The sequence below is a fragment of the Pyrgilauda ruficollis genome, unplaced genomic scaffold, assembly GCF_017590135.1.
Source record: "Pyrgilauda ruficollis isolate IOZ18807 unplaced genomic scaffold, ASM1759013v1 scaffold16, whole genome shotgun sequence".
In the NCBI taxonomy this organism is placed as follows: domain Eukaryota; kingdom Metazoa; phylum Chordata; class Aves; order Passeriformes; family Passeridae; genus Pyrgilauda; species Pyrgilauda ruficollis.
Genome location: NW_024514764.1, coordinates 4,602,092 through 4,746,270, shown reverse-complemented (window position 1 = coordinate 4,746,270; position 144,179 = coordinate 4,602,092). Strand labels below are relative to the sequence as shown.

Sequence of the window (144,179 nt, the reverse complement as noted above, 5' to 3'; positions counted from 1 at the left end):
CACTGAGAAAACAATTATGTTTGGTGACATATGTGAGTAAAGATAATTATAGCATAAATGAGATATGCTTGACATTATTGTCAGTTATTTGAGCTAACCTCTGGGTATGCAAAACGGGGATGATGAGAGATATGTTTGCAGGCAGCTTTAACAAGTGCTTCTGATATCACAACTTTTCAGTCAAGATTTTGGCACTTGTTAGCCAGATTTGAAACGATTCTATGAACACAGCCCAAATCAGAGCATCCATCGCTTGTGCATGAGATTCTTGCCAGAACAACGAGCAACAGGGATATGTGGAGGTTGGAGGTACTGCTAATGAGAGTGCTACTTATTCCTGAGACAGAGGTTTTTAAACCTGTTCTAAATTACCAGATTCTTTGGCAAAATCCTTCACACTCACAATTTTGGTTTTGATCACACATTTTGTGCTATAGATCCATTTCCCAATGGATCTATAGCATCCAATTCTACCACAGTGTCACTGGCCCTTCCAAGAAGGAAGAGAATCTGTAGATGGATGGTGAATGTGGACAACTTTGCATTTAATTTATTTTTTGGTTGGGCCCAAATGGTGCTTCTGGCATGATTTTCCTTCTCCTTTAGCCATATAAACTAGAATATAGCCATCATTGAACTGTCTTCTTGATCTTCTTGATCACTGAATCTAAATACCTAACAACTGATTATAAGATTGGTTTACTTTTCTGGCATTATACCCCCAGCTTCCTGAGAGTAACAGATGGGTATTTAATTGTTATAAGGACTTCTATTTATTTTCCTAGAGATAAATGATAAAAAAAGAATGCTGTACTTCACAGAGTGCCCTTAAAATATAATGTCTCTGAGTGGAAAGCTTGCCCAGAGTTTTCCATAACACACCAAATTAAATAGAAGCTCTGTTTGAAAGACTCCCAGAGTGCCTGAGGCTGTTTTTAGTGCTGCTCACATGGAAACGTCACAGCTCAAGTCTCCACTGCAGCCCACACAAGGCCAATATTGGTCCCCAGGAACGCAGCCATGGCCTGTGCTGCTGGAGAAATGGATGTGAGTCTGCATGGATCATTGGGAGATTCCTACTGGTTGAGCTCCCTGGAGTAATGCACAGGACAGATTTGAGTGATTCACTGCCTCTGACTACAGCAGAACTGCAGAAATCTCCACACGAGAGAAGACTTTTGGAGACTGGTGCTTGCTAAAGCTCGTAGATGTCACATATCTCTCCTGAAGTTTTAGGTGCAACGCTTCTATCATCTGATTTTATCCCCACAATAAGAACTAAAACAATCACACAGTAATGACAGAAAAGCCCAAAGGTGATAACATCTGCCAATTTAACAGGAAAGTTGCTATGACATAGAGGAGCTGCTGGGTGACAGTGCTGTGATGGCAGTGTCCCCTCCCAACTCTTACTAGGAAAGCTGCTGCCTCTGGAGAGGAATGGCACAGAGAACAGCAGTGACATGAAGTGTCTAAGCCACAAAGACTGAGCCTGCTGGAATTAGTTTTAATAAATATGCTAACATGGAGGAAATTCCTGAAAAGTGGACGACAGCTCATGTGGTGCCAAGAGTCAAGTGGAGCTCAACTGTGAGCCAGCTGGCCAGCACCAATGCCAGCCGAGGCAAAGCTGATAAAAACACTGATTAATAAAGATAATTAATTAAAATAATCTAGTATAGAAATATAATTAACTCCAGTAATCATGGCTTATGGTAAACAGGCCTCGTCATGTAAATCTGATGTCACTCTCTGATGAGATTACAAATTTGCTTGATAAAGAGAACCATAGAGATGCAACACATGGAGTTTGGTGAGTCACAGGACTCAGCAGAACTCAACCTACTGGTTATAAAACCATTATGAAACACCTGTAAAGAAAGGTTGTTTGTAGCATGACAGGCTTGCAAGGCAACCAGAGCCAGTGGTTGCAAAGCCCCAGCAATCTGACATGCAGGATCAGAATATAAGGGGTTAATTATGGGCATCAACGTGCATTATTTATCAGTTTTGGGCTCTGAAAACAAGGTATGTTTAATTCAACCAAATCCAACTTTTGACAGCTATCAGTGAGGAATGTAGGTCATCATACAGGCAGCGAGGGGGACTCCACAAAGCACGGGGTTGGGAGAGAGTTAAGCAACTGAATGTGAGCCCTCGTTCTAGAAAAGAGGAAAAAAAAAGGCAAATAAGCAAATTTGACCTTTGGATATTCTAAAAGAAGAGAATTGGGGGTGGATTCTTACCTCTGCACACAGCACCAGCAAAACTGTCCTGTTTTAGCACTTGCATTTTTTAAGGCTGCTGAAAACTTGAATATGGAATGAGTCTAAAGTAATTTAGTAAAATGTCATATACTTTTTATGGAATTCAATCAATCTGGTTAAGCAGCATAACAATGGAAAGGTGATTGCAGTGTGTTTATACACTCAAAAGGAGAAAAAACTGGAGGACCCTTTAATCTAAAGCAGCAAAGCATGACAAGTAGGAAGGTCTGAAATGTGAAGACAAATTTAAGGGAGCAATCACAGCACATTTTAATTGGGAAAGTTATACATTGCTCATAGAAAATACAGAGGAAATGGTGGGTCTACACAAGTCAAAACTAGACTCTATTTGCATTTCTGGAAAAAAAAAAGTTAACCAAATATAAATTTTCAGGCTAAATATAGGGGTAACTGCCTTCATTAAACAAAATGCCACAGTAAATGATCTAAAGGTCCTTTCTGGCCTTAAGCCAAATGAATCTGAAGTAACAGAGACTGCCTTTTCTTTAAAAAAAAAAATCACATGATGACTTCTGGTTTTCAGCCAGTTGAGAACATGCTCTAAATTTTTCAGAGTTTTGACTGCTTTTTCCATTCTGCCTTTAGTATTTCAAGGAGAGCAGCATAAATATTGATAAAACATTTCCCACCAGAAAAGAGATTGTTCAGTCAATAATTTCCATTGGCATTCATATATTCTTATATGTTTATGACTGGCTTTACAAAGTGCTGGATTCCTCTCAGCATTTCTTGATGCAAAACAGAACATTTTGTCATTTTGGTTTGGACTATTTCTCTTACCTACTAGCTGTTATTCTTACAACTATTCTCTTTATTTTTCTAGAACTACAGTCACAAAGTAAAAAAAAAAAAAAAAAAAAATTAATATTTTGTGAGTAATCAACAAAGTGAATGAACTTGACATATGAAGTTGATGTTTATTCCTATCTTTGCAGTGGAGTTACATCAGTGCCATCTGCTAAAGTTTTTAATTTGTGTAGCACATGACAGGATCATGCTAAAGTAGAGCAGTTTCTCTCTGCAATCCTGTGTGTGGTGGGACATGCACAATTCCATTTCTGCACAATACATTGGATTAACAGACAGCCACATGGATTTGTGCAAACCTCGGATCCAAAAATAACAGAAAATATAAAAAATTTAATTGACCTAATGGGATGTGACCTCCAGGGCCAGTTTTCCCAGCATTTTTCATCTCCTTGTCTTTCCCACTGTTTTCCCATCTTGCTGGGAAGGCCCTCCTGTGCTGCTGGATCTCATGCTGCTGATTCACTTGGACCAAAGGGCTCAGCATAGCTCACACCCACACAGCAAAAAGCTGAAGGAACAACATCCTTTTGTTGCACCAGCAAGATCAAGGCTGGTTATTTATTTTTTTTAAGTGATACAACCAAATATGAGTTGGTTTATCTCATTGGGGAATTCCACTTTGGGAAAACAAAAGATGAAGTGGAGTGTTCTAATGAAAAGCATACACTGCTGCAACCTACAGGCCACAGCCAGAATGCATCTGCCAAGAAACACCTTTTAGGTGGGAAGACATTTTTCACTCTGTTTTCCTCTCAGTGTTTTACTGACTGCAGTGGAGTTATCCCTAAATTGTACAATATCAATGAAAGGAGAATTAAGACTCTATTTCCTGGTTTCTAGCAAGTACCAACATGTCTTCCACCCATCTCCAACCCATGCCAGGTGTTTACAGCTATTCCCTTTATCTTTCTAGCACTATAGTCACAAACCAAAAAAATTAAATCCTACTCCACACATTTATTTAAGGTATATTTGAAGCAAGCACATGGCAGAGTCTCAGTCAGAGCTGGGAACTGCACACCAGCCTCCCTCCAAGTGACATGAAGGACTCAGGGGGACAGCTTGGAGTAAACTTGGGCACCTTCCCTAGATTTTCCCCATCTACCAACTTTGAGACCATAGTTTGTCAACCAGATACATCTAATTCAACTCCTTTACTACAGACATGTGAGGAAGCAGTGAAAACACTTGGAAGTATCTCCTCCTCCACCCATGGAGAGCTCACAGTCCCTTGGTTCTGATGACGATGAGGCAAAACTCCTTCCCAATCCTGACCAAAGCATGTTGCAATTATGGGGAACATCAATCTGGGACCCCAAGGAGGCGGATGCAGGCTTTGCCTGGCTGGTGGTGGTCAGATCACCATCTGCTCTTCCCTTCACATCATTTTCCTGCTGTAACCGTCACATCACAGTCAAAACCAAGGTGGCTGATTATACTCCACAAATAGTAAATAGCCAAGTCCTCTAAAAGGTTGTACATCTAGGACATGGAAGCTGTGCTTTTCCAGTTTTTCAGTGCTTGTTTGTCATTCATGTGGCACCTCTGTGCTTTGAACATCTCCCTTTGTACAGGAACATTTTGTGTGCTGTCAATGATTTGCTTGAATTATACACATTTCCAAATAACTACATGGTCCAGAAACTAATGGTAAGCTCAGAAACCAGCAGCAGTTTGTAAATCATTCACAGATCAACCAGGGAACAGAGTCCTGAAAGTACTATTCAAACAGCTATAATGTACTTAATAATATTGCAATAAAATTTTGACACTTGGAAATCAATAGGGTCTGACAGACTAAGTATAACTCTGTGGTCACAAACAGGAGTATAACTAACTTCAGAAATATTGTCTAGGCTGGAGGAAGATGAAAATTGGCCTTTCCCTTTACTGAGGGAAGAAAAGAAGGCTTTCCTGCACCGTGGTCATGTAGAGATTTCAACTCCCTGCTGCCGTGCCGCTCTCCTGATAAGAAGTTGTTTAATCTCCCTGACCTAGAGAACACCAATTCTGCTGATTCTCCATAGGAAGTCAAGACATACAATGTGCCTTCATCTCATCCCAGACGTGTCTGGGGCCCTGAATGAGCAGCGTGACAGGACATGCACCAGAGCTGCAGCGAGCCGTGAGTCAGCCTCCTCCGGCCATAAGCCTCAGTCATTGCAAAACTCCCATTTATCCCAGCTGATCCTCTCTCCTGATTAATTTTGCAATGGCGCAGTTTTAAAAGAACAGTTTTTCTCCCTGAAGAAGGTACAGAGTCTCTGGGGAGTCTTGGAGCAGTATTGCCAACTCACATGATTTTTATCTTGAGTCTCATGATTTCTGAGTGTTCTCCAGCCTTGGCTGCCAGAAGCGTGCAATGACATGAGAAACTCTGCGAGCTCCTCTCTTAATTTTTATTAACAGTAATTTTCTAGACTTTATGGTTATACCCTAAAGACCCAGAAATCAGAACACAAAATGAAAAAGGGACCAATTTAGCCATTTTAACTGATTTTTAAGATTACTGTGTAATTCATGAAAACCTGACTCAATATATTTTTCAATTGAAGTTGGCAGCACTGTTTGCATTTCATCCTTGCAAAACTGCCCTTTAATATTATTCTAATTTAACTGTCTAGGTTATTAAATAAATTGGGAATACAAACTCTGTATCTGGAGGCAGAACAGCAACCTGAGTAGTTTTTTCAAGTAGAAAGGACTTGTTGGCACTGGATGAGAAACAGCCATGGGGATGGTGGGGAGGAGAAGGGAAGGAGATAGGTCCTAACTGGAAAGGCAGAGAAGAGAAAGAGAAGTTTTCTTCCTTTAAGGAAATTCCCCTCCATGGAGCCTCCCAGAGGAAGAACAGGTTTTTTTTTTGGCTGAGATGGGCTGGCAAGAAGCAAAAACATCTTCTGCAAAGCAGGTCCCCAAGCACCTGGCTCATCTGCTCCTCCTCTGGTTTAGGACTGCAACCAGAGCCAGCTCTGAGCCAAGGAAATGCTGTTCTTGGGGCAAAGAGCAGCCTGAATTAACCAGCCTTGAACCCAGAGGGGCAAATGATACACATACATGATGCAATTCTTGCAGTCACCCTGCTCCAAGCTGGGCTTCTCCTTTGCCTGTCCAGGTGCCAGGGGCTGTGCACGCTGTGGGTGCCTCCACAGTGTCGCTGCTCTCCAACACATCCAGGCTTGCAAAAGAACAGAGGGCTCCAATTCATTCCTCGAGCATTCAGAAAGGGCTTGCTGAAGTCTGCTGCAGCCAAGTGATGCTGCTGACAGTGCCAAAACCTCTCTGCTGCTAAACAGAGCAGCCAAGCTGCCATAAAGGGGCGCTTTGTTGGGGACAACTGTTGTGAGGCTGAGGAGGCACATGACCATCAGAGCTGCTGTGTTTCAGGGGGCAGGCAGGAGGTTGTGCACAAGTTGTCTTTGCCTCTAAGAAGAGCTGCTTTGACAGCAGTCAGACAATAGCTATCATTGCTCCTGGAGGAAGTGCCTCTGCCCAAAAATATCATGGCAGATACTCTGTGGGTGTGTGCTCCCTCGCTGAGCTGTAGCGTGGTCACTCACTGGTGGCCACAACACTCCTCCTGTGATGCTTGGCACCTTTATAAAAGTGTTACCTACTGGAAGCATTTAATTTACTGATAATTTTAACCATCAAAACAAACAAAACACAACACAACTATTTTGCTCGATGACTTTGGAGAAAACCTCAAAAACATAACCCGGGCATTCCCTGTAGGCACCAGAGGCAAGCGGAAAGGTTGCCAGACTTTATATTTTGCTTTCAGAGACTGTGGTTGTAAAGTCAACCTCCTACTTTTAGAGAATCCGACATATTTTTTGCGTGAGAGTAACAGCTTCTCTGGGCATTATCTTTGAGAGAAAAATCATTTAGCAGATATTAACCATCTCTGGATAGTAATGGGCCAGTGAAGAAAAATGTGCTTTGCTTAAGTGTTCATTACCACTGCAAGTTTCACTTGCTTTGAAACAACTTGCATATTAAGTAGCAATAATGTAAGCCTCATTAGGGGCTTCCCATATGTCTGGCAGTGAAAGGATACATAGCCCTGGTACTGTGAAAAAAATCAAAATTATTCCCAGCCTCTGGCAATCCCACCCTGCCACACTCCTGGGCTGACCTGCAGTCATTCCTCCTCCCCTTTATGAATAGCTGCTCACACATCTTCCCATCTGTTAAGAATTGCATTACTCTGTAAGTGCAAAATAGCTGACTGGTATGTCCATTACTCTACTGGACTGCTGGTTAAATAAAGGGATATTCAAGGGAGGTGAGTAAATGTATCAAAATGCAGCACTAAGGAAGCATTCATCCCACCACAAATGGAGAATTATGCTCAGCTGCACTGAGCTTGGTCCCAGAGAGAGGAGGGAAGAGACCTGAAGCACTGAGCATGATAATATATATGTTAATATCAATGGGGAAAGGGTTTTGACAAATTGAACATTTAAATATGCAAATATGCATTTGTATATTTGCAAATATAAATTTGCACACAAAGATGTAGATTGCTAAGTGTACTGAGTATTTGGGAAATGTGGAGATTTGATTCTCTCTGAGGAAAAAAAATAACAAAGAATCAGGATTTCATGTATCAATAGCCAGACCCAACCAATAATGGCAGAATTTCACCCAAAACTGTAAGATGCCTTATATTTTCAAGCTAACACAAAATGCCTTATATTTTCAAATATAACACAAAATAACTTTCATTTATTTGAAGGATGCATTTTTATGAAGTTAAAGGAATCAAAATTCTGACCTTGAAACAATTACATTTATAGTAACAAATGACAAAATACTTACAATTCAGTTTATCGTTAAGCCTCAGTTAGATGAGATTAGCTAATCAGGCAGTTTATTTTCCAAACACCTATATGCTGCTATTGTGTGTTTGTTTGTAGTTCTGGCAGACAGGCTTTACAAGGATGCACAACATGATTAAGGATTTATTTACATTTTCTTTAACTATCAGCAGCATTATATTATAAATGACACCTCTAATCACCAACCCAATTCTGTGTATGTAATGCCCATAAATTCAGAGCACCGATTTGGTTTTTTTGATAAAACTTTGTTGCTTTTATGTGCAGACCTCTGGAGCCTGATCTAACCCTCATTAAAGAATCAATGGCTTTCACAGACATCTGGGCATTCAACCAGGTCCCATCAGTACTTTTTCAATCACTGGCAATAACACAAGAGCAACAGAGAACTTGCAGCTTCACCTCAAAATATAAAGTCTGTGGTTTTAAAGCCAGTCCTTGGAGAGGCAGAGGTGAACAGACTCGTTTTTACAAAGAGCAGATCTCCTCTTGTGGGTGGCTTTTTAGCAGTAGCTCTGAAATCCATGCACATTTGATCCCTCAGTTTCAGACAGGCACAGTGTGAAGTTACTTGGTGCACCTCAGCAGACACACTGCCTGCTGTAAGAATTTTGCTCCCTCCTCCCTCAGCCTCTGCTCCAACCTCCTCCCTGCACTGCTTGGCCCCTGTGAGACGTCCCACTGAGCCAGTTCCACCCCTAATACAACAGAAAACTGTCCACATTTCCCACCCACTTAGCAATTTTATCACAGTTACCTTCAACCCACACTTCTGCACCCCCAGAGCCAACTTACTGCCAAGGACTGCCACGATATTACCACAGCATTATATAAAGTTTTCAGCATCAAATGCCTGGAGCCTGATCTTAACCCTGCACAAATCAAAAGGAACCACATTGGAGCATAAAAGAGCTGAAAGTGAGGGGAGATTCAAGGCTTCAGGATCCCTGGGTACCCCAAATTTCTCCTGCCTTTGTGGGCTGCACCCAGGCTGTCCACTCAGCACCTTGGATGCTGCCTGTGAGAGGGGAGGGAAAGGAATCAAAGAGGAACAAAGAAGGTCATCCAACAGCTGTTGCAATCCTGTATTTTAACCACAGCTGCCAAAATCTGAGAGCTGGAAAGACTGAATAGGTCACCCAAGTCAACACTCTGTAGTATTTTCTTGAGAGCTTTTATCCAGTTTATATTTAAATTATTCAACTAATGGGGATTCCACAATACACCAGACTTTGCTGTTTGGAAAAAACCACACTGCCAGCCAGCTTACATTTCCTTCTGCTCATTTTTCATGCTGTTCCCACTCGCCATGCCTCCCTCTACCAACAGATACAATTTTTCCTGTGCTTGCCCTGTCCCTGCCATGCTACACTCAGGATGGGATGAAGCCAAGGGAAAGGTTGAGTCATGTAAAATGCAGCTTGAAGCAGAAATTTTTCCTCAAGATCTTGGGAATATTTGCTCCTTGGCTGCTGGCATAAAGCACAGCAGTCCTCAGAATATCCTGAGTGATTTCAGGCACAAACCGGTGAACAAAGTAGATACCCTGCCCTGCTGGCTGTCTCTAGTGTCACTATTGATATCTGAATTACCCTCCTCCCCTGAGCTTTCATTTAAGCATTCAGGGTTGTTTTGAGCATCCCTCTATGTAAAGCCCTCCCACCCCACTGACATCCTTCTAATCTGTCCAAAGAACCCTTTGTTCTCCCAACCCACTCCAGAGAAACAGGGCCCTTTACAGATGGCAGACCATCCCTTCAATTATATTTCTATTGTAATGCTGCCACATTAGTCCCACTTATCCTTGGTTAATAGTTCAGCTTATATTCAAAAAGCCATTAACATAAAATCAACATAGCAATTTTGTATGAATTCTCATATCATTAATCCATTTAAAGTGAATACACAGTTCACCCTCCAAATTCACTTAATTATTGACTCAATAACATTTAAAGAGACCATGGTCTTTTGCTCCACTGGAATATAGTTTTTATTCCTCTCTCCCGACTTTTATGGGTTTCCTGCAGAAGTTAGTTCTGCAAGGTTTGGGTAATGCTTGGAGGTGTCTCACTTCATCTCACCCCTCTGAGAGAACACCCCCTGCAACCACAGACAGTTTCAATCTCATGAGGAAGATCCTGCTGCCTGTTTTGCTGGGAGAAAGAGGGGAAATGTCCATGATGGGCTGCACAAAACTGGCCCCATTTGCCCAAACCACTCTCAGAGGGCTGCCCTGGGCATCCCAGCCTAGAGCATCCTGGGGAAATTCCTTTCAACCTTCTCCATTGGCATGGACTGCGTGAAGCCCTCAGGTTTCCCTGCCCTAGTGCTCAAGCCGTGCTGAGGAAGGGAAGAGAATTCCTCCTTTCTCAGGATTTGATATAACAAGCTTTCTAGCTCTGGCATGGGCCATGAATAATATATCATGATAATTTCTAAGCATACACCCAAAATTAATAGTTTGATCAAAACTGCCTATAAAGAAGCTGCTTTTCCTCCATAATTTGATTCAATACTTCTTTTTTCTCACTTCTACCCCATTCCTCTTTCCTCTCCTTGTCATCATCCACAGCAAATTATGTTGTTTGTGCTTCAGCTGCTGTTACAGGCCAAAAGCAATCAGCGAGCGGCAGGTCCTGCATTTCACTTTGAAAAATGTCAGGTTGGGACTTGTTTGAATCCTCACATAATTTGTGTCACTGTTGGAGGCCTTTCCCTGAGACTTGTTTTCCTCCAGTGGCTCTGGCAGGATTTAGAGCATGAACAAAGGTCTAGGGAGGATCAGAAAAGCATCTGAGAGCTGTGGGGAAAGCATGTTCGTGGGTGACATGGACCACTGCCCCTTCCAGCCTGTCCCTGGGTGCCTCTGGTGCAGAGGAAGGTCCCAGCAGCACAGTGTGCCCCAGCTGGATTTCACCTTGCTGTCACACAGGGCAGGACTATCACTCCCAAGCCATAGCTAAAGAAGTCCATGCTGGACGTGCTGTTTGCCAAAAGTCCTTGAAAATTTTTTTGAGCCATCCCTGTGGGTACAGCAACTCATTTGATTACCTTAAAGCCACTTCTGCTTGCCCTGGCCATGTGGGAAGCTTCATCCCACAGCACAGACACATCCTGAACACCTTTTGTCCTCTCCAAGCAAGCAGGACAAGCCAGGCATCCGCACTGCTCATATATAGGACATTCACAGCACAATATTGGCAGGAAAATTCCACTATAATAGACTCAAATAGAGCCTAATTGCATCAGATTTTGCGCTGGAAATGGTCATTGGAGCCTGTAAGACCATTCTGCTTCTCCCTGTCTTTCGCAGAGAAGTGAATGCTTGGAAGATCACACTAATGTACCCTTGCCACAGACATCAACAAGAGGAGAATCAGGTGCACAGTGCTGCAGGTCGTAAGCAAACATTTTAATCTGGATAGTGGGGTGAAAAAAGAACAGAACCTCCCAGCACAGACAATAATCGTAGTGTGTGGTTTCTCCTTCTCAAGTGGGCCTTAGGGTGTTCCCACACTTTCACCATAGTTAACACTGTTTCCTCTTAATTCAGGCACATGGAAATTCCCAGGTGACATTTGCTTGGGATCGCCTTTAAAAGACTGCATTGTACTTGATACAACTAAGTGCAGCTTTGCACCCATAGTGCTTGCTTGGTTATAGCTCTGAGAATGAATATTGTTTCCTGTTTGAGGTCCAAGACGTATCTGCACCAGTAAAAACAGTCCTTTCTTTGTTCAGTATCTACTGATGCATCTATTTCTATCATAAACTAACGCTGCAATCCTGCTTTTACTATAAAATGCAATATAAACATTGAAGGAGTCAGGAAACTGCCCCTGAAACTCTGTGACATTTCACAAACCCTGGCAGATATCTCCATGATGCCCTTCCTAAATTTGCCACAGATTTTCTAAGCACTGTGTTCAGCAAACACTCCTCTGAACTCCTCCTCAAAAACTGAACTGAAAAAGTTCTGAACTCTGAACTCCTCCTCAAAAACTCCTCTGAACAAGACCCAGAGCCTGGTTCTGGGTGTTGAGCAGATCAGTGCTCTCCCTGCAGGCACCAACGTGTTCCTTGGGATCAGGGCCGCCCCTGGCACTGCTGGGTAATGAAGCAGCTCAGCCCTTGCCTGTCCCTGCCTGTGCAGTGATCACCACTCCTGGCAGATTGAAGGGTATGACAGGGCAGGAGGAATTGACTGACAGAGCTCCCAAACAGCTGGATGCAGGCTGGAATATCCATTCCATCAGCGTGTGACCACAGCAGGGCCTGGGCCTGCCGCGGCCTCAAGCTCAGCTGGGCCTGTGGCATGTGGGACACCTGGGAGAGCTACGGGGTTTGGAACCACAACAGCTTTATTTTCACACAGCATTCCTGAGAAAAACACCCCTACAAACGCATGGTGTCTGGGTACAGCATGTGAGTGGGTCAGGGTGCAGAGGGCACCCCCAGCCTGCAGCTGGCAGGCCCTGTGCTGACAGAGGGTGTGTGGCACAGGCAGCCCTGCCAGCACGGATGGCCTCCCTGTGCTGCTGCTCACACTCAAACACCCAGCTGGGACACGTCTGGATACCAGGGCTGCTGAGATCTCACCTCGAGCCAGCACGGGCTCAGCAGCAAGAGTGGAAAAATACCTTTTGTCCACGTGTACCCATTCATGCCTCCTGGCTGCTGCTCCCTGCTCCACTCCATGGGACACAGGAGTTCATCCCAATCACCTTGCAGGGCTGCCCTGAGTTTGGAGATTCACGTCATGCTTCCTGTTGGGCTCCTCGCCATCCTCATAAATATGTACTGAAACGATGGTCCTTGTTCCCAGAATAGATCACATCATCATCAAATCTGGAACTATGTGGTTAAACATTATCTCTGGCTTCCCAGGTCCAGATATTTGCTGTGGAAAATCACAACTGGAATGGACAACTTAAGGTGAAGCAATCACAAATTTAACACACACAGCTTTTCATGAAGAAACTTCAGAGAAGGAAAGGAACTGAATCAATGCTGGGCTCCTCTGGAGCTTGTAGCAGCAATCCTCAGCCACAGGGATGTACCTGTGGATGTCTCAGCTGGAGCCAACTCCCAGCTGAGACAGCTTCCCTCTCCCAAGGAGAACTGAGATGCTCAAAAACACTAGTTTCAGAAATAAAACTAATTTCCAGGTGTCTACACTCCCATTGACTTTGAGGGGATGAAGGCTCAGAGCCCAGCTGTGGGCCTGGAGATCATACACAGCTCTAAATCAGAGAATAAACACCTAGAATTGCCTTCACCTGTGGAAGTGATGCAGACACATTCACACACCTGCCAAGAGCACTTGCTCATGGCAGGCGCTACACAGGAGATCTTACAGCAGGATGTGCTTTGTCTTGCAGAAACAGGACAAAGAAGAGCAATACTTTGTTTAATTTCTGTTCTTGTATGAGAACAACATAATCCTGATTACTATACATTCTTGTTGAAGGGTAAGATGCATCTATGCTTACATCTTTTTTTCAATACAGATGAAAGAAAAATAAGAAAACATGTTCATACCAATCAACAAGGCAGATTAGGATTTTATTCGGTGTATATTTTAGACAGATGGGCTTTTCTCAATGCCTTGCACTTTCCCTCTCCACAACTGTTTGCAGTTAAGATGCCCAGAAAACTATTGAGTATTTTTTCATCTGTGCTGAGCCCTGCCCACTCCACAGAAAAGAATCCCACCCAAAATCCCATGTCCTGCCCTCCTTCCCAGAGCAGAGAATTCACCCTACTTTTTGTAGAATTATGTTTCTTTAGTAACTCAGCTCTACCTGAAATCTTTAGATCCTCTCATGATTTTCATCTACAGCTCTATGATCTGCAGAGTCCTGATAATTTCTGCACAGGTAAGAGGTGCAGAAAGACTGAACTATTTAAATATAACAAAGTCTGTGATGATGAAAGGATTTAAGGCCACATCCACCAAATCCTTGATGGTGCTTAGACCACTGGAACTTTACCAGTAAGAGCATTTTGTTGCAGCTCTGGGTCACAACTGGACATCTTGTTTCATGGAGAATATGTTCAGATGAATTTCTCTTCCACATTAGAATGGACCAACATTTCAAAATTCCTGGCAAAAGAAATTTTTTGAGGAAATAGATGCTTTGCATTTATCAAAACATTTGGTTTTGGCACAAATTGCTTCTTATTTTTGACAGTTTCTATGACAGTAGGAAAAATATAATTTGAAATTCCCCCAAGGGGAAATTGCAGTTTCTTGTTTTACTAATGCAGACATAGACCAGACCCATGCTGCTGTAATTTCCTTGTCCTTTTTTCTTTTTTTTTTTTTTTTTCTTTTCTTGTTTCTTTTACAACAACAGCAACAACAAAATGACTGAACAACATGATTTCACAAACAGTTTTGGTTCTGGAAGAATTCAGACTCAATGAACAGTTCATTTGTGTTGTCAAAGGTACACCTGCAGCTGAACAAGCAGATTTTGCTCTGCTGTTTTTGCTTTCAGAGGTGCCTGTACTGCCCCAGCACCTTTCTCACACATTTTTTCCCCTCCTTCCTCTGCTCCATCAACACAACTTTTTCTGCAGCAGGGTGGGATGTAAAGTTTGAGTTGGCCAAGCTGCAGCTCAGCACAGGACTCCACAAGTGCTGGGGTTCTCTGATCCTGAGCAAGGATTTCAAATTAGAGATATTTTATGTCACATGAGGCAGATATAGCTCAAATTGACTTTTTGGAGATGAGCAGGAACTTCTGCAGCTCTTCAGGAAAAAAGGCCCACCTAAATTGTTACATCAGTTGTGCAAGGGGGTTTCACAGAGCTCATGAACTGCCTTGGGGAGGGTGGGGTAATAATTTTTTTGCTCTGCATCGAGTACAAATTGCTGCTCTTGTGGGGTTTTGCTTTAGGCTGCTACATATTTTGCTATTGTCTCTTCCTTCCCCCAAAGACATTGAGAATTCCTCTGCCTCATGTTTTATTTACAAGTTTTTGTGGTTTTGTGCTTTATCAGCTTGAGTAGGTGGGAGAAGCTCAGTTTTATGGATTTTTAATAGAAAAGCAGAGAATAGCTCACCTCAAAATCTTACGCTAATGGTTTGTAATGTGTCAGGAACTATCCTGCTTTCTGGAAGATGGAATATATATTTCTCTGCTTTGGGTCCTGAACTGAAACAAACTTTCCTCTGAGGAGGCTCAAGTTTGAACACCACACAAAAGAGCACTGCAGCTCTGGTCCCACAGTGATTTGAGGCTGACAGCTTTTTTTCCACTGTTGGTTTTGCTGTATTTGCTGGATCAGGGTAAAGCTCCTCCTGCCTTACTCAGGCGTCAAGGATGGGAGGCAGATTTCTACCCTCAGAGGATCAGGATCCAAGGAAACAACAACTATGTAAAAAAATATTGCACATGAAGGGCTTAGAAAACACAAGATGTGCAGAACCCTTCCCTTTTTCTGGAGCAAAGGTTGTATATATGATGATTATTTCCTTTCTGGGTCCAATCCTTTTTATCAGAGCCCCTGGCTCCACCTCAGCACATGGTACACCAGGGGGATCTCTGAGGGATTCTCCCAAAACCCAGGCATGGAACAGCCCACCCTAGTCAACACATGGAAAAAATACAGCTTTCTGACCCCTCAGGGGCTGGGAACAAGCAGCACTCAGGACAGAAACATTCACCTCTTGGAGCTAACAAGGGGACGGGGTCTGCATGATATATTGTGTCTGTGCAGGTGAAAAAAAGTGCCTTGCTCTAGCTGAGAAACCACCCCTATTTTTTCAGCTGCATTCAATACAGTTCTATAATTGCATTTAAATCAGCACCCTTGGAGCAGGGTGGAGCCCAGGTTTGAAAGCCAAGAGTCATTTGAAAACTTCTTTCTCTGTGAGCCAAAAACTTCTCTTATTTGATAGGGCCAGAAGGATTGGAAAAGCTTTAAAGGAAGGTGCTTGTTGTGAAGTGTCCTGTGAGCCAGAGACCCCACAGACCCCTTGCCCCTCTGGGTGTCCCCAACAGCAGAAGTGTCCCTGTCCCTGTCCCTTCTTGCCCCGAGCCTGGGACTGGCTTGCATTAGCAAGGATGTGCTGGTACAACTCGACTACACACACCCCTAAGGGAAATACAGCTCACACCCATGAAAGAATTCATTTGTCAGGATAGCTCGGGCTGGCTCCCTGAGCAAACCAGCTCTTACAGAAAAAGGATGGTGTTGCTGTGTAAGCATGTCTCCATTAAGGCTTTCCTCCAAAATGAAAACAAAAGGATATGCAGAAAAAATCGTGCTTCTGTGAAGTGAGGGTCAGCATTTGGAAAAAAAAAAAGACTGGTTTTGCAAAAGCAAAGGTCTATAATCCTGATCATTTTTCATTTCACTGGAAGAAATCATGGGTGGATACTCTTATGAAACAGGTTTAAAGAGAGGTCACAAAAAGGTGATGGAAATTGGCTATTTAGAATTAGAGAGAAAAACTCATGGTTTTAAGTATGGTATGATTTTACTCAAGGAACTAAGATGGGTGATAAATATTAAATAAAACATAATAACATTTTATTATTTATAATGCTCACTGCAAACATGAGGATTTGAAATAGAAAATTGAGCCAATTTTATAATTACTAGTGATAAAATGCTTTAACCTCTGCATTAGCTCTTCCCATACTGTACCTTTGATTCCACTAATCGATCTTAATTGATTAAATGAAAGCTCTTCATCTTTGCATTTTACTGCCAGCATATTCTGCCACTTTCTATAACAATCCATTTTGGAAGATACCTGATGATCATACTCTTTTTTCTTTACATTTTCATCCTCTCATTAATTATCTACTGCCAGCCCAGCTTTCTTGCAGCAAGGGACTCCAGCACACAGACACACCTAAAATGAAACACATCCAACACAACCAAGAGCAAAGAATCTTTTCTACTCAAATCTCTGCCTCGGTCAGTCATTGTCCAGCACATAAGACCTCTTTGGTTCATGTGTTCTTTTCCCTTGAAGGTTCTTTGGGCATTTTTTAACAGGGACTCAATGTAGAGCTGCTTAATAAAGAGTTTTGTATGTGCTCCAACACTCTGTTTAAATGCAGTTAATATTAAGATGTTTTTCCTCTTAAATTTGCCCTGGATTTGAGGGTACAATTCTCCCCTAGAGACCCTGCAGTGTACCTCAATGAAGGTGAGGGCAGTGGAGAAACCCCCACAAACTTGGATAACATGAAAGTTATAACTGCATTTTTCAGGCTAAGGGATTTATTCACCTAGAAGGGAAATATTCCCTGAGCAAGCAGACAGTGGAACACCTAAATTATATTTTGCATATCTTTAATCATGAAGGGATAGGTACTCAAGCACTCAAATAATGAGCAGTGTACTACAACCAAGTTGCTAGAGGAATACAGGCCTGTATTTGGGTTATCTGTCCCTAGGTGCTTCAGTCAGAGCTCATCATGCAAACTCAGAATGTAATATATAATCTGACCCATATATGCTATTAGAGCACTGCACAGAGCACTGGGAAAGCACAGAGCAAGGGGAAATGTGTGAGCAGAATCCCTGGAATCTTTATTCATGAGAGCCAGTGAGGTAGATAATGTGCAGCCATGGTTTAATCCCAGACAGAAACTCATCCCCAGGCAGCTGCTCACTTACTGTCCCCTTGTGGGATGGGGAGAGAAGCAGAAGGGTAACATTAAAAAAAAAAAAAAAACAAAACCAAACCAAAAAACACCCCAAAAAACCAAAAATAACCTACTTCAGACAGTTAATAGGTAAAGCAAAGTCCACACCCATGAGAAAAGTAAAACAAGGAATTCATCCACCACTTCCCATGGGCAGTCAGGTTCAGCCACCCCAGGGAAGCAGAGCTCCATCTCATGTAACAGTGACTTGGGAAGGCAAACACCTTCCCACAAATCATTCTGATTGTGTTCCCCCTTTCTTTATTTCTCACCCCAGCTTTAAACATGGAGCATCATCCACATGGTCTGGGATATCCCTTGGGTCAGTGGGGCTCAGCTGTCCTGGCCATGTCCCTTCCCAGCTCCTTGTGCACCCCCATTCTCCTGGCAGGTGTGTGGGGTGAGGAGCAGAAAAGGCATTGACTGTGCGAGCTCTGCTCTGCAATACCTAAAACATCCCAGACTTACCAACAAATCCAGAACACAGCCTCAGACCAGCTACTGCGATGAATATTAACTCTACCCCAGCCAAACCCAGCACACAGGCAGAAACCAGTGGTGCAGATAATTAAGAGAAAATGGAAATAAGTTCTTCAAGAGGAAAAAAATGGACAATTCCTCTTGCTCTGTCACTGCTTTGAAAAGGCAGTGTTCCCAGAAAAGAAAAAAAATCCTGCTTTGTTTTGAGTTGTCCTAATGACTGGGAATGCTGCTGCCACCAAGGCTCAGGAAAGATAAACCTGTAAAAGGTCTTTTTCACCTCACTATAAGAAGGAAATTCCAATGTGGATGGAAATACTCATCCACATAAGACACAAGCCTTGCAGCCTGCTAAGGTCAGCAGTTTTTGCAAATGACTGCCACACATGTTAGCATGGTATGAAGGCTGTCCCAGAGCAAACTGGACTTCCCCAGCTCCAAAAGCTCCAGAGGGGAGCATTACAACCTGCAGATGATGCCTTGGTTACAATCCAATCTGCAACAGAAAATACACTGAGCCAAAAATGGGGCTTTGCTTTTACTAGAACACAGTACAAATCCATGACTATTTTATTTTTTATAAACTGATGCCTGCTAAGCTTTTTTCTCCTAGAAAATGGCTCTTCCAAGTTCCTGCTGCACTTAAGTTTTATCTCATATATAGATATTTATCTTATCTACTGCATGAGTCAAGTAGGGGAGGAGGATTTCTTATCTATCTTAGCCAACAGGGAAGAGCTTAATGAAAAAACCCTATTGTTCTTCAGGAACAATCTGCTCCCAGCTCCCACCAGGCACTGATACACAATGGAGACACACTGATACCCATCACACTGCTACAAACATTCCTTTAGATCCAAATCACACATCTGAGCTCTTCTACAAGGACCCAGACAGCACTTCACCATATTTTTCCCTCTCTTCTGCTGGACTTCTGAGGTCCATGCAGGTGTTATTGGACTCCTCAGCTGGAAACTTGCTTCATAAATGTTAAAGATTGTTAAGTGTGATAAAGTTCACCATGTTTATACATGAAAGGTGATTGGGATTATAACAGCAGTCTGTAATGGTTTTTTCCCACTAAACTCCTTGTGCAGACAGCTGTCATTCCAAAACATCATCTCCAGGGCAGACTGTTTTTGGAGCATGCATTAATTCAGAAGTTGGGATCGCTGATGTTTCAGGAGAACTTGGAGATCACTTAATCTTTCTAAAGAAATGCATTAATGAGTGCAACACCTAAAGGAGAACCAACTAAAGTCTCTTCTGCTGAAGCATCAGGAAGTATTTTGACTTGGCTAATTTATTCCTGCAAGAGAAAGCAAATAAAGTATCCCAGCACATGTTACTTTTTAAGTCTTTAAAAGTTTCATGCAGGCATTAATGCAGATATAAGATTCTCTTACCCTGAGTTAGGAACACCAGAGTCTCATTTATCAGGTGTACAAAGGGCCAAAGCCCTGACTGGTTTTGGTTTTCCTTACCAAAATGCAATTAAAACACAAATTCCATCTTCTCCTTGCATCAAATTTGTGAAAAGGAGCCATTTTCTTGCAATAAATTCCTAAAGATTTTGTTACATGAGCAGCAGAGCATAGTGGAAGTGCATAATAAATCAGTCCAAATTCTGGCTGTGTCTAAAAGGTTTATAGAAAGCTCTCTATCCATTTTGCACACTCCAGAATCTGAATTATAATTAATTTCAGGAATCAACCAACCTACCCCTTACTTTAAAAATGTCAAGCTAAGGAGTGCATTATGTGAGATTACAATTAAACAGAAGTGGAGGCGCACACGCACACACGTCTTCCCACTTAAATTCTTTGGCCAAAAAAATATTACAGCAGCCTTGGCAGATACTAAATGATCTTTTCAAATAATACTCCCTGGTGATGAATGCTGCAATTCTGCAGCCTTGTGCTAATACAGAGCTTTTCAGCTATGAACAGGCATCATTTGACAACTCCTGCATTTGCTCTAATGACATGCTGATGGCCCTGACACTCCCTGCTCTCTGGGATGCACTACCCCATCTGGAAGGAACTCCAGGGATACAAGAGCCCAGCACGCTAAATTATATAAAAAGAATTATCAACGTTCGCAAAACATTAATGAAACATTAGACATGACTGTTTCGTAGGACGATGTTGTTATTTACTCATTTTCTTGCACAGATTAAAGGAGTTATTTATAGCTGCTGTCTTTGGCCCTAATAGTGCCTTCTAGTCTAATATTGCCCTGCTGAATGGCAACAGGGTTTTCTCTGCCTAATCCTAAATATTGGGTAGCCTGGGCTGCAGGCACAACATCCTCAAGAAACCCAATTTCACATTTAGAGCAGAGCTCTGGTACCTTTCTTTCCTGGCAGGAGCACACACCAGGCAGGTGCTGTGTGGGCACCCCCTCTCTGGGCAGGTCCTGCCCACGCCCTGGCTCTGCCCTGCAGTGATTGCCCAGCCCTGGTGCTGGGAGAGAGCACATCCAGGTCATGAACACCCCCTGGAGTTAAAGCAAACCCAAAGATGAGCCGTCCCTCCCTCCTCTGACCTTCCCTCCTCTCCTGCCCGACAATTCCACCAAGGGAAGGCAGCTCCTTTCCCTGCCTCGGCTCCTGAGGTGCTGATGAAAAGGCTGGACAGAGCCTGTACAAGGCAATATCCCAAAAATATCATTTTGCTTCACTGTCAGCTGCAAGGTGTGAGGAACAAAAAATAACAGCTCCCTAATTTAATGTGTACTTCGAATAAAAGCACTTCCCCTTCCATTTATCTACCTGTGGAGCTATTTTTGTCCAGCTCACTGGGAGAACTGCTCCATTCTGTTATGCCTAAAATATTTTGCTTCTTTAATCACCACACAGGGGTCCCACCTGCAGTAAGTGGACTGAGCAGACAAGAGAAATTTATTACAGCTACCAGCCAGAGATCAAATTCATCTCTCATCAATTATTTGGGACATTATTGTTTCCAGCAGTTTCTCCTCTTAATAAAACTGATCACGCTGAATGTTTGGCTGCTTCTGTAGAAAATGCCAAGACTTGTTATTTCATTATACATGTATTCTTCTTACCTGTATATTCTGTGGAAGGATTTTATATATATGTGATGAGCATTGTCTGTTTGACAAAGTGTGACAGAAGTACAAGCCAAAGAGCTAGAAGATAAATTCATCCTTGCAGCACTGCAGCTGATTTTCTATGCAAAAATTAATAAAATGTGCTTTTCCTTTGCCCCTCTGTCAGAGGCAGAGCTGGCAGTTTGGTGTTTTGGGGAGAGGAAAAATAATAATACAGAAAAAATCTGGGCAAAGCCATCCCCTAATCCATCCCTGAAAGGACAACACAGGGTCTGTACAGCCCTGCAGGGAAGGACTGACAGAGCACAGGATGGCCTTGTCCCTAAGAAAGCTCTTCCATACATTGGGAACAAAATGCAGGCATCAAGTGACACAGAGACTACATTGCTTTTTTCTCACTTGTAGGGCACAGGATATGGTCTCTTCCAAAAAAACAACAACAAAATCCCTTTGCAAATCCCAGCCCACCTCTACAACAGCTCCAGGGAATGGGAAAGCAGAGTCAGACATTGCAGAGGCAAGGAGCGAAGAGGAAAGACCAAGAGTGACACAAAACCAACCTGAGGAGGGCTGGAAACATGGCAGGATGCTCTGTCAGCTCCAGAGGAGCAGCAAACACCATCAGGAGCCACAGCTCTGCAGAGACATGACCCACAGGGGCTGGGGAGGAGCAAGCTGCAGGCAAGCCCTCCCCTGGCACAGGGAACATCTGCAGAGGGACTCAGCCATGCCAGGGAGCAGCCAGCCTGTGCCCAGCCAGCTGATGGAAGGCAAGGATAGATCCCAGGATTTATCACTGGGAACACAGATGATTCTCTTGGAGGAGCCATCCTGACAGCTTCCCAGAAGCAGGAGATCACAGTGGCACATGGAGCAAGGTCTCCCTGCCACCCTGAGCCTGGCACTGCTGGGAAGGAGCTGCTGGGAGCAGGCCTGGTTCCATATATCTCTCTTTGAGCATGGCACTGCCTCAGGAAGGATTAGAGTGAGCAGCCAGGGCTCCTCCCTACGCTGACAGGAGCTCAGCATCTCATAAAACAGACACTGGCAGCTTTGGGGACCTTCAGCACACAGGTCTAAAGCAAAAAACCACTTCTTGTCCTTGAAGAAAGGCCTTTTGCCTGCTGCTGGAGGACTAAAACCATGCTGTCATTGCCCAGAATGAGAAAGCACAGAGGAGGAACTGAGAGCCCACAGAAGCACTGGAGAACAAAGCATGTTTCTGAGGATTTTAAGCCTTTGAAATAGTGAAAGTACCGTGAGAAATCCCTGTAAGGGATGGACACAGAATAAGTGAAATCTGGAGACACAGGCCTGGTTGTATCTCAAGGGCTTTCCTCATCCAGCCTTTGAAGATGTATCCACTGAGTGTCACTCAGAAGACCAGCTCCAAAACCACTAAAATGAGTGCAGTCTTGCCATTCACCATGAGGAATTTTGGATTACCTCTTTCATCTTGCACAAGTCATTGCACCTTCCTTTTCACTCACTTTATCACTTTGGAAAGCAAGAATAAATAAATTCCTCTAATTGTCTGAATTACCTTTGAGATTTCCCAGTTCACCTTTGAGGCCTCCCAGTGGGAATTACAGCCAGAGTAGTCTAAGACCAGCACAGGCAAAGCACAACAGAAGACCTCAGCCTTGGGTGTCTAATTAGAGCTCCAGGTTCTAGTGGGAACACAGTTCTTACTCTAGGATATGAAAAAATTGTCTTTATTCTACTAAAAAAAAAAGTTGACTAAAGAGATAGATGAAAAATTAAATGGCATAATTGCAAAGGTAACAAACTTGAAGGAATCATTAGACAAACTGTGAGATCATAGGTTTTAAAAAGGAGCAAAATCAAAGATAATGGAGTTCAACTGTTTCAACTCAGTTTTTCCCATTTTCCTCAGGTGAGAAAACATCATAAACCCATGTCAAACACAAGTGTTAAACGGTAATTTCTGCAGCATTTCTCCTTGAGGATGAGGTTTAAATGAGGCTTTATAAGGTAAAGGCTGGTGACTATTTAACTTGCTGTAGTGGAAAAGTATTTAAGGTATTAAACATGATTTTAAATTATTGTTATAACCCATCATTTTCTAATCCCTTAACTCTTTGGGAGGATTTAAAATAAATTATATAAGCTGTAGTAAACAAATAAATATACCCTATAGGAAATGAAAACTGAAGATTACCTAAGAAGGAGACAGACACACTGCAAGCATGGTTGAAGAGAGTTTTCCAAAGTATCTCAATGAATTAAGAGCCTAATTCTTATTTATGGAAACACTTAGGAGCTATGATAAAGGACAGATTTTCTTCAGCAAAATTTTTAACTAAAAATACATGACAGAAGTACTTACTTTATGATTTTTATGACAACAAAAATACACAGTGCCAAAAGGCTCCTGGAGCTCCTGATTGCTTTCATTTCATTTCTCACCACAAAAGTGAAACAAGAGAACGAAGGGGAGATTACATTGCCAGCTTTCTCATTATTAATGGTGAAGGAAATAGCTGCCTTAATGCATTTGATTACATCTTAATAATCACAGTCAGCCAGCTCCCTTTTAAACACGCCAGATTCTGTAACAGAAAAATATCTTTACGCCGACCACAAACCGTTGGGCCCCGACCACTGACAAGTTGTGACAACTGCACTGAGCCTGCTGGGAGAGTGTAAATAGAACTGGCTTTGCACCCACGTGAGTATCATCTGTCACCAGGGCAGCATTATCAGAGCTCAGGGAAGGCAGGGCTGGGCGCTGCACAAGGTTCCTGAGGTGCTTTGGGAATCCTAAAGAGAGCAGAGCACGTGGAAGGAAGGGCTGCTCTGTAAGCATGGTCAGTGCCAGAGCTGCCCTCTGAATCCCTGATGGTTACAGGCTGCCCTCAGGGATGTTCCTGGGGGGGAAAAAATGTCTAATACTGGTAGAGTTGTGTGGGGAAAGAATTCTGCACCTAAAGTGTACCCAAATGCTGAGATTGGGTTCTCAAGTGTGCCAAGCTGTTAAGAAAACCTGATCTTTAGCAGAGAAATAAAAATCAATCACTGGAATGTAACTGAAACTTCCCAAGCCTGAAATAGTCTTTCTTGGATTTGAGCTAAAGAAGTGCAGAAGGCTTTCAGGAGTTGCTTGGCTTATTTTTTCCTGTTCCACACCTCCCTGCAAGGTCTTGGTCTCTTTCTAAAAGCTGACTGGCCAGAGCTAGCAGAAATTGCAGTGTGGCTCATAAGCTGCTCCAGCCTTGGCCTTTTTCTGGTGCCCAACAGAACCAAAAGTCAGAACTGAGCCTCCTTTGTGAGGAGCAAGTCAGCAGCACCCAGAAGGAGCAGGAGTGCAAATCCAGCACTCAGCTAAAACACAGACATGTCAGTGACAGCTGCCTCTGACCACAGCTTTGTGCTCTCCTTTGTTTGCTGTGAAGTGAAAGAAATTACAAGTTTGATAATTAGATGTTTCTCTAATAAAAAAATTTTTAAAAGCCATCTAAATAAAATCACATGCACCAGCCCATACAGTGGGGCTCTGTACTTGGAAATGCTGGAGAGATCCAGCAAGGCATAGATGCACAATTTTTTCTACCCACCAGACTTTCCTGCTGCCCAAAACCCCAGGAGCACATTCTCAGCTCCTTTCTTAGTCCCTCACAGGTGGTTGTCCAGAGCGAGATCCTAGAGGGATGGAAATGAGAGAAGTGGGAAAAAGGAAAAAAATAGAACAATTAGGAAGAATCACAGGAGGAACAGTAGTTCAGCACTGCCCTGAGACTGCTGTAAAAGGATGCTGCATATGGGAAGGGAATAATCTATCCTTCATGTGCGTGGTAGGTTAGACAAGAAATAATGAGATAAAATTACAGCTAGGGAAATTCAATTCAGACATCAGGAAATACTTTCTAATGGTAAAGACTGTTATGTCCTGAAACAGATAGCTTAGGGACACTGGGGAGTAGATGGTGTTGGTGGTTTAAAGAGGCACATGAACTAAGTGAACTCCTCAGTTCTCTTCCAAGCTCATTTTCTTTAATTTAGCTCAAATTTCTCCATACAGTCTTGCCCCTGTATGACCTCTAAGTTTGCAGACATGGTGGATGCGCTTAATTCTGAATTAACAGTGCCTAGGGATTCTTTTTTAAGAATGTCATATAAACCTCGTGATTATAATTATAGCATTTTATGATATACTTTTATCACAATTATACACAGACTATAGCTGCATTTAATCCAAGAATGTCATTAGACATCTGGCTACGTGGCCTTCCCTCTGTCAAGAACATCAGCCATTTCAAATAATCATTTTCAACTGCTCCCAAAAAACATTCACTGGTTACAAGGCATCAGGTCTCTGGATTTAACTATCTCAAACAGCTCAGTGCTGCTCTCTGGAATGGCTCAGTTTAGCAATACTCTGGCTGGACAATTTCTGATAGAGTGTATTGTAAAAATTCTGTGAGAGAAGCACTTTTTGGGGGTGATTTATGTAGTGTTGCCACTTATTTTTATCAAAATCACAAGCTAGACAGCTGACCTAAAGAGGCAAAAAAGGAAACCTTAGAGTTCCCCTGCATGCAAAACCAAAGAAAGGCTGTGGTGGTGGTCACTAAAAATCTGATCTTGCCACCCATTGCACACACTGGCATCAACCCAGCAAAGCACTTTGGTGCATGCTTAATTTTAAGCATACAGGTAGAGCCATTTAAACTAATGGAATCATTTAAGTGCTTTGCTGGATCAGGGCCAGCCTCCTCAGCATCTTGCAGTGTCAAGTACACAGAGCAAGGGCTTCATCTAATTGCATCAGGCTTTAATTGACAAAAATCAAAGTAATGCAGCATTCAGACTGAGCCCATCTCTCTCAGGCTGCTATTCTAATCACAGTGAGTAGCACAGGGTTGGTTCATGCTGTCCCAGTGCCTCAAGTTGGATTTGATCCACCATGCCTCATCTCTGGCATAAGCTCTTTCCCAGCAACTCTTGTCTAAGTTTTCCATCCAGCACACTCTCATCAAAACACCCCATTTGTTCACCTGTCCCAGTGAGCACACTACATAATTATGTAGTCTCTCATACCAAGGGTGTTCTATCACCTGCTATTTTCTGCTCCTGATACAAATTCAAGAATAGGCTGTGCACATTTTTTAGAAAGTGATTTTACTTACTTTTTTTGCAATTTTTCATGCACCTATGGAAGTACAAAAAAAAATTAATTGGCAGAAATATTTTGATGCTGCAGCAGCTGAAGAGAGCAGATCACACAATAGGCAAGCCTAAAACCTCCATAACCTGAACCATCCCCCTCCTTACAGTTGAATAGTAAGTTATAACTTACTATTCAACTTACTATTCAACTGCCAAGAAAAGGAATACTGTGCCCACAATGACACAATAGTCTCACCTCTATTTAAGCTCTTACTTTGCAGTTCTAAAGCAGAACATTTGAGGAGGAAAAAAAGGGAACCAACACAACTAATTTAGAGTGGATGTAGAATTAACTCCTCACCACAGTGTGTTCCTTTAAAACAGTCATGAAAAGGAAAAAAATGACACATCTGGGAATTTGTCAGACTATTGCATTGAGTTAATGCAATTACTGAAAAGGGGTGATTGAGAGCTGGGAGAGGAGTGTGGGCAGAGTACAGCGACAGTGAACTGAGGGTGCTCTGCATCTGTACAGCCCCACTCACATGAGCAAGGCCTTTGCCTAATCTGCTTTTATCCAAGCATGAAGCAAGTGCAAGGCTGAGCCACAAGGCAGAAACAGAAGATACATCAAACAAAATAGCAACTAGAAAGGATGGGAAGAAGTTTCCAGAAACTCAAAGGGAGTTTGCAACATCTTTTGTCATTATATTTTTCCATAGTCACCATTAGAAAATCATCTTTAATCTACAGTTTATGAGCAGACCTAGGTCTGAAAGGCAAATTTCCCTAGAAAATAGGGAAATAGTAAGAAATACTAAAGAAATATTAAGAAGGAGGCGGGAAGGGTTACGTAGTTGAACCTTGCAATGGCAGTGTTTCTGTAACAACTCTCTGAAATGCAACCGTGCCTTCAGAAATGCAACCACATTTTCCTGTTCCTTCTGCAGGAAGCAAAATTCTGCAGTTAATTGCTCAGGAAACAGCTTTTCATAACACCTAGAAACAAAACTGAACAGTCACCAACCTCCTAGCAGCTGAAGGAGGCAAAGTCCCCCAGGTCTGTTTGTCTCATCTCTGTGCTCGGGTAAAACCTGTGCTGAAACCATCCCATAACACGGGCAGGGAGGCAGGAATAATTCAAACACAGATAATATTTAACATACCAACACATTTTAGTTTGCAAAGAGGATTCATCTTCTTGCAGTCTGAAGAAACACAAGTATGGCAGAAATTGTGTTGAGTTTCTAAGCTCTTTCTTACTTTCAAAAGGAGGCAGGAATGTGTAAGTCAGGTGCAGCAACTTGAATGATGCAAAATTTCAAAACCATCCTGAAACAGGTCTTTCTGAAGAAAGACTTTATCTGTCAGCAACTCTGGGAATCTTTGACTTCTGTGATGCCCTTTTAGAATGTGAGCCTTTTGTATACACACATAAAACAGGTAAAAATTAGTAAGCCTCAATGAAGACACTGAACTGGACATGAATTTGGATACAGCAGCAAATTTTGAAACTCTAGATTGCAGGTACACCTTCACATCTCACTGATAACACCAAGTCATCAGCACACTTCTGGGCTGGGTTATTCCTGGGGATGAACACTGAATGAACACACGAGGTTTCCAGTTGCCCTTTGCAACTACCTCACATGTAAGGCTCACTTTCTAAAATGACAAATATGAAGACATAAAAATCAATTCAAGGAAAAACTAATTTTAAAATGTCAACAAGACCTTCTCTTAGCATTTACTCAGATCTCAAATCAAACTGTACAACTCCACAGTGGCTGTCTCTACTAGAGTGTTTTCCCTAAAAAACCCCACATTTTAGCTGTAAAAGAAATCAAACACCTTTTTCTTCTTTTTCTTGTGACTGTCCCATGGAAAAGGACTTTTAGTTATTAACTCAAAATTTAGCCTTTAATCATATCTGCTGAGAACAGGGCTAAAGCTGTGATGCAATGCACAGCTTTCCTGCACAGCATATGGTATTTGAAAAGCGAGTAGAAGGGAAAAACGACAGACAGGAAAAGGTTCAGACTTCTGTAGCCTTGGTTTTGCACTGCGTGGTAATTATACTGAAGAATTCATGACTCACTTTGGTGCACTACTGTGTGCTGCTAAATTAGAAGTTTGGCAAGGACACCAGACAAATGATGAAATATATAATATTGGTTTCTCTAGCATAGCTCATCACTATAGTCTCATGGGGTTTCAAAGGGCTTTTTTTAGCACTCTGGGAAAACAAGGTCTTTTTTAAACAAGAAAAACATATTGAATCAAAAATGTGCTGTATGGAAGTCAGCAGAAATAGGTAAAATTCCTCTTTTAAAAAAATCAGCCTTTCAGATAGTTTGAGTAATTGCTCTCTAAGACTTTATTTCTGAGTCTACACAGAGCATCTGACATGGAGACTACTAAAAGCTGTTGTGCATTAAAGCATAAGTGTGATGTGGAGATGAAGATCCTCCACCATATAACATTCATAAGAAAATGTTTTCTTTACACCAGCTTACAAATGTGTATTATCAGAATGATTTACATAAAGGCTCCCCAGTCTTTTGACAACTGCAATGAGGCCAAGCACACTGGAAGATGTACACATTGGGACAGCACTTAGCTCTTAAAGGCAAATCCTTTTCTCCCAAGGACTGCAGTCAGTCGGAGTTATGCAGCACATTGGAATTAATCCAGTTTTGCCAGGTGCAGCCAATCCCCCATGTAATGCTGCTCTAGTTATTCTGATTTGTAATGAGAAAGAAGTGGCACCAGTCATAAGAAAGAGGTACCCACATTAAAAATATTTTGCTGCATGACCCAGAATTAACATCTCAATTTATCCAGAAAAAAACCAAATAAAAATACCCAGCTCCCCACTAGGGCAGGGAGAGGAACCAACTTCTACTGGGCTTTCCCTATCTTTTCACAAATTTACTGCAACATGCAAGTGGTCATAAAGAGTTTCACAGCAGCCAGAGGGTTTGACCATGGAGAGAGTTAAGATGTTAGCAGAAATCCTGTCTGTGAAACTTGCCATTAACTTCAAGACCTCCCTGCACAAACCTGGCAAACTCTCAGAAATATCGGATGTTAAAGCCTCCATATGCTAAACCACCACTGCTTTATACCATGTATTTTGTTTAAAGGCAAGCACAGAGATTGCAAACAGCTATTTTTAGCTCTTTTCAGTGTACAGTACATCTGTTGTGTTTCTGATTTCCATTAAAAATGAGAGTCATTTACTGATCTGGCCATCATCCAGATTTCTACATGAAACACATGGACTAAGCACAAAATAACACTGTTTTATGTGCATGGTTGCATGTATTGTATTTATTATCTACTACAGTGATCAGAAGTACAGTTAAAAATGCTGTGGGCACTTTGAAGGAACAGACTATTGCACTTATCTTATTTCCTCAAAGTCCTGGACTCAAAACCATCAAGAACAAGGCTGTGAAACCTTTTTTTATGTTTACATGCTGCTGCTGGGACAAAAAAATCCCACTGACTTTGCTCACTGGAGAAGAGGATCCCGAGGCTGGGCACACAGCTCAGGGTGTAGCAGATACCTTCGGCACAGCTGCAGAGAACACCCATCAAGAAAAGCCTCCAACAATAACGAGCTACTGAAGGCTCTGCCAATGTGGACCTCAGCCAGTAAGTCAAGCAAATTAAAAGCTGCAATCACTTCTCTGACAATTCTCCAGCAAAACTTGTCCCAAGCTTTGCTTCCCTGGTGAAAAACAGAGGATGATCAGCATGCACCAGAGGTCAGTAGGTTCACACGATCTGAGACCAGCAAAGGGAGGAAATTAAAACACTGGGAGGGCATCGCTGAGTGCCCTGGCAGCAGCAGCCTTTTAGGAGCTCACTCCAAAGCCTGCTGAAGTCAACTGGACTCTCTTTGTAGATGCCACCAGCTTTAGGTCACATCTCATTGCAGGGATCCACTGTCCTTCTCTCTGCTGATTTCAAAGGCAGTAATGCAGCATTAGAGAAAAGAGGAACACTTTCAAATAAGCACCGAGTTAGGGCTAGAGAGGTCACACACCACAGCACCGCTCTTATCGAAACTTTGAGTGGAGAAAATATAAAGACATTCACTCAAATTTGAAAATTAATTCCAAGGTCACAGTCTGGGCAGCCTTTCAGTATTTATTTTGTCTATTCTTGCATGCACAGAAAACCTTTTTCTAACCAGGATCCCTATGAAATCAGCAGGCCCAAAATGTGAACAGCCAGATGTTCAGAAAAAGGTGAAATCCAAATTGTGTATTTGATTTCTGCTGCGATTACATAACCTGTCCTGGAGGAGAGGAGCTGATACCTCGAGCTTACACAAGTGACCCAGATGGAGCTTTGCTCGTAGGGCAATTCCTGTTATTATTAGCAGAGGCACATCTGGCTGGCCAGGCTAGCCCAGCACAGCCAGCCCCCAGCAGTCACAGGTCCCAGACCATCACCACGATGGAGCTGGCAGCAACTGGGGCAGCCACAGGGCTCGTCTACCTCCTGTGCTGATCACCACAGAGATGCCACTGGCTCCCCTCACCTCAAGCAGGGCAAGCACTCACCACGTGCCCACTTGCCCATCAGTTCAAGTCACTTCATTCCCAAAGTTCTCCTCTTTAAGGACAATGTGATCTTCTCTCCCTGTGATTTATTCCCCTGGCCCTTATGTGCTGGCTACATATGGTAATAATTTCACAGCCATTTTCAGATGATGCAATGAGATTAAATGACATGGCCATAGTAACAAAGAGATGGCAACATTAATGCAGACTCTGGGAAAAGCTCCTTGTTTTTAGCTCTAAATACGGGTGTACCATTTCTTTCATACTGTGTTACTCCTCCATGGCTGCCAGACTTGCCAGACTGACAATAGCATCTTATGTTACAAAACCTACAGTTTAATTTAACTTCAGTGTCCTTCAGAGGTTAAATTTCCATGGGAAATTACTTCTAGAGAAATATGGCTTGCATATGTTTGTGCCAAAAAGCCATTTCTGCTGCTTTTCTTCACAACTGTGATCCGTGCATATTTTATTTTTTGAATCATGACTCAGACTAAATAAAAGTTCAGCTTGGGTTTCAAGAATGCAAATGTGAATATTCAGCATCCAGGGTATTTTCCCACTATTGGCATTAGCCTGCCCAAGCTGAAAGAATGGCATCTCTGGAGGACCCAGCTGGCAGCAGTCAGAGTTGCCCCTGCCCTCTGAACGCTGGGGTCTGGAGAGCAAAGAAAAGGGGAAAATGATTTTCTGTTAAAAGACTTCAGCAGTGACTGCCACTCCTGCGTCTCTCACCTCTTTAAGGCTCAGTCCTTTTTTCTCTCCTCACTCTTCTTTACTGCAGTGTGTTCCTCAGCCCTTCCTGGCTGTCAGGTGCCAGCAAGTGAAGAACAAAATTCCTTCAGATGGCACATCCTGTGGGGTACAGCCAGGAGCACATTTGCTGTCTTCCCCCATTTCCTGCTGCCACGGCAGGAGCAGACGAGCAGCTGCACCAGAACACGGCCTCAATAAATTTAATGGTGGAAAAAGAGGCTCCAGGGCATACAAACTGCCAACATTTCCCTCTGGGGCAGGGTTATATTTTCATTTTGCATGGCAAGGTTTGGGTAGATGGGGGGGCTCCAGGGCTGGCTTCAGTGAGAAGCTGCCAGAAGCTTCCCCTGTGCCCCGTGGAGCCAATGGCAGCTCCAAGAGGGACCTGCCACAGAGCCCATCAGCAACAGGGATCCCTGCATCTCTGAGATCCCTGCTCAAGAACAGGAATAACCCCAAAAACCTCACAGCTGCAGCCAGGAGAGAAGAGGCCACACAAGAGCAACAACCCTGCAGACACCCAGGTCAGTGAGGGAGGGAAAGGGGTGCTCCAAATGTCAGAGCAGAGATTTGCCTGCAGTCTGTGGGGAAGGATCATTCCCTGTGCCCCTGTGCCGCTTTGGGGGCAGCAGGTAGAGAAAACACAAGTGAAGTTGAGTCTGGGAAAAAAGGAACCAAAATAAGACATTTTTAAGATTTTATTTCATTTCTCATTATCCTCCTCTGATTTGACTGGGAAAAAATTACCCAAACTGAGACTCCTTTGCCTGTAACAGTAATTGTTGATTAATCTGTCCCTGCCCTTATCTCAGCCCTCAAGCCTTTTGTTATATTTTGCCTCCCCTGTCCAGCTGATAGAGCAGTTTTGGCGGGTACCTGGTGTCCATCTAGGATCAATTCACCACAGACTATTTGTATTTTAGTGCAAATAAAACTGAACTCTGAACTGTTTTGCAGCAATGTCAACGTCTCCCTTCTGTGGATAAACCAAAATGCCAGATCAAGTGGAGGGGAAGGCTCCTTTGCAAGGGAAATGGTTTGGGTCTAGCTGGACCCATGAGATACAATGGCCACTTCACTCCCATTTTGCCACAGGTTTGTAATATCAAACAGGTGGAAAATAGGATGATTAAGCTCTGTGACTTTTGTGCTGCCTCCGTAATGGGATCACCCTGAAGTGTGCTTGGGCATCTGCTACAACCCCAGAGCAGCCTCAGCCCTCACCCAGGGCTGCTGTGCCCTGAGCACCAGTTCAGGGGAGCACATGGGGACCTTCTGACCCTAATTTATGTGCTGACCTCCACATGGAGTTTGCAGCTAACAGCTACATGACAAGACTCTGGAAAATGTCATCTTCCTTGGTGCAGAAAGGACCCTGTGTACTGCAGAAGTACTTCATGCTCCTCTGCGCCGCTCCGTAGGCAGCAGATGGGACCAGTCACACATTGTCAGACCTCCATCAAAGACTCCTCCCCATCCTTCACCCAACTGTCAGGAACACCCCCAAAGTCCTGCCCAAACTCCAGCACTTTCCAGTGCTCTGCCCTTTGCCATCTGCAACCCCCACCCACTTCTGCCAGGGGCACACAGCAAAGCCTCCAAGCAGGTCTGGGCTACCCACAGCGCTATTTCTGAGAGATCCTAGAGGCAGGAGGCACAGCCTACCTGTAATTATTATTAGAAGGAACTTATAATTATCTTTTCTGGGTTGAGAAACAATAAAAGAAAAGAAAATCAAAATTATAAAGGAAGTGCTCGTATTGCACTACGAACACCCACACAAATGGTTCTCAAAGCTGCTCTCACCGTTTGTTATTCCCTTCTTTCATTATTTTTCTGTCCTTCATTTTCAGTCCTCCTGTATAAGACATTTTGCTCTTTTCCTTCATAATTTTGTTCTCTAATTTATTTGTCCGTATTTCCTTTCATTCTTCCTTTGATCTTTATCCTTTTAACTTTTGGGTTTTTTTCAAAAGCTTTTTTGTAAACTCTGCCAGTTTCAATGTGCTGTCTTTGATGCATTTTTGAATCACTGCAACTTTGCTCTTCATGCAACTTTTATTTTTCTTGCTGGCTTGTTTGTTATCTGTGGGACAGAAGCAATCAGATGCCAGGAACCTTATTGCATCACTGCACACTGTAACTACTAAATTAAATTTTCACGTTTTTACCCCTAGGACTTGACTTGCCCACCTCAACTATATTTGTAGACTGGAATTCTAAAGTGGGCCCTATGGATAACAAGCAAAACACACCTGTGACCTTACATGAAGGTCTCCAATATCATTTATTTCTGTCTTGCAGAACTTAGTCCAGCAAAGTGGTGATCATTAGTGAGTTGGGAGGGAAGTCTGCTCACATTTATGGTGTTATTCACTATGAGCTGAGCAGCTCCTCTGCTCCTGGTGATGGAATCATGTGCAAGGGCTTCACCAGCCTTTCGCTTCAATCTGTTCAGCCCTTGAATACCAAATTTCTGTTGATTTCAGTGAGCTAGCAAGGAGGCCAGGCAGGTTTTGCTGGCTCACCTCAAGCTGAGGGAATCAGAGCTAACTGAAAAAGGCTCTTCCCATCACATCAAGGCAAAAAGCTTTGAGCCATGGCACTACCCCTTCAGGGATCTCAAGCATGAACCCTTCCTCAGAGCTACACCAGTGCTGAATGGAGAAACGACTATGCAAAATGCATAAAAAGTCCCATCCCTGTGGCCTGGCTAGCCTGCAAGAATGGCACAACCTCTATTTGAAAAGAGCTGGAAAAGAGAAAAGGAGCTGCACACCTTTACACCACAAAGTATGAGCACAGCAGAGCTTTGCAGCCACTGTCACTGCAAAGCCCATGTGCTGTTGGAATGATCAGCTCCAGTACCAATAGGAGATATGGCTCCTGAAGGAGGATTCACAAATATCAGTCAGCACATCAGCATTTGTGGGTATGGCAGTCATGTCTGAAGGGTTCCAGATGAGATCTGGGCCATCCTAGCCCTGCTCTAGCTGGCTGTGCTAGGGTGTCTTGTAAAATATTTCAGAAAACAGCCACTGCATTGGCTTTTACCTCTTCTGCATGTTTTCCTATGAGAAAGGACAGAAATCAGAGCAGACAGCCATGTACAGAGCACTAATCCAAAAGATAATGGGAAGAAACTTTGCAAGGAGAGAATTCAATTCACTTTATAACAAGCAAATGTTCATTTCTCACAGTGACATCCAGAATGAGCAATGCTGGGTTCCTGCCGGCTCAGCTCTTTGTATAAAGGTTGTGATATTTTGTCAGCAAGGAAAACAAAGGTGCTGAGATGGACTGGTCAATAATTGACTGAGCCTTGTTACTCACTGCAATCACTATCTTGTCACCATGTCTCTGTCTCAAAGTTTCAGTTAAAACTAGTGAATCACCACACTGAAAAAGACTTCTTACCATGGAAAAAAAAGGAAATTACAATCACTGACAACAACAACAAAGACTTCCTATCTGGCTTTGTCAAAGGTCACTCAGCAGTTAAGTCCATTTACACTGTGACTTCTATCAGCTGTGAAGAACACAGAACAAAGGGAGCACCAATATTCACTCCTCTGGCTTCAAAAATTTCCATGGAAACCTTTTTTCCCCTCCCTTTCTCTTTAAGTTACCTCAATCTTCAAAGAACCCAACAAGGACAAAGCCTGCACTGGAAGCCACTTTCACTTTGCATGTCTGACATTCGTGTTTCCAGCCCACCTGAGAGCCATAACCTTGACACATTTCTTGGCAACTACCTGGAGTTTTATCTTCCAGCAGTGAAGGTAAGTGAGTAACTCCTTTTGCCACTGGATTACAGGTGCTGTGCATGGATATGGTCCCCACCCTCTTTCCAGCCTGGATTTCACCTGAGGACACAGCTCACTTGGTGTAGGCTCTGTACAAACTCAGAACACAGAAGACACCCTGCCCCAAAGCACCCCTCTCTGAAGAGGCAGAGCAGATAAATCAAATCTTATTACTCCAACCTATATGTGGAAAACCATGTTGGTCTCTCAAATAAATGACAAACCCAAAGGCAATTAGGTGTGATTTACAAGGGAGTCTATGGCAATTATGCCTCCAGCTCAGGCACCTAAATTGTCTCAGTTGTCTCTGGTTTTGGACCCATGCCTTGGGGAAGCCCAAGGCCTGACAGGAAGAAATGGATACAGAAAACAAACTTGCCCCCAGCACCCTGACATATTCCCAAACTCATGGATCATTCCTCTCCCATAACAGCACAGCTGCTTTACACACCTCCAACCTTCATCAGCAAATGCAAAATAGCCAGATCTAATTGCTAAAAGTTACTATTGCAACATATCAAAAAGAACAATCCAGAAAGTGAGACAGTATTAAAAAAAAGCCCTTGGGGAAAAAAAAAAAAACCAGGTTAACACTAGAAGAGCAGAAATCACTGACAGTGAAACAGTTCAGGAAACCCATCCTGCTGATGGGAAGAGAGAGAGACCCCAAGACACAACCACCTCCCTTGGCAAGATAACAACAGACTCCCCACATCTCCATCGAGGCTGAGCCAGCCCTGGCCCCATCCTAATTCGGCCTAGAATGGGTTAATTCTGAGCTCAGGGCTGTGCAGCAGGAACTGCACACCTGGCACTGGAGCAGCTGCCTCAGCAGGGTTAGAGCAGCAGGGGAGCGCCCTGGCAGAAGGGGGCAAGGAGAGATTCATCAGAAATGAAGCTCCCACCCAGCCAAGAAATAAGGACACTGCCAAGTTTAAGGGCTTTCATGACCCAAGGACTCACCCCGAGGCCCAGTGTTTCAGACCTTCCTATAAAGGATGTTTTTAGGATTCCAAATTTCTCATGGGGTAAAAGTCGGGAGTATGAATTATTTGCCAAAGAAGCAAGACCTAAAACACCACCATTTCCCTCCTGTGCTGGCTTTTATTAATAGATCTCAAAATGCTCCAGGGCATCCTTCCCATCAGAGGAGACAGAACTGAAGTAACTTCTCAGAATCACAGTGGCAAGGAGCATCCAAGTTGGGGAGAATCCTGGTGTCTCCCAGGGGCACAGTAATTCACAGCCTATTAGGATACACTGCCTAGTTGTAAGACTTTCCCATGAGGGTTTCTATTAGTATTTTAATTTCTATTTCAGGCTGTCACATGCTTAAAATATCTTGTGGTTTGCTCTCAGTTTCTCAGGGTTTTGGTTTTTTTTAACGATCTGATTGAAAAATTAGCCATCCAAGAGGAAAAAAGCTCAAGTTGAGGTGTCAAAACATCCATACAAAACAAAATTAGACTAAAAAAAAAATAATTCCCAGAAGAGATTCTTCAATATACAATTAAACTGTTCATAGTTCTGTATGGACTCAAACGGGTCCATGTGTGACTGCACACTGCAGTAGGCAGAAGCTTTCTGTGTGCATGTGTAGCTTGTTTTAGCATCAGTCTGCATTTTTTTCCTGGCATAAATCAGGTAGCTTCCTCAATTTCACTGAAACTGCAAAATTATTTTATGTGTAATTTAGCAAGCCATGTTTCCTATGCTTTACAAAGATTCATGCACTAACTCATAAAGTCCACAAGGAACACAGGCTATTTGATCACAATTATTTTAGAGGAATTAATTACTATAAGAAGATGAAATTATGATAACTCAAGCAGTGCATGCTCTTATGTCATGCACATCAAGATAATTTGTTTTGACTTGGTCTCAGGGATAATTTTTAGATACGAACACAACCTCCTAACAACTAATTTTCTTTATAACATCCTACCACTCAGGAAGGCAATTTCTCAGCCCCTCCGTAATGTAGCTGTATGCAGGATCACTACTGCACTTGAACGCCTGCAGCAAATGTGATCCCTCCACAGGCCCAACCCAATCACTCCAGCAACAACAAGAATTTTGTTCTTGCATGGCCAGGAAGCTCTTTGTTCCAAACAGTGGAAGAATTAAGCATTGTGGCCCAGATCCTCAGCTGATATAATTAGATGGCATTTCATTGAAACCAGGGCCAGCTGATACCAGCTGAGGAGCCAGCCCTTGATCTGCAGCAGCAACAGCTGAGGAGTAACAAACAGGCAGGAGAAAAAATCCTCCTGTTCCACTGCCTTGATAGAATAACCAGCTCAGTGCTTTCAGCAGGTTAATCAAGAAATCCCTGGGGGGTTAGATCATCCAGAATATCGTATCCCAAATTAAAGAATGGGAACACTCAAAAGCAAAAGGCTGGAGCTGGAAGCTTTGGCTTTCTGGAATCAGGTGAGGCTGGTGATACATTTCCACACAGAGCCCCCTTTGCCCTGAGGATCTGTCAGGACCAGTCCCTCCTTTCAGCTCTATTGAGCTCCAGCTTGCAGCTCAGTGTCCCTTCAGGCAACCTTAGCAAAGCCACCATGGGAAGGAGCAAGTGACCACCCGGCCTCTATGATTTGGGAGTGGAGATTTGGTCGAGATTCATTTAAAAAAAAATACCAAACACCTAACAAAACCCTGGACCCCAAGGCAGCCAAAAGAACATTTGTATGCATTATTGAAAAAAATATCAGCACACCACTTGAAATGTGTGTTGCTGATTCTTCATACACAGGAAAAGCTGACAGTGAAATCAAGCTTATGGAATCACCTCCTGTTCAGTACCAAGTGTATTCCTCAGCAATAAAAGTGATTTTGGCAGTGTGGGAGGTTAATATGCAGTACCCATCAGAGTGCCAGTGTAATCTGTGTTTATAAGGCAAAGCACCAATAAATTAGGTCAGCACATGAATCTTCAGAGGGAGGAAGGAGAGGGAGAGCAGGAAGAGCACCCTGGGCAGCAAGGCCACAGGGGCCAGGCAAGGCATGTGATGCCCTCAGGACTCCCAGCATCACAGACAGAGGCTCTCAGGAAGGAAAATCCATTTTGCCATTAGAAGTAACAATAAAAATATTACACTGATTCAAAATGTGCAATCAGGCCTGACTTACAGCTTGCCCTGCTGCATTCAGGCTTTACATCAGAAGGCTGTAAACCGTTATAGCAGAAAATAATAGCTGGGTATATTTACTCACCCAAAACCATGCTTCATTTATTTACCTGAATACACTATCACGTACACTGACCATTGTCGCTGCTCAGCCAGGCAGGCAGACAAAAATGGGCAAAATAAACATCTACCCAGATTTCAGCAGCAGATAAGGTATTAACTCATGCACAAAACAATGAAGAAATGTCAGGATATACAACAGTAACCCCTCCTGAATTCTTGATTGTATTATTAAATAAAAGTAAAGGTAGAACATGCAAAGAAGTGCTGAATGCCTATTTGTAATAGCAAATTAAAAAGCCTGTTAGCTCCAAAGCAATCCTGGCTTGTGATTGTAGCAATTCAATGTGAAATTCCCAATAACATTCAAGTACTTCAATAAGAGAGGAAAGATTTTAATTCAATGACCAAAAATAAAATAAAGAGTTGATGTGAATGACTTGATTTCATTTATATTATTGAAATGAGCTGTATGCAATGACTTATTGATGTCATAATATTCCATTAGGAACTTATTATTTTCATGTTTACATAATGCCAGCAATTACAGGGGTAATGCTGGTCCAACACACAGCACAGCAGAAATAGAAAGCTCTTTGCCACATACTGGAATTCCATATGAAGATGTAGAGTTTAGTGAAGGAGAAATATTTAAATATTCCTTACTAAGACTAAGTTAACTTGGAAAATTAAATTATAAACAACTATCTTCTACTTCTAACTAACAGCTGCCCAAATCAGGCATGTCTACAAAGACCCTGTGGCTCTATGCACACAAGTTTGGTACTTAAAAGCCTGTTTGAACAATAATCAGCAGTTACCAAAAATTTTGGGGGTTTTATCAAGTCTTGAAGGCAAATATTTGAAGCCAGAGGAGGTAACTTGCACGCAGACATTGCACTTGCACTGGAGGGGAAGGGGCCAGGGCCTCACAGTACATGGGCAGGGATGTAGGGCTGAAATCCAGCTGGCTGGACACAAATCCCTGTTTCTTCCCTTGCAGCAGAAAAAGGGAACCCTTCCCTAGCAGGGGTGGATCACTGAACCCCCAGATCCCAGCACAAGCACAAACTCTCCTGCAACAAGCTCACACTTGCCCATGGCCAGCAATGTCCTGGGAAGCTGCACCAGCCTTGGAATACCTTAGCATGGGTCCCTGGGTCTGCCTGCCACCTGCCACCCAATTTCCAGGCTATCCTGACCTGCAGCCCTCTCCTGACTTCTCCCAGTGGTTTCACACACCAACAACCCATGGCTTCCTGAGCACAGCCACCTCAGCCCTCCTGACCCAGCAGGTCCTTCCATTCCCATCCCCCTGGCCAGAACATCAGGCTCTCTGCCAGCCCCACAGAATGCAAATGTGAGGTTGGCACTAATTTTGTGTTCCCAAACAGATGATTTACAGAGGTGAGAGGGCACAGTGGCTCCAGGACAGGAGCAGGGCTCTGCTCTTTCACCTGCTCATGGGAAAGGTCCATAAGAAAACAGAGCTGGCATCCTCCTGGTGTGATGGGCTACAGGGTGGCCCACAGGGATTTGAGAAGAGCCAGCTGAGCTCTGGCTTCATTCCCTGGGCTTCACCAGTCAGCACAGCTGAGAGGCACAGAGGGGCTGTAACACACTGCTGGTACTGATCATCACCAGCCTCCAGCACAGGGGAAGAAAGGCTCAGGAAACAAGGAACGATGCATTTCCCATCGTCCAAAGCAAAGCTACAGGTTCACTCTCTGCCCGAGTTCACCAACTGGCCAGTGCATCTCATTTCACAGATGACCAGTCAGTGGCTGAAGGCATTTCTAGATACTGAAGTTGAGAAACAAATGCAGAGACATAAGCTCTTTTACTCTTTTATTCACATCTCTGTGGTACTTTGGTCCACAAAGGTCAGTTACAGAAGAGAATACAGTAACATCTACCAATCTCACATCCTGAGATAAAACTCAAGTGTTGAAAAGGCTCAAGGAATAAAGAGCTTGTAGAAGACAGGGAGATTCAGTTTACAGGCAGACACAATTTAGATGAAACCATACTTAACTAAATAGCCAATATGCACTAAAGGTCACACTGATGAAAACAAAAACATGTTGTTTAGAGGAATTAGTTACTTTTTCACAGTATTGTCATTTTCACCTCTTGAAAGTCATGTAATTAACTACAACTAGTTGCTTGCATTATATTTCAAAGCTAGTTTTCCTTTCATTATACAGCTTTTACACATGGAGTTACAACATGTTTGACACAATGTTCTTTTACTGTAAAGTAAATTCAAACAACCTTAACTTAAAAAACTCATTTTAAAAATTTACAATTTTCTCCTCGCACCTGTTCAGTTTCACCCTCAATCTAACACCATAGGCCTTAGTTTTAGTAGGACCAACACTAAGAAAATGCAGCCAAAATTTGCAACCCACAAATTCTACTGTGCCTTGCTAAAGGAAATAATGTGTTATTTTATCTATTCTCACTTGAAGTGCTACAAACAGCTCCCCCAGAACTCCTTAAAAAACCACAGTAGAGTGGAACTTCAGTGATACACAGAGAACCAGGTACCCTGCACACACCCCTCACTGCCTTCTGCTGCCCTCCTCCATCAGCCATGTAGTCAATTGTCCAGACAGCCTTTGTCCAAGCTGATCTTGGTGAAAAAAGTTGGGAAAAGATAGAAAGCCTTGCTTCTGGTTCTGTAGCAAAATGTTTTTCTGTGACTAACTACACCTGTTCTTGAAGAATCCAGTTCTACCTCTGAACCCTGGGACCACAAGGTCTCTCTAGGACAGCGAGTTTTGTCTCTGCACAAAGGTACAGAGCAGTCCATGGGATCATGGACAACTCTTAGGTTGTTTTTTTGGGTTTGTTTTTTTTTTTTTTTTGTTTTTTGTTTTTTGTTTTTTTTTTTGGTTCATCAATCTGTTTTTTCCTCCTGGAAAGTCAGTGATTTCCCTTGTGCAAAACATGGTGGTGACACTCTTAACATGGCATGGATGTGCTTCAGAGGAGTGCAAGGCACGGGGCTCTGCAGGAGTGCCAGCAAGGGAACAGTGCTGGATGGGGCTGGGTGGGTGAGGAAAGATTTTTTGAGGAAAAGAAATACTTTGATGTGGTTTAATGCAGGGAAAAATGGACTGCCACATTCAGCACTGAGATGGTTCTGTGGAAAGGTGGTGGTGGGTCAGGGTAAGCACTTCATCTTTCTCAGTCCTCCTACAGCCCAACTCAACAGCTGTTGGAGCCCTGCTATGGACCACAGAATCCAGGGCAACGCTGGCCAAAGACAGAAATCTGAGTTCCTGCCTGATTCTGCCAGTTCTCAGCATCCTGCCTGATCACCTGAAGAACCAGGAACAGCTTGTTCCTTCCTCCAGAGTGCCCTCACTCTGGGACAACTGCCAGCAGCGCTCTCGGGGCTGTGCTGGCCCCACGGCCACCACTTCCATCAGCCCACTGAGCCACCAGACACGGAACCAGCAGGAGGGAGGGCAGCACGCTGCCGGTTTCCACAGCCCGAGGGATGTCGGATTAGACAGAAAGGTGCTCCCGGGGGAAGCGGAGCCGCGGCTCCCCGGGCTGACCTTGCCGGGCGGGGGGCAATGCGCCACTTGCCAGCCCGGGCGGTGACGGAGCAGAAGCGATCCCAGCCCGGGCACTCACCGCGCTGCTGTTCCTGCAGATTCCTCTCTCCTCTACCGCTTCTCCGTCTTTCCCCTTTATATATTTTTTTTTTTCCCCAAACCTTTGTGGAACAGACGCCCTCTCCTTGCCCCAGTTGGAGCTGCAGTAGAATGAAAAGGGAGGGGGGTGGGAAGGAGGGAGGAGAGGAGGGAAAAAAACCCTCTTTTGGTTGAGGTTTTCCTGTTACTATCACTGTAGCGTTTATTTAGCCAATCTCCTAACTATGACGTGAGGAAGGCAGGAATCATGGCTCGCTCATAATATTTAACACACCCACTGAAAGCTGGAGCTGCAGAGCTACTAGTCCAACCAGTCTCCAGAATTCAGTGTAGCTGAAAGAGGTTTTCACTCTGCACCTGCCAAAGATCTCTCCCCCCTTTTCCTTCTCTCCCCCTTCTCTCTTCCATTCTCTCTTTAAAAGAAAGATCTGTAAGACCCAGCAGAGATCAAAGACCTCTTCGCTAAAAAGAACCTCTACTGATTTATATTAGTTTCTTTCCTCTAATCCTTCCTTCTCTCCCCTCTTTTTTTTTTTTTTTCTGTGCCATATTTAACCTTTATGTTGCAGTTGTGCCATCAGACAGTTTTGCAGCCAAAAAAAAACAACCCAAGCCAAAGCACAAGCCCAGCTCGGATACAGCAGCCACCCAGACTCGATCTCAGTTAACTTACTAATCTCTCCCAAGCACTGGACGCGATGGATGAAGAAACGGGAACCGCTCTAAGAAAATGATTTTCCAGCCAATGTTCTTAAAGAGTCTGAGAGAAGAGAGGGAGCAAGAGCGAGCGGGGAGCGCTTCTGCTGCATCACTGCTCAAATCCAAGGGAAAGGAGTCAGCGTTTCCAGCACAGCCAAATATTATGGATGATTTTTTTTCTTCTGTCGTCTTTCTGCACAGGTTTTCTTAATATTTTTATTTTCCCCCTCCTCCTCCCCATTTTTTTTTTTAATTTTATTTAATCAGCGCCTGTGTCTGATGCCGGTTTCTTTCCAAGAGCCAGTTTTCCCTGTTTGTTGTGATCTCTGTAATAAAAAGAGGGAGAAATCGTGAACAGATGGCTTTCTATATTACCATGCCGCTGGCATTGTTTTCCTGTTGATTTTAAAAGCTCGGTCCGGAGCTCCTTTTTTTTTCTCTTTTTAAATTTTTTTTTCCCTTTTATTTTTTTTTCCCTCCCCCTCCCAAGTTCTTGATGATACTGAGACATGAGGACCTATCGGGTTTAGCCTGTTTATTTCCCGGCGCCTATGGAGGTAACTTTATTGACTTGATCTCTCGCTTCCCGACCCGAGAGGAGCACGCCGGAGCCCCGGGGGGGGCCCGGCAGCCCCGCGCCCGCCCGGGCTCTGTCCGCCGCCTCCCCTCCTTCCCCCTCCCCCGGTAATTCATCAGCCGCTCCGGCCATGAAAATGCTCCTGGTCCGCAAGTTCCGGGTGCTGATCCTGATGGTGTTCCTCGTCGCCTGCACCATGCACATCATGATCGACCTGCTGCCGCGCCTGGAGCGCCGGGGCCCCGAGGGCCGCCCGGGCTGCTCCTGCCCGCAGCCCGCCGCCGCGCCGCCCCGCGCCGCCGCTCCGCGCTGGCCCAGCAAGCACACGCTGCGGATCCTGCAGGACTTCAGCGCCGAGCCGGCCTCCAACCTCTCGTCGCAGNGGGAGGGCGCGGCGCTTGATCGGCCCCGGGGCGCCGCGCCCGCCGCCCCCCGCCGGCAACGCCGCCCCGCTGGCCGCGCTCTTCGAGCACCCGCTGTACCGCAACGCCCTGCCCCCGCTGGCCGACGGCGACCTCCTCTTCAATGTCAACAGCGACATCAGGTTCAACCCGCGGGCGGCCGAGCAGCCCGAGTGGTGAGTGGGACCGCGGGGGACGTGGCGTGCGCCCAGGGTCGCTGCTCTTCGGTGGGGAACGCGGGGTTTAGGGTGGAAGTGGCTTTAGGGTGGAAGTGGGCAGAGGGGTGAACAGAGCGTTTCGGGGTCACCGGGAAAAAGAGCAGCCATTCACAGGCTCGCTCGGTAATGTTCCTTTGGAAAATAAATGCCCTGAAATACAGAATAAACACGGGAAGGCTGAGCGCTGAGGCCGAGGGGTCGGTCTGCCCCATCTCCAGCTGCAGCCGACGAGGATGCTGCCAGAAGAACGGTGTGAGGAAGAGGGTGAGCTCGCAGCGAGCCTTCCTCTCCAGCACCTTCCCAGTCTCCCACCCAGAGGTGAAGGGTCTGAACAGTGAGGCCAGACAGTAATACATTAACTTTTCTCAAAAGCAGGCTCTAGTGCCACAAAGGCATTCATCCTGGCAGGTATTTCCGCTTTCAGGATCTGATCTGTGCTACATTTTTCATCCTCAATTAATTCCCAGTGCCCTGCACCTCCGCTGCTCTCCAGCCTTCAAAGCAGTCAGTTGCCTCTGTGAATCGTATGCCCTGTTGGCTCCTAAGAAATGCTGAGAAATTCAATGACTGAAAAATCAAAAGGGTTGTCTAATACAACAGCACCCTCTTCCAAACACACTGACATTGTAATGTTTAAACAGCTGCATTGTACCGTGCAAAAGCTCTGTCAAGCTGCAGAGCAGCCAGCATGATCTAAACCTTTAGAAAGAGAGGATAAATAATTCTGATTTCCGCCCTATGAGCATGTGAATTGTCCAGGCCCATTCCATCTAATAATCCTAACTGACTGTGAAGGGAAATAACCTGGAAAGTTTTGTGTTCTCTGAAAGAAAAAGAAAGGGGAAAAAAAAGTCACAAATGCCTGAACATCTGGAGATGACTGTAAACACAGAGAACTCTGGATCAGAAATATGGGTTAGTCTGTTCAGTAGGCGAAGAGTGAAATCAGCACTGATATCCACAATGCAGCTGCCTGTTGTACATATTTTCCTTAGTGGCTGCAGCCAAGATTCACAGAACTAAAGTGAATTTCAGAAGGTAGTGATCATTTTAATTAATTCATTGCTGTAGTAGGTTCCTACTGCTCAGGAAGGGGCAAGACCAGCCAGTTTTTCTTTAGCAGCCAGTTCAGAGTGATGCGGTTTCTGTCATTCTCCCTCTTTAAGAAGGAGGAGGGAGTGGGTGCATTGGGCACCACAGCTCAGGTTTTGCTGCACTCTTTTCTGCAAGGGTTTCCTGCCCCATGTCCCTGTTAAATAAAGGTTCAGGATGATGCTGTTGTTCGAGCCAGACCTGTAAAAGCTGTGTGCAACATAAAGCGACCTAAACACAAGATAAAACTTGAGCTCTGTGTTTCTGCTATGGAAGGGCCTCTGCCAATGCTCCGTGATGCCTCTCTGAGTTTTGCTCCTGACTTTTGTGGGTGATAAGTCAGGCAGGATGAGGAGAAGTGGGAATCCATCTCCCCTCTGGCTCCAGGTGGGAGAAGGCTCCTGGCGCAGGGAGGAACCTGGGACCTCTCTCCCTTCTGTAGTGCTTTGCCTTTCCAAGTTGTCACATTTTGAAGCCCTGTTTCTTGATGAGTGCTACAAACTGTAACATTATTTCTTTCTCTTCAACTTTGGGTTTTTGTTGTTTTTTTTGGTTTTTTTTTTTTTTTTTTTTTGGTGGTAGGCAAAATGAAGATCATCATGAAGAATTTTTGCCGACTGGAGAAACCTCCATAGACTCCTACCCAAACTGGTTAAAATTCCACATTGGCATTAATCGGTACGAGCTGTATTCCAGACATAATCCTGCAATTGAGGCTTTACTACAAGACCTTGTCTCCCAAAAGATAACCAGTGTTGGTATGTTTGGATATATGTTATTTTTTTATCATTATTTGCTCTTTGTTCCGGATCTCACTGCTGTTTGAGTATTAATATTTTGCATGGCTTCTCTCCAGCATCCCTGCAACTTTGCTTTCCGACTTCCCTGCTCATTTTCCCTGCTAAACATAAAGAGATATTTCCAGCTCTGTCATACCTGAATAATTGCCAAATCTGCCAGCAAGGCAAGCCCCATTCGTGTCAGAGATCCTTTAGTCACAGTCAGGCTGAAAGTGCCCTCTTCAGTTATTTAAAATAAATATGCTGACAAAAAAAAAAAAAAAAAAAAAAAAAGAAAAAAAAAAAAAAAAAAAAAAAAAAAAAAAAAGGATGGCAGAAAGCAGACAGCATCTTGCACGAGCTAGATTTGTATTACTGGCTGATTCTTATTTAAAAGCTGTGCCTGGCAGCCCTGCCATGCCAGGGGAGGAGAGGCTGCCCTGCAGCCCTGCTGCGGTGGCTGCGGGGGCATCCGGCACCGCGGGCTCTGCGGCTGCAGGAGCTGCAGCTTCCCCAGGCATGGCAGGGAGCTCCAGGCAAGCCAGCCTCCTGCTGAGCAGGGCTCAGGTCTGTTTGCTCTGCCTGTAAATCCTCAACAGGGATGTGCCCATGTCAGCCTTTGGCTCTGGTTAAACAAGGTGACACCGTTCGGGGCTTTTCTCCAGGGTTGTTTAATGGCAACGTGTGTCTTCTTGAATTTAGCTGCGTAGCTGCACAGGGAAAGAAATGTCACAACCTTAGATGAAAGCCCTGGGATACTAAACAAGTGCACACCCCGAGGTTTCCAGAGGTAGGGAGTTGCAGCATAGGCAATGGTTTCCATCCACCAGGCAGAAAATGGAGTTACTTGTGCTGACCACAAAGTTGCAAAGTCCCTTTCAGGGGGATGAAATAGCAGGAGCTCTGTGAAAGTGCTGATGGTGTGTTGGCACTGTGGGATGAGGTCAGCAGGTCTTTAACCCTGCAAGGCAAAAATTCCCCTGGCTTCAGCAGGAAATGGTCTGGGCAAGAATAGCTCAAGCAGCCCTAAGGTTCACATTTTCCATTGTGTGAATCACAGTGGCTGCTGAGCAGGAATAAAGGAGACCCTTGGTCATCAGGAGTGGCTGATTTAGCTGGTTGGGATGGAGTAGGTGTAAAATGCAGGATGCCACAGGAGACCTTCAGCCCAGTGAATCTTGCTCTGTGTGTGCTGTGCTCAGTGCACTGCTCTGCTGGAGCAGCACTTTGGATAAAGCAGTTTGTGGTACCCAGATGCCATCCCACGAGTTGGATTCAAGGGTCCAGTGGACTTGTAGCTCAGGAAAGAGAACAAACATGGGCTTGTTTATTAACCTGTGGTGGGTTTTCTGTCCCCAGAAATGTGCATTGGGGTGATTCACTAAGGGGGTCATGTTTGCCCATTAAGCCATGTGTTTTCCCTTCCCCAGAGGTGACACTGCAGGTAGAGCAGACTGCCCGTGCTCCTCTGGCCTGCCCTGGAGGGTGACGAGGGCACTGTATGGACACAGCCTGGCTGATTTTCCCCCAGACACAGCCCTCACCTTTCCTGACCTCGCCCCTCAATACCCACCAATTTTTGGAATATTAGTGGCGCGTGCAAATGAGGATTGAGCCAGCACTTGGTAACACTGTGTGAGCATTGCTCCTTGGGCACATCCACGGGGTAGGGACAGATGCAGTCTGTGCCCATCCCTGTCCCCACAGAGAGCAGCAGTGCCCAGGCAGTGCCCAGAGGGGCAGAGGTGATGCCCAACTGAGCCATCTCTTGAGGTTTGCACAAAGTGCAGTGGCTGTAGCAGTTTGTACCACATGGCTGCTGAGTATTGATCTTTGCTCACCTCCCCAGCAGTCCAGAGCTCAGCTACACTGTCTGTGCAGGAGGAGAGCATCTGCAGCAAACTCAGCAGTGCTCAAGCCATGAAGTCTGTCCCTCCTGCAGAGCAGGGGATGGCTGAGGTGGATTAGGGACATAGAAGCCGGTGGGAGAAAAAGCAAGGTACAAGCAAGAAATAGTAGTTCAGTGCTCACTCTTCACTTGATCTTCTGGGCTTGGTGTTCACTTGTGCTTCTGGGCATGTGGCTTCACCTCTCCCTGCTTCAGCTGGCCTAGCAGCAAAGAATTATTATCATAAAAATTAGGAGTGAGATCCCGACCCTGGTGACGTCAGTGGAAGGTTTTGCCGCTTACTTCCCTGGGGCCATGATTTCACCTAATGTGTCATACAGATGTATCATGGGGTTCCCATTAATTCTGATTTTGATGGAGCTTTCTGATCAATGGGGGGAAAGGGCCATGGGAGCACAGAGGAAGATTTATGGTTGCTATTAGCAAGTCCCTTTGGGATTGTCTCTGTTAATGTTTGAACAAGGCTCTTAAGAGCATGGTAGGGCCTCTTATGCCTCTAACAAAAACACAGAGCCATGGTTTCTAGCAATGAATCAGGATAATTTCCATAAATTAAACCATGAGGTGTATTTGGTATTGTTGTTGGCCGCTATGGGAACTGACAGGGAATGATTCCTACACATAAATCCCAGTCTAAAATCGAGTACGTGGAAATGGAAGTACATGGAGATGCTGGGATCTGAATTTTGGTGTTAGCATGCTGTGACCCTGTGGGGATCCAGGAGCTTGCAAAGAAAGAAAGAGTATATTGCTAATACACTTTTTAAAATTATTTTTTGCACAATGCAACTTCTCTTATTTTATGTTGCAAATTCTTTGGATGTTTAAAAATACATGTTTTAAAGTAATTCCTGCCAGTTTTCAGCTTTACTGCAGAGCAGCAGAGGGATTCAAAAGCATGTAAGCTGATTAATAAAGAGTAATATATTTGACCAAAGGACATTTATAGGGCTGTTACATTCTTTGCATATTCCTGCTTATCTTCTAATTAGCCTTGGGTTTTGGTTTTTTTTTTTTCCTTATGGTCAATTTTTGATGGGTTGGGTTTTTTTTAAGGCATCTGGAAAGATGTCAAGTTAGGAGTATAAAATAAATTGAAACCTTGATAATGCCTGGTCTTCAGGCTCCTTTTAGCAAGCAGAACAATTAAATATACAGGGTTACATGCATTAGGTGAAATGGGATATGTCTTTATCCAGTTTCTTCACAGTGTTCAGATTTACTTTGGCTCGAATAGAATTAGATGATTTGCCTGATACTACAGTAATTAGATCCAAACTGCAGCAAAGCAGCATTCTTGGCCACGCTGTGATTTCTCTGCTCACCCTGCATTATTTATGGGTGAGAGTGGGGAGCAGACTGATCCCCCACATCTGCTAGGACCACTCACACGACTCTGCCATGTGCAGTGGTATTTTAAAGTGAAAACGGTGACAGAAACAATTCCCAAGAGCAGGGAGCACCAAGGTGACATTTTCTTGATGTTAAAAGTTTAAATGGAACAAATCCATGGGTGGGAAGGAGCATCCCATCCAGCTCCCACAGTGACACCTAGAGCTGGCCTGGGAAAGGACAGAGTTACCTAGGCCTGGGCTGGGGATGTTTCTGTGCCCTGCATCTATATATACACACATTTCCTATTCATTTTGTTCAGCATAAAGGGATAGCTCTTAATTCGATTTAATTCACTGAAAATTTCCTCTTGCCATAAATAGGAGCCTAGAGAGAATTGTTTTTCCACTGAGCACTGAAGCCTGGCTTTCAGAAGCACATGCACAGGCAATTGCACATTTCCTTTGCCTTTCATAGCTGCTTATTGCATGCATAAATAACCATAGTTAGCTATTTTCTTGCATATTTACAAGATGTCTGTGCATAATTGTGGCGGCACTATCAGCAGTTTAGCACCAGCTCTGGCATGGTGCATTGGAGGGGCACTGTGGGCTTGCTGTCCAGAGGAGATTCCCTGTGAGCAGGATAGACTTTGTAATTCCTCTGAGGAGCTGGGACTTATTTTTTGATTCTTTAAGTTCTCTGGTTATAAAGAGAACTGACTACCTGACTGAGGTAATTTGTGAATCTGTGATGCCTTCAGTTTGTGCAGGAAGTAATTAGAAAGCAAGTGTTTGAGATTACTCACACTGGGAATAAGAGCTGCAATTACCTGAGGTGGACTCTGCTTCAAGGCAGGGAGAGAAAAGAGAAAAGGGAATGACAAGACTCTAAATATTGAACATAAATTCTGGCTCTAAAGAAAATCGTGAACATTTCATCCAAAGGAAAGGAAGAAGTGCTTTTGAGAACTCGTGAAAAACAATTAAATGTAGCATCTTTGATTTACTGCGTAAGGAAACAATGAATCAGCCAAGATTCAACAGACTGATTTAATGTACAATTCCAGATGAAAGGAGGGGACTTAAAATGTACAGCAAAGCCTTAGAATAATTTCACAGATCTCTTCCCCTGCTGAAATCTTTCACTTTCTTGACTAAAAGTCCAAAAAGTCCTTTTAAAGCAAGTTAGCAGAATTGGCTGAACAAGGACAAACTAAGAGATGATAAGGGCTTGAATTTATTTTTGAATATGTTCTTTACAGCTTGTACAGGGCCATGTCTCCAGCCTGGGGCAGAGCATTACTTGTTAAAGCCAATCAACATGTTTATGTTAGATTTAAGCTTGATCTATAAATAGGAATCCAAAATGGATCTGAGCATCTTCTGTTTCAGATGTTAACTGCATCCCAGGCTGTGACTGTATCTCACTTCTCAGGCATTAGCTCTGCATAATTAAATATGTTTTAAAATGTTTGTTTGATGCTGACCAAAAGAATCAGGAAAAGTTCAGAGATCCTGTTGGGACTCTCTCTCTCCACCAGAAAACCATATGGTTTAGACAGGCTGGTAGCATCAGGGCTGTCATGGGGCAAAACAGAAGAGCTGGAAAGCCAGAGCAGTTGGAATTCTAAATCCCTCTGGGACAAATCCCTCTGGGCAGCATTGTCAGTGCCAGGCAGTAGCCAAGAACTCTGTAGCATACAGCTTGAAAAGATGCCTGGGAGATGATAGCTGGGGTACCAAATTTTGTATTGGATGGGGTCTGTGGCTCAGGGAAGGAATCCAGGACTTGTATTGGTGAGGTGACAAGGTGGGGAAGTCAGACATGGCAGCAGGCTCAGGGATGTAAATGGAGTGGGGATTTTTGCAGGCTTGATCCAAAGTCTGTCAGAGAAAACAGAAGGAATCCCACCAATTTCACTAATCTTTGGACAAGACTCTAGTCCCAAACATTCAAGCAAAAAGATATCTCAGAGAATTTTTTGCAAAGCCTCCTGAAGTTGGGAAGATTTCTGATCACACCCTAGAGCCCTTACACTGGGTTAACAGGAAAGGTTAATACTGCTTTCCATTTCCTTCTACTTTGGAGGGAAAAGAGAGGCTTTGAATTGCCTGAAGATGAAAAGTAATGATGGCATTGGGATTTGTTTTTAGCAGTGTGCCAGTACATCCAGGAGCTGTGTGAGACTTGATTTGAAGTACCTGCTGTGAGCTAGCAGGTTTATAAAGCCTGTACAGAGCTGTTTGTGACCCATGGTGTTAAAGTATATTAAAATATTTCAAAAAAATAAAAGGTGAATTTAGAGTGTGACTAGTGGTTCCTTTGGAGTCAGCAGAGCCTTTTGTAAAAATCCCTGGACCTGCTGATCACAGATGTGACAGATTGCAGTGGTGCAGCATCCTGCACTTCTTGGAGAATAGGGTGTGCTGCTCCTGGGTGTTGTACATTCTTCAGGAATGGGCAGCAGATAAAGGCACAAGGATGTCTCCAGATGAGCAAATGATGTTTGTTTGGGACAAACCCCTGGGAGATGACAGGCCACAGTGGCCAGAGGGACATGTTTCACTGAGGCTGGGCAGGAAAGGGAGGAGCACAGCTCAGAAAAGGAGAGGGGAACCAGTGTGCAGATGTGATGCTAAGTTAGGACAGGGGAAGTGATCTGACCTAGAGTGGATCATCTCCAGTGAAATCTGCTCTTCTCTGGCATTGCTACCCCCAAAATTTGGTCACCCTAGGCTGTTCCCAGGCTGCTTAGTTTGCAGGTACAGCAAGGGTCTTGTTGAGCTCAAAGAAACAGTCCAAGTTTTGGTGTTCCCGTCTCTGCAGGGATTACAATGTCAAAATCCAGGCTGGATGTGGAGGGTGCCTTGCCTCCCCCCCAGCCTGGCCAGCACAGCTGTGGCACTGGAAGAGCTGCAGTGAGTCTGGGCAATGGGGGAAAGCCAAGGTGGAGCTCTGGCATCAGGGGGTTTCCATGCTCCATGTGGGTTCCACCCTGCCCTGCCCTAAAGCAAATGGGACACAATCCCCACCAGTGTCCCCCTCTGGTTTCAGAGTTCCAAAGCTTCCTCCCAGCAGCAGTGAAGGAGCCAGCAAAACTTGTGTTGGGGTAAGGCTACTGGGGCAACCAATTAAGGCAATACAATAAGATAGATCTAAAAAGATGAGGGAGATGCTTTTGTCTTACTTCAGCTCAGTTCCTTCTGACAGGAAACCAGGCTTTTGTGTCTCATGGAAGAATTATTCTGAATTGTTAATCTTCTTCATGCATTTCCCTGCTTGGTGATGACATCCTCGCTGTTGAGTTTGGCTGCTAACAAAATCATTATCTGTTGAGTGGCTTTAATTAGCTGAGAAACCAGTCCTTTTAGTATCTGAAGCTCTGTGCCTAGAGAAGAGTGTGCTGAAACTTCCTTTTTTCCCTTCTTTGCATTGCTGTGGTGGCAGGGGGGTTAGATTAGTGGATCTTTAAGGCCCCTTCCAACCCAGACCATTCTGTGATTCCATGTTTCTTTGAAATGCCAGGCCTGTGGTGGTGGCTGAGCAGGGAGGGTGGTGGTGCCCTGTGTCCCTGTGGGCATGGGGCAAGGGCAGCTCCAGCTGCCACACTAACCAGGACTGCTTCCAGAGTGCACAGATGGCCCCAGGGCACCACAGGCAGGGTTTGGACCAGAAAGTTTCTGCTTCTCATCGTCCTCAGGCTCTGAGCTGGGCATGAAAAAGCCTTGTGCTCCTCCTGCCCTCAGGTGCAGACCTATCCTGCACAGGGGAGGGAGTTTAGTCCAGGAAAGCCCTTTGCTTCTGCTTTACCTGGTCAGTGCACATTGCTTAATGCCCTTTAATTTCTAATTATTTATTTGTTCCTTTGGGATAAAGTGAAAAGTCAAGAGAAGGCTGGGATCAGCAAAACAGCAGGAGAGAAGGGATTTTATTCTAGGAGAAGTGTAATTACACTGACCAGATTTGCATAGCATTTTGTTGCAAAAATATAGGTTACAAGTGCTGAAAGAGAGCTGATGAACTATCAGTGATAAGGCACAGAGATGAGTAATTAAAAGACGTACAGCTAATGGCATTGGTTAGAGAAAAAACATGTACAAGCTGTATAGGTGGAACAAGGGCAACTCTCAGCCAGAATTTACAGAGTAAGATAACTTGACATTTCTGTAGTTCTCCAGTTGACATGGCTTTTGTCAGAACTGCAAAGAAAGGGATTGATTATCTGATGATTCCTAGAAAGCATCTTTAAAAGACTGACTCATCCACACAGCCCTGCTGGCCTTCCCAGCACAGAGGTGCATTTAGGAGTCAGGCTATAGGTCATTTCATTTATTAGCAAGCTTGTGATTGAGGCAGCAGAAAAGCAGCTGTTTTCTGAAGTATATGTTTATCTTTTTAAAGTAGCCTTATCATCAAGTAAAATGCATTTTTTTGAATTCATATATATATATATATATTTTAAATCCTGATTTTAAAAACACTATAATCTGGCTTTTACTGTGACATTGTCCAAGTTTTTCAGAAGGATATGAATGAGTATCAAATTCCCATTATCTCCCAGCTGGGAGATGAGCAAAGTCACTCTCCTTGTCACCTTCACTGTGCTCTTGTGCCCTCCCAGCCAGGCCAGGCTGCTCTGCAGAGCTCTGCTCTCGTGTATGAACCACCCTGGGATCCCTGGAAGGTGATGGCTGGGCTTGGCTACATTTTCATTGTGCACCGAGGAGGTGAATTTACATATCTCTGCTGCTCAGGAACAGTTATTAAAATCACAGCAGAGATCAGAGATTGCTACAGTATCTGCTCATTCTTTTAATTAAGGAGCTGTCTGCTGTGCACTGGGCTGTACTTCCCAGCTGCAGCTGTCTCTGAAAGCACCACATCTCCTTTCCCAGTGTGAGTCCCTTGTTAAAAGGGACTCCAAAAGCAAGAGATGGAGAAAACAAGACTCCAGTGGTCTGCTTCTATGGGTGCTGTTCATCTGGGGTGCTTATGGAGCCCATGGTGGCCAGAAAAAGGTAAAAATGGTCAGGAAATACAATCCGTGTTTAGATCTGGCCAGCACTCAAAGCCCTTCCTGTGCTCTGTGAATAATCTGTTGCTCAGTTAGGATCACTCTGATACCACAGCGCTGAGCTGATACAGAGAAAAGCAGATATGATTTGGTTTCAAGGAAACTGTCAATAGATCCATGTTTCATTTTAAAGCTGTTTTGTGTTTTTCCCCCACAGCTATGAAATCAGGAGGCACCCAGCTGAAGCTGATCATGACATTCCAGAACTATGGACAAGCATTGTTTAAACCAATGAAGTAAGTTTGAAAAGTCTGTGATTTAAAGTGGAATTGTGGTGGAGTAGCCATTTCCTCAGCTGTTAAATTTTGCTGTAGGATCTCCCAAGGTTAACGTGTCCGGTTCCTGAGCCTTGCTGCTGAGCCTGGATCTTTAGGGTCTGCTGATCCCTTGTCCTGCTAGACTGGTCTTTGGAGGAGATGCTGAGGAGGCTTCAGAGACATCACAGTCTTCTCAGGAATGTTATTTACTGTGATCTCTGTGAAATCTCCTGTCATAAATACAGGATGTTTTCAGCATTTCTATCTTGTGTAAACTTATTCCAGAGGTCTGAGCTTTATCTAGTGTCAGTGCTCCTCTGGAACATGGCCAGCCAAGAGAGATGATTCAGAACAGCTTTGGGAAGAGCTAAAGAGTATTTGTCTCATAAATTAGAACTTAATCAGTTGATTTATTATTGTTTGCATTAAAGAGTTGTATTAGTCATTTCATTGGGTCTATACTGAGTCTGTGAAAATGAGTTTATCCAAGAGTGGTACTGCAAGGTAATGACTCTGGAGAGAAAGGGAAGGACAAGGATTATGCAGCCTTGATTTGTGCCGGCCTGGATCCCATTGAGATGAGAGAAGTTATTCAGATACAAAAGAGACTCCTGAATCCTGACCTCTATGTTTATGTTGTAAGAAGGAAAATGACTCTGTGCTCGTTGTAGAGGGTTTAGCAAAAACCACCCAGGGCTGCAAAATGTTTAATGAAGCTATTCAGTATCTGTGTCAAGGGTACCATTGGTATCATAAATTCATTTCCTTTTTTTGTTCCCACTGTAGGGAAGTTCAGTTAATTTCCTCTAAGATGATCCATAGAAGACTAGAGTAGCTGAGAATGGGAGGTTTGGAGTAGGTGTTGGCTCTGTGTTAGAGCTGTAGTGGGGAGCACAGCTTGGGGGAGAGCTGCTGGTTGCAGACTGAGAGATTCCCTGTTCCACAACAGCTTTTGCTGTAGATTGACTTTAGACAAGTACAGATTTTACTTGATTTTATTTTACTGCCAGAAAGGTCAAAAAATTGGTCTGACCTTCCTTTAACCCAAGATCAAGCAGAACCCTCCCTATGTGCCTCTATCCTGGGAATCACAAGAAAATCCTATGAACTTCCAGGGAGCACAAGGCATTTCTGCAAAGGCCAAATGCCTCTGTGCCATTTCCCAAACTGCACACAAATCTCTCCACGTTTCTAGGGGATTGCTGGCTGCCTGGGAGAGGCTGGAGGAAGCACAGATGATACTGGCAACTCAGAGGGAAGGTGGTACCAAGGAGCATCTGCTCCAGCACCTGCCCTGTGCTCTCCCTGAGGGTTTAGCTCACCAGGGCATGAGCCCATCCCCTTTATCTGCAGGTTTGATGCATACAGGCACAATTCCTAATCATGTCTTGTTCCACATGCAAAATCAAGAGCCAGGGGGATTCAGGTTGCCTTTGAGTATTTGGCAGAGTCGTGGTTGCAGTCTTGGCTTTTCACATAGTGTGTGACATGCTCCTTCTGCATCTCCTCAGATGCAGATAATCTCAGCCTTTGTCATTGGTATGACATTGTGATTCTGAGAGTGCTAATGAGGTCAGATCAAAATACTGCACAATGCACAGCCGCAGCAAGATGATGGATGACAGCAGAGGTGTAGCCACGTTCCTGTGTAGAAGCAATTACTACCACCCACTAGAACAATACCAGAAAATGATGATGTCTTAATCATTCCCTTGGCTTGATTTGAGGGGCAGCAACACTCTCTTTTCTCACTGCTCTTTGCACTGCATAAACCCCTGGAAGAAGCATTCAGCAGCTGCTTTTTCAGGCAGCACACCTTCCAGGAGCAGCACTGCTGCAAATGTGCTGTGTGGCTGAACACATTAGTGATTTGGAGTAAGGGTGTTTGCAAGAATTTGTCTTCACTTTGATAACGGGGAGCAGGGAGCCAGATGCTCAGCTAGCATAAATCTTCCTAGCTCCTTTGGCATCTGGTCCCACTGGCCTCTTTCTCCACCTTATGGACTGTGGTTGATGAAGTTCTTGGACAGGTTTGCAGCATCATTTCTTTATACAGAAATAAGCAGCCTAGAATGAAATAAACAAAAATTAAAAACCAGGCTTTAAATCTATGAGACTTATGCTTGTAGGATCTTCTGAAGGTCCTTGACAGCTTCCATGATGTTTCCTGTCCTTCCCCTTTTCTGTAGGGTACTCTTTTTATCCAGGCCTCACAAAGCTGGATGTTCCTTCCCAGGACAGGAGGCTGTAGGTAGCTCAGAGACATTTCTGCTCATCAGGCCTGGCAGACAACTTTTTTCTAAGTAGTTTAGAGCCATAAAATGTCATCCTGGGGGCTACTTCTGAGATGAGCTCATTGAAGGAAGCCATTGGTGGGTACTCAGGTTGTCTCCACCTGGTGCATCCTATGTGTTTCACTTGTTTCTGTGTTATCAGCTCTGTGGCTTTTCAAAGCGGCAGAAATTAACAGTTTTTCTCATGACTTGATAAGCCTCTTCAGACAAGCAACCTCCTTCCTGAACCCCAGGTAACACTCGATGGGGCTGAGTGTAGGATTTCAAGCCTGATCCCAAGGAATATTGATAATCCAGAGTTTCCCATCCTGTCTGGGATCTCAAATACTGAAAGCTGCATGCTGTGAGGTACATGGAGGGTATTCAGTAGACATGAGGCCAGCCCCAGGCTCTGCTTGGATTTGATTTGCTAGAATTGCCTGGAAAGCTGTTTTTGCCACACAAAGCTGTACTCAGTGTCTTCCAAACTGAATTAATACCTGTTTGAGTGGGACTGCAGCAGATAGCAGAGACATGCCAGCCCTTCCCTGACACAGCTGGGCATCTCCACATGGGAGGGGAGCTCTCCATACCTTTGGCAGTGCCTTCTACAGGGCAGCCACAGCAAAATGTGCTCCCTGGAAAACTGCTGAACACACTGCAGAACTCCTCTGACTGGCTCTGCCCTTTCCCAGCCTCCCAATTCCACACTGGATTTATCCAGGGAGCAAGCCAGCTCCGGAAAAGCCCAGGCAGAATTTGGAAATGGGGAAATGAGAATCAGCCTTTGGCATCTTTTGTGCTCTGTGTTTGACATTAACTGACAGCTCTTCTGAATCAATCTGGTCATTGATTCAGGCTAGTGGAGCAAATGAGAGAAGTGTAGCAGTCAGGGAAATGTGATAGCAGTAAATAAAGCCTGATCAGCTGCAATTATTTTATTTATCCATGGCTCTGCATCTTCATTTCTGAAATAATTGCCCATAAAGTATTGCAGAAGAAGCCAAATCTATTTATAAATCCTATGGCCCAGTAATAATAATTCCAAATGCATGATAGAAAAAGCACGTATTTGCTAAAACTCCAGGGAAGATTTAATGTATTTGCAATGTATCTTACAGTTAATGTGTACTTTTATTCAGCTCATAACAGTTCAATCATACAAAATTATTACCATACGGGACAGGAAAAAAATAGCAACCTCCCCTCCTCCCATGATTAGTGTATTTAACTGTACTAGTACTGTACATGCAACATAATAAAATTTATTTCCATGACTGCTGATATCTGCCGTTGCAGCTTTCTGTATGACTTATCAGGTAGGGATGGGTAGAGCCATAAATGACAAAAGGACCATTTGTAGCTTTGTAGTTTTATTTGGTTTCCCTTTGTTTCTGCTGGCTCGTAGAGTTAAATAGCTGGCTCAGCCACAAAACCAATACACTATTTTTTTCCTCCCAAGGCTTTATTCTTGAAGAGGGAAATTCTGCTCCAGCAGAGCCAGCATTAGGATTCCTATTGCACACACTGGTGCCAGGATTTTGAGAGAGGTTTTTAGAGTTCCTTATGGAAAAGCCAAATAGGATCAGATATAAAATTATACCTTGTTATTGGAGTTGTGAGAAAAGTGTCCTGTTGTCTGTGTTTAGGAACGACATCTCTCATCCCATTTTTATAGACTGCATTGTACAAACGTGTGCAAGGGGTATTCATTATAAAATCATTGAGGCTTATTTGTTCCATTCAAAGAAACACTACTGTATCTAGTGAACTCAGTTTTGATTGAACACATAAAAGCCAGTTCTGCTCCAAAAAATTTTACTTGATATTTTTAATATCTTCTTTTTTTTTTTTTCTTCTGATTTTACAAGTACAGGATTAGAAAGAGCCACATGACTCTTTCTTCCAGTAGATGCAGTTTGCAGTTCAAGTCTTTAATAAAGTAGAGCCAATTAGTCTCAGGGGGATAGCAGGCCAGAAGAGGATTTTGGGGTTGTGAAATCCAGTCCCCTTGAATCATGAGCATTCATTAACTGATCAAACACTGCTGACAGTGTTATTTGTAACTTTGACTCTCACTGTCCCTCCTGAAACTTGCTGCTGTGGAAATAATGCTGCCCATGGGAGCATCTCCATGTTCCTGCATCCTTCAGAGCCCTGACCCATCCCAGTGCCAGCCACAAAACTGGCTGGTAGCCATAGACTGGGGCAAACTGCTTCTCTCGTGAAAGAAGCACACCCACCTTTCAGTTCTGTAATGTTCCTGTAGCTGTCTCATGGCTCCAGGACACAGCTGCTGTTAACTGGGCTGAGATCAAGCAGCCAAGGTCACAGAAAAGCTAATAGTGTCCCTCAGGGGTGTGGATGTGACACCTGGGGATGTGGTTTAGTGTGCCACACCGTGTGCTGGGTGTTGAGTTGGGAGCTGGGCTTGGCAGTGCTGTGTTAGTTGTTGGACTCAGTGATCTTAGGGGTCTTTCCCAATTTAAATGAGTTTGTGATTCTGTGATTTTTATTTCAATTAGCAAAGCACAGCTTTTTGCTGGTTTTTAGATCACTTAGAGTGACAAAGGATTAGCAACATTCCTCAAGTTTCTCTTTGATTTGCTTTTGGACTGTTTAACAAATAATGCATCCTTTGATAGGGATATTAAATAGTCCAAACAATCCCTGTAATACAAACAACTGTTAATCGCTTTCATTTCCCACAGTTCTATTCCCTTTCTGAAGTTGTGGCTGTTGTACCTGGGAAGTGCAGCCTCCAGGCTTGATTATCATATCAATTAGGGTGGTGTAATCCTTCTGCACTGGTGGCACTGCTTCCAAGCCAGAGGAGTTGAAATGAACTCCAGGATGGAGGCTGCTGAAAGATTGCTTTCCTTATTACATTGCATCTCATGCTGTTTTGAGGAAATACGTTTTGCCAACCTGTTACATGTGAGCTGGCAGGCATCCAGTATAAACATACTGTTATAAGTCAACATAGCAATTAAATCAAATTGCAATGTTTTCTCTGAGCAGCTAGAGAAGTGAGATGTGCATCCAGTAGCTGCTCTGCTAGGAGCCTTGCAGGATTAGCACTTTGGCATCCTGGAATGTGCTGTGTGAAACCCAGCTGATGGTCACTGGTCAAAGTACAGCCCAGCCACTGAGCTTTGTCCCTGGGCTAAGCAGTGTTACTTTGCCAGTCACTGCTTCTGTGCAAGGCGGCTTACTGGAGAGCTAAGGTTGAATGAAATGATTGGAAAGGTTGAAACTGGCAATCCCAGTATTCAGTTAATGTAGGAGTATTTTAAAATTGCAAGGAATGCTCTCGTTATATCAGGAAGAGGAGGTGCTTTCATTGCTGCTGCAAGGAATAATCAGTAATCAGATATTCTATGGACCTCATCCATGAGATTTGGGGTTTTTTAAGGGCATTCAAATCCTTGCCAGCCAAATCCCTGCTGAAATGTTTACCTGAATGAGACTGATAGGGCACATTTGATTGTACTTGTATCAGGAATAAATCTGGAGTTAACTGGATGAATTATATCTTTTGATATTTAAAGTGCATGAGATCTGAATGTGATCCTAAATAAGGACAGTGGAGAATGCTGTGTAGTATTTTAGCTCTTTAACTTTTGGTATATTATGCATGAACTGTTTTTCTCTTTTATAACTAATCCTGTTCATCAGATCAGACTTCTTCAGTATTTCAGTGCCAATTGTGTTTCAGGACTCAGCAGTGCCTCTGGTCCAAATCTCATTTATGCAGATTGGAAAATTTGTGGTGACTTCAAGGGGAGCTGTATCAGGATTGAGGCTGACTGATGGCCCTGGACAGCAGTGAAATCCAATCTCTGTCCACCACTGTGCTCTGCATTTCCCCTTGCCACAGCTCAGCATCTGCTGGTTGGAATATTGATCAATCCCATGCAGCTCGGGAGCAATTTGTTCTCGAATTCTGCAAACATGTTCATGGAATGACCCCAGAGTCAGTGTCTGCAAGGCCAGGTAGCTCAAAGGTTGTCTGTTCAGATTAGTGTCTGCAGGGACCTGTGGCAGCAGATTTCACCGTGCCAGCAGCCAGGAAGGGAAGATAAACCTTCCCTTTCTGGGCACCAGCCCTGGTGTGCTGTGCCTGGATTATCCCCTCCTGGAGCAGGGCAGGATCTGCTCTAAGCCAGGACTGGACAATGTATGTGAGTCCCAGTGCTGGGAGGGACCAGCCCTTCTTCCACCAAACCAGGGCTGTTTGCTGGATATCACCATCTCCATGGGGTTCAGCTCCATCCCACTTTCCCAGCACTGAGAAGCTGCCATCCACCACTGCTGGTGAATTATCCCCTAAATCCCTCTCTCCTCACTTCCCTATGGCATCTTCAGCTCCTGACAGACTTTGCTCTGCAGCTCACACAAATGCCAACCCCACAATCTCTGTCTGGGGCTTTTTGCACAGCCTTCCATTTTTCCTCAGTTCATTTGCTGGGCGGTTTTTTCCAAATGATAACAGGATGCTCAATATGTGGTTTTGTTCTTGTCTTACACTGACACAAATGGGCACAGGCGCTGCCTGTACCTGCCCCTTAACACTGTTTGAAGGGAGACCTGAGTCTGCAGTCACATTTTACAGTACAGAATTGTCCCTGCTTGATTAGCTGCCTTCTAGGTACTCATAGAATCTTGCTAATTAGTCTTGGGGAACAAAGACATGCTGGTGTTTATTTTTTCTTTAAAAGGCAGTTATTGCAGCAGCTAACTTTTTTTTTTTTTTTTTTTTTTTTTTACATTACCACAGCATATTAGGAAAGAACCATCTTCAGTGTCTGATTTTAATCAAGCCACTTCTTCACTTTAATTTTCTGCATACCAAGTGCAGTCCTGTGGCTTTGTCTTTTAATCAGAGAGGCACTTTAGCTCCTCAGTTCCTTATTTCACACAGTTTACCATGTATCAACGGAGCAGAAAAGCAAAGAGCTGGCATGAAATACATAGTCTGTAATTTACTGCTGAGTAGCAGGGCTTGGCACACAGGGGACTGGTGGAGCACTGAGGTAAGATGTCCTAGTAAATCTAAGCAAAAAAAACTGTGTCCACAATGTTTTCAGTGGGTTATGCAGATACTGCTACCCTGAAACATTCCATGGGAATTTGTCTCTGTTTCTGTACAATTTATAATCCTTAAACTAGTCTCCAGAGGCCGAAATTCAGGGAGGGGAAAATGATTTGTGCAAGACTTGTGGCATAAACCACAGGCTGAGGCTGTTTTCTCTCTGGAGCAGCACACACGGCTTTGTCCTGAGGATGAGTTGCACCATCCTCATCTCACCCTTTGGGAGGAGTTATTTTTGGATGTTTTATGAAGCTAAATTGCTCTTTCTCTGCCCCTGGTCTTTATCTCACACAGAGATAGCTCTGGGGATCACCAGCGCTTTGGAGGAGGCAATTGGGGATTTGGCCACTTGTGCCAAGATTTGTTTGAAGTTTGTCAGCTCATTTAAGACCTCAGCATTTCTACAGGCTTTTTGAGTTAGGGCTGCTGGCCATCCAAAGGGGCAGGAGATAAGCAGCAGTGAAATGGATCTGATGAAACAGCAAGTGTAGGACTGAGGACCCGTGCCCAGCTTCTCCAGAGGTCAGGCAGCAGAGTTCAGTGGTCACTGACAATGCAAAAATGGTGTGGCATTTAGGACAGACCCACAGCCTGTCCTGCAGGTCGAAACAGGAAGGGTTTGGCAAAGCTTAGGAGAGAGGGCACAGCACAAATCCAAATTACGCCCTTGGCATGATGCTGTGGGTGACTCACTGCTGTAAATCAACAAATAAAGTGTGTTTCAAATAGCCATAATAGCTGTTAATAACACAGATTTAGGGCACGCTGAAAGTTCCTGAGTTTTTATTTTTTTCCTTTTCAGTGTCTAGTTCAATAGTCTTAATACTTTTCTTCTTAATTTATAATTTTTCACCCTGCCGTAGTGTTCTGCATATGGGTAAATAAAAGTGAGAAAGCCTGAAAGACTCATTTGCATGTGAAGAAGTAGCAGAAACACAGAGTAAGTAGCATCTGCAAACGTGTGGGAGCTGGAGAGTAGCGGGGGGACAGCAAAACTGTTGTAAATAGAAGCAGCTTAAAGTGCAGGATTATGTGCTATGGATAATAAAACACCCCAAGCCAGCACACAAGCCAGATACTGTTCTCAGCAGCAGCATCCAACTGATCCTGTTAGCACTTCAAGGCCCTTTTGTAAACCTTGCTAATTGGTAGTCCAGATTCTTCGTGCCAAGGTGTTCACCTGGCCAGAGGACATGTGAGGCTGGCCATGGAGACCTGTGATAGCAGAAACATTGCACACAGACCTCATCTATACACAGGCTGTGTACGGATTTTAAACTGCTTTGATTAGCTGGCACCAGCAGCAGAAGAAATGGAGATGTTAAATAAATCTATAGGTTTATGGGAAATCTAGCAATAATTGGTATCATTTTCTTTGGTTTCCAGTATGAAAGTTTAGTTTGAGGCTATTTCATGATACACAAAAAGGGAATTTTGACCCAGTATATTTGTGTATTCCTGTATTCTGTGCCTGTTTGAATCACCGCTCTAAGATAATGCAGCCAAAATTTTCAAACAAACCTTTTATGCATCTGATTCTTTAGGGGGTTTATTAGGCAGAAAATCTGATTCCCAGGGCATAAAACCCAGAGATTTTTCAGCCTTTCATGTTGCAAACCCAGGTTTTGTGTTGGGGCCCTGAGTGAGCCTCAGCCAAGAGGAGGGGGAGCAGTGCTGTAGTTCTGAGCCAGCTCTGCCTTGTGGGCTGGCAATGGCAGAAAATTGACAGCAAAATCCTGGTTTTCTCCATAGGATTGAAATGTGGGGCTAGGGGCTGTTGGCAGTAGAGGAATGGGGTGCAGTAAAAAGCATTTGTGCCAGACCTGGAAAAGGTGGGGACAGCAGCTGTCCCTTCAGCTTGACCCAGTGCCACCAGGAGGGCTGAGTCTGCTTTTCCCATTGCCTAATTTTCCTATTCCCAGAGACAGATCCAATTTTTTTGCAGCCTCTCAGGTACAGGAGCTGGGTAACTGGGATTTTAGCCCAAAACTTGTCCTTTAATGCTCTGCCTGACCTACTTGTCACAGCCTGTGGGGAGCCGCGGGGGTTTCTGCTCCACTTGTGCTTCTCTTCCAAGAGTCAAGCTTTTGTGCCCAGTGCTATCATGGTGCCTTGAAGTTATCTTGGCATACTCTGGGTATTTTGGTACAGAAGCTGGTTTTTCTGTGCTTCAGTAGCACTCAGGGCACTGATGCTTTGCCTGGAGCATGGCAAAGCTCTCATGCTGCAGCATGGGGGGCAGTGCCAGTCCGGAGAGAGCCCGTGGCCCTGGGCTCTGTGAGCACAGACAGGCCCTGCTCTGTTAGCAGTCAGTGAGAGATGGATTCTGCAGCAGATCCAGGCCACCTATTCAAGTCCAGGTTCTTTTGGCACCCGTGAAATTGTCTGACAACTTGTGAGCAGGCAGAGTGCCATGTGAGCAGATGGGCTGGCTGTCCTGGCAGCCAAGAGCCTGGGATGCTCAGCTGGCAGAGGGGAATGGGAGCACAGCTCCTCACTGCTCCTGTCCAAATGCCTGTCCCTCCTGAAGTTACCCTGGGAAGAGCAGGCACAGGGGGTGTCTGGCACGGGCACAGGGTGTTTCACAGCAGAGATGATACCTCCACATCCTGCCCTGGGCTCCTGCTACTCCATCACCGAGGACGAGGCAGTTTCTGAGATGCTTTCAGCCCGAGCTCCCCTCTGGGGACAGCTGGCACCTGCCACCATCCTGTGTCCGCCAGAGACTCAGCTTGAAGGCAACAGCATAGCAATTATTTTTTTAACTACCTCTGCTAGGTGGTTTTGTATGAGAAGTGAATCCTGAGATAAAGGGATTAAAACATCCTCTTCGAGGCTTCAGGAATTGTCAAAAGGACTTTCTCCAGGGAGGGCCTTAATGCTCATCACCCTGAGGGGCAGCTCTCCTCACACAGGCATGCACTGCATATGATTGACACATCATTAATTAACTGTTATTAATTAACCCCATAATCTGAAGGGATGGGGAAGGAATTCCTAGCAGGGCTGGATCCTGTCATTTTTTTGAACACTGGGGTCCCCTGTGCTGCTGCATTCCCACACCCATCTGGCTTTGGGACTGAAGAAGCTCATAAAGAAGTCAGGAGTAATGAATGGTGTTTTACAGGCCCCCATCAACTGCCTTCATTTCCTGGCAGCCACAGTTCAAACAAGTTTTGCAGGAGAGCAGCTATTTGTATCTATTACTTGGAATTTAGAGGAGAAGGAAAATGGAAAAAAAACCCAAACTGAAGAATTGGTTGTTGCCTTTCAGACTCCCCTTGTTCCCTGCTGTGTAGGGTGTGATGCTGTGAAGGATAAAGGATCTGTCCCTGATATAACACAGGTTCCACGTGTCCCATCCCTCCTATTGGAATGGTTGTGCTACATAAGCCCAAAATTAGGACAGGAAACCAGTCCTGCCTCTCCTTGTTTACTCCACCATGATTCCCTCCCTCCCCACGGCTCTCCAGCCCCAAACTGTGCTGAAGGGCCGAGCTGCACCCAGAACAGCAGCACAAGGGACAGTTCTTCTCCTGCTGGCTTCAGCTGGGCTTTTTTTGGTGTCCTTGAAGACTATTTTGCTCTCATCATCTTGAGCCAGCCTATTTCTTGTGCCAGTTCTGCCTAGTGACCACTAACAATGTCCCTGTCAGGCAGCAGCATGATTATAGCTTTATTTCACTAATTTTGTCTGCATTTGCCTTTCAAGGAGCAACAATGCAGCGATTCTGTAGTCTAAATGTGGCCTAAGGGCAGAAATTGCCCTGTTTGCCCACAAACACCAGATTCTTGGGGTGATGCCAGTCTCAGTAAGACATCAGTGGTGCTGATAAGCCAATAATCAGAATCACTGAGCAGTGCTTTGCTGATGTTCTGTTCTGTGTCCAATATTGTTGACCCTACACTTTTGCTGTTCTGTGCTGCATCCTTTGGCAGGTGAAGGACCTTCTCAGTGATCAGAATGGTTCCTGGGCTGCAGGAGGAGCCCAGACCCCTGTTGCTCTTGGCATGGCTGGCTCCTTTTACTCAGGGTTGTAAGTCAGTGCTCATCCCTCCAATGCAGCTCCAGGCCCAGCAGTGTTAATCCTGCCATTTTGTGTCTCTGCAATTGGGAACAGCCTCCTGTTGATGACATCTGAATCACATTTTTAACAACAATTTCCTTTGTTATACAAAATGATGCCAAAGCAAACACTGGTGTTGGAGGCTCACTGTCTGGTTTAAATAACACGGACCTTTAAATGGATGAGGACTGTGAATAATTTTAATGTAGATCCTGGGTTTGTGTTGTTTACTTGCTTGTTTTTGAAGGATTTTTTAAAAATAATTTTCCCTGGCAGTGTAAGCCTGTCACTCTTGCAGTAGGACAGTTTGGAAAAGCTCCCTGATCCCTCTTAGCTAATTGTACTCTTATTATATTATTGGATTCTCTCATCTTTCCCTTCTCCTAAAAAATATATTGAATTGCCTGGTATTGCACCAATTCTTTATTGCAATGTCTTCTAGATTTAAAAGTTACATGTATTGAAACTGTTTTGGTGTTACCAAAGCTATTCAATATCCATGAACGTAAGGAATGTATTTTCTGGCACTCAGCAGTGACTCCAAAGCCCCAAAGAATTACACTCAACAGTCCTGAATTTCAAAGCCTGACATCACTGCAAGCAAGGAATACGAATCCATCAACAGGAGCAGGATTTTAATTGCTTTTGAATGATTCTATAGAAATCTAAAATTGCTTTATGGGATAAAAAAAAAATCCCAATTTTTGTCTGTGAAGAGGTTTTAATTCTGGCGAATAAAATAAGTGGTTTCTGGAATAATACAAGATTTTTTACCCTCTGACTGTGTAGCTGTTCCTCCAGCCCCTGCCTGCTGGGATTTTATCCTTGAGCAGTGAGACATCAGAGTTCATCAGATATTATACATGGCAATTGCCAAGCCAGGAGAGGCTGTTTGGTGGCTGGAAGATTTGTGCTTCTATTGCATTCACTGTTAAAAAATGAGACCACCTGCATCCTTTTGCAATGTGACCTTCTCTAGCTGGTCATATGCTGTGTTTTCTTTGTGATCTGATCTGATTTTAAGGGTAATCAAAGACCAACAGTGCTTTAAAACGCAATAATACCTTGACTCTTCTTTTACAGTTTTCCTTTCTTTTTTTTCTTTCCCTCTCTCTTTTAAACGAAAGGAATGAAAACCTTTGCAGATGTTTCTACATCTGGCTTAGCTTCTAGTTACATGCATCCTCAGGGAGTGCTGGAAAATATTACTTCTCCTGTTTAGAAGAGAAGTAAATGAGTCATATTTTCCAAAATAGTTTTCAAGGAAGGGGATATCAGAAGTTGTTTGTATTTTCCTGTTTAATAGACTTAGTGAACACTTAAAATCTGGTCTGCATCAGGAGAGGAGCAATACCAGGGTGTGAGTGCTTCCTTTGCCTTGGCAGATGGCAAAAGCCTGCCCAGCTGGCAGGTGCCAGGGCTGAGCCCCCCAGGGATGTGGCAGCCTGAGGGTCCTTTCTCTGTCCCACCCAATTCTTGCATGTGGGGTCAAATGCTGTGGCCCTCCTGGCCTGCAGAGGAAATAAAATCTGCTCTCTCGTCTCATCCCAGCATTTTGTGTGTGAATAAGGGAGGAGTCACCTTCCCCTCCCTCAAATATTTAGGATGTCCAAAGATATCCAGGGCACCCAGACTGGAGAGCACAGTGGAGGCTGAGACCCTGAACAAGCCTCAGCCTGGACACAAAAAAGTTGCCATATCCCCCATGTCCACCCAGAGCAAATTACTGATGAGCTAAACCTTCTCAAAGGTGTTCAAGGACATCAACAGACATGGCTTGAGTGGGGCCATAGCAGCATCTAATAGGATACTAATATTAGGATACTAATATTACTAAGGATGTAATATTTCCTCGACCAGGTATGGAAAATATTGCTGAGCTTGTTTCAAGGAAAACAAAACAAGACAAGGCAATCCAGTATTTTCTATTTTATTTAGCATTACACTTACAAAAAGGTGTTTGGTTGCAGCATCTGACATTCCTTCCTGGTATTTTCCTGGCATTTAAAGCCTTTAAATATTTTTAATTGTTTTCAGAAACAAAACTAGCCATTATTGTATTTTTGAAACACAGTAATTTTGTCCTTTCTTGCCTAACCGCCTATCTTAAAAATACTTTTTAAACAATTACTTTTAAATCGTTTTGCCTTTAAATTGACCATAACAAACCAGACAGATCTCTTCAGGATTAATTTTCCATCTAGCTGAAGAAATTAGCTCTTGCTTTTTCCCTCCCACCTTGAAGCCGTGCTAAGATGGTTACCTGGATACCCTGCCTGTAAAGGATGTATGTGCCGAGGCAATTTAAATAGCCTGATTTGTCATCTAACTGCAGACATCATTAGCAAAGCATTATTTGGCTGGAACATTGGAGGCTGAACGTGGATAACTTCTCTGTATTGAGGAAAGATTTAATTTAACCACCTTGTGACCAAATATTGTCTGTCTTTAATGCAGGGCTGCAGCAAGGCTGGTGTGAGGAATGTAAGAGGTATCTGGGTGGGAAGTTATTTTCCTGTGGTGTATGACTATTGGGAATTCATTCTGCACCAGGAGGAGGACAGCTGCTTTTAAATTTGTTTGGCTCAGAATCTACTGGTTGGTTTATTTTGGGGCAAGGAAATAATTTTTGTGTCAGGGAGGGAAAGAAGGGAAGAAAATATGAGCCTGGCTTTTCTTTTTTGCTATGTAACTTTTCTTCTTGTCACAGTCTCCATTTAAATTTATTTCTCTGGTTATCATCTCTGGTTTTAAAATGGCAATTCCATCAGGATGGAAGGATCCCTATAAGCAGGTTTTTAAAAACAAGCTAGTGAAGTTACAATAATGTTTTGAAATATGTGACAGAGTGTAAAGCAGAAAATAGTGGCCCTCTCTGATGACACCTGCATGTCAAAAGGCAGAAATTGGCATTTCCTTGGAATATGACTGTGGAGCATGGTCAGGGACATAGTCTGGCCATAACAATAAGGAACAACATGTAAAAACAAATCTGAGTTTTAGGACAAGTGCTTTTTTATTTCTCAGATCACTTTTTAGTTTAGGACTGAATGTAACATAACATTTTAAGGCTCTGACTGAAATCAGATCATTTATTATTGAATCCAGTATTATTTGAACAACTCAGCTGGAGTCTGGTGACAGGTTCCACAGACCTGCAGCCTCCCATCGAAGGTAATTCTGCAGCTACAGCTGAATTGCAGAAGCACCACAGTTGCAGAGCTGCCAATTATATATTCCTGAACATTCTTCTTGGCAAATCAACTCCCAAATCATGTTCAGAAATCATATTCTTAAATGAAGCACGGCTGCAAAATATTCTGCTGATCTATGGTGCAAGTCCTTTTCCTTTAGTCATAATTGATGTTACAAAATATTTTATGGCTTCTGTCATTAGTATTCCCAATTGGTTCAATCTACAATTTATCTCATGCTGTAAAAATGCTAAGAATTTTCTACTGATTAGCAGCAACAGTAGGGCATGTTTCAACATTTATCAACATGGGGTATTTTTGGGTGGGTAAGGAGTCTTTTGTCTTTGAATTATAATGTGTCTAGACATTCTGCTTTTGTTACAAATCTAGCAAAATGAAGATGCCTTTCAGGTAGTAATTAAATTCTTTCAGTGACATAAAGTCTACTGTGCACAAGGCTTCAGGATAATGAATAGATTTATTTCCAGGAAATCTGGAGTATTTTCCTTGCCATTTGTAGGACTCAGCATATAAATAATGCAGGGCATGCTGTGCTGATTTTCAGTTCATCCCAGGAAATTATGCCATTAAAAATGCCACAGTTCTTTCAGGCACACACAGACACAGCAGGTAAAGGGAATATTCATGTGATGAACAGTGACAGAAGCAGCATTAGCTAATGCATAACCTTGCAAAGCACCCCTTAGACAATGAAATTGTTTGCAGTAATTATAGTGTGGAACGAGTCTGTTGTTTAACTTATCATGGCAGCCAAACTGTGATCCATCAAAGTGGCTCTGAATTTGTAACCCAGGGTTAGGACTTGGAAGTGCAAAAGAAGGGGAAGGGAAATGAAGAGCTCTGGAGCCTTCCCTGCCACCCCAAACACACACAGTCAAGCGTGGTGAAAATGGAACTTCTTTTAAGCAGTTCTGGAAATGTAAGCTCCCCATAAATTCCTCACAGCCTTGCTTTTGTCTGTGAGCATATGTTGCTTTTTGAAATCTAGAATTCTGGTGTTAAAATCTCCCCTCTACAAAGGCAGCCGTGGCTCTTGCAGTGCTCAGAAAGCAAAGATCACTCAGTGTGTGGAAGCAGCATCGTGTCTCTGCTCACTAAGGTGAGAGTGGTTTGTGTGTTAGAAAAAGGAAAATTTGCCATCTCCCATCCGTGGGCATTACTTATGCATAAGCAGACCTTTAGTACGTGTTGCAAATGGAAATCAAGTACATGATGTGCCTGGAAGGAGTTTATCCCACTATTTATGGGCTGATCACATTTGGAGCTAGAACTGGCTCTGTTATTTTTAGTTCAATAACGTTACAGTAGTAGTCACATTTATAAAGAAGCGAGAAAATTCTCCTGCAATTGACAGACCTTTCTCTCTGGGTCTCATTTCAAATCTCAGTGTCCCCACACTCCGTGTCCCCGAGGAGAAGCTGACTGCCACATGCCTGTGTGATTGCAGGTCAAGGAGTGGCAGCTCAGACACAGATTTAAACTAAACAAAGCAGCTTTGTGGGTCTTTGTGCCTTTCCTCCTTCCCTCCCAGCCTGCTTGAACCACATGCTCTGCTCTGGAGGTGGACCACGGCTGTTCTTTGGCATCCCAGGACAGGTTTTCTGATCCCTCTGAGGTGATACCTGCATGGAGTGCATGTGTTTGACCAGTGGTGTTGGAGAAGATCTCTTTTCAGAGCTGGAGTTGGATGGAACTGGCACAAAGGAGCTTTGTGCAGGAGGGAATTCAGCTGGGCACAAGGTTTGCTGTGAAAAGTTTTGGCTAGATCTCTCAGAATAGTTCAGAAAGAAGAAAAATCTCACTTTTCAGAAAAAATAAAAAGGCCTCAATCTTATTTCTCATCTTTATTTTCATGATAAAAAACAACAATTTCAAGCTAATGGTCTTTGATAAGCCTCGAGAAAGAAATTCCAATAATTTTAAAGATGCAGATGTGGTACATAGGTACTTCATTAGCATGAATCATTGTTCTTTCTTACAAAGAAAAGGAATTGAAAACCATTAAAAATCATGAAATAATAAGGGAGAGGCATATAATTTAATATGGTCATCTATTAAAAATGCACATTGTGCATAAATAATCAGACATATCAGCAGGGAATCCACAGCCATCTAACAACTAAGTTGCTTTGCAGTTGCCATCTGACCTGTAGATAAGTGGAACCAGTGTCTTCATTAAGCCTACAGAACAGAATATTAATCATTAGCAAAACCAGCACTGCAAGATGAAGCGGAACTCTTGCTATGTCCCTGGGAGCTGTGTGCGTGTACCTAATGGCAGGATTTAACTATTAAGGTCATATCAAAAATAGATCTGCTATTTGTCCACGAGGCTTACTGGTCTGCTACAAAGGCAATCAGATTTAGGATGTCATTTAAAGACCTATTGCATGTTCTGGGAGGAAAAGGTGTAGCTGGAAATATGCCCTAAAAGACTTGACTTCACTTGGTTTGTCCTCTTATTTTCTCCTCTGGGTGAAAAGGATTTAGAACAACTGAGTGTTTAATTCTTACAGGATTTTATGAAAACAGTGTAGTTTTGTTTTTTTTTCTGTTTTCACTGTCCCCACTGCTCTGGCCTCTGCCCCTGCCAGAGCTGGGTGGTGGGAGCAGGAGGGGGCTCCCTGGCATTCCTGGGACACCTCATCCCATGCTCTCAGACTGCACTGTAGGTGTGAAGTCCCTAAGTTGGAGAATGTGACATTGTGACATCATAGCACCAGCATATGGAAATCAAAGGGTAGAGTTAATATTTTTAAAGAGGTGACTAAAAGGATCTGTATATGTATAAAAAATGAAATGTTAAATTTAATCTTCTTTGCACCTTTGGGTCATTTTCCTTGTTTTCCTGGAGGTGAGCAAGGAACCCACTATATTTTGTTTCTTTTGGTTTCTTCTTCCACCTGTTTGAATCAATGAGCTGATTCAGTCTGGAGGTGCTCTGGCTGGCTGTAACTAATCCTGTAATACTTCCCTGACATTCATATTGATGTTGAGCAGTTCTGTCAATACAATCACTTCCTATGAGGTGCATGGAAAACAGCACACAGGGGGAAAAAAAAGAGAAAAAAAAAGCAGGTTTAATTCTTGCCAGTATTTGTGATAAAATGAAGATCTTCACTCAACTTTATTGGAATTTACTCAGGCATTTGGTAATAGCAGCTTATTGGAGATTGCTTAAGGAGGGAACTCAAGGGACCTGTAATAAAACACAAGAAGATGGCTTGTGTATTCTTTGCTGTCTGAGATCTCAGGTCCTGAAAGTGTCAGACACTCAGTGTGCTCTAGACAGAGCTGAAATTCCAATATTAATTTAAGATTCTTCAGCCCCTGCTCTTCCTTAATCCTGCATTATCCGCCTTGATATTGGCAAGAGCAGTGGAGGATATCATGGGTGTATTCAAACTAAATGCTAAATCCAAAGGTTATGCCTTCTGTCCCCCTCATCCAGGCATGGATGAGAACGGGGTGTTTGCTCTCACAGGTGGCTCATTCAGTTATTTGGTTGAGTCTGCATCTGTTCCACAATCCTCTGGAGTCAACAGGAAGCTTTTCCCATGAATTCACTGCATTTACATTTGAGTACATGCAGGCCAGGTCCCAGTTTATGAACTGGCTCTGTCTTTCCTGATCTAGTTCACCTTGAACTCATGGGAAACCTTTCACTGAGTAGAAGGAAAGTTGGATCAAACCCAGAGGAAAAGCAGTAAGTGCTGCAGGAATGGGACAATGAAGTCCAATGGTTAAAGCACACAATCACTTTGCTCTGCCATTTACTTGTCCTCACAGTAGGAAAACTGAAATACAAGTGTCCTTGGCTTTGGGAAAAACATCATTCTGTCTTTGAAATCAAACTGCTGTGGGCTGTGCACACACACAGCTATCACACTGTAAATACAGTAGATAAGCTTCACATTTTGTAGACATTTAAACACAGTTAAAAATCCAAGGAGAGGTAACCAGACATTCACTGTTAGAGAAAAGCAGCTGCATGTCATAAATCCGCTCCATAAAAGAAGAAAAAAATCTGGCAACAATATCATTTCACTAAAGCTTTTACTGCACATCTTTTGCAGAATTTTCATCCCTTCTCTTGTCCTCTATTCTTGCCTCTTTTTTTACGTGTTGTTCTTTCTGAGCTCTGCTTTTTTTTTCATCAACCCTCTCACACTTTATTAAAATCTCCCCTTATCTTACCAAATATCCTCAATGTAGATAGACTTTAAATCAGCTGAAACAAATGTCTAAGAGTGGGGCAGGGGAGCACACCTGTTTCACATTGACCACTGGCTCAGCACAGCCAGAGGGAAGTGTTCCCTGTGTCTGCCTGCACACATACACACACACAGATCCCTCTCTTTAGCTCCACTCCAGCTCTGAGTGGGTGCATTTTTGCAACCCACCAAGCGTGAATATTGGTCTGCACCTCGAGCGTGGGAGTTCACCGAATGATTGCACTTGATGGGAGATGTGTGTATAAAACAGTGATTGCCCTGAGCAGCCAAGCCAGCCACAGCTTTCCTTCCTTGCAGTGCCATGGAGATCTTCCCCTAACATCCTTTTGCTCTTTATCTTTTCATATAGCATATTATTCAGAGATTACAATAGGTCTTTTTTATTTTTTTTAATTTAAGGGGAGAAGTTTAGGCCAATACTGAGCCCTTTTGAAATCCTGCATCCAGTCATTTTAAGTGATTCTCCTCCAAAGCTGCACCTCCATTTTTTCCCTAAAATGCTGTGTCTATAACTGGGATAAAAGGAGGAGAAGGATGATGCTCTGTGGCAAGCAGGGACTATATTTGCAGCTCCCCAGCAGCAGGGCCCACATGGAGGCCAGGAGGTTAAAATTCTCCTTCTCAGTGGAGGTGGAGAAGAGGGAAGAGATGCTAATATGGCTTGATTTTCCCGTGGGAATAACCCAGTGACTCCCTGTGGGCTGCAGAGCATGAACCCACCCTTCATGCAGACAGTTGTAAGCTTAAAGGACCCTGATGTGCAATTTCCACTGTAATTTGTGACTCATGTGGTGCCCTTAATATAAAGTGTGGATTAGCAGGGAAGGTTTCCAGCCTGGAAAAGGAGAAGTTTAGAGAGAAACGAAAGGGGTTTTTTTATAGGTCTGTAAAACAGTGTGATTATTCTGTGAAAAGGCTACTAAAAAATCTTCCAACCAAGTACGCTCTTCCTCGTGCAATAAATGAACAACCAAGGATGAGGAAGATAGAGTTAACTACATCAGATTTAGCCAGGAAGTGAAACATTTGAGTTAATACCAAGATGATCCAGGTCTGTGTTCTACTTGAGAAGTTAAGGCATCCTCTGACTGAGGCTGAGGAACGCTGTTCTCAAGTTGTTGAGAGGTTTAGGAGCACCCAGGAATATTTGCACTTGCAAGTCACCTTGGCAGCCTGCAGGCAGTAAGTAACTCCTGAGAAAAGCTCAAAGTGGTGATATCAGCACATTGCCAAACATGTAACCCTCTGCAGATGGAAATAATCCAGGTGGGAGATGTGTGGGTGAGGGGAAATCAGCCTCAGAGGTGTACTGATCACCTGCAGGGCTTTGCAGTGGGATGGGGACAGTGCCAGAGCTCAGCTGGGGGATGGCCAGCAGCAAAGTGCTGCTCCATTTTCCTTGTTTAGGCAAAATTCTGGTTGGGAAGAAAACACATGAGAAAATGAGGGGTTACCCACGAACTGCAGAACCACCTTAGGGCAAGGAATAAATTGGGCACTCTTCACAGAGATTGTGTTTGCTGGCAGGAGTGGTAATGAGGCAGGAGTTAAAATAAAATAAATGAGGAAACAGAGAGGTTGCACAGTTTGCTTTATTAGAGCAATGAAATAACCACACCATATCAAAGCAGTTCCCTTTTCTTTTGTAACCATGAAGCAGTCTGAGGCAGGCAATTACACCTCCTTTCCAGCTCAGAGAGGCACATCACCCTTTGCCACGAGTTAAGGAATGTTAACAGCAGCAGGAAGGAGAGTTCAGGGGTGTGTGTGCTTTACTGGGAACTCACACCTCCCAGGAATTGGAAACACTCAGTCCTGGGAAGCAATTATCTCACAGGAACCACATGCCTGCTGTCCTCAGTGGCAGAATTATGGAAGGGTCTCAGGATCTGGGACTGAAGCAAGCTTGAAAAGCAAAACTTGTGGTTCTCTGGGTGAAAGTCCCCTCTGATGGGCAGAAGGATGGGGCAGCAGTGCATCCTCTGGCCCCTCTGTGGGGTATTCTCAGGGGAAATGATGTGTGGTGGCTGGGGCTGAGCTGTCTGCTGCCACTCAGAAGGTCTGGGTTTGCAGGAGGAGGTTGCACAAGATGCTCTGATCCCATATTTCTCATTTTGTAGTGAAACTTTGATCTACATAGCTGGTAAAGCAGCTCTACAAATAGAATGTCATGCTCTTAAAATAATGGTGCACACACTATGTAGGCTCTGTCCCACTGATGATGTTGATGGTAGTTATTTGTCTGAAGTCTTGGGCACTCAGTGCAGTTCAGTATCCATCAGCTCTTGAATGGCAAACTGTAAATATAAAGCCAAAATTGTTTGAACTTTTGCATGGGCAGGTGGGAAGGGAGGAGGGAGCATGATCTTAGTTACTGGTTCTGGTTACTGCTTTTGGGTCCCTGGGACAGCACAGCTCTCCTACACAAATGCAGAAATATAGGTCAGCCATGACACAAAACAGTGAACTCTCAAAGGATTTTTCACTTTTATTTATTCTTCTGAGCCATAGGTTTTATTCCTGTTACATGATCTTAAGAGCTGCAACACTTCATGAGTGAGAGGGAGGCACGGGGTGCAGAAATTCAAACTCCCCACTACAAATTGGAAGAGGGAGCCTGGGCCAAATGTGCTGAATAGAGAGTGCAAACACTGTGGTTCTTCTAGAGGTGTCAGTACAAAGTTCAGACAAATTTTGGCCTGGAGAGGAGAACGTTGGGTCTGTGCATTGTGCTCATGCAAGTTGCTCCTAGGGCCCTGTGGCCCCTCAGCACATTCCTCCACCTGGCACAGCTCAAAAGGCATTCCAGGAACACAAGAGCTCACAAAAGTTGCTTGAGCCTTTCTAGATCTCTTTGTGTTTGCCTGTGTGGGGCAGGAGACACACTGAAAGGCAAGGTTTGAGCCTCATCTCACTTACAAGGAGTCTTGATCACACCGGGGACCTGCAGGCCTCAGGGTCAAGCCGGAAGGTGACATATGGGGCCTACCAGAGCCCATGGCCAAACTGACCTGTGCTTTTGGCAGAATGCTTTTTGGGAAATGATTTTTCCCCAAAGGAAGTGTTCTCATGGGTGGAAAGAAGAAGGAGAAGAAGGAGAAAGAGCCGTTCAGAGTGTGGCAGTGGCCAGGCAGAGTGGCCAGAGCTGCTGCGGGGATCTGGTGCCGATCACCGGCTCGTTCCTGCAAAGTGCTGAGCACAAAACAGCTCCGAGGAAGGATTAAGTCTGTGCTTGACTGTCAAGGACACACAGTTCACTGGCTATATGTGTGCCCAAAGTTAAGCATGTGCTTAATGAGGCTCGAGTGCTTCGCTCAGGGCAGGGCTGAAGCCTTAATAGCTCCGTGTTTTTGCAGCTTTTGCTGAAAAACGGGGCTAATATTTTCCTGCTTCCTGGGAGATTTTGAGGACAAACTTACTAGTATTCATGGTTCTCATAATGATAGCAAGGAAACTCATGAATAAAAAGGAAGAAATTATGTATCAATACATCAGTCTCTCAGTAATTACTTTTTCCAACCTATAAACCTATTGTGAACCCAGGAATTTCAATGGGCACATACATCACGTACAGGGAGAAGAAAAAATCCAAGAAGCTGAAAGAAACTTGAGCTCTGCTATGCTTCTAATATGTTTAATGTTATTGTTCCATTAAATCCCTACCCTTAATGACCCCAGACATATTAAATAACATTCTCAGGGCTGAAGAAATGCTTCAGACTTCTAATTTTACTCATATTTTTTCCTCCTGTGCTCTCAGACCTCTAGAAGTGTTATATATACATATATATATATATTGAAAAACCTCTGTAGAAAATACTCTGCAGCCTTTTTCCTGAAGGGAGGCTGCAGGTAACTGGGCTCACATGGAGCTCTGTTTGCTCTTGACAGTTTTTCAAAAATAGTTTTTGCAGCTGTATCATTTTTCATGTTTGCAATTTGTGGTGAGCAGACAATGTACAGTGGAGCCTCAAAGGGATAAAACAAGGGGAAGGATGACAGATAGCATGGGCTTGGCATGGCAAAAATGCTCACGCCACTTGCTTAAGAGCACAAAGGAATCTAGGCCATGCAGGGACAGAAAATATTCATGGTACTATAATTTCTTAATGAAGATGTTTTTAAAAAGACACAAAATATCACTGCAACACCTCATTAATGACATCTCCTGCTTTTTTAATTGCTGTGAGGATTTTTTTCTCCCTGCTGTGATAACAGCATTGACCACGTTAACATTGGCACTGGGAACTCTTTTGTTGTGCTGTCAAGTACCTTTTAATCTTTGAATTCTTGTATGTCAAGTCAAGTTTCTACCTCAAGGATGAGCCAAACCTTATTTCTGGGTCAATAATTTTGTTTTATCTGCAGAGTAAATTAGTGACAGGAGCTTCCCAGAGCTTGCCTTTCTTTTCACACCGTGACTCATTTGTTTTTCTGTGCAAGCCCTGCTTGTTCTGGATGATGGAAAAACATTTCTACCCAACAAGCACTGCCACTTAGCCACTGTGGCATCAGTGTTCAACTGCTCTCTACATTCCCTCTCCCCACCAGCATCTCAAGGAGGGAGACAATGATGAGATTCAGCAAGTCCCACCTTTGCACCCCTGTAATTTCTGGGGGTGTGTGCTGTCTCCTGTGCAATTCACTCCAGTAAGGATTGTAACCCTCCTGCTGAGCTCCCTGGACAGGGGCAGACTTCTCTAAACCAGGGTGTGAAGACCTGAGCTTCTGATTTTGAAAATACACATTTCAGCCCCTACTGCTGGCCAAAAGCAGCTGTGTGTGTCAATGCTTGCAGCAGAAGCAGCCCTGCAGTGGTTGTGAAAAGCAACTTTATTTCCCTTACCCCAGCATCCAGGGGGGCTGCTTTTCCATAATGACTGAGACCAGCCCCATCACGCTGGAAAAACTCATCTCACCTCAAATATTTTTTAAACTTGTGTGCTTTCCAACACTGTGCCTGCCTTTTAAATGTAAAGATTCCTTAAAGAAAGACAAAAAAGCTCCTCACTAGTGTTTGCAGGGTGCAGGGGAAATACAGGCAAATGTTACAAAGCATGATCCTACTTGTCTGGTCACATCATGTCCAAACCGCAGCAGGCAGTGTTAGATATTGCTGTATCTAACAGCAATAGTGCTGGGTTATACATTGAATCCCTCTCTGTACATCCGTCTGGACCTGGCTAGCACTGGAGCTCATCTCTCTGGTTTTGTAGGGCTTACCTGCTCTGTAACAGCATTTCATTAATGTGGCTTTCTTTACAGCCACCTCCTAAATAATAACAACAACAAGAATAAGAATAAGAATAAGAATAAGAATAAGAATAAGAAAGGATAAGAATCACAACAGCCTGTGAATCTGACCAGCTCAGCACCCAGCTCACCCCATCTCCTCAGCCACATTCCCAGGGGACAGGAAGGGGACCAGTGGCTGTCACACCAAAAAGCATGGGTGCAGAACAGATCCTGACAAATGTGCTTACACTAATAGATTTTTTTCCATTTGCTTTTCCCGTGGTGACAGTCAGCTACTTATTGGGCAGAGCTGGAAGTGATATTCTGAATTGCTGAAGGAAATTTTCCCAGTTGACCAAACTCTTATATGTTTTGTGCTGATCAAAGATTCTCTTCATGTCTTATGCATTTGAAAGCACAAAAGAATGAATGAGAAAAGAGCTATTCTTCTGAGCTGGTAGACAATGAAATGATGATTGGTGAGATTATGCCTTGACTTTACTGTCAGCACAATGTCAGTAAAGGCAGCAGTATAGAGAAGGTGCATTTTGAGATATTAATACCACTAAAAGAAACAGAAAAACCCCCAAAAAGAGGAAAATGTCTGGGTGTATTATTATTTTTATAGTTTAGTGGAGAATAAGATGAATTTTTCATATTCTTGGATCATATTATTTGCCCTGATTATTCATTCATCCCTTCATACCATGTCTGCTTGTGTAGGCAGGGGTGGTAACTCAAAGTTTTGCTTAGGTGAAAATCTGCTTTTTTATATATATATATATGTATATGTAGACATCTAGTGCAGGGGATGGCAGGAATCTTCCGCTGGTGCTGCTCCTAGCAAGGGACTGACTTTTCACAACCTTATATATATATATATATATATATATATATAAAATGTATATGTAGACATCCAGTGCAGGGGATGTCAGGAATCTTCTGCTGGTGCTGCTCCTAGCAAGGGACTGACTTTTCACAACCTTTTCACAAATGCCCTGACCTGTGTATTAGGAATTAGAGGTTGCTTCTTTGTCTTCTATCAACAGTGCTGGTTTTAATGGTAAAGCCTAAAATAGGCTTCCAGGGCTCTGGGTTGGTTGGATTTTTAGTGAGTTAAAAATGAGTTAATTGTGCTTAGTAAAGAAGGGGCTTCTGAGCTGAGGAATCTGCAGTCTCAGGGTGTTAAGGCTTCATTCCTAGGCCTTAGCTTGGGGATGCTCTTTTCAGGAATGGGAGCCAGTAGCTCTGGTGTGTTTGTCACATGTATCCCCCCTCAGAAAGGCACTCCCATCAGCTCCAGCAGGTGTCTCTGGGATGGTTTTGCCTTGATCATGGAATGAAGGGAGCGAGCAAGGCTGGAAATAAGCAGGGGAGGAAGGCCAGCACACAGGAGGGCTGTAGCTGTGTGATCACAAAAGTACATTTTGAAGATCATGTTAAAGCAATGTCTGTCAAGAATGGTTTAGTTCTAGCTGATCTCACCCTGGGGCCAGGGGATGGGCTAGGTGACCTCCTGAGCCTCCTTTTGCTTTTCCACTGGAAACAGAAAGAAAATCCACCTCAGTACGCTGTGTCCCTGTGGATTTTTCTCCCTCTTCCCCCTACTGTCCTTCTGTGCCAGGTAACAAGATATTTATACACACAAATGTGCTTTCAGAAGCTTTTTGTTATTCTCTGCATAAGTTTATGGTTTATATTAAGCTAACTGGTCCTTGAGCATGTGCTGTTGTCAAGCTCTCTCCGTCTGCTCAGGAGAAAAGCACTCGGGGGCTGGCACAGAAGAGCATGATCTGGGTATTTATCCTTTTGGCAGTTTGCTAATTATTCCTATTGCTATCACATCCCTGCTCGAATTTCTGTCTCTCTGCCACAGTAAATATTCTCTCATTTTTTTCAAGCTGCAGAGCTGCTACTTAAACTGGAGGAGCCTGAATATCCTGCAGGGGCCCATATTGTCATTTGGTTGATAGCAGTGAAACGGGCCAAACATCCTTTCTGTACCACTCAAATTGCATGTCTTTGCATTCCTGTGTTGGCCACTCATTTTCTGGCCCATATTCTGCTCTTGTAAACAGCTCCTATCATCCCTGGGAGTGCTCTTTGTAGCACAATGCTTTGATAAAGCCAGAGCCATCAGCTGCCAAGGCTCCATAAGGAGTCAGAAATAGGCACCAGATATCTCTGCTACTGTAGATGTAGCTGCATTAGCCATATCATTTCTCGTCCTAAGGACTTACTGAGCCATTAAAATGTATTATAAAATTAAATGGTGTTTTTTCCACCTGTTCTAACTGGTGCCAAGTGCACTGAAAACCCTCCCAGAGGATACAACTCTGCATGCAAAATCTCAGTACCCTCCTAAGGACTGCAGCTGCCTCAGAGAGACACCTTTTTTATTTTTTTTTTTTTTTTTTCCCCATGGGCTGCCTCCTTTACTTAGAATAATAAGCTTTAGATGATCTCAGGGCACTCTAGATCCCCCTGCTGCACAATCCAATTTGACATAAGTGCTGCATGGAGGGGAGGGAGGGAGAAAATCTTGCAAGCAGACACTGGACTTTCAGTCTGAATTTCCCATTAGTACAAAGAAGAAGTTCATCAGTGGAGGCTTGGGAGATTTCATGCCTGTCTGTGTTGGAAGAAAGGTTCACTGGAATTGATGGAGCATCTGTGCTTCCGTGGTGAGCTGGATCAAGGGGCTGCTTGTGGAGCTTCCAAGTGCAAAAACTTCCCAAGTCCATTCCAGGCCATAAAATCATTGAAAAGCAGCAAACTGCTGAGTGACCACCTTTTAGTCTTGCAGTAACTATCCTTTTAGTCCAGTATTAGTTATATTTTATCACTTAGATAACACTGTGTATGAACTGTTAAGCCTGCAACTGGGCTTCAGGACAGGTATTTAAGTGCACCACAGGAAGAGAGGAAAGCTGCTTTCCAAAGGAGAAGAATAGCAACCTATAGCTGTGGGTGGACCCAGTTAATCTCCTGTTATCTGTTCTGATAGCCAAATTATGCTCCTATCAGTGTTAGTCCTGTCCCTGCCAATGCAATACAAAGCCTCACTGGTTTATATCTCTTAGTGAGTTTGCTGCTGCCCAATTCCCCTGGCTGGGTCAGGCAGGGGCTCTGTCTGCAAAATGGCCTGACCCAAGCAAACCTGCTCCCTGCTGCAGCAAAGCTCCTTGTCGTGCTCCCTAATCATCCCTAATCCCAGCAGCTGATTCCCCTGATTATGTGTCAGAACATGAGGGTAGCCTGTTTAAAAGGAGCTGTTTTCCAGCAGCAGCACTTCCTCTCCTTAGCTCAGGGACGTGGATCTGACACAAGAGGTGTCTCAGAGATGGCTCTGGACTGCAGCATGGGAAGACAGCATGTGTCTGTCAGGATAACACTTAGCTCACTTTGGGCTCTTTGCCCTATTTTCTAGCTTTCTGGCTGCTGTACAGATAATAGAACCCCTCCAGAGCAGAGGAAGTCTGGCACTGAGCAGGATTCTTTCGAGTAATGCACGGCCCTGGCAGGTATTAATCCTGGTAGCTTAGGCAGGTGTATGCTAGTGATCCTGGAAACTAAACACAGATTTAGTGTGTAAAGGTTTAGTTTTTATCATACTGTTTTCTGAAATACCAAAGTGTCTGCAGAGCCTGCAGTTGCCCTGTGGTGATTTGGTTCATGAACAGCAAAAAGAAAACTCCTGAGAAGTTATTAATGTTGAGGCTGGGGGACCAAGTGAAAAAAGGGAAAAAAAAAGTTTACAGAAACACTGAAGAGAAGCTTGAGACTTTACAATTATTTTTGAATACAAATCACTATGTTGATTTATCCAAATACTACTGAACACCAAACCAGGTCCCAACCCTAGCTAGAAAGAAGCTGACTCACCAGATTTATTCATGACTGTTCATTTATCAGAGCAGCTTTCTCTCTTCTGTTTGTAAGCATGACTCACTTTTATAGCCACCAGATCAGATCACAGTTGCATCTTGTCTTGTGTCAACTCAAACGTGTCCCTGTCCTATTTAAAATCATTCTTTCCTTCCTGTGTGTTTCTGAGTTGTTCCATGGTGGGAAAATCTTCATGGGCTTTGATTTCCCCTTAGTTCTTACTTCTTCCCTACACGTGTTACCGTGCTGATTTGTCTTTTCCTCCTGCTGTAATTGGGCTGGTGCCACCATGTAATTTTTAACTGTGTGCAGTATCAACAGACCTCCATCTGTCTCTCCTCCAGAGCTTTCCAGCCTGCCGTTATAAATATCTGCCAAATCCTTCTCCAAAGAGAGGATCACCAGATTCCAACTGTTTGCAAAATAAGAGCCGCTGCCAGAAATCCTCTCCCACCGTCTGCAACCTGTGCAGAACCTGTCCCTGCTCAGGGTGGGATGGCACTGCTGGCACTGAGGAGCTCAGACTGGAATTCATTGTCCCTTAGAAGTTGTGGTGGTCTCTTTGCTCAAGTATCTCATTATATGTGTTATTTTATTAGACAGTAACCTTCAATAACCATCAGATAACAAAATCAAAATTACTTGTATGTAAGGGTGGGGTTTTTTCCCTTTTAAAATGCAATTCTGATTTAAAACAAGCATTGGTGTGGATCAGTTTCAGTGTTGTTTTAAAAGGTGTTTTACTTCACCTGGAAGGGTCTGGGAGTTCATTCCCCTTTCCCAGCCTGTCGCTCTGGGGCTGAAGACTAGTTACCATGATTGAAAGCTGGGGTAACAGATTGGACTTGCTGAGAGAAGTTTGAACTTCCACCTCTCTAAATTTTTACATCAGAATAAATCATTAGAATTAGCAAAAACCAGACTTAATTAGATTAAGCACAGTTCAAAAAAAGAGGCAATTTTTAACATGGATAAAATAAAATTATATATCAATGCACTTGGATAAAGTAAACATTCCAGATTATGATGTACGTGCCCTTTGACACTTGAAGCCGTTCTCATATCAGTCTGTTAATGGCATTGGTTCAGAGCTCTGTTAGACTCATGTGGCTTTGTGAGTCCAGTTGTGTGTTTCTTGGGCTACAATCCACACACATGTTAGTGTTTGCTGGTGGTGTGTGTGCCAGCTTGCTCTGGCTGGGGAATTCACAAGGAGCCTCTTCAGGTACTGCTGCAGACATCAAATTAAAAATAAATGTCTGCTTGAGTAAAAACCTGTCTAGTTAATATTAGATCCAAGAAACCAGGTTTCTTTTATATCCGTGGAAGATTGCAGTAAGTCAGCACAAAGGATATTTCAAGGTTGTTTCAGGAGAAGGTTTCATGTTTGGATCTGCTACATCTTAGTTCTGGAGAGCTCTGCAGAGGAATATAAGGAAGGTAAAGCATCTTGGGAGCTTGGTAAATTCTCCTTCCAGTCTACTTTCTGAATAACATGGTATTTTCAAGAGGCAGAGAAGTGGGTACCATGTGTTAGACATGGGCATGGATCATGTGAAAAGTGGCTTTTTGTAGAGGGAAGCATCTTAAGCACTGAAGAAGCTTGGACATTAGTTTCATGATGTCTCATCAGGTTAAAAAAATACTGGTATTTCCATTGTCTAGATTGCGCTGTGGATTTGGTGTCCATTTTTGAAGGTTTTAGGGCAATCAATTTCATTACTTCCTTAGGAGAGTGTGCAACCATTTAATAATACATTATGACAGCAGGAAAATGTGTACAAACAAGCCTGAGCCTGCAGGACAGTTGTACTTACTCCCAAATGAAAAATATCCTCAGCCCTTGCCGAGGGTGGCACAGGGAGCAGTGAAAGGGAGCAGGGGCTGGGCTGGGCAGGGCTGTGCTTGCAAGGCTGAGATCCAGCCCCCAGTTCAGTCTGATTTTCTGCAGCAAGGTTTTCTCATGAAGGAACAGCCGTGGTTTCTTCTAAAGTGTCCAGGAGATAAAAAGCAGATGGCATTTATTAGCTAATTAATATTTTCTGCACCTTATCTGCTGTGCTTGATGTGTGTAAAGTTTCTGAGGTGAGGATTTGTTGAAGAAATCAACCCTTTTAAAATCTGGAGAGGAGGGAAGGTTACATACAAATATGTAATTTTATGGCCAGCAGAAATAGGTTAATCTTTTTACTTTGAATTAATATTCAGGGCTCATTCCTTCAATTTTTTAAGGGAATATGCACAATGAGCTCGCAGTTCTCCTAACTCTTGTCTTGACTGCTTAGTGCATTGTGTGAGGTGCACACCCTGTCCTCTTTGTGGGTGTGCTCCTTCCCCTTTTGCATTTCTTATGGACACAAAGCAAAATACTGGTTTGTTTGTTTGTTTGTTTGTTTGTTTGTTTTTTTTTTTTTATGCCAGGCTCGCTTTTAGCTTGTGTCCTTGTGAACTCTTGGTGGCCACAGCAGCTCCCTGGCAGGACTTCTGCCAAGTGCTGGCCACCTCCATGACCCTGCTGTGACAGTGGTCAGTGCCATTTTACCAGAGCACCACTGGGGTGTTTAAGGTCACTCTGACCTTGAGTTCTATGGGACACAAGATGAATACCTTGATGTTATTGATCATTTCATTCAGGGCAAGATAGAGTACCTTGCCAAGATGTTAATATAATAAAAAGGAATGTCTGAGAAAGGATATGAGGCTTTCAAACCCTGCTGGGTTCACAGCAAAATCTTCATACAGCCAAAACCCACAAAACTTATCTGGTTTTTCCAGCAGCTTGGAGAACCCCAGGTGGGTTTGTAGGCAGACAGCATCTCTGGTAGTCACAGTGGTGGGTATTCACAGCTTCAGGACCCCAACAACCCCAAAATTAGGATTTCAGTGGAGGTTTGAGCTCTGCACCAGCATGATCCCAAAGCCTCTCATGCACCAAGGTCCCTGTGTAGAAGCTGTATTTTAATTGCCAGCAGGCAGCACGAGTGACACATGAGCTGTCAGCTGGGCCACCTGTGGCAGCAGGGAATGAGAAAGAGCTTTGTTTTCCTCTTCTGGAGAGCTGTCCTCCCTTGCAGATGCTCTGCAGGCAGCACTGCTGTGCTTATCTCCCTCTGAGGACTTCAAAACAGGTAGAGGTGGGACCCAGATGTTGCACTGGTCAGCTGCTTGAGCTGTGCTCCATCCAAAAGTACTGGAAGTTGCTTGAAGTGAGATAAAGATTTGCTCCTCTCTTGCACAGAGCTTTGTATTTTCCATCTACTGTGGTGTGGAAACTTTAGCCTTCCTATTTCCAGTCTTCCTATCAGAACGACATTTTTTATTCATTCTTAAACCAAAGAAACAACAAATTCTGCATCCTCTCTCAAGCCCAGTCTTGTTAATGTTCTTTGAAACATGACAAGTGTTGTGGCCATCAATCTGCAATGATCCCCTTCCTTCTGAAATGAGAAAAACATGTCACTTTTGGCTCTAAGTAATACAAAGGGAGAGGCATATTCTAGATGGGAGCTGCATGGCTGCCAAAGATGAAAGAAAAATGTTATTACTATTGGAAATTTCATAATTACAGTTAATGATAATTTAATGAAATGACATTGTCTTCACAGCTATCGCTAATGAAATGTTTGAGAGTGATAAAATAGATCTTGTTAAATAGAGCGAGAGTTTTGAGTGGAACAGCTTTGTGACAGCACACTGCCTGCACAAGTCTTGAATTTCTATTTTTTGTTAGAGTAGCTCAAAAAAGAAGATAAAATGAAGGCTGCATGGCAAATAATGCACAAATGAGGTATTTGAAGGTCTTCCATTAAGCAAACAATACTGAACTCCTGAGCAGCATGTTGATGACTGAGCACTGCTCCTTAGGAATGCTAACCCTTCATTAAAACACTTCCCTTGTTTTCCTTTGCAGGCAAACCAGAGAACAAGAAACCCCGCCTGACTTTTTTTACTTCTCAGACTATGAGAGACATAATGCAGAAATAGCAGCATTTCATCTCGACAGGCAAGTGGAACAGCTTTACAGTAAAAGGGGAAATATTGTGATAAGTTGCTGCACTTGGCGATTCCTGTAACTGAATTACTTTTTTAAAAGGGGAAAGTGGAACAAAAGTGGGCAAATGCCATGAATAAATTAAATGGCAGATGATGAAAGAGTAAGTTAATAATTAGGAAATGTGACTTACTCTGGGAATGAGAAACCTGGCAAAAAGAAATTCTCAAAAAGAAAGTTTTATTGAAGAGAAGCTGAGAAATTAATTTCCCTTGTGATCTTGCAGTACATACGGAGAGCACCCATCTCCCAGGCAATGTGCCACATTAGTGATGGGAGCCCGGCTCACCCCAATTAACTCCAGGGCACAGAGATCCAAACGAGCCCTGGGCAATGGTGTATTCAGAGAGGAGTCCTTGAGATGGAAGGGCGTTCTGGTTTCACAGCAAAAAGCCGGGACTGTCCCACATCAGGAGCATATTTATGCCACAAGTTATTGGGAAGGAGAGGGCAGTGGTGGTCATCTCATGCTCCTGTTGCTGAAAATGTCCCCCCTCCAGAGTTAGTGCAGAGGATGTTGGATACCCCAAGACTGCAGCCCTCCCTCTCTGCCCAGATGAGGGGTGGGAATTGCAAATTAGTGATTAGCAGTATGTCTGGAAAAAATGGCATTTCACTGAAGTGTCTTTCACACTCTGAAAGGCCAAGAAACATAATTTTGAAAGTGCAAAGCTTTGGGGCCATGAATTATTTGGGGGTTTGTGTAGAATTGCTGCCTTCTGGAATGATGACTGGGATATGGGAATGTGTTGGTGGGTGGCACAGAGTAGATATTCCAGTAAGAGCCAATCCTGATCAGATCCTTCAAGGATCTTCTCTGTTTCATTGTTGTTGACCTTGGTGTTGATCCCTTCTGCTTTATATTTCATATTGCCGTTTTAAGCAGATGGTGCTGTAGAAAAAAACATCAGTGGAGTTCCTACGGGGGGTGTGTTAAATATCCACACACTAAACAGTTGCTTAGTGTGTGGAAAAGCAGTTGCTACCCAATGAAGAAAATATGAACAGCAGACAGTAGATATAAAAATCCTGCCTATGGGGAGACTTTGTATGGGGTCCTTGCTCTTTTACTGCATCTAATAGCAGTGCTTCATAGGGAGGTTTTTATGATCTGTGAAGGTGGGGGAGTTCGGGGTAGGGAGAGGCTCTTCTCCCAGCCTTTGCCCGTGGGAAGATTTTTGGTCTCAGGGAGATTGTTTAGGTTGGTATAAGGGTATTAAAACAGAAAGGAGCAGAAGGAAATAAATCAAACACATACTAAGGCTGTCAGAAAAAGAATTACATGGTGTTTATGGAGGAAAGAGGCTGAAATCCCATTCCCCAAGTCACTTAAAAACTGGTGAGCAAAATGCATGTCGTAACAATCATGAAGTAGCACAAAGTGAAAAAATAAATTTTTGCTGTCTCTGTTCTTTGGAATTGTATGTATCTTCATTTTTATCATGGAACAATGCCCTCCATACTTTTCTTGTATTTCACTCCATACTACATAGGCAATGCGGAGCTCATCAAATTCAGGACATATTTCGTAATTCATGCTATGAGGAATTATCCACTTTAAAGTGATGGGCTTTACACTCCTTAAAGACCACAGATAAATGTGCCTTCAGAGTGTAATGAAGCTTCCTAAAACCTATAACTCTCATTACACTTTAATCCTTTCCATAACCCATGTCTCTTGTGCCTGTTGCAGGATCCTGGATTTCCGGCGCGTGCCCCCGGTCGCAGGCAGACTGGTTAACATGACGAGGGAAATACGAGATGTTACTCGTGACAAGAAGCTGTGGAGAACATTTTTCATCTCACCAGGTAGTCCTGGAAATAACTCTCTCTTCTCTCTATCCCGCTGAACACATACTTAAGGAAACGATGTGTAGATTGCTTAATTGCTCAGATATTTCTAATAAAACTGTCTTCTAGACCTTTGAATAAAAATAAATGTGGAGACATAGCTTACAAAGAAGACTTTATTGTTTTGAGTTGAGTGCTTTTCCCCCTTGACAAATTATCTGCAGAGAGAGGCTTTTATGTTCACCAAAGCAGTGTATTCAAAAAATGTTTTATGTAGAACAATTTCTAATGCAATTTCTTCTGGTGCTTTCAGTTTACCCAAACCCTTATTACCCAGCCCATTAGTTATTCAGGGTTTGGGTTTTTTTCCCTACTGCAATGTGATCTGTCACTTCTGTTGGTCAGATGCATTTATTTCTGGCTTTGACTGGAGTACCAAACCTAATTTCTCAGAGCCATTCAGGTTTTATTACAACAGAGTTTGGGCGAAAAAATCAGGAAATAGATATGTAATATATCCTGCTTCCAGCTCTAATTCTCTGTTGGGCTAGAAGTGACCTGAATTGTTCCCAGTCCTCACTCTTGCTTCAAGGGCTGACCCAGAAGCTGATACCACTCACTCCTCAGTCTTTCACACCATTTTGTGGACCTAGTCAAGGATGGAGATCCACAGGGTGGGAATTCTACAAGCACAGGATAAAACCCTATCCTGCTCACCAGAATATACAACTGGAATAGGGAAAAATGGGCAAAAGATGGGAAAAAGTGGTAACATCTTTTATTTAACCTCTGGGATGCTGAGATGGAGAAATTAAGGCTCAGAAATATTTAAGTTTGTTCTTACATACAGAATTTATGGTTATAGGTTCAATTTAAAGTACAGTGCCATGTTCCAGTAGTTTAATTCATACTGTTTCAGCTGTGTGCAAGTGTGCTTTGCTGATCTGAGGCTGTGACTTGTGTAAGAGGCAATCTGGAGCAGAAACCTCTGGAGATCTCTCCCTTGCTCTGTGTGTGATTGGCCAGAAGCTGTTTATCCCAGATCCCTAAAGTAGAGATCCAAAGACTTAATTACAGTTTCTCCCAATGTAACTGTAATTTATTGCTGTTAGCTAGAAACCAGAGCTGTCATTGCTGAGCTTTTGCTCTTAAAATGTTTATCACACTTTTCTGATCCCCAATAAAGTCATTATTACGGCTGTTATTTTTAGCTACATATTTATGTTCAGCTCTGCAGGACACAGTTGAGCAGACAGTTATTTATTCCAGGAACTTCACTTGTAAATTACATTGCATAATTGCAGAAGGTTTCATTTTACCCAGTACTATGAGCACTGCAATTATGACCACTGAACATGTATTGTCACAGTTACAGTGACAATACATGTTCACCAAACCTGGTGGACACAACATTTCTGCATTTGCCTTAGTTGCTTTCCCTCCCTCTTTGTCTCTCTATACTCTTTTTTGGTTTTGGCTTGATTTTTGTAGGTAAAAATGTGCAAAAAATAGCAAAAAAAAAATCTTTTGACTGTGCACAAGGTGCTTTGGCTCACTTTAAACATAAGCCATTTTATTCCTATTTTGTCAAGTAAGATGTGGATTAATAGGTTTGCTTGATTTTTAGTGTTCCTAGGTTATATTTCAAGACTTAAGGATGAACTTGAATTACAAAACTGTTCTCAAGTACTGAGCAGCTTACATCAGCCAGAGCAGGGCAATACAGAGTTAAAGGCTGCTAGTTCAAATGAAGATCTTTATCTTGCCATTATGAAATTCCAGACATCCACACATAATCCTTTATTCAAATTTATTTAGAGGTCTCAGATAAATTCAATTAAAATATTTGATTAACTATGAATCAGGCTTTTCTGGAGAGTAAAATGCTCAAGCAATTAATTTTTCTTTCCATTTTACATTTCCTGAATCAATATACTTTGGTTAAATCACGTTGGTTACTTGTCAGACTTCTTCCCTACAAGTCCCCAGCTTAATTAGTCAGATTCTCATTAATATATGCCCAACCTCTGTCTTGTATTTCATACTGACCTTAAAAGGCAGGCATTAATTAATGCTTAATGAAAAAAATAACAAAGATCCTAAATTAAGCTTTTAGAAACAACTTCCACAAGGCCAGCAGGCAGCTCAGGCAGCAGATTGAGGGCAGGGAAGGAAGAGAAGAGGGAGGTGCTGGGGTGAGACTCGTGGTCTGGGGGGTGAGGATGAAGAGGGAATAGGGAGCCTGAGGAAGGCTCAGGGGCTGACTTGCCCCTCTGGCAGATGAAGGGCAGCTGAGGCTGTTGGTTTGGAGGGAGAGCTGCCTCCAAAGGTGAGAAATGGAGGTGTGACCTCTGGGTACATGCACAAACCAGGCTCTGTGCACCAACACAAGCCTGTAGAGGACCCTCTGTGACTCCCTTTCAGGTGGCTCTGTCACTGCATCTCCATCCCCAGTGACAATTAATGGTCATGGGGACACTTGGTGCCTGCTGGCAGAATATCCCTCTCCATGCACACATACACAGATCTTAAATGAAACAAGCACTAAGTGAAATTGATTTCATAGGAACAGGCTGGGAGCCCATGGTTTGCACCCTCAGAGGGTGATTATTGATAATATTCATCAATCACAGGACCATGGAACACCCTGAGTTGGAGGGGGTCATCAGGCTCAGTGAGTCCAGCTCCTGCCCCTGCACAGGGCACCCCAAGGATCCCACCCAAGGATCCCACCAGGAGCATTGTGTTATCTCCCAGACCAGTGTGGGGATGTGTTGGAAGAAACCTCACTGCATTTCCACTCCTGGGCCGCCTCCCTTGTCCCATCAGGTGTGGAAATCAGGGCCAGGGAGCCACAGGCAGCTTCAGAGCACAGTGCCCAGCATGTCCCTGCTCCCATGGAAAAGTGACAATGGCTGTGAGCAGGCAGGTCAGTGGATGCATTAGGCTGTGCTCAGAGGGAAAGCAGTTTGCAGAAAAGTGCACTTTCAGGCAGTTCGGACTTAAACATGAGAAATGGAATTAGGTCAGTAATTATTTAAATTAATTTTATGTCCTTTGCAGCAAGGCAGACTGCAGTAGCCCTGCTACTTTTACAAATGAATGGTAATTTGCTAGGAAAAAAGAGACATATTAATGATGTCAGCCTTCATTTTGGAAGTAATTGAGGCAGCAGCTTAAAGAAATCAATGTTACACAGCTAGTAAGCACTATGTTTTTGTTCATATTAACCAATTCCAAGGGATTATGGATTTTTTTCCCTCTAAGCATACAATAGCACTTCTGAGTTACCTATTATTTTGAGCAGGTAAATGAAAGATCTTTTTATGCATTGCTGTAGTAAATATTCAGGATTTTTTCCAGTACTCCAATTGCACATGCTTGCTAAATGTCCTCTATTAACAGTCATGCAAAGCTGAATAAAAGAATTGCTCTACCGAGCAATTTGCTTTAAGGTATCCCCCCTTGTTCCTTTTCTTCCTGAGAAGAATTATTGTTCAGCTATCAGGAGGATGCACAGAGAATTTGCAGATGAGTACACAGACACTCTGATTCTTAATTGTTGTAATTAGTTGGAGTTTCGATCACCAGGCCATGATTTTTGCCTGCATTTCATTACCAATCACATCCATTCCTCCTCAGATAATGAAAATCAGACACTGCAACATGGGATTCTCTTGTCTTTCTGGTGCTTTGGGAAACAATCTTGGTTAGTAGTGAAGAAGTGTTTTGCATGTTGGCAGTGCTCAGCATTTGGACATTCCAGCATGTATCAGCATTCCTCCCTGTCTGGTTTGCCAGCACTGCTGTTGTTGCCATTCCAGCCCACCCTGCAGGAGCACAAATTCCTGGCTGTTGCTCCTTTTGCAGGTGTACTTATGCAAGAAACACCTTTATCTGGTGAGAGGAACATATGGTTTGGGCAATTTTAGTGAGAGGAGAAGGACTGTGCCACAGTAGGGAGCTCATCTCCCCTTTCTCTCTTGTTTTTACTTCGGAATGCCAAACCCTGCTCTCAGCGTGGGATTGCCATGAAGCGCTGGGCTTGTGGCTCTAGCTGGAATTTCACCCTCAGCCTGCTGTGCAGAATGTGGGTCACCTACTTAGGTTTCAAAGAGCCTTGCTGCAGCACCTTGAAGTCTTAAATGAGATCTGTGGTTTTCTATATTTGGTGCCTCTTTTTTTCCCTTACATTTTTAAGAAACCTTAAAGACGAATGTTTCCCCTGATAATTCAGGCTGCTTCATCTTACTGCTGGTATGTAAGGACTAGGGCAGACATAATAGGATGTCTGTTCTGTATCAATCAAGGCAGTTAATTTCTTTAGCAGTAGCTCGAGATCCAACATCCTTTCACCTCCACTATCCCCAGAAATGGAACAAGAGCTGCGGGGAGTAGGTACCACAGGTCTGAGCCCATGGGGGGAACAACTGCTGGCAGAAAAAGATTTGCCATTGTATGCAACTTGTCAGTGAGGAATACACTTGTGGTTTTACTGCAAGTTCACTGTCTTAATGGCAGGACACATCTTGCCATTGCTCAGGGCACTGGATGCTGAGCAGGTGATGGGGCTCCGTGGAGGATCAATAGCTGGAAGGTGCTGGCAGGGATGAGTGGGATGAGTGGCAGGCAGCACATGTGCTCACTGCACAGCCCTGCAGCAGCAAACAGCAGCACTGCCAGAGCCCCCAGCTCTCCTCAAGTTTTACCTGGATACCAGTGTGTGATTACTGCCAAGTGATTAGCCCCAGTTGCTTTCGTTGACAATACAGAGGAGGGTTTCATTGTTCCCCAAGCTGAATACAGAAGCAAACTATTAAACAGAGTATTTATCTTCCCACTGAGCAAAATGCTGTGTTTAATACAACTCCTTTTTCTTGAAAGGTCAGATTTACATAGTGAGCAGCAGAGGCTGTGATGGTGTGGGGGACGTTTGCTGGGCCTTTTGCTCTTTACAAAACTGGTTCTGCAGGAGATAAACGAGCACTGGCTTCCTGCTGCCAGGTGGAAGGCAGGTCATGGAAACCCTGGAAGATAAGTTATCTCAGGCAGTCAAGATAAATCTGCATGGTTCCCTCCCTCCACAGATGAGGGGATGATGCTGGCACAGCTGAATTGAAGCCCAAGCCCCACTGCAGCTTCAAATCAGCAGAAACAATTTTTAAGAGAGGATATTCCACTTGGTAAAACACTTAAATTGCAAACTCGGAAGTACAGATATGTTGAGTGATCACTTCCTTCCTTTTGTAATTTCTGTTCTTCCTTTTCTCTTCCCTGAAGTACTTTTATTTTCCTTGAGTAATTGTCAACAAGCTTTTTGGCCACAGAGTAAATATTTGTGGACTTAGCCAGGATATATTTAACTGCTATGATCCAGTCTTGTAAATATAAACATACAGTTTGGGTAAGTTGTTCCTGAGCATGGATGGATGGGTGGCCCTCGTGAGTCAGCCACAGCAGGCTGATGCAAAAAGGCTGTCTTAGAGTGAAGTAATCACAACTTTGTGGACAAATCAGGTGGCCATCAACAGAGAAAGCTGGGACATCAGTGGAAAGCTGGAACAGATTGTCAAGTACCAAAACATCGGCCTTGTAGTGTGGTTATTTGGTACAACTCCATGGTTTAACAGCCAGCCCCAGATAATGCAGTTGATTAATCAAAAGCATCACGAGGACTTTTTGCTATTCCGTGTTCCCCTACTTCTCCTTCCTCAAACACAGCTCCTTGCTCTGTTCCTCCCTTCCTCCTGTCATCCTCAGAGTTGTCCCCTGTCCTCCTGACTCACCAGCTACCACTGGCAGTGTCCCATCTCCCCTGGGCACTCTGCTGGATGGGGTTTGGGCTGGGGATGTCACAGTGACGTGCAGGGCTGTGTGCTGCAGGGCATCACTGCCATGCAAACCCACACTCACCTTCCTGTGGCAGCCAGAAAATCACCTCCTGCTGCTCCCAGCCCTTCCTGCCTCATTTACACTGAGCCTGCCCAGAGGTAGAGCAGCTCAGAAACAATATTTGAATTTAGAGGCCTTGTGGGGAATTAGGAAGCAATGTGACTTCTCAGCTTCATGCATTACCATGAGGAAAAGGCACAGTCTTCCTCTAATGACATTTTATGTGCATAAAGCAATGTCACAAGAGTTGTAGCACACTGGCAAGAGCAACAGTGTACTCCTATTCCTGTTCACAGTCTGCTGTTGGTGGGCTTTGGGGATGAGCTGCTCTCTCTCACCTTCAGTGAATTCCTGTGGGCAGGATGTTCTTGTAAAGGCGTGGGTGTTCCTGTTGGTACAGAAGTATATGGTGGCAGTTTTGGGGAAGTTTTAAGGTAACACACGGTCCAAAACCTGCTGCAGATTCTTTTTCTGTGGTTGTTGGAGTAATGTGAGGTGTGGAGGAAGGAATTAGTGTTTGAGATGTGTGCTGACAGCGTTACATCCATGCTATTTCCACCTTCCATGCACACCCCCACAGGACTCTGGATGGTAAATAATTCTCCTTGCAGAAACTGTCAGTTCTTCTCATACCAGCAAGGAAATGAATGAAATGTTCTCCAGTCTTCAAGAAACAAGCCAAGATTTTGAAAAGTGACTTAATTTTGGGCACATGCCACTTGTTCAGCTCTGGGATTTTGGGTTCCAGCCTGGGGTAGCAAACAGCTCCCAAGGAATGCATCAGTCTGGGAAAACGAAAGGAGAAAGGACAGCATTTAAAAAAAAATATGTTTGGGGAATATAAATAGACTGGAAATAGTCACAAAGACTTTGCACAGGGCGTGATCCCAGCCACTGAAATAATGTCTTTCTAGTGGTTTCAGTGGAGGAAAACTATGTGTGGTAACAGGAGTTTGGATTTATTTCTGCTCCTACATACATCAGTGCTTTTATGAATTCTCAATACTAATTTAAGGGTAGGCTTTAAAGCTCTTTTCCTTTCTTTACCAGCCAACAACATCTGCTTCTATGGGGAATGCTCCTACTACTGCTCAACAGAGCACGCCCTGTGTGGGAAACCAGATCAGATCGAAGGGTCCCTGGCTGCTTTCCTGCCTGATTTGTCACTAGCAAAAAGGAAAACCTGGAGAAACCCCTGGAGGCGTTCCTACCACAAGCGCAAGAAAGCAGAGTGAGTAGTGGTGAGCAGAGCTGCACAGGGTGACAGAGAAATAACCCAGTCCTGGCCCCAGGAGAGCAGCTGGGTTCTCCCAGCCCCTGGGAAGGGACAGGGCACTGCACGTGCCAGGAGCTCCAGTTTATGGTCTGAACCCAAAAGGACCTTCAGTGGCACAATTCCTTCATGGGACAGGTACCTCCAGTGGCACTGACAGGATGCAACGGGACCTGTCCAATCCTGTCAGAGGGGGAAAGATGCACTGCTCTCAGCAGCCCTAAGCAAGTCTCAGCTGTTTGCACCATATGACTGATGGTGCAGCTAGTCTCCTAAATCCTGAAGCAGATAGTTTTCAGTCTTGTGATTTTCTTCCTTCTTTGTCAGTGACAATCTTCCTTGCTTGCCTGCATTGCTGGAATTTGCTGCCTCTAGCTGACCCTGCCCTCAATCGAATATGATAAAAGTAGATCTTTGCAAAATAACATTTTTTGTCATTTTCAGTAAGCTTTGTATGTAACATAAAATATCAAAATATTGCCTTTTCCAGATGGGAAGTTGATCCAGATTATTGTGAAGAGGTTAAGCAAACACCTCCATATGACAGTGGGACCAGAATTCTGGATATAATGGATATGACAGTTTTTGATTTCCTAATGGGTATGTTTCATCTCTTTCAAAAATTAAATGCAACATTTAATTAGAATAAGAACCGTTTCTTTCTGCACTGCTCTGCATAGCTCAGCAGTTTGCTAAAGCGTGGCTGAAGCTGCATTTACTGTATGTGCTTTTCTAGATGATTATGAGAAAATGCAGATTTACATGGTTATGTATTCCCATCAGTGCAGATTAAAGGAACAAAGATGTTCAGAAATGCAGAGTGGTGATGAATGCAGGTCAGGCCAGTCTCCTTCACAGTAGTGAAGGGCTGCACAGTTTGCTTTAGTGAGTGCTTTACCCCTGTGATATATGGCTCCTGGATGCACATGCAAGGACTGCTCATTACTGGTGCTTTGTTTTCATCCTGCAGGAGTGTTCTCTGCTGCTTCTCTATGAAATGTCAGGGTTGGGGGGGAAGAGGCATTGCTTTGTCACAAAGGCAGCTGTGGATTGTATCAGGAATTTTTCTGTTTATGTAACCTGATCTCAATAAAATAATTATTTACAGCCAGGTACTAGTGGTACCATTCCAAGCCTAATTCTCATTCTCATATGAAACCTTCCCTGCTGCAGCAAATACACTTCTAAGTTGCCAACTTACATCCTTGATCTTTGGGCACATGCCAGCATGGACACATCCTGTGCCATTGCCCCCACTGAGATTCCTGCAATAGCCTGCAGCAGGAGAGGCCAGGTGACAGCTCAGGAGCCATATGTGGCATCTATAAGTAGCTCAAGACCCCTGCCAGGGAGACAAAATTCATGGCTTGGCAGCAGTGCTCTGCACATTGGCCTTAAAAAGCAGCTCACCCAGGGAGAGCTGTGCAGCTGTGCAGATCAGCACCATCCTCATCCATATCTCACAGACATGATGCTGTTCTGGCTTCCCAGGCACTCAGCAACTGGGGCAAACTTCTTACCAGAGGAAAACCAGGATGTTTGGTTGGGGTTCGGGAAGTTGAATGCAGCATTAACAGAGTGATCAGGATTAACATCCCTGCTCAAAGCAGGCATTTTCTCCCTCCCTGAGCAAAGCCTTGCACATGTCACATGGACCAGGTCTGCTTCACACGCCCTGCTGAGCCCAGGCTGTTCCCTTGCCACAGGGAACACAGCTGCCCTACAGGTGACCAGCCTCCCCAGGCAGCTGGGATGCTGTTGTGCTGGAGAGGGGTTTCCTTGGTGTAGCCCAGGAGGGTTGCAGGAGGAGGGGAAGGTTGGCTTTGTGTCCTGATGGGCCTTTTAGAGCTGAAGTATAAAAGCCACGGAGAGCTTGAAAAGCTGCCAGAGGTTTAACAACCCTTCCAGTATCACACACTTTGGGGTATCCACAGTAAGAGCAAATGAGCTCTGCAGGTTTGCTGCTTTCTCTGCTCTGTTTTTGGGGAGCACTGGGCTTTTGCATTGCCCTGACCTGCAGACTCAAGCCAGAGTGAGAATGGTCTTTTTTCTTCTCTTTGTCCCATAGGTAACATGGATCGACATCACTACGAAACCTTTGAGAAGTTTGGAAATGAAACTTTTATTATCCACTTAGACAATGGAAGAGGGTAAATACCTTTAATAATCCTTCTGGGGTTAAAGAAAAAAAAAAATAGTCAGTCATTGCCTTTGTAACATTCTTGCTCTTATCTTTAAATAGGTTTGGAAAATATTCCCATGATGAACTTTCCATTTTGGTGCCTTTAAACCAGTGCTGCAGGTATGTTTTCCCTCTGGAGGTGTTTCCTGGTTTGTACCATTGTTTCCACTAACAGGACTGAAAATGTTCAAGTGAATCTTTCATTGCCCACTGTGGAGAGGAGGAGATGGAGTGATCCTGCCCAGCTAGCCCTGAGCATTGTCACTGCCACATGAAATGCTCTGTGGGACCAGGACGCTGTAGGAGCACGGCTGTGAGCTTTAAGAGAAGCTTTAAGACAAAATACAGATCCCATGGAAGTCAAGTGACAAAATCCCAGCTTGTTCACATGCTTCTCAACAGCTTTCCTTGGTGCCCATGGCCAGGGTTTTCAGAGGGTGACTAAATTTAGAGTTTCAGCTTTTCAGGGTGAGCTCTGTGTCTGTGGGGACTCTGGGCAGCCCTGCAGGGTGAGCCTGAGGAGCCTCTGCTGCTGTCACACGTGTCCCTGCTCAGTGACACGTGTGTCACACGTGTCATTGCCACGAGGGACATGGTCCTATGGATTTTGCACCAGCTCCACTTGGTGCCTTTCCAGGTGAGGGATGTGAGGCTGCCTGCACTGTCCCCTGGATCTGTCCTCCAAAACCTCTGCACCCCTAAGGGCCTCAAAAGATCAGTGGCCAAGTGACAATGCCAGCTGCTCACTAGGACTGTGACAGTGCCTGGTTCTCCTCATTTCAGATCACAGAATAAGGCTCTTACACTATTATTGTAATTCTGGCCATAAGCCTTTTAGCACTGTCGAGGTCAACAGTGATGGAAATAACTGATTTGCATTTTTTTTTCTCCTTTTCTTCTTAGAATCAGGAAGTCTACCTATCTGCGATTACAGCTGCTAGCCAAGGAGGAGTACAAACTCAGTCTCCTGATGAAAGAATCTTTGCTAAAAGACAAAATAGCTCCAATCCTCTACCAGCCTCACTTGGAGGCGATGGACAGGCGGCTGCGGATTGTGCTCAAGGCTGTCAGTGACTGCATAGAGAAGGATGGGTATGACAACGTGGTTGAAAATGACTTTAACATGGATGTTAACACTGTTACAACTGAGAGGTAGTGAAATGGCAAGACTACGTTTTTACCAGCTGAGTTGAGAAGATTCAAAGAAGGAAAAGAAAAGAAACAAAACAACAACAACAAAAAAATAAAGTCTTGCAAAAGACTGTGTATGCTACTTTGTGAATTCAGTGAATTCAGAAATGAGATATAATTGTTCCCAAAGTAGGTAAAGTGTAGACTCTGCAAAGGATTAGTTCATTAAGAAAAATAAGTCTAATGTGATGCTTTTCATTAGTTCCTGAAGAGAGATTATGAAAAGATTCAGAAAATACTCAATCACGGACAGACAGCAGTCTGATAGCAAAACACCTCCTGTCCTTTTTGTATAGAAAGGAGGCCTTTACTTAATATTTTGTATTTATATATGGTATATCTATGAAACCCCAGACCTACCTTCCAAATTTAACTAAGAGGGACAGCATAGTTTTGTGACTCACACTTTATTTGTGGTGACAGTCCACTTAGTATTTTGTGTTAACCCTTTAAGTGCTCTAATCCACTGTATCTTATTTAAATTGAATGCTTATTTTCCCCCCAGCTACTCAGCATTTAAAGGGTTAAGGCATAATGAACTTTTAAAGGCAAAAAATAATAATAATAAATATGATAATAATGATAATAAATACAGGGGTTACCAGAAGGGAATTTCACTAATTGTGCTTTGACAGGAATACTTGAATGTTGGTTTTACAAAGTGATGTAAAATGACAAGTTGTACTATTTGTCCATAAGGAGGTGGCAGCTCTTATCTTTCTAGACTATCATAGCTGAGCTGCTACTTTTCAATTTTGCTTTTGATAGTTTTGTGTAAATATATACATATATGGGTAAAAAGCTGCTTTCAGCAGCTCTAGGCTTACTTTTGCAGCATTTTTGTGGAATTGTTTGCAACGTGGTAAAAGTGCAATAAAGATATGCAAAATGTGTAGCCATCTTGTCTAAATAGATTCATTCATCTTGTTCAGAGCAAAGCTCTGTGCACCAGCCAAGTGTCCCAGAAGTGGTTGTTTAAATTGTCATCCCCTTTTGTAGCAGCAGCAAATGGAGCTGGAGCAGGGAATTGGTGATTAATTGGTGATTAATGCACACTGCAATGCCAGTAAGGGCTGGGGTGTTGAAAAGGGTTAATCTTTCCTATGAAAGCATTGTTTTGACTGTCATTTCAGCATCCCTTCCTCTTGCAATTATGGCTGTAGAAACGAGCTGTGGAGCAACACCTCCCAAAGATTTTGCCTTGACATATTGCCCAGAGGATTTAGAAACACCAGTGCCTCTGACTTGGGCTGCAAAAACCTTTGCACAACCTAGAAAATCCCAGCCTAAATTAGCTGGAAACATGGTATTCTTATCCAAATAGCCTTGAATCATGCTCAGCTGCATTCTTTTAAGATTTGTGGAGACTCTCAGCCCAAAAGCAAGCTATAAATTGAACACGTGGCTGTATTTGACTTGTGAAAACATGGTGTGGTGCAGCAGGAATCCCTCATCACTCCTCTGGGTGAGGAGAGAATTTATTGTGACAGTGTTCATCACAACTTTAATTCAAAGCTGCCATTTATTTCATTTGATGTCTTTTTTCCCAGGGATTCATAACCATATACTTTAAAAGCCAGGTAGAATAAAATGTAGGCATTTCAGCATATTAAAATTATGAATGAGAGAAAAATCTGCTATATGGGCTCATTCACTTCTTAGGTTGATATACTATCACTAAAAAACACATGTCTTTTATATTTTATTGCCCATTTCAAATTCCCATGGTTCTCACATCCATGGCATACAAAGACAACAGAATATCTCAAATTGTAGAACTGTGCATGAACTTGGAAAATTTCTGGTTTATCCCATGGCTTTTTTTTCACCTTTGAAGACCCAGCTATGATGACAAGGATTCCTCTGCAACACAGCACTGGAACTGCAGTGTCCTCTCCCCATTAGCCAAAAAAAAAAAAAAAAACCCAAAAGCAAAACATGGGAACACAAAAAGGTGAAATGGGTGGTATTATCCTTGGTCTATCTTCAATGCCTGGCTGTGGTTTTCCTGCAGGTGCAGCTTTTTCTCACCATGAAATAGTGCCAGGACTGCAGAGGAGCTATAGAATCACCTTCCCAGGGCAGCTCTGCTCTCTGCTTCTGGGCTCAGCTCAGCAAACCCGGTTTGCTTTTGGAAAGCAGCACTTGGCAGCCTCTTTGTTCAAAGAGAATCAGCTCAGTGAAGGTCTTGGCTCTTTAGAAGCTGGGTGTAGGTCAGGGGCTCCTGGCAGGGTGGGTCAAGCTTCTCTCTCTGCAGAAGGCTGTCTGGTGCTGTCAGGGATATGAACTTACTGTTATGGATCTGGTTCTGAATTTCTACAAGCAAAATCAGTATTTTTTTATAGATTAAGTGGTGTTAAATATGGAATAAATAATGTTTGTACAGGGTGTAAAGAACTTAAGGTCATTAATCCTTGCCACATTGTAAAGAGTTCTGAGGGCCTCCAGTTTCCTTCTCCTGGACTTTGATGCTCCCCCTTGTAAGCTCTGTGCTACAGCTTTCTAGACTAATAAAAATTCTTCTCATTTTAGTCTTAAATTACACACACAGACATGCACATACCTTGGAAGGAGGGAGACACTGGCTCACATGCTGGAGAGGTTTCCTTTCTCTGGTGCCTCTGATGAGAACCTGGGGTGAATGAGCCCCACGTGGGCAGTGCAGGTCTGAGCTCACTGCAGGGTGCTCAGGAGATGGATGGCAAGAGCTGAGCCCAGACCCCACCTGTGGTCAGGGTAGCTGAGGACACAGCTCATCTGGAGGATGTTGCAGGGCTGGAAGGGATGATTAATTAATTAAACAGGCTGTGCAGTTACTTCTCAGTATCTACCAGGAAGCTCTGGTGTGTTTGCATTCCCGCTGCCAGGCAGCTGGAGCTTTGACTCATGTTCATTTTCTAAGTTTTTCGGGAAAGGAAAAGAATTATTGCCTTGTTCTGCTATTCCTTTTTTATGTGGGCAGGGGTGAGTGGGCATGGGAGACAGGAAACTGGAGCCAGGGAGTGAACTGCCTTTCAGTTCTTGGGGTAATACAGCCCTGAGGAGAGCTTTGTACAGCCCAGGGAGGGGCAAACCCCCACTTTTGGGGTGCATCTCCATTGCCCCGAGGCAGAGCTAATCTAAATTCCTTCTGGAAACCTCTTGGGTTTGCCTTTAGTCAAAGGATGTCACCATGTGAGCCCGTGGCTCTGAAAGGGCTGTCATTGTGTGTTTGGTCAGTAATCCAGGAAATGAGGAGGATTGGTATGATGTGGTGTAATGTCTCTTTAGGAGCCCTGCATATTTACCAGACAAAAATGTTCACTCTAGAAAGATAAATAAGTGTCAGAATTCAATTGGTTTGTCTCTGAATCTCAGAAGTTGGTGTAGCAGCAGGGCCCAGACAATTAACACACTGAGAAATCTGAGATAGCCTGTCAGGGGCATAATGTGTTCAGCACAATAAATACAGTATGCACAATAAATAACAGATAAAAATAGATAATATATTTCTAAAAGCACCTAATTACAATGGTATCTGACAGCGCAGAGTAGCTTACCGTATTCTCCTGAGTAATTCAGAGGAGAGCTTCATTTGTTTTTGTGGTTTTTGTGTTATTTAAGCATCAAAGGGAAATTGCAGGCAAAAAGCTGTCATTGTTTGAAGTAGGTATCACTGTTGTGATCAGCAGAGCCCGTGATGTATGCACAAGCTGGAAGCCTGAAGCAGATTGCAGTGTAAGCAGCAGCAAGATGTGTTGTGTAGGAGGAGGGAAACTGGGATTTCAGCCTGGCTGCTGCCCTGGGGCACTGAACTGAAAATGAACCTCAGTGGGCGTTCCAGGGAGGAGCATCCAAAGGGTGTTCTGGTTCCATCTGGTGGGACTGCACGTGGTAGAGGTCCAAGAGGGACACCCTGCTATGCCCTGCAGCAATGGCAGTGTCCCCTGTGTCCCCTTGGCACATCCAGACCACACCTAATGACTGCCAGCAAGGCTCTTGTGGCCCCAGCCTGAAAGTGCTGAGTGTCCAGCTCAGAGCAGGACACATACTAGAGCACTGACAATTTGCATCCTGAGGGAGCAAACTTTTCTTCTAGCACTGAGTGTATAACCACAAAGTTCATTTTCCAGAAATTATTCCAGCTATCAGCTGTTTCTATGGAGTTTCTTGCCCGTGGTTGTTTATTTGGGGTTCAATACACAGAAATAATTGCACATAAGGAAAATTCTTTTGAAAATTAATTGAGTGTTTGGAGGAAATTTTGAGTGTTGTGGGATGAGTTTTCACATGGAATTTCAAGTTATTACCAGTTGGAAGCAGCTGGATTTCTTGAGAATAATATTTTTATGCTTAAAGTCTTCATAGGTAGCCTCCAGCCGTAACTCTGTCTGACCAGATCAAACTCAATTATCTGCTCCCTTCTACATTTGCATCAGTAAAGTACCACTTCAATGCTTTTGGGGGCTGGCTAGAAAAAAAATTAAAAGCAATTCAATTTGGTGGGTCAAAAGACTTGAGAATTGAGGTCAGACAAGTTCTGGCCATGGTTAGAAATGAAGCATCAGCAAAAAGGAAGCTGTTGATTTGGCAGCATCAATTCCTGTTCCTCCAATGGCAGAGCAAGGATTTTTGTCTAGAAAAGAGCTGCTGGAATACCTGGTGCTCCACCTTTTTAGATATATTAAACACTTTTCATGGTTTTCCCTTTATGTCACTCTGATGTAATTACAATGACCAGCTAAGGGGGTTTTGAGCAGGATGGGGGAATGTTCACATTTGTCTCCAGTCTTCTCTGTGAGGATTTAGGTGCTGGGAGATCAGCTCCTCTTTCAAATGACCTTACTACACAATCAGCCCCATCCCCTGTCACAAGGAACTTGTGTTAAGCCTTGAATCTTGCTCAGGTATGGGCCAAAACCCAGCAGCTTGCAGATGGAATCAGCAGCTGGAACCAAAGCAGAGCATCTCAAAATTGGAGATGTCAGATCAGAGCACTCTCCACTTCCGTGAATGTGGGAATCTGGGTCACGTTGTGCCCTGGCCACAGTAATGAATTGCATTAGGATCTCATCATAAACTCCTGTGACACTTCTGGAAAGGTGCTGACTGACAGACACATGCCCAAAACCGCCTATGGCATCTGCTAGTTGACCTTGACATAACTTTAAAATACATCCCAGGGTGCCTTAAGACAGAGAATTTAAAATCTCAGCCCCCAGCTGCTGTGACTGTGCAGCACCAGCCATGTGTCCCTGGAACACAGTGATCCCCTGCTCGCTGGAGCACCTGGGTGCCTGCAGAAGGTGCCATAAATCAAGGCAGGACAACAACCTGCCCTCATCTCCTGAACTCCTCATGCACACATAAATGAGAAATGAGAGCTAAAGCTGTAAGCAAAGTGTGAGGAATGCAGCTGAGGGAGCTGGGGGAAAGAAACAACCCAAAAATGACAGAGGCAAGCTGATGGTCAAATTCATCCTTGTGAACACCAATGCCTAAGGAGCAGCACTTACTCCTCTGATCATTGTCTGAGCTTTGGAGATGGAGGACAAACCTGATTGTAAACTAAGCAAATCAGGCTATCCAAAACTGCAAAGTGCTTTTCTCATAGCTTTTCCTGGTAGTCCTTCACCATAACAAATTTAGGCACCAGGAATCTTTGCCACAGGTAGCATTTTTAAATAGCAATGATAAAAAGCATTTCTGGTTTATCCATTGAGTAAAGTTCGCATTGTTTCCTAGATCAAATCAGAACCCTTTCTGCTGATTTTTTTAAGCAACTCCTTCCTAATCAGTGAAGTCAGTGAGAGTTTTACAGATGTAGAATTTAGGTGCATTATCTTCTTTCACTGCCCCATTTACAGATGAATGGTCTCTCTGACATTCCCATGGCTTTCTTAATTATAAGCTTTAATAATTTATTATTATTGTTTATCTTTTCTCTCTATTTCTAGATGTTTGCTTCACTCATTTGCACTGGATTTCCATATTTAATGGTTGTGGGTTTTGCCTGAATAAACACCAACATTCATTATTTATAACTTGAGGCATCTATAGCCAACTCTCTTCATTGTCATTAGGGCTTTTTTTAAATGCTGGAAGTGAACTTTAGTCTCCAGTTTTGCAGCAAGTTTCCTTGCCTTGATGATGCCTTCACTTTGTGACATGTCTGGTAGACTGAAATAGGAGCTTGTGTGATAATCCCTGGAAGTGCTCCAGGGCAGGCTGGATGGGGCTTTAGGAACATGGTCTAGGGGAATGTGGTCTAGGGATGTTGGAACGAGATCCTCTTGGACATCCCTTCCAACCCAAACGATTCTAGGATTCTGTAGTTCCTGTGAAATCACTTATTCCTTCTTAAATTTATTGGGAGGGATTGTAAATGTTGTTGGCACAAACAACCCCCTTGTCTGGCGCAAGAAATAATCCAATCTCATTGATTCAGCACCTACAGATCCTCCTGACTCCAGCTGTTAACTTGGCACTTGCACTGAACCTGATGTTTTGAACTTCAGCACTGCCCAAACACCAGTGTTTGTGTGGGGTTTTCCCTATGATTCCTTGGTGTCCTGAAGGCTCCAACAGCTCTTCAGAGCAGGGCAAAAAATAGGAGCCTGCTGCTAGTCTTCAGGTTGGATGCAGGAAGTGGAAGGAAGCTCTTCTTTCAGGAGAAGCTCAGATAAGGTTACAAAACTTGTGTCATGACTCATGTTTCAGTGATAGCCAAGCACTGGGACAGGCTGTCCAGGGCAGTGGCTGAGTCACCATCCCTGGAGGGATTCAGTGATGAGGTTCTGAGGGACATGATTTAGTGGTGGACTTGGCAGTGCTGGATTAATGGCAGGGCACGATGTTCTTAGGGGTCTTTTCCAACCTAAACATTCCTGTGATTCTATAGCTCTAGTGGAAAAATTGGTTTTGTAGTGTTCAGGATGTGTGGTCCCCACAGTGCAATTTTTCACTGCTTAAAGGGGCAATGGCAGAGCCATCCCATGAAGCCTGAAATTAGGAATATTTTCCTGTTACAGGACCCAGTCTAGTGAAGTTAATGGAAACCTTCCCAGCTGTTTCAATTTTCTTTGGATGCAGCCTACAGCAGCTGCAGAGATACAGAGCTGCTCACCTGAGCTTCTGAGAAACGCCCTGGAAATAGGGATCTTAAAAATTACAAGTGTTTTATTTGACCTGGTGGTGGTATATGTGGTTCTTGGTTAAAGAGTAATGCCACAGCTGTTTACCTGGGTTTCAGTCTTGCAACAGGAGAAAATAGATATTCCTTACCAAGGAGGGAGGGTAAGAAGTCAAAAGAAAAAAATATGGACTACACCATCCTGTGCAGTCTCCAAACCAGCTGGCAGGAGGCTGCATATTTATGACAACATCTCACACATCCTCACCCTTATTAGAGCATCCTACCTCAAGCCTGTGGTGGTTGATTAGCATTTTGAGAGGTTCAGATGCTATTTTTACCAGGTCTCCACACTTTGCACCCCACACTGAATGATTCCAACGTGGAGTGCTGGCAATTTGCAGGGATGTTGCATGTCTGACAGCATCCCACAGCATCCTGAGAGTGCTTCACAGTCCCCTCTGGTGCTAGGAATGGTGGTGAACTGACTGTTTAGACTCTGCTTCAGCCAGACAACAAGCTCCTTATTCATTCATCAGCTTTCAGGCCCCTTTGCAGCAATTCAACTAAACCAGTACAACATGGAGCTGTGGGTTGTCTGTGCTACTTGGCCATCTGAGGCACCTTCAGAGCAAAGCTGTAGGGACAGTGGTGTCCCACTGCCACAAAGGCTATGGCAGCTGCCCAGGATAATTCAGAACCTAAATAAGTTTTAAAAGTTACATAAAACAAGGAAACGTGCTTAAACAGGAGCACTATTTAAATAAAATCAGCAGTGCACCAATATCAGTGAGTTTTTAAGAGCAGCTCCTACTTCCACAGCTTCTGTGCTGCACCAGCACACTTGGCACACCCTGCTCCCCTATTCCCAGGCACATGTGGGTGTCCAGCTTTGGCTGGGAGTGAAGTCAATAGAAGGACTCCAGCAATTATTCTGGTTATGAATCACACCTTCTTACCAATGTCACTCGGAGGAAAATATCCTCTCTGTCAACCTGTTAGCAAGAGTGGTGCTACAAGCACGTCAAAACCCAGGAGCTGGTGATAACTTTCCTGGAAACCTCTAAATCACAGCATTCAGAGGTGTTGGTGCCCATCCTGCAGCTGTGGAGCAGGTCTGTGGGAGTTACATGGACCCAAGTCCTGCTGCAGGAATATCCTGTATGTAACCCTCCTGATGGGTTTCTAGCATCTGAATTACTCTGGGAAATAATATATTTTTAGAACTATCCTCTGAGTCATTAAAAGGGGAAATAAAAGCTCATTATTTGGTTCACTTGAGCAAGAAAAGTTGCTTTCCTTTGAGGGAAGGATCATGCCTGAGCTCCGGATGCATCCTGGAGTGGAGGTGTGCGTTGTCCATGTCTACCCCTGTGCTTTGGCCTTTGCTGATCTATGAAACCATGACATGGCAAAACATGTTTGAAAATACAGCTAAGGGCCCCTTCCCTTGCTGCATCATGGATCTGGGGGTGACTGGATAAACTCCCTCCCTGCATTTCTCAAGGCATCTGGCCAAAAGCATTTTTCTCTCTCTCTTTCAGGGAACGTACTACAGGGAGCTGCACTTTCTTCTTTCTCTGCAACATGTTCTAATTTATAAGATGAGATTTGTGATAATTGAGTTCAGAGCTGAATGCTGAGCCTTCCCCACAGCCCCTGGGGTTTTCCTGGGAACAAGATGGATTGCCCAGTATGCTTCACGCAAAAGAAATAATGAATGAATAAATAAATACATGAATAACAGCATGCCTCATTTTGCCTATATCTTAGCAAGAGGGAAAGCTAATTCTTTAAGTATCGGGAATGTGCTCATTATGCAAAAATGACAGAGCAGATGCACATATTCAAAATAAGTATATTAAAAATCCCATTTTAGCTCCTGGAGGACAAGTGCAATTGCAAAATGTGGTGCAATTATATTTCTCTTCCCACCTATGGTGTGTTCTCTTTTGAATATGTATTTGTTTGAGCTGGTTGCTTCTAGAAGCATGGAGTTTCCTGTGATTGAAAAAGCAAATTATTATCACTACCAGCTTGTGATACTTTACATCAGATCCTGGCTCCAAGGTTGTCTGAAGTCACTACAAAGGCTCTTTTTGAGTCCAGCTGGCTTTGCATGCAGGAAAGGGCTGGTCCCTTGTGCAGCCATGCTAGGCATGTGTTAATAGCCACACAAAAGAGGACACAATGCAAGTGGGGCTGTTCATCATAACTATCATTTAATCCAAATAAAATGATGAACTGATAATTGGATGTCCTTGCCATGACTGCCCAGAGCCAGAGCCCCAGGCAGGGTCCCTTTCATACACACAAATAAATCAGACAAGGAGTCTGCTGTGGGCAAAGAGATTAATCTTTGGCATGAGCATGAACAATAGTGGAAATAAGTGTTGCTCATGAGACCATTGCTCTGTGTCTGACTGCAGAAATATGCTTGGTGCTTGCCAATGAAAGGAACTGCTCTTTCCTACCCCTACAGTAGCATTAAAGATTGTCAAAGTTCTGCATGCCCAGATTTATGAAAAGGTTCTGGTGGGGAAAACCTGACTGGGTCTAAGGCAGCTGCTTTCACAATGTACATTCTTCCACTTCAGCAACATAAAACAGAGGTGGAGGTATAAAACCAAACCCAAACAAGGACAGGAACTTTGGGAAGAGACCTGGAGAATGGACCCACCCAGGCAAGGAAGATGGACAAAGTCTTCCATGGGAATTTAGCTGCAGGAATTATCCTACAGTATTTTATTTCAATTGACAGTAAAAGTAGGATTTATCTCCCTAAATGCCAATCCTTACACTATCTGGAAAAGCCTAACCTTTTTCTTAAACTTACAAGAAACAGGGCTTCAAAGACCAAAAATCAGATGAATGGTAAGGAAAAGAGCTTTTTTTTTCACAGGGGAAAAATTAGTAAGAACAAGAAGGTGATTCTGAAAGTGCTCATTAACAGAACTGTTTCCTAACACGTGGCCTTACAATATTTTAACTGAAAATCCTGTTCACTCCTGCCCAGCCTGCTCAGCTGTGGTGCCCTGGCTGTGATGCTGCTGCTGCTCTTGGGGTGTTTGGTACCACCCTGGGTGGCATCTGATCCCACATCCAGCCCTGCACCGTGCACCGAGCAAAGTGTGGATTTTGCCAGCTGTTTAATCTGTTTTTAAGTGATCCCATTACCCCCATCCCCCTGCCCTGTCAGGATCCAGCATGCTGGCTCTCCACAGCCCCTTCCTTCCACAGGAGCCCAGCCTGACCTCAGGGAGCTCTGTCTCCTGCACACATCAATTCTGCTTTTGCAGACAGCTATTTTGCCAGAGGAAGGGAGCTGCTGCCTGCCTAATCAAGGTGCTGTGCAATTCATGTCAGCTGAAAATCTGCTTTTCAAGCTTTGGTGAGCCAGGATTAATTGGAGTTTGGTGTTGCAGGTTCCCACTTGGCTCCATTTTGTCAGTCACATATTACATGTCATCTGAAGCCAGATATTTTTTCTCCTATTTCTTTTGCTGGTCCAACAATGATTCTCTTACCTTTTCTCTCTCTCCTTCAAGCAAACAAGTTAATAACCATGTTTGCTGTTACTTATCCCTAAAATAAGTGCAACTCCATAATTTGAGAGTTGGAGTGTCTTTAATTTAATGAGAAGAAAACTTAAAAGAAAAAAGCAGACCAAACAAAATGTAGCATTTTGAATAGTACAACATTCAGCATCTGTGTCTCTGATTTTATATCTGAAATGAGTGTTGAAACCAGGGTGATGGGTACCAGAGAGACACTACAGCAAGAATGCTGGTTACTGATGTGACGAGAAGAATCTCTGTCAGATTATTCTGGGGTTATCAAATATATCCAGAAATAACAGAAGACAAAATTAGCTGCAATTGTTAACAGAGAACCCTGTGTGGAACAGGAAGAAAAAAAACCCAAAAAACCAAAAAAACACCCTGTGCTTCTGGGACTATTTTTATTTCTACAAAGAAGACTTTTACAAGATCTTTCATCCTCACCATCATACAAGAGGAAGGTTGTCTGCCTTCCAAGGTTTAATGAGCAACACTTTTGAATACTGCTGTGGACTTAAAGACCTTCTAATGAGTATGGTGCCAGTGGAAAGCCACCGCCGTCCAAACTGAAAGAAAATATTACTTAAATAACAGAAAATCTGACGTTCAAGACAAGAGGCCAGCCCTGCCCCAGGACCATGAGGCTGACACAGACTGCAACTTCAAGGCATTTAACTGGGGCTAGTTCTGCCCCATAAGGTGCCTGGTGATGTGGGCCAGACCCTGTGTTTGGTGCCTGATGGAGCTGCTGGGCCAAATCTTGGTACTTGATTTGTACCTGGGCACAAATCCAGAGGGGATTTGTCAGAGGGGAGAGATCAAGGTGGCAGAAATCTGAAACAATCTGCTCTCCTTCTCAAAGGGTGAAAGGAGGAGACAAAAGTGCAGCTGAAATCAGTTTTCTAAAAGAAAATAAATCAAGATAGGGTTTTTGTTTTTCGTTTGAACATTTTGTGGGTCTTTTTTGGTTTGGTTTTTTTTTTTTTTTTTCAATCTATTCTTGCTTTTCTTAATTAGTTGGGACCAGAAGCAGCAAACAAATAGAGAGTGTGGTATTTAGCTGGACAAAAAGCAAGATGGACATAACTTCTAATTAGACCTCCTGTATGAAGACAAAAGACATTTTCCAAAATAGCTAAATATTGTACTTTAATCCTTAATTAGGGCAGGATATTGCCCCAGAGGGTCATGAAGGTAAGAAGACATAGACAGGGAGAGAGGTTTTTTATAGCTGGGTTTTTTTAAGAGATCGTTAAAATTGTCACTAGAAATTTACTGAAAAAGACAAGCTTGTGGGCAGAAGAACCACAGAATGAGGGGAAAAAAATGCCACAGGAAGGAAGAAGAGTAATTCTAGGAGTAAACAGCTACTTTTAGAAAATACCATCTGTCCTGAATATGAATTTGCCATATACTATGACTCAAAAGATTTTTCCATTGAATTCCCAGCTTGGTCTTTGTTCAAAGTTAAAAATCTTAACCTTACTTAGATAAGGTCACATCCCATCATTAATGCATCCCTTCATCTGGAGCCAGGGGTTACTGGGGAGGAAAATCTCCATTTCCAGAGTTCATCTCAACTGCTCCTGTGGTCTCATGGTGTCACTGTTTTTTTCACCTCCATTTGTTCACCTCTGGAACCTGGCAGGACCTGTATCCCTTGGGAAGGGTGTGGAAGCCTGGTGCCACTTGCTAATGCACATGGAAGATAGAGCAGCATATAAACACCAGGACTCACCTCACAGCAGATGCTAAAAATATGGTATGTTTATCATATCACAGCTGGCAGAACATGGACAACAGGCAGAGAGGGAGTGACCTTTGCCTTTGGCATGGAAAAGATCCTGGGATGTCCAAAATTCACAGAGGAATGGACTATTTTAGGTAATGATAAGAAAAATATGTTAATAAACAGCTTCACAAGCCATTTCAATCTTCTAATTACCCACAAACACTGGAGGTGGGAAGTTGTCTTCTGAAATATGTTATTCTCCATCAAAGATTGTTTTCTTCAGGGTTTTCTGTGATATCAGTAGGAAATCAGAAAATGAGAGGGAAAACAATTAATAGATATAAACATCAATCAAGTTGGAAAACAGGCCTAATGATTTGATCCTTTGAGGGAACGAGGCAGGCTTTCATCCCTAAGTCCTGGGCAGCTCTTAAAGGATGAAGAACAGAGCAGTGAAGGAAAAAAAGCCAGACCCAACTGAGGGTTACATGGGAACAAGCTTAGACAGAGACTGTCCCCAAATGGCCTTGCTAGGGACAGAGACTTTCCCCTACATTTTCCCTGGAAAGACTTCCCTTTGAATAATAAAATTGAGTTAGGGGCAAAACCAAGCAGGAACAAAGAGTTCTCTTGGGTGCAGCCAGGGGTAGTTCCCAACACCCTTGCAGAGGCAAGAAGAGAACTGTCCCTGTCCCACCCTGCACATCTGGAGGGGCCCAAACTGCTGATCCTCTTGTCACCCACCCAGGCCAGCACCAAAAAGAAGGACAAGAGTGCTTAAGAGGGGTGTGTCACATCAAAAGTCTCTTGTAGATAATCCTGGCTTAACTTGGTTTTTAGGAGAGCCCTTTTTATCTGAACGTGATAGGGGACAATGGATCCATCAGCAGAAAATGAGAGAAAATGCTGGGTTTGGCCAGAAAATAAAGCAGCAGGTGCTGTTCCACAGTGTTTGAGGTAAAAGTGACCTTGTCTGGAGGTTGCTGAGTGTGGTGTAGCACATCTGGGATATAGAGCTTGGCTGATTCCTTTAACTCTGGTTTCACTGTGCGGGAACTTCAGCATTTTCCATGAATTTTCCACCTAATTTATCCAGACAGACTTTTGATTAAAGTTTTTTCTTCATTTCTTTGTGTCAACTCAGCAAGTCCTGCTCAGGGGCTCTGCTGCTGAGCAGCACTTTTCCCCACCAGTGGCTTTCTGGCTTTAAGAGGATTTTTAGTGCAAAAAATATATTCTCCTTACATTGATGTAATGGGCATTGCAACACAGCCCCACTGAGCTTTCCAACACCAGCTGCAAACACGTTTCATGCTGGTGGCCACCCATTTGGACATTCAAAGTCAGATGTCCATGGGAATTGCTTCCCATCAGCCACACCCTCTTCTCTCTTCCTGCAGAACTGGAATAGGGATGCCCAGGACTCACTCTGTGGTGTGGCTGTGGACACACACACACGGGCTGTGTTTTATATGAACACTGTCCCTCCTCCAAACCCCTGCTCAGCAGAGTCCAACCACAGCCTGCTCCTGAGCACCAGCACAGAGAACAAATGATGTCTTTCAGCACGGATGGAAGGAGGGAGGGAAATCCAGGGAGCCAGGCTGCTCTTAATTAGCAGTTATCTCCAGCAGCTTTTCTGATTAATGGCTGCACCTCACACTGTGCCTGTAGAAAAGGTGCAGGGAAGATGCTTGGAAAGTGCCTTGTCCCCAGTGATTACCGTGGAGACGGGAACAGTGGGGATCTCTTGTCAGAGTAAACATCTCAGTCCTTCCCCCAGCTCAGCTCTGTGCAAGCACCACAGATATCAGCAGGTCCTGGGAGCTGGTTTGGGTGTTGGGACATGCTGGTGCAACTTCCAGGCCAGAGCAGGCTGCTGAACTGGTTTCAGAAATGTGGGGCTGGGGCACGTCAGGGAGATGCGAGTTGAAAATTGTGTCCTCTCCACCATGGATCTTTGGGCATAAAGGTGCAGGTAATAATAGTCACCACCCACAAATTTGGAGATCTTGTCAGAAAAGGTGTTTCACCAGCCCCAAACATGGAATTACTATGAACAGAAATGCAGCAACATTTCCCAATCAAAGTTGAATTACATGAAAATTACAATAATTTCATGGCTATCGGGACATCTCTATTCTAAACCTTGCTTCCCTCTTCTTTTCAGTAAGTTCACTTAATTGCACATTCACTGCAAAGTAAAGAAAGGTTTTAAAGTACATTTACTTGTAAAAATATCAAATCTTTAGAAACGAGCACTGGTGAATTATGAATGAAGGCATGCAGTGCTGAAAGTTCCTGCTTATACATTTTTAAATGTAGCCTTTCACTTCTGATAATACTTTTCAAAACCCACTGGACTGGATTCTATTCTACATTCTATTGCAGAAAACAGCCACATTCTTTGCCACCAGGTTCCCTGATCTGAAGGAGCCACAGCTGGTCCAGTCCTGCTGTTCCTCTTGCAGCCTGGAGAAGAGGCCAGCAGATCTGAGCAAAGGTCACTTCAAAGGGCAGGAGAGGGAGAATTCATTGGAAGTAGCAATTGCAAACTGAGAAGAAAAAGTAAAGATTTGAAAATTAAAAAATTAAAAACCCACAAAAATTAATTCAGACAAATTTTCAGCTTTCTGTTTTGAGTTATTGCTGGGCAGGATGGTTGCTGGTGTGGACATACACAATCCTTACCAAGCTTGAGATGAGAAATAAGTAAATTCAAATTACACAAACAAGGGACAGAAGAAAACTTCTAGCTTTTCTTTTCCTCACGTGTACTGTCTCTATCAATCTTTTTTCATCACTTCAGAGTTAAAGGCCAGGAAGAGACCTCAGACCAGATCTAAACCTGATCTTCCTTCTGTCAACATTTCACCCAGTATCCCCAGACTGACCCCATAATTATATGACCAAAGCAGTTACCTGAAAGGCAACTCCAGCTGGTTTGAAACCACAAGGAAATGACAAAGTGATGATTTGCTCCCTTGGCCATTCTCCTGATGCTCTCCATTCAACCCCAGTGCCTCCTCTCCAGCCTGAATGTGTCACTGCTGTGCTGTGTCCCTTCTCACCACGTTATACAGATCCTGCAGCCACGTCCCCTTGCAGCTTTCCATTCAGCTCAGCTTTTTCAGTTTGGCAGTGCCAGCCTCTGCTGAGCTCCTCTCAGCCCTCCCAAACCCCTCCATGCATGAACAGTCCCAGCACAGGTATTTATCAAAAGCAAACTTTCTCCTCTCTGCCTCCTCTCCAGTCAGATCCCACCTAGGAAATTGCCAACTTTGCAAATCTAGGTCTTATCTAGAACATTCGTTTTCTAATTGATTAGTATTAATTATAGTCCTGTCCATGCATTTTATATTCATAGGATTCACTCTTCACCTCTTGGGTGACAAAAAGTCCCATGAGCAGGAATGGCTGGCCTGATTCTAATACTGATGTAGCAGCAGCATCCTTGTAGTCCTGGACTTTACTGTGTTCAAGCTACCCAAAAATGATTTCTCATGGGTCAGAGATTTCCTTGGCCACTTCCTTTGAGATGCTTAGTGGTGAGAATAATTAAATCTGACTTTTTGTCTAGAAGATGATGCCTAATGTTTCCTAGCTGGATGGACCAGGAGGTAACAGCCAAACCTGTGTGACAAAAGAGTGTCTTTCCAAATACAGAAAGTATCTTCTGGATAACCCTCCCTTTCTTATGGCTGTATTAGCTTCTGTATCTCCACCTAATATTAGGCCAGTGATGTTGCTAGGATATGTTTTTAGTAGAAAACAAATATCTTTTTTGTTTTTCTTAACCCTTCCTGCTCTAGATTTTTGGATCTATATCTCCACCTCATTCATTTTCTGTACCAAATGGCATCCAGTTTGAGCTGGCTGCTGCCCATCCCTGCACACACATTTTCCCATGTGGTGTAGGTTGCTTTTTTCACTCCAGCTGGTGAATGTATTTCATCAAAGGATTGAAAGCAAGCTTTCACCTCAAATTGCTGTTTTCTCTCTTAGGTGAAGATTTTGCATTTTAAGAATTGGCATATTCCTATTCCCATTTTCTTTCCTTTTTCTTTTGGTTTCTCCATCAGTTCCACTTGACAGTGATCAGCTTAGTGAAATATCTGCTTTGCAGAACAACATATACACTACTGGGATTGTTCCCTAAAAATTTGCAGTCAGCAACCTGTGCTTCCAAGATAGAAACACCCAAAACAATTAAACCAGGTTTCGTACTTGGGTCTGTGATTATTTCCCAGTCTGACCCCCAAAACACATTGCAATTCCTTACACAGAGTCCTGGTTTAAAGGAAAAAAAGATTAATATAGAACAGTACAGATAGAAACTTAAAGTGCAAAATGTCTCAAGGCACAATACAGTAGAGTGTACCAGGTTTTACAAAGTATGCATAAACCAGGTGGATCAGGCTCCCATCCCTGCACTTAAGGGAATTACCAGCAGTGCAGTGTTCCAGTTTCCAGCCATTAGCAATATGCCCTCCTGTAAATGCAATTAAAAAATTTCTTCCCAGAAAAAAAAAAAAAAAACAAGAAAAAAGAAAGAAAAAAAAAAAAAGGGGAAAAAAAAAAAGGCGAAGGAAATTATCGTTTTCTCTCAAATTTTTTATCGGACTGCACCATCTAGAGGGCGGCAGCAGCAGCAGCATCACCCAGCTCAGTAGAGTATCAGTGATGGAGACATTGCTCTGTCCCACTGCACAGAAAATACTCCCATACCCCTGCTCTCATCAGGGCAGCTCTGCAGGAACACATGATGCTGAAAAGATTTTTCCTGTCTTTGTGTGAATTTCTGTCAAGGGGAGCAAAGGACATGACCCTGATCTGCGGCCCACCACCTGGAGCCAGCAGCTGTGTGTGTGCTCCTATTAAATTCACATTAAGCTTGGTAGCGACCTCTTATTTGGCAAGGGAAGTATTTCCTGGTTTGCAGCGTGCCATCTGATATACCAAACCATTAATCAGTTTATTATCAGGTTATTAACAGATACAGCCATGGCTCAGTGCCAGGTCCTGCATTTGGGTCACAACAAGCTCTGCAGTGCTCCAGGACTGGGGCAGAGTGCTTGGAAAGCTGCCCAGTGAGAAAGGACCTGGGGATGCTGGCCCACAGTGAATGGACATGAGCAGGTGTGTCCAGGTGGCCAAGAAGAAAAATGGCATCTGGATCAATAGTGTGGCCAGCAGGACCAGGGCAGGGATTGCCCCTCTGTGCTGGGCACTGGTGAGGCCACACCTCAAATCCTGGGTTGAGTTTGGGGCCCCTCATGACAAGAAAGACACTGAAGAGCTGGAGCATGTCCAGGAAGCAGTGAAGCTTGGCAAATCCACTAAGCTCTGCCTCCAAAATGCAGGTCAGTGTGACGTCCCAGACAGCCAGTAAGTGATGTGTCCAAATTCAGCTTTCCCATCAGCTAATAAAGGAATTGTCAAAAATATTAATTCAATAACAGTCTCAATTGCTGGTAGAACTGTTTGAAATAAGCCTAGAGATTGAGGCAAGAAACTTCCTGATGCAGACAGACCACGTCTTCATGCAATTCTCATTTCTCATGCAACCAGGCTGACAGGGAATGGTTGGGAGAGAAGAAATAAAATGCAAAAATAAATGGCTAGAACAGCTCTGGCTGCCTTCATTTTACAGTTCAATAATTTTTAGTAACATTCTCATCCTTGCAAGACCTTGATCCTTCTCCCCTCTCCTCAGGGAGGACAGCACAGAAGCTGAGTTAAATCTTTCAATGAGTTTTACACAAAAAGCTGTTGCTTCTTGGCTGTCCAGGGGAGAAAAGTTATGAATAAGCACCAGGGGGTCTTTAGGCAGCTGTGCTTGGAAAAAGGCTCTCTAATGGTTTCAGTTCTACTCCTGTGTAATAAATCTGAGCAAGCAGAATCTGGGGCCTTTCCCTCCAAGGGATTAAGAGGAATTTGCTCCTGAGCAGTGAACAGCAGCTGGCCTGGAGGAATATCCAGTGAGGGACCCTCTGCTCTTGCTCAGCATGATAAGCACAGAGCAGGACAAAGCTGGAAGGGAGCCCTGCCTGCCTGCACGGGGCAGAGAGGGGCAGTGGGCTCTGCACTCCCTCACCAGCTCCCCACACCCTGCCACATCCCAGTGCTCCACTGATGCCCTGGTCTGGGACACAGCTGAACCCTTTCTGGGGATGTTTTTGTGGGGACAACCCGTTCCAGTGTCACAGTGCTGCCAGTTCCTGAATGTAATTTGATGTTACAACTTGAAACCAAATTGCTTCTGATGACTTTGTGCAATGCAGGTTTTTAGGATGATTTCATTAGCTCCACTGGATTAGCTTCCTCAGAATGGACAAGTTAGTTATTTCTTCTGAATACTGAGCATTTACAGCAGTTCTGCCCCTTTGAACTGTGCAAAATAACCCCCACATGGATAATCAGGTGCTACTAATTGGAGCACCATTCCCATTCCAGCACATTCCCATTTCCCCTCCCATCTCTTCTCCCACCATGGCACAGCTTGTGAGCACCACAACACGGGGGAGCTGATGCCAGAGAAAGAGAAGAGGATAAGGAATCTGTTCAGCTGAGTGCTCTTCCCCAGAGGTGTTGTCTTTTCCTTAGACGCCTCCAGGAAATTCAGAGGTTTCCCATCTGGTAGCAAAATAACACTGACAAGCTGCAGGATGGATGTTTGTAAGACTCAGATTGCTGCAGGATGGAGAGGTTTGTAAGACTCAGGTGGCTCAAACAGCTTTACAGTGTCCTAAGGAAAACTGGGACACCCCTTAAACTGGGGAACGGTTGCTCTTCTTTGCTTTCAAATAAAGATTAAGTTCTAAACTGCCCAAATCAGATATTAATGCATTGGGGTTGGAGACAGTCAACAAGCTTCAGATCCAGATTTCAGCAACCAAAAATAACCTTGGGAAACAATCTTCTAAACTCCAAGAGTTAATTAAGAACATGTCCATCCCCACTCGTATTCCAGGGGAATGAATCTAAATACATTTCTGGCTCTCTGCTCAATGCTGCTCAGCCCTTTACCAAACAAACAAAAAAAGCTGTAATGCCTTTTTTTTCCCCTAGAAGATGCTTTACCCACAAAAGACAGATATATATAGGCCATTAACCACAAAAAACTGAGATGAATTCTGCATGCTCCAAATTTAGAGGGTTTTGGGGTCCAAGATTTCTACTGAGTTCTATTTCAAAATGCGAATAGGAGTTCATGATTCAGATACCCTTTCTGCAATCTTCTCATCCTGGTGCCTGATTTTTACTGATGGGACAAAATGAACAAAAAGATGTGTCCCCTCCCAAGCTCACTTAGTGCAGACTAACTCAAAGTAGATTGCATGACCCCTAAAACTCCCATGCTCCAGTTTTCTCAACCACCAGGGCAGAGTGATGCACCACCAGCAGATCTCTCTGCAGCACATGCCAGAATAGGATTCTCTGCTTATTTTAAGTGAAAATTTGACTTCTTTGCATCTCGTTTCCTAGAAACACTTTTCCCACCCCGGTGTCCTTTGTCAGCACCAATGCATCTGAGCAATTTTCAAGATTGTTTCTGTTTGTAGGCTGCTGCCACAGCACAAATGGCCTTTAGCAGCCCAGAACCCATCTCAGGAGCAGAGGGGCTGCTTCAGGTCTTTCCCAAACTCATTAGAGGAGATCACAGAAGAGCCACCAAGCCCAGGTAAGTCAGCAAAGAGCTCTGCTGTTGGATACTGGTGGAAAAGGCAGATTGCAGAGTGGGGTCACTTGTCCTGCAGATCACTGTTTATCATTTTAGCATGGGCAGTGTTTCTTGGGTGGAATAAAACCAGAAACATGAAGTAAAATAACCAGGACTGTCTTGTGCCATTGCTTCCTTTCAATGATTCAGGGTGCTGGGCAGTGGCAATGCATGATTTGGAGAGTCAGTACATTCTCCATTAGGATCTGAGCATTTAAAATCCCTTTTGGCTATCTTTTTATTTTCCAAATGGACTGGTATTGAAAAAAAAATTTAAAAAAAGGTCTCAATTTGTCAAGGCTCCTAAGCAGCTCTGAAGAAATTATTGTTGAAATAATGGTTGGAAAATAAAATATGGATGAAATGGAAAATATGGATGAAATAATGGTTGAAATAATCCATATCTCACCTCCACCCACTGATCACCCTGCTGAGGGCCAGCCTACAAATGGTAACCCCAAAGTTCCTCCTTCAGACTATCCTATTAACAACAGGATCTGCAATTAAATATAGACACATTCCTTGTTTGCTGGTGCTTTGTCACCACCCACACAGCTCCTCCTGCCCTGCTCCCCCTCAGCCCAGCAGCTGCCATGGTTCAGTTCATTCACCAGTTCATCCCAGTCCTCTGGGGCTCTGTTTGCCAAGTGCAGCTTTGGGCTCTTTGGGTGCCCTTGGAGTTGTGGCTGCAGGCTGTGCTGTGGGCAGCAGAAGGGCACAAAATAGCTCTGCTGCTGGTGGAGCCTCATGCTGCAAAATACTTCATAAAATACCAATTTCACCACAGAGCTGGCTTGCAGCATTAGGAAGAGACATTGGACTTTCTTTACTTTAGGGACTACTCACCAGTACTGGAGCAGGAGAGCACAGAAGATGTTGGATTTAGGAATGTCTTTCACATGGTAAAAGTGCTGACTTGGCTACCCTGTGATTTCCCAGCTCCTATTTTTTTTAGTTTTGGATCCTACACAGCCAAATATAGAGTCCCCAAATCCTTGAAGTTTCATAAATTGCTGTTTGCCTAGAAATTCACACCAGCAGCAAAATACTATAAATAATCTTCTATTATTTCCCTAAAAGCATTCTATCCAGAGCTCAAGAATTAGGACTATAATTTCTAAATTCAGAACTCCTGAGAATTATTCATAGGAATCGAGGAACAACTTGGAAAAAAAAGGAAGATAATAAAGAAAAATAAACTACTCTCACAAATACTCATTAACAGAGAGATGTGCTTGTGAATAACCAGTCCTTCACTTACACACAGCCAAATGAGCTGCTGCAGAAACAGGTTAGTCAGAAAATACACAGGATTTGACTCTCAAGTAACAAAATCTACTCTTAATCAAGACGTGTGGTTTACTGAGAACTTACTTATCTATTCCTAAAAGCACCGTACACCAGATTAATGGGAAAAAACTGAGCTTCCATTAAAATGCTTGGCTTCTTGAAGGTCCTATTTTGTTAAATTCACCTGCCTAAAAGACACTGAAGATCAAAAACTTTTAGTGCTACAGGTTGGCTTCAGGCACTTTTAAATCTCAAAGAAATTTCAAACTGAAAACTGATGAAGAAAAATAATTTAAAGTCCAAACTTAGTGAGAAGAAGCAGAAACAAAGCTGGTTTATATTTATGTGGAGAGTCTTTTTATTACACTTAACTAGCTCAAACATAAACCATGACTTCACAAACAGGCACACAGCAAAGCTCCCAACCTTGCTAAATTCAGCAGCACTGAGGACTAGCATTGCTCTACAAATATTTTCACCTGAAATTACTGATAGTGAGGATGCACTTGAGGTGTCAGAGATCAAAGCTTATTTCTCTTTAGACTTTGCTGTGTGCATCAGAAAGCCTCTCATAAGATGAAAAGGATGGAAAAAAGCAAGGAAGGAGTTCACACCTCTTTAAGGAGCTATCAGCAGTAACCTCAGAATACAATGTTAGCTCTGGTTCTCTGCTGCAAGTGGCTTTCATGTGGTGGAAAGCCAAATACTTGAAGGATGATAAATGATGAACAGTGAATTCTAATTCAGAGGAAGAGAAGGCAGTTTATGTCTGGCTTTGAGAAAAATATAATCCCATGTCCCTGACACATTAACCATCAAGTGTTTATCCTGGAAGGAAGTTGAATAGTTTAACTGGTACTACCAAAACATGAACTATTTTTTTTTTTTTCAGAATGAAGAAAACCCTTGAAAATTGAACTTACTTACGGGGCAAAATACATCAAATGAGAATTATGAGTGAGGAGAGTTGAGTTATGCAAGAGAAGAAATCATATTGGTAATGGTGAAATATTATTGTCACTTCGTAATTAAGACTTGGGAATCAAATTACAAAACGTGATCCTATTATAAAGATGGGGATTGTGGAAAACTGGACTATCCTAGGAGGTTTGTGCATCCACAGGTTGCACCTTATGGAGAAATTGGAAGGGATTATCCCTGAAGATAAACCAGTACATTGAGAACCTGCGGGGAGGTCATCCTGCAGCTCAGTTCTGAAGGAAAGTGATGTTCCTGCCTGCCATCCCCTTCCCCTAAAGAAAGAACAGCACTTGCACAGGGGCCAGTTTCCAGTTGCTTTTTCCCTGCCAGTTTGATCTGCATTGTTTTGGGATTGTTCATGCAGCTCCCAGAAAACTTCTGCGTGGGAGAGAGCTGTGAGTAAGTGAACTGGAATGAATTACTACTTTCAAAGGAAAATAAAATCAGCAAAACACAGCACTGCCTCTCCCTATCCCTCCTGTTCCCTGAGGTGCAGGGTTTGTAAGAGTGAAGGTGTCAGCAGGGTCCAGGAAGAGGCAGTGGGTGCCCATCCCCTACTCAGCCTGCCCTTGGCTGAGCCAGGGAATCCATCAGGGGATCCTTGACTCCAACTGACCACTCAGCCTTGATTCCTACAGCCCCTGCAGGGTCACAGCTGCTCCCAGGGACTCTCTGGTGACTGGAGACACAGACACTGCTGTGCATAGGCTCCAGCTGCTCAGAGCCCCCTCCCCATCCATCCACTGCATCACCCCCATCCATCCATCCATCATCCATCCATCCATCCATCCATTCACCCATCATCCATCCATCCACCCATCATCCATCCATCATCCATCCATCCATCCATCCATCCATCCATCCATCCATCCATCCATTCATCCACTGCATCACCATGGGGCATTACCTTTGCACTTGCAGGACCAGGTGTGTCCAGCCAGCTTGGGCAAAGCTTGTTCTCCTTGCATCTGTTTTCCTTGAATTTGTCCATTTTGTCCATATCAGAGAGTGAAAACTGCCAGATTGTCTGAAATGTGTGCAAGGCAGATGGGAGGAACAGTTTTGAATTAGTTCAAATTTGCTGGTTTGGATCTGTCAAGTGCTTGTGTGACCCGCAGAAAAATCCCTTAAACCAACAAATGTGTGGTAGAGAGCTGACAAAGCACCACAGACCCAGCTCCTCCAGCTCCTGAGCAGCTACCTAAATATTGCAATTTGTGTCTGAGCATTACTGAGCTTGATGGCCCTAGGAAAGCCACCCTGCCTGGGGGATAGCTGACAGGAATCTCTGAGGGATGCTGGTACTACAACAGTAGACCTTTGCTCATCTGAGAATCTGTTCCTTTGCTCCAGTGCTGCTCCTCCACGCCTGGCTAACTCTTGCCCCTTCTCCTCTGGAATAATTATGATGGCTGAAAATAAATGTGTGGGACAACTCGTGCCAGTTTCCACAATTTAACAGCACATGGACATTTGTGTGAAAGTGTGAGCCAGGATGTTTCTAATTCTCTTAATTCTCTTGACAAAATGGTTTTATAAATAATCAGGCCTTAATTGTGTGATTCCAGTTAATGCAGAGGGAGTTAATTAACATCTGGAACAAGTTTCCTGGCCTGAGTTATTAGCTGTGTCTGGTGCAGAATTCAAACAATGTATGAAGGGAGGCCTATGGCCAAATGATTCTGGACAGCTGGAATGAGCAATGGCCAGAGAAGGATGAGGTGAGGCAGCTGTGCCAGGGCTGTGTCCATTTCTGGTAAACAAGCTCACACTGAGCTGGGGTATGAATGTTGTGCCAGCCCAAGAGGTGCTCTGTGTGGCAAAGAGTGGGCATCATCTCTCAACTTACCCTCATTTCAAACGCCCCAGCTCTTCCTTCTTGACTCCAAAAACCCCATGGATCAGGATTTCAGAGGCTTTCATAGCTAAGGCAGGAAAAATCCCACTAATATATAGGATAGACTACATATTAAGAGGAAATTCTTGGCTTGAATTCCAATTCTTGGAAATTGTGAGGCCCGGGCACAGGTTGCCCAGAGAAGCTGTGGCTGCCTCATCCCTGGAAGTGCCCAATGCCAGGTTGGAGCAACCTGGGATAGTGGAAGTTGTCCCTGCCCATGGCAGGGGGTGGAATGAGATGAGCTTTAAGGTCCTTTCCAACCCAGACCATTCTGGGGTTGCTTGGCAGGTCTCTGGTGCAAGCTTGCACATCCCCTCCTGTGTTTCTATCTGCAATCTCAGACAGAGGGATTTAATTTTGTGCTGCTAAGAAGGAGAAGAATACCAAACCACAAGCACACAAACTCTGAACCTTTGCCTCATGTATCCATATCAAAGAGAGAAACAGGGATGTGTCCTTTTAACCACCAACATCCCTCCAGCAGAAAGGTGCTGGGCAAACCAAGGACAGAATATAAAATTTTAATTGTCCTTTCACAACAACCCAACCAATTTTGTCAAACCAAAAGTGATTATTTATTATTTTCCAATTATTTATAAAGCTTTTAAAATATTAAACCCATTGCATTTGGGTTTAAGTAGAAAATGTGTTTTAAAAAAATTGCAGGATTTCACTTAATAAGTGTCTAAAAGCTAGAAACTTCTCCACATTCTCCCTCCACTGTTTCTGAAGCCATGAATTCATGACAGCAAAAGAGTCACAACACTAGAGTAGGTAGGACAACTGACTTTTCACCCTGGGAATCCTCCTTTTCTTATTCTTCACTGCCAAAACACAAGTGAGAATCTCCAGAAGTGGATTTTCACATATGCCTTGTGAATCTCCTTTTCCAGCTAGGGCAGGGATAAAATGTCTGAGTGTCTGCAGTTGCTCATTTATTTACCACCTCTGATGTGATGAGTTCTCATTGAAGGTTTCTTATCCACGTTCCTGTTTTGGTGGAAACACGTGCTGTGTTTTATGCATGAGCTTTACACTGCTGCAGCTAGAAGGCATACAGATGAGGAATGCTTTTCCAAATAACCCCCTAGCTAGGAAATATAAACAATTCTCACTGAACTCCAGCAGAAAACCACAATTTGTGGTGGAAATTTTATTTCCATGAAGTTCTGCATGTGAACACAAATGAGATGCAGAAGGGAAAGGAATTCAGCTGATGGATGTGGGTGAAGCAGAGAGAAAATTGGGGTGAAATTCAGGTGGGCAGTGAGGCAAGCCTCATCCTTTTCCTAGGAGAAATGTCACCAAGTTGAATGCCATGAGATCTCCCATAGGGAGAGCCAAGTACCCATCCAAGTTTGGGGAAGTCTCCTTCTCATCATCCCATATCAAAATAACTACAAAAGAAAAAGTGCACAAGAACCTGCATTCCCCAACTCTCTTCTTCACCAGAGAGACAGATCTTGTTCTAAAAAGTGCAAAAAAGAAAGCAGTTTACTGCTGGTGTAGTTGTTGAGGGATTCAAAGCCTAATGAAGGACACCACTAGATTCCACTGATTTAAGCTGAAAGAATGTAGATTTAGGTTGAATAGAAGAAAGAAATTCTTCCCTATGAGGCTCTGGCACAGGCTGCGGTGGGCAGTGAGGCAAGCCTCATCCTTTTCCTAGGAGAAATGTCACCAAGTTGAATGCCATGAGATCTCCCATAGGGAGAGCCAAGTACCCATCCAAGTTTGGGGAAGTCTCCTTCTCATCATCCCATATCAAAATAACTACAAAAGAAAAAGTGCACAAGAACCTGCATTCCCCAACTCTCTTCTTCACCAGAGAGACAGATCTTGCTCTAAAAAGTGCAAAAAAGAAAGCAGTTTACTGCTGGTGTAGTTGTTGAGGGATTCAAAGCCCAATGAAGGACGCCACTAGATTCCACTGATTTAAGCTGAAAGAATGTAGATTTAGGTTGAATAGAAGAAATTCTTCCCTGTGAGGCCCTGGCACAGATTGTCCAGTGGAGCTGTGGCAGCCCCACCTCTGGAGGTGTCCAAGGCCAGGTTGGATGGGGCTTGGAGCACCCTGGGACAGTGGAAGGTGTCCCTGCCCATGGCAGGGGAGTAGAATGAAATGATCTTAAAATGTCCTCTCCATTCCAAATAATTCTATGATTATATGATAAATTTAAAATGTTTGGAATAAAGTGCTAAACTGCAACCAAGTCTGAGAAACAGCAGAAGTTGTGCTGCTGGGAGACACCAGTCTACACCAGTAAGATGGAATGACAGTATTCAGCACCAAACACTGAGTTGCTCCCTGTGATTCTATTATCCCATAATGAGCAGTAATTCAGCCCTGTTTGGATTCATGACTTGTCTGAATTTCATGTACAACTTTCATGATCTCTGTCATAATTACAAAAATTGCAAATAACTTTTTAATATCAATGTTTAAAAAGATTAGTCAAATCTTTCACAGCATTTTTATTGCCTATTTACTATCTCAAATCAAATGGTTTACAACTTTGTGTTCTGAAAATATACAACATAAGAAAAGACTAGCCTGGCAAAATTATGTTTTTATGATAACGACAGGGATGACTTATAGTTACTCTAGTTAAACTGTAATGGCTGCACAGATGCTGGGAAAAAAACTATTGTACAACATGTTCTGCCACCATAAGCATGGCACCTGCTCACTCCACCATGGTACATACAAGAGCATGTTAACTTTTCTTTATGAATATTATTTTCAAGGATTATAATTGGACCATAAACATTCACTTGGGAAAAAAATATAAGCAGGCAGGCTCTAAAAATTACCTTGAGAAATATTCTGCTGGTTTTGCATATCTGGATTTCAGAAACAAGTTTATGAGTGATCGTATATAATTTGTTTCTGATCTTGTAGGACTCAGAAATGGTTTGTGCTCTTCTTAGGGTCTGTATGAATTTGCAGCAGGTGAGCGTAGTGATATTTACAGAGCCAGAAACCAAATCCTCCAGCTCTCAGGAAGTGATAATGTCTATCCCCAGATGATGTGTGACACAAATGGCAGTGGCAGGAGTTTCTTGTGTCCTGCCAAGCTGCCCCTGCACCACTCACCCATGGCCCCACTCACCCCCGAGGTGATGCCCAGGGACACCAACCCATGATCTGACTCCTTTGGCTCAATTTAGCCTCACAATCCAACTGCTGAGATGGAAGTTTAATCCAAGTGTATTTCCCACCGGAATGGGTGAGGAATACAGTGGCCATGAGCTGTAATGCACATTGCAGATGTGCTAGAGATGGACAAGTGGGTTACACTCACCCTTGCAGGAAAATACAGGAATAAAGATAATTAACATTACTACATACACTACACTACAGTAATTTGCTCTAATTCCCATTACAGAAATTTCACCTATTAAATGCTGTCAGTAAATATGTGAGGATTTTTGTCAAAGTGTGTTGTCTGACTTTTCTTAAGCCAATTTTCATAAATGGACTACAAAGAACTGAAAAAAGGATGGCTAGAGTTGGGTAAAAGCAGTCAACCAAAACAGTTCTGCTTTTGGAAATTGTTGTAAATCAGAAGGAAGACCTTTTTTAATCTAAGTTATTGGAACTTCAGTGAGGTAAAACAACTCCAAAGAGAAGAACCACTGCTAAAAATCAAAGTGAAAATCTACTTGTGTCAAGGATCATGGGTTTTAGGGAGGGAGAATCTTCCCATATCTGTGACTTGGCTTCTTCCTTACCTTAAACCTTCTAGTCCAGCTGGACAGAGTATCAATGAAGATCAGACATTATATATTTCATTTTCCTCCACTGAATCTCCTCTGTCTTACTCAGTATTAAAGCCCTGCTAATGCCTTAGGCAGCAGTAGCTGACCCTTTGAATTAACACCTCCTCTGCAGTGGATGCCTCATGCATATGCCTATTGATGTATTTTAGAGCGGAGATAATTTTTATTTTGGCTATCTGCTCTGGTTTAATATTCCCAAGAAAACACCTCATCTGTATGTTTTTCTCATGCCATATATCTCCCCCTATGCCCTGCTATGATGTCTTGTTATATTCCACACAAAAAGCCTTCTTATGTCCATCCTTGTCAGAACTCTAGGAGCCACTAAAGCATCATTTTAAAGGGCTCTTTATCACTCAGATGAATTTTCCCTTAATTGTATCCTTTACCTTCGAAAGGGGTTTGGGGACATACTTTGTATGAAAGATGCTACAGAAAACAAAAGTTGCATTGCTAGTGGTTCTGCTTTTATATTTTCATCCAGGGAAACTCTCTGCACACCAATTTGCTTTCTCTTTTTCAAGACCCATTTCCTCCTGAGGCTATTTCCTGGGACAGAGCTGTCTTCAAATAATTTAATTATCGTGTGGCACACACCTTTTAAGTCCCCCCTGAAATGGTGCGTGATGCCTTTGGTTTACATCACTTGTTGGAAAACACTCCAAAGCATTGAAAAACTATTAAATTGTTACAGTATTGGATGCCAACACACAGGGCTATTAGTCTAATTCATCCTTCAGATCAAAGCCCACACAGGCAGCTCTCCTGCCTACAGCTATTTTCCTTTTACTTTCCTGCTTGACAGTAGTCCCTCATATCCCTCTGTTCTACTTTCTTTGAACATACAGATTTTCCTTTAGTCATGGAAATATAATTTATGTCTATTATACTGCATTATAGATTGCAGATCAGGACAAGCGTGCATTACTGCCTGGAACGTCTGTTTATTGTACGTCGGTTTTCTAAAAATAAATAATTAAGAAAAGCCACCCTGCTCCGCTGGGGAGAGAATAAATCCAGAGGGGGAGCACTCGGGGGCTGTGGGGAGCTGCACTCCGTTCTCAAAGTTTAATTTCCAAGTGGAGACCTTGAAGCATGATTTATTAACATCATGCTGCTTGCCTTTGTCACGTTGTGGATGTGGCGGGGGAGCGCTGGCCCCTCTCCAGCCTGGACCACCCAGCGAGCTGAGCGCGGCTACCGGCACCGCACACCCCGCTCCGGAGGCTCACCCCAAAATTCCCGGCTGCACCAGCCCCCCCAGCCTGCCCGTGCCACCCCACTGCTGGGGACAACTGCAGGGACAGCAATAACACACCCCCCCAAAAAATAATATCCGAACAGACGGGCTGCCTGGGACGAGAGAACTGCAAAAACAATCCCCACCCCATCACGGAGAGTGTGTGTGCACGGAGGAGAGGGAGTGTGAGGAGGGGGGAGAGAGGGAATGAGACAGACAGAGGGGAGGGAAGAAGGGAGGAGGGAGTCCAAGCTCTGAGAAACATCACTCCATCTCTCTCACTCCACAGGAGCTGAGCAAGGAGCAGGACGATGTTTGACAACACGCAGTACCCCTATAACTGCTTCAATTATGATGGGGATGATTATCCTACCTGTAGCTCTGACGAAGAGAAAAAATTCACCAGACCAGCGTACAGGTAAGATGAAGTTTTTCCAAGTCCCCCTGTCTCTGTGAGGTTTCTGAGCTCTGGGCTGGTGGGATCTCAGCTCCCAGGAAGCAGGGGCCAGGTGTGTGCGATGGGTCTGGCCCTGCTGCAGGCACTGCAGTGGGCAGGTTTCCCCCCTTTCTGTCTGTGAAGTGTTCATGATTTGTTTCCTCCCATGAGGGGTCACAGCAACTCTGGCATGCCCTTAAGCCTCCAGATCTCAGACAGTCTCCAACCTCCAGGACCCCTGGGAGAAGGGAATTAAATGTTTCACTGTGCCAGGGGGTGAATTGGATGCAGAAACCCCCGGTGTGCTGGGGAGAGGCACGGTGTTCACAGGGAAACCCAGGGTCCTTTCCATGAGCAGGGGTGGTCTCCTGTGACAGTGACTCTGCCTCACTGCAGCCTTCCTGCTCAGGGAAACTTTTCAGAGGGAGCTGTAGAGGGTCCTGTCCTCTGCACTGAGTGCCAGGGCAGGCAGCCCTGAGGACTGAGTGCCTGGCAGTGACCCCGCTGTGTCACCTGGGGCTCGTGCAGCACAGGCAGTGACCACGCTCAGGACTTCTCCCTGGGACACCTCGGGTCAAGGCACAGATGCACCGGGGGAATTTTGGAAGCAGGATATAGGCACACATGTACCCATGTGGTCCTAAAAACTGAGTTGTGAGTAGGGTGATGGTGTAACAGCAAGTTTTCCTTTTTCCAGCTACATTGCCTTAATTGCAATGGCCATCCAGCAAAGCCCTTCAAATAAAGTCACCCTCTCTGGCATTTATGACTTTATAATGAAGAAATTTCCTTACTACAGATCAAATCAAAGAGCCTGGCAGAACTCCATCCGACATAACTTATCGCTTAACAGTTGTTTTGTGAAGGTAAGATCAGTTACTGTGTACTTACATACACACTGTGCATGGCTAAAAAAATATAGGCAGCAATAATCTCATCACTAGGAGAGAAGGGAAACAAACAGCTGAGCTGCAAATCACTTAAAATCCCTCTGAGTTGTCAATTACAGAGATAAGGAATATATCCTTGTCTGATGTATGTTAATAGATAACAAATTGAAGAGGATGGGGCTTACATCTTACTCATGTAATGACAGAGAATAGGCTTAAAAGTCTTGTCATATGTGTTTACACCATTCTTAAATGTAAATGAATGCAGATGCTAAACAGCAGCATCTGTAACACATACAAACACTGAACTGCCTTTAAATAAATACAGGTTCCCAGAACAGAAGGGAATGAGAAGGGGAAAGGAAACTATTGGAGCTTTGCAGCAGGATGCGAATCCATGCTGGATCTCTTTGAAAATGGGAATTACAGGAGAAGACGGAGGAGGAGGAATGTGAAAAGGGAGCACAAGGAGCAGAGACCGGGCAGAGTGAAAAGTCCTTCGTCCCCCAATACCTCTTCTGTGGACTCTGCTTTGAACAATGTTTCCTCCTCTGAAAGTAAGCATGAAAGAATTGAACCGGGCCCAAAACTTCTGGAGCCTTGTGGGTTTGCTCCAAACAGCGTGACCAACAGGCAGAACCTAAGCAATTCCTCCTTGGCAAAATCGGATTCTGAAATCAAATTTAGCATCGATTACATCCTCTCAGCCCCCGACCCTTTGCCTGTCCTGAGATCTCAGTATAACATGCAAGAAAGTAAATATCACCTACTGGAGGCCCCGCATATTAATCTCCAGTTCTGGACAATGTGATGTTATTTATTCATGGTAACAAAGTGTGAGTCACAGTGTGTTCAGCAGCCTCATGTCACTGAAAATCAGCCGCCTGCCTCCTCGTTTTCCTCCCAAGCAGTGCTCAGAAAGGGTTACAGACTCACCAGCTGATGCCCTGCCTGTACCCAAGGAACTTTGCTAAGATTAAAGCATAAATAGCTGTTGCCAATATCGGTTTTCACCATGCTGAAATTTATGAAATTCTAGCTTTATTTTCTAAACTGTCTCAGACATCATTTAGCACCACAAAGAATTTCCTTTCTCAAGCAGAATCCGACAGAGAAGAGACTTACTTATCATCCACTGCTTTATTAAAGACAAAGTGAATTTGATCCCACTTTCAGTGGTGGAAATTAGGATTAACTCCACTGGAGTATATAGGTCAGAACTTAAGCTGATCTAAAACAGTGTAATTCTGTTGACTTACACTGGCTGAGAATGTAGGGGGGCGAGGGGGTGGAAATTTGTTTCTTAAAAGGAAATGATAGAAAATCGCCTTCTTCCCTGATTTTTTTCTTTTAACATCTTATTTCAAACTGTTTTGCAGCTTTAATTCATTGTTCATTAGGAAACACAGTTGCTCATAAGTATTTCAAGTATATTTTTGTTTATATTCAGGGCAGAATTGTTTAAATTGTTGAAGTGAAGTTGTATTGAAAATAATTCCAAGAGACCTAATTGCAAGGATGCTGAACTCTGGTACTTTGATAAGTAATGTGACAGTCAAGGAGTCTCTTAATGCCTTGGTTAAAAAAACCCCAACACTTCTTCTCATGTACTATCAGAAATCTTCCTGAGATGCTGCTGAAGAGTCCTTAACCATATTTCATTATCAAGTGTGAAGGGAAACCTGGCACTGCAAAAAGCTCTGTCGAGTGTTGAGCAAAGCTAAAATTCCACCTACCTGCTCTGAGACTAGTTGTATATTCCCATTAAACAGATTTTTATTGATCCTTCTTGCAAGCAATTACCAAAGCGGTGCTTGATATGATTTCAGCTAAACTGGTGAGATTTATAATTTCCAGATATCAATGTTAGCTCATGAGCTCCATTTCTGAGAAAGCCACTTCATTATCATTTACATGCAGTGGGATATTTTGGAACAGAACCCGATGGACAATGATGAACTGTAATAAGCTTTTAAGAAGTTGCTTTTATACAACTTTTTCACAATGAATTGCTTCCGAGAACATAAACAGCGTTAGCAAAGGCTCCACAAAATCCTGGCTTTGACTTGGCTATTACAGTCTTCACCTACTGCAGAGAAAAGGAAAAAAAGACAAGAATTCTGATGGTTTTAAGCAATTAAATACAGAGATAAAATTATCTTTGCAACAGGAACTAAAGGTAAATGAAGGTATATGAGATAAGATTCAGCACAGAGGTATGCTCAGGCATGGCTTGAATTTTTATGCAGAAGCTTTGACATTTCACTAAGTTATTTTACATTGTGTCTAATATATACTGTACATTTATACTATATATTCTTATATATTGTTATTGAGAAAGGGAGCAATATCACTGCACTTATATGTTGTAAAAATGCATGATGTATGTTGTCATGATGCTGAAACTCCTGCCATATACTTAAAATTCACCATCAGTGGTATTTCACACTGATTGGTAATAAATGCCCATTTTTTGGAAAACTATAAAACTTATTCTCTTCAAGCATTTCTACAGCATGCAAAAGTCTTTGCTTCTTCTTCAGAAAAGAGAAAATGGAAAATCATGTCAATTACATCACTGCATGTCTTCCAAACTTTGAAGGGATGATTTCTTGAGAACAAATTCTGCCTTCAAATGGGAGCTTTCAATTCTCTGTGAATCAACAGTTATTCTGGGGGAAAATATGAAAGCAAAATTTTACTCTTTAGACCTGATTGATCTGCTGTTTACATTGATATTAGAAAAAGTAGAAAATCTCGGGAGGGGGGGTACTGCAAGGATGGATTCTCATTTGAAGAGGGACGAGAATTTGCTTTTTTATTGTTTATGCTCAGTAGTAAATATGTGTGGGAAGAGCATGTCCTCACTTAGTGCTTCAGTGTTTGCATGCACTCCTTGTGGGTGGGTACTTGTGCACCTTTGGGATCCTGCCTACAGATAAATATTCCTCTTTTACACACAGATCTTTTTCCTGATTGTTTTAAACATGACAATGCTGCTGTTGGGCTGATAGTTATGGTACACACCTGCAGTGTATTTGAAATACATATTTTCTGCTGTGAAACATGCAAATATGATTGTTACTATGTGTTCTTGGTTGATGCTGTTAACAAGAGATAATTCAGTGACAGCAAAAAGTTCCTCCTCAGCAGCACCTGGGTCAGGTGAACATTGTGGGCTGCTGAGACCAGTGGAGAAGCAGTTCATGGCTACTAATCAACGTAGAATTAATGCATTAGGAAAGGCAGAAATACACCCAAGTGGATTTACAGCAGAGATCCAAAGCCATTTTCTGTAAGATGAATTAATATTCAGAAATAGCCGTGTCCTTTCCTCACAGTAAAGTGCCTGCTAGGAGAGACTGTCATAATTTAGTTTCCCTAACATATAATCAAAGAAATTTGTGTACAAAGAGGTGTTAACATTTGTTTTGCAAAAGATATCAATCATATTTCGAAAAATGAAGGGACATATTTCAATTTACCCAGTATATTATATTCTGACGACTCCAGAAAGGTTTCCAGCAGTTAAAGTGAATGGCATTTAATATAGAACAACATAACAGGGGTGAGGGCTAGACGTGACCTTATTCAAATGTCGTAGCCATTACAAAGCCATTCCCAATGTAATTATAATTAAATACTTTATGCCTTTCTTGCAAATCCTCTGATCGATCATTGATATTAACATTAATATTGTATTACCCCCGAGCAAATATCTCCCACACAAGTGTTATGGATCACCAGGTTTCCATTAACAAAGTTGTGAGCTATTGCCGTGTGCTAGTCGTGGATAAATTTACGTAAATTACTTTTTCTCAGGGAAGAGGGGAAAAAGTCCGGGTCTCTTTCTTCTCTGAATCCAGAGCTATTTCTTCAGCTCCATCACAGCCTGCCAGCCACTTGCATAAAGGAAAAAAAATAAAATCTCACAGGAACATCCCTCTTTGCCCTGTGTGAAGCAGGTGAATATTGTCCCGTTTGGCACCGGGGTTCAAAGCTGAGCTGAACGAGGGGTGAGCAGTGCAGGGCAAGGCTCTGCACCCTCCAGCACCATCATCAGGCTGGGCAGGCTGGGAGAAGGTGTTGGCTCAATTCCTCATCTCATGGCACCCTCCTGCCTGCAGAGAGAGACCCAGGATGAGCCGTGGGTTTCCCCAGCCCAGCAGAGGTGCCTCAGGTGGGGCTGAGCCTGTCCCAAGGCTGGGCTGAGGCAGGAGGAGGGAGTGGGACAGCAGCTCCTGCCTGCTGGGCTGGGGGCACAGCAAGGGGGAACAAGCCTTTGGAGCTCTCCCTTCAGCATCATAAATACCCCTGCAAAGGAAAGATGAAAGGTTTCTTTCTGGGGAGAGGCAAGGCTTGGCCTCACTGAGAGACCCTAGAGAGGGGGTTGTTTGTTTATCCTTCTAAAGGAAGGCTTCTCATGACAAAACAAAGATTTTGATGGAGCCACGCCAGGTTATTATGCAGCAATTCCACTTCTACTGATTTAATTTCTTCGGTTTTTGCCATTGGTGTCACAGGAGTGGGTTTTGCACGGCAAAATGAACATCAGCCTCAGAATGAAGTTCAAAGTACTTGGGCAAGGATGTAAGGATGCATCTTTTCTCCCCCAGTGAAGAGAGGCCAGACAACACCCAAGGCAAGCCAGCAGCTGGCCTTACTTACAGGGACCTCTCCCTCAGCAGAACCTCCTGCACATTATGGGAGCATTAATGCAGACTAGGATAGCTGAAAAAACCCTTTTCTTTGTCAGTAAATCCAAGTTCCCCTATTTTTCTGCCCATCAGAAAGATCTTATTAGTCTCTCTTAACTGAGACCTATTAACTCCTCATAGAAAGAGAAGCTGTGCTCAAAGAGCATTTGAAGGTCAACCCACCCTGGAGCTCTGGCTCTCCCCATGCCTTTGCTTTGTTGTGCTCCATGCCATGCCTGAATTGCCACTGTGTTCCTCAGCCACTCAGCAGGTTGGTTTCTCCCTCATAACCAAATCCTGATTTCTGCACTGTTTTCTGGTCACAGAGGGCTTCTGTTTTGGCTACCACTTGCCTGTTCAGGTCCAAATCTTGTGAGTCTTTCCCACTCTCTAGCAACAGAGAGGACACAGGGAGAGGGGAAGGGGTTTGGAGGGAAGAGCCTCGGGGAAAAACTTTCCTACACATCTTCCAGAAGTACAGAGCTGATATCTCAAGGGCTCTTGGGGTTGTGTGCCAAGTCTCTGCTGTGAATTGGGGGCAGCCATACCCCAAGTCCAGCTGCACTCAAGCTCAGGGAAAAAAGAGGGAACCTCCACCACACACCCCTGAGCACACAGGGACCTGAACCTTCAGCTCTGGCCGTGTAACACAAATCCCTGTCTGTGATCAGCCCTTCAGATCCCAAAGCAAGACATGGAAATCCTGTGCTGCTCATTCCAGCTGGCCTCTCCCCTCTCTGTTTCTTCTGGGCCATGCTCTCCTCCCTTCTGTGAGGGTGTAAATCCCTGCAAATCTGTTAACTTTGGTGTGATTACCTCTGGAATTGAAACAGCACGTGTGAATCCGACCTTTGCATGTTATATCCAACATCTCCCATCTCACAGTCTGCAAAACTGTGCCAGTGCCTCCTCTCCTAGATAGAATTCTCAGAGCAACAAATGGTCCTAACCTCTTTATTTTGCCTTAGCATGAGCTTCTAATTGCTTTCACCAGAACGTGGGTACCATCTGCACTGCTCTGCACAAAGAACCTTGTCTCTGTCTCTGCTGCACTGGGAATGTCTTTCTTTTTGCACTTAGGGTCATTAAATTAAAGAACAGGGTAGGTCCAAGTCCTATGGAACTTCCACTGGAGTCTTTTTTACCCGGAGAGCAAACATAAAATAACAAAGTAAGTTGTGCTCCCTCCCACCCTTGCTACAGTGGTTGGAGGCAAATCCAACTGTGAGAATTTTGCCTGAGAAAGAACTGCCGGATTTCTCCCACTGTGAAATCCAGCTGTTAATTCAAACAGAAGGGATGGACCTGACCAGATAGGCCAACTGGCTTGTTTCCATCCTAAAGTCCATTGTGTTCCACAAGTTCCTAAATTTATGGTCATGAAGGTCTTCCAAGCCCTGTAATGAAGTATGGCATGCAATGTTTTTGTTATGGAATGTGGGCTGCAAAGGAAAAAAGAAGGTTTGAATTTATCTCTCAAATGAAGATCCTGGAATCTCTCAGGATAAACAAGCTAAATTAGGAATAAAAATACACCATGTTTCTCACCATAACTATGGAACTGAAAATAGCGCTTGCAGAGCACTGACAGAAGAAGAAAACTAGAAGTTGCAGTAAGCCCAAACCAGACTTCTTTTTGTCGTGTTTCTGTGTGTGTTCACTGCCCTTTGTAGCAGTGAATGAACCCTGCTATGCCAGCAACAGGAGCCCCCTTTCATCTTTTGGGAGTGGTTCTTCTGGCAGAGTATTTCAGAAAAAACTTTGCACTGCAGAACTGAGCTGCTGGACTCCATCATCAGCATTTGCATTGGGCACACACCGCCTTGTCTTGCACTGAGCAGGCTGAAAATAAGGTACAGAAATGCTCTTTGACTTGTCAGCCTGCATGGTGCAGCCCAGTGCAGCTCTCTCAGAGCTCCAGCTCCACAGACTGGAAAAAAAAGCTGCTCCCTCTTAGGTCTTTATTTGAGACATGATAAAGAATTAATGGGCTTGAAAGTTTGTTCAGTTTCCATGCTGATATCAGTGGTTCTAAATAAACTACCAACCAAAACCAAACGAGGCTTCCTGAAATTTGCACAGTAAAGAACTCTGCTCTGTCCCACAGCCATGAAACCTTTTTGTCAGCCCTGCACTGGCCCCAACAGCCCCACTCTGGATCCAACTGCCCCCCAAAGCTGCACTTTCCACAGCTGCTGATGGTGAAACACTGTCATGTTCTCCTTGTGCAGGAAAAACATTAGGAGAGAACCAACTTCCCTCTTGGGCCCAAAGGCTCTGCTGACCATTAGCCATCTGTCTCAAGCAAGATCTGCTCTAGCTGAAAGTGCTTTTGGAGGATCCATGCCACAGATATTTAACCCTATGACAAAACTGCTCCCCATGTTCCCCTCTTTGCTGGAGGCATTGCACTCTGCTGGTGCTGGCTGCATCCACATCCTCTGCTGCCATCCCCTCCTTCCAGCACAGCCTCTCTGAGACTGCAGAAAAGAAGCAGCACTTCCATAAAAGTGGATGTGGAAAATAACAGGTGCAATGAGCTGTGTTTCATGATTAATCTGTCTCAAGCTTTTCCGAGGCTGAGAGCTGTATGAGCAATTATCAAACCCTGGGAGGCACTTCAGCACTAATCAGCCCATAACATTTTTCTGCATTGGAGCATCTGGGACTGGCTACATGGCTTGAATCCTGACTCTCATGAAATGAATAAGAGTTTTGCCACTGGGTTCAAGGGATCAAAACTTCATCTTCTATTACCAGGGCCAGAGATTAATCAGATTAAAGGCCATGTGGACTGCAGAGAAAATTAAATACCTTCTAGCAGTTACTTGGTGTCTTCTCAAGACAAAATAGCAGCTTGCTTCCACAGGTTTCTTTGGCTCTCTCTTTCAGACGGACAAAATTCTTCCTGAACTCAATGGGAAATGTGTCCAAATAGGGAATAAGTTCCCCTAAGCCCAAGGGCTGAACACAGCAGAACCAGATGTTGGCATCTGGGGTGAGATTCCTGGTGCAAAGATGTTTGTATGCTCTTTGAGAGCATCTCTGTTCTGGGGCTGGTGTACACACTCAAGTAAACAAGTCACACTAGCTAATATCCAGACTCAGGATCTCAAATTTTCTTTCAACAGGAAACTGTCCCAAGATCTGCTACAGCTTGGCAAAGGCATGTCACTGTATTACTTTCCATTTTGTTTCGCTGTTGTTGAAATTACAAGAAAATAAATATTTTGGAGATGATACATTGTGTATCCCTAATAAATACCAAGGGCATTTAATATAAACTATGGACACATGGTTTGCTTTGTTGTTCTAAGTAACTATTTCCTTTTAGCCAAATGAAAAGCCAGTTGTGTTGTGATGCTGCAGATTATAAATTAGCAGCTCTCATATGGTTTTGTGCAATTGTTTCTTGAAGAGCTTTAGGCTACTTCAGACAAAAATTTCAAATAAAATGTGAATTCATTGAACTGTAACTTGTGGTATTAGTTTTATAATAAACAAAGGTAGGTCACATAATCATGTCATGAAAAACAACATTTTAAAATTCAGGCAGCAACCTTTTAATCCATTTCAGGTTCTGATCCTGAAATCGAGAAGAAGCTTGGCTTTTTCTGCTTCCCAGTGCATGAAACCAAGACAAGCCTGTCCTGGGAGGAAAGCAGACAGCCAGGTTAGCTGGGCTGGGAGGAGGGCAGACAGATTTCTTGTCACCCAGGGAAGAAACGGCCCGAAGGCAGCAGCAGCCTGCTCCCACACCAGGAGGGTGGGTCAGGCCAGGAGAGGAGGGGAGGCTGGGCAGGTCCTGCTCCCACGGCTTCCTCCACTGCTGGGGGGCAGCTGGAGTCCAGGCTGGCTGCAGGGGGAGGGCAAGGAGCCCCCAGGGGCAGCAGACTGAGGGGGACCTGCCTGACTTCCCACCTCAGCCACACCAAGCCCTGATGTCAAATTATCTGTCCTCTGCCCGTGCACGCTGACCTTGGTGTGGCTGAGGTGGAGCTGTTCCCCAGAAAAGTCCCACTTGCCTTTAAGGGAACCTTATTTTGGTGTGGGAAACATATATTTTCCACAGGCATCGTGTATGGTTTTATAAAGACCCTTGGGACCATCTGTGCCACGTGGGACCTGTGTCTCCAGGACCATCTCGTAGCCTTGTCTCACCCAAATTATCCCCCAGCAGGGGATGGAAGGGACAAGCCACATGAAGTGCTCCCATGAAATCTCAGCTCCCAGCACCTTGTTCTCTCCCCTGTCCCTTCCCATCAGGTGACAGCAGAAGGAATACAGGGCTGTGGGGGTGATGTGGAGGAGCAGACCACCCCAATTCTGGGAACACACACCCAGGTGCCGCCAGCAGGTCCACCAGCACTCACTGGCAGAGGAGGTTCTGTAACAAAGCCCTCTCACCTGAAACATTCCCTGTTTGACAGGTGTTTATTTGAGAGGAGCCTCAGTTTTTATTTAGTGGATATCTTCCAAAATAAAAATTAATAATCATGTCAGCTCTGTGCTACAGCATCATAAAGCTGTAGCCTGTTACTTAACAGACAGGGAGGAAAATTAATATACCTGAATATATATCACTTTTTTTCTTTACTTCTAAGCCTGCCTGAGTTTGAACCATTTATACCATGGCAACAGCATAAGCTGAATTTGGAGAGGGAAGACAATACTGGAGCTGAAAATCCAACTGAATTTTTTTCTCTGCCAGGAATATTCCTACTAAAACAAGTCAGTTTTTTGTGTCCTGGCTCTACAGCCACATGGGCATGTGCACAGCACATATGAAATTGATATCTCTGTCTTAATTCAGGGTTGCAATTACTGGAGCTGAAGTCTAAATTTTTCCAACCACCAAACTCCCGAGCTAAATGACTGTACAGCTACTGAAATTGATTATCAGGCTTCCTGTTTCCTCACTTGTGACCCCGTAATATTGACATAAGGTACAAGGAAATTGCAATCAGCACTACTAGTAGCAATAGCTGGAGGCAATTGCAAAAGAAGTATTGCTGGTGGTGGCACATGGGCTCCTATATTAGATTTAGCCATACTCTGATTATAATGCACTTACTTCAGATAGCAGGAAATTCTATGTTTTGGTTTTTTAAGCCAAGAAAACATTTCTGTTTGCTTCTGTATTTCATCCTTTTCTCTGCAATCGCTGAAATAGAAAACCTTCTGGCCTCAGAGATCCAGTCTGTTTTGTCTCCAACATGGGCAATGCCTTGGAAAAAAAATCATTTTATGTCTCTGTGTCTCCTCCAGGCAGCAGACAGAGTCCACCTTTGCACAGAACTTTGTTCAAAACATGCTGTATCAGCACACTGACACTACTGACCTTCCACATTCTCTCCACTTGCTGCCACCTTTCCTGTCTCTGCTTTAATCTCCCCTAGAGCTCGAGCATCTTGTCCTTCCTGCCACTGACCAGTTACCCCAAACCAGTTTTGTACAGAGCTGAGCGGTGCCTAAATGTGTGGGAACTAACAGCACTCTGATCCCATGAGACTCCAGGAGCAGGACTTCTAAGGAATGCATAAAAGTATAAAGAGAACTGGGATCAGGTTGCAAGGCTTGGAAATGTTGTTTTTTAAGAAATAATCTTCTTTTTCCTGGTTTTAAAGCTCATATAGAGCAAACCCATGTCCCCAGTTAAATCAAAGAAACTTTCTATTACATATTAACTCACACTGCCACCCATTCCAGCAAAAATTGTGCTGTTGAAGCAAGTAGAAGCATTTTACAACTGTTTCTTTCAAGAAAATGCCCACAAAAACCCCTTCTACTGGCAGTAAAAATGAGCAGACAACACCTGTAATTTCAAGAGGAGTCCCTGGCACTGGCAGCAATGATATTGCAGAGAGTTATTGAACCACTCTCTTCACAGGATGTCCATGATGCCAAGATTTATGTTCAAATCTAAGGAATTCATGCAGAAACTTTAAAATAATTTTGCCACAGTGAACGCTGCTTGGATGCAAAACCTCCTGGAGAGCCCAGCTTGCATCTTGTGGTATTCCCCATGCTATTCCAAAGAGGAGTAGAGTGCAGGATCACAAACACAGATGCTGCACAAGCAGAGAGCTTTGGCTTTGCCTCCAGAGAAGTTTCCCAGGGCAAGCTGGGCTCATTTCTCTTGCTGCAGACGTAGCCCTGGTGCCATCCTGGAGTAATGATCCGTGGCTGAGGAAAAGTGGATTGTCATGGATCGTGGCTCCCCAACAGGCCAACCTTTTCAGAGGAAAAGTTCACCAGAAGTGGGAAAGTTGTTTGGGTTGCTGGGTTGGGTTTTTTTACCCTACTTTGTGACCTGTGAGAAAAAAAACCTTTCATTAATGAGCTCTGCCCTCCTCTGTCCTTCAGAAGTCGCTGGGGCTTTGCGTGCAGGACGAAGCCACAGCAGAATTCAGCTGTGAGTGTGGATAAAACAGATAAATCTGCCTTGTAACTACAGAGGTTTTCCACCTGCAACCGCTGCTGAAGGTGCAAGGCAGCAGCTGCTGGGGCCACTGTGAGCTGTAACAAGGATGCAGTGCAGCACTTTCTGTCTCTTTGGGCTGCCAGATGTTTGCAATTCAAACAAAAGCTTAGCTCTAACCAACCCTGACTTTTAAGGCTTGGAAACCTTCTGTGAACCTTAAGAAAAATGAATATTTAAGAGTGTGAGGAAGCAGACGTGCCAAAATGCTGTGAAAGTGACTTTTACTACTGAATTTTTTTCTTGCTCCAAATGGGACAGAGTGGAAATTTCACTGCTACTCTGAGGTGTCTAAGAAAAAAATAAAAGTTCAGAAGAGTTGTACAAATGTAGGGAAACCTGTCAGTTTTGTCAAAGCTCTCAGTCCTGGTCTCTCTGATGACAATGAAGTGGAAGATGAGTGTATCCAGAAACTGGGCAAACCTCTCCTGTCTTCTCCATGGCTTGTGTGAAGCCAGGCTGTGTTACCCCTAACCAGGTGCTAATATCCTTTTGCTTGCAATGCAGAAGTTAATGGCAATTTCACATTGATTAAATATGTGCAAGACGATGCTTGAAATGAAAAGTCCCCAGTAAACTGACTTGTCATCACTAAAATCAGTCCAAGTTTTTCTTGGATTTTTTCTAAAATCAGCACAATGTTTTTCTTGCTAAGATAATTAGTCCTCAATCAGAGTAAATTGGAGGGGTAGCTGGGTTATTTTAAGGCAGTGCTATTCTTTATTCAAGAAAACTCTTTTGTATTTGAATTATTTCCACAAAGTGATGCAGATAATTGCTTAATGCTTTGTCATTCTAATACATAATCCCTCAGCATCTGAACAGTATTAATGGAAGCAGAACTTGGCAAACCTACCTGTATATTTTTTCCCAATATTTTTCATGCCAAAGAGTGAACATCTCAGACAATGAGGAATGAAAACTTTCTATTTTTTGCCTGCAAATTGATCCTGAAATGCAATGTATTCCTCTGGCTGCTGCTTTGGGACTGCTCTCATGTTACTTTGGGTTTAATATATTACATTTTAGCCAGGTTTAACCCCAGTCAATAGGTGCACCTTGGTTTCCTGAGATAAACAACTTGACTGGCAGAATCAAGACCCAAGACTCATTTGTCCTTCATAAAGGTTTGCTTTGTTTGTTTAAATATTAGCATCCACCAGCTGTGCAAAATAGACCTTTTTCATTAGCTGGTTGATCATGGTGGGAAAAGCTATTAATTTACTCAATTCCCAGCAATGAACTGTGGGGTTGCTACCAAACCAAACTGATGAAAACAATAAATGCTAGACTGTATTAACTGTAAAGGTTAATCCATAAATCAAAGGGAAATGTCAGATGCCTTTTAACATTGATTGAGATGTAATTTGGTGTTGGTAGTGATATGTTTGTTACATAAATTCACAAATGCACTCAATTCCTGTTAGCAGTCCAGGTCTTTGTAACTTATAATAAATTAAGTAGTTTGCTTTGTTTATGTAACCACGTAAAGATTGATTACCTCTTCCTGTTCAAGTTACAATATAGCACCAATTTTAAAATAAGTGAATATAAATATCCAGATCTTCTTCCAGGGTACATTTGACTTGGTATAAAAATGACATATTATACAAATATATTCTTGTTTTTCCTGAAAGTATGCCATTACCTTAAGTATGTTTGAGGCATGTTTTCCTTTTAATTTTTGGTTTTGATTCATGTTTTTCAAATTACAGCATAAGAATTAGCCTTTGTATAAATGTGCTCAGAAATATAGAACACATTTTCTATATTACAGATACATAATATTTCAATATGTAATATAAAACAACAAATATGAGGAGGAAATGCCACAAATTAGATCAGAATGGAATACAGTTACTGATGCCAAAACAGCAAGAAAAAGATCATTACAGCCACTCATGGAAATGTTTCTTTCCACTTCTCTTCATGAAAGAAACGTGAGGCCAGGAGTTCTTCACTTGAAGCTGAAAATCAGGTCACCAGACCTCAGAGTATAAACAAATAAAACCAACCTTTTGGGCTTTATCTATCCAAGGAAATTGCAAAAGAAGGTCCTCAAGAATAGCAGCATCCCTCCCAGGTCACTACTAGCCAAAAAGATGGGAGCTACTGAGCTTTTTTCCAGCTGCCACTTGGGTGGGCAGGGTGCTGAGCCTGCCAAAGTTGGGAGCACTCTGTGCTTCCAAGCACTGCAGACTCCTTGGCTCAATCTCCATGTCCTATTTCTCTCTTGGAGAGAACCACAAACAATACAGTGTAGCAGGTAATAGCTGCAAGAAGTCCAGGGGAATTGTACTTTAAAGGCAGTCAGATCAGTGCCTAATTTAGCAGAGCAAACAGTGGGAATAGTTCCCTCAAATTCCTGAAGGGCATTGATCCAAACAGGTGTCCAGGATGCTTCTAGTGAGATTAGGATGTGTAAGGACACAAGACCCAACCCATTTTAAAATGTCCCATAGGCTTTTCATTCTGCAGTGACAGGACTCTTCAAAGTTCAGCAGTGGCAGAATGTGTCAGCAATGGAGATGGGCCAGGCAGCACCTTCCCATGTGGATAAACCAGTTAAATCTTTATAGTTTTAAACTCTGAGCCTCTGCCTGATCAATATTAAAAATGAGATTTTACTGTCTGTCTGTCTCTGCACACATATTGTGGTGAGAGAAAATGCAGTCCTTACTTACCTTGTATTTATATTTGCTTGCAAATGTCTCATGACTGTGATGGGACATTTCAAAAATGTTTCAGTTGCCTCTAACAGACCTTGCCCTGTATATGAAATTTTAGGAGAGGCCTTCCAGGACACCTGTGAATCACAGAATCATGGACTCATAGAATTACTTGGACTGGATGGGACCTTAAAGCTCATCTTGTTCCAACCCCTTTGCCACAGGCAGGGAACATTCTGCCAGACTCAGTGATGCTCAATGCCCCATCCAGGCTGGCCTTGAACGCTCCAGAGATGGGCCATCCATAACTTCTCAGGGCAACCTGTGCCAGGGCCTCCTCACCCTTACAATAAAGAATTTCTTCCTTTTGTCCAATCTAAATCTACCATCTTCCATTTGAAAGTGGTTCTCTCTTGTCCTGTCCCTCTGTGCCCCTGTAGAAAGTCCCTCCCCAGCTCTCCTGTGTCCCTTCAGGCACTGGAAGCTGAGCTCCCCTCTGCAGCCTGATGCTTGGACACCCAGACCAGAGGACAGCAGGGAAAGGCAGCATCCTCTGGCTCAGCTGGGGCAGCTTCTGCTCCTGCCATGGAGCTTGTGGAGGCTGGCAGGGCTGGGGAAGGGCAGAGCAGGGCGCAGAAGGGGCTGTGGCTC

General features: G+C 43.7%; 2 protein-coding genes across 2 annotated transcripts; both read left to right on the top strand.

Annotated features, from left to right (window-relative positions):
• Positions 1-42,373: 42,373 nt before the first annotated feature.
• FAM20C (FAM20C golgi associated secretory pathway kinase) lies at positions 42,374-99,930 on the top strand. Its single transcript, XM_041462768.1, is given in 11 exon segments — positions 42,374-43,966; positions 43,968-44,159; positions 45,876-46,051; positions 54,548-54,626; positions 86,566-86,658; positions 88,400-88,515; positions 95,440-95,620; positions 96,153-96,262; positions 97,731-97,812; positions 97,905-97,964; positions 98,748-99,930. Coding segments are annotated over 11 exon segments (1,596 nt in total). The 5' UTR covers positions 42,374-43,712; the 3' UTR covers positions 99,001-99,930.
• Positions 99,931-128,666: 28,736 nt separating this feature from the next.
• Positions 128,667-130,492, top strand: FOXL3 (forkhead box L3). Its single transcript, XM_041462813.1, has 3 exons — positions 128,667-128,773; positions 129,489-129,657; positions 130,010-130,492. The coding sequence occupies exons 1-3, from the start codon at positions 128,667-128,669 to the stop codon at positions 130,490-130,492; spliced, it is 759 nt and encodes a 252-aa protein (XP_041318747.1).
• The last annotated feature ends 13,687 nt before the right edge of the window (positions 130,493-144,179 follow it).

Bases quoted from the DNA above. Each gene is read 5' to 3' on its own strand.
- FOXL3 (XM_041462813.1), top strand. From the start codon at position 128,667: ATGTTTGACAACACGCAGTACCCCTATAACTGCTTCAATTATGATGGG. The intron at 128,774-129,488 runs GTAAGATGAAGT...TCCTTTTTCCAG, and splicing joins TTCACCAGACCAGCGTACAG to CTACATTGCCTTAATTGCAA. The intron at 129,658-130,009 runs GTAAGATCAGTT...AAATAAATACAG, and splicing joins TTAACAGTTGTTTTGTGAAG to GTTCCCAGAACAGAAGGGAA.